Here is a 144,179-nt window from a genome sequence, read left to right as displayed (position 1 = left end):
TGGCCTGGGAAGGAAGTGGAGGATGGCTCAAGTGCTTGGGCCCCTGCACCCATAGGGGAGACCAGGAGGAAGCACCTGGCTCCTGGCTTCGAATCAGCACAGCGCTGGCCGTAGCGGCCATTTGGGGAGTGAACCAATGGAAGGCAGACCTTTCTCTCTGTCCCTCTCTCTCTGTCTGTAACTCTGACTGTCAAAGAAAGAAACAACGAAAGAATGAAAGAAAGAAAGAAAGAAAGAAAGAAAGAAAGAAAGAAAGAAAGAAAGAAAGAAAGGAAAGATTTATAAACTATCTGATGTTGTAAAAAAAGCAAAGGACAAAAAAGAGTAGTAACATTAATCTACATTTCATGTAAGAAATAATATATAATACAATCAGTCTTGCCCCAAATGAAGGAGTTAGAAATATGCCAGGGGATTCCAATACAATCCCATCAAGGTGGCATGTACCAATGCCATCTCACTAGTCCAAGTGATCAATTTCAGTTCACATTCGATGGCTTGGATAGGTCTAAGAAACAAAGGGATCACACAAACAAGACAAGTGTCTGCTAATACTAACTGATAGAATCAAAAAGGGAGAGAAAGATCCAACTTGGGAAGTGGGATACACAGCAGACTCATAGAATGGCAGATGTCCTAAACAACACTCTGGCCTCAGAATCAGCCCTTAAGGCATTCGGACCTGGCTGAAGAGCCCATGAGAGTATTGTAGGCATGGAAAGCCAAGATACCATGGAAAAGAAAAAAAAGAAGAAGACCTAAATGAAAGATCTCTGCAAGTGAGATCCCAGTGGAAAGAACGGGGCCATCAAAGAAGGAGGTACCTTTCTCTGAAGGGAGGAGAGAACTTCCACTTTGACTGTGACCCTATCGGAATAAGATCAAAGTCAGCGAACCCTAAAGGCTTCCATAGCCTTGGCAACTCATGACTAGAGCCTAGGGAGATTACTGACGCCATGAACAGGAGTGTCAAATTGTTAAGCCAGCAACAGGAGTCACTGTGTACTTACATCCCATGTGGGATCTGTCCTTAATGTGTTGTCTAATGTGGAGTGATGCTATAACTAGTACTGAAACAGTATTTTTACACTTTGTGTTTCTGCGTGGGTACAAACTGATGAGATCTTTACTAATTATATACTGAATCTATCTTCTGTATATAAAGATATTTGGAAATGAAAAAAAAAACCTGGTGTTAAATTGGAAATGGCATAGAAAATTAATTAATTTTAAAAAAAAATATTATGTAGGATCTCTGTCTTTAATGTACTGTACACTCTTATTTAATGCTATAACTAGTACTCCAACAGTATTTTTTTTTCACTTTGTGTTGCTATATGGGGGCAAACTGTTGAAATCGTTACCTAATTTATACTAAACTGATCTTCTGTATATAAAGAGAATTGAAAATGAATCTTGATGTGATTGGAAGGGGAGAGGGAGCGGGAAAGGGGAAGGTTGTGGGTGGGAGGGAAATTTTGGGAGGGGGAAGCCATTGTAACCCATAAGCTGTACTTGGGAAATTTATATTCATTAAATAAAAGTTTAATTAAAAAAAGAAATAATATATAATAATTTTGATAAAATATTTATTTATTTGAAAGTCAGAATTAGAGAAAGAGAAAGAAATCTACCATTTGCTGCTTCACTCCCCACATGGCCACAATGGCCAATGCCAGGACAGATCTAACCCAGAGCCAGGAGCTTCTTCTGGATCTGCCACATGTGTGGCAGGGTCCCAAGCATCTGGAACATCTTCCCCTGTTTTTTCCCAAGTCATTATTAGGGATCTAGATTGGAATTGGAGAAGTCAGGACATGAACCTGTGCCCATATGAGATGCTGGCCTCACAGGCAGCAGCTTTATCTGGTTGTGCCACAACGACAGCAAAATAACATAACAAATTATATATGAATCCAGTGATTTGCGCAAAAGGCATGGAATGATAACCCAAAATTAAAGATCACTGTTGTCAATACGTAGGAAAGAAGTAGATTAAAAGAAGGAAAGGTAAGCTAGAAGCAGGAATGAGTAGAAAGTGTCATTTCTCTAACTATACTCTTTTGGATAGCTTTACTCTTACAATTGTAGTAAACTTTCACATACCTAAATAAATACACTATTAAAATCAATGATGATGTAGGGAGATCTAACACCACCAAAAATAACCTATGTGCCAATAAATAACATAATCGACTGAAGAGACGAAGAATACAAAACTAAGTAATTACTAAAAATAGTGCTTTGATTACATTTCCTAAAACAAAATATAAAAGGAACTGTAAAACACTGTACGCTAGTTAATTTAAGCAGCACCAGTTTAGCTAGCAACTTTAGAACTAATTGATACTAGAACTGAAAAAAAAAGGTAAATACATTATAAATAGTTAGAGCTAGGCCTATTTCTGTCAAAGATGTTAAAAATAAGAAAATGAGAAGGTTTACCATGAATCCTGTGGTGTCATAATTTCAGGTTCTGAGATAAATACACACAAATAGATAAAGTAAAAATGTAGATGTATATCATGTGAATGTTAGTACATAAACATATATTCTTTTTTTAACTTTTATTTAATGAATATAAATTTCCAAAGTACAGCTTATGGGTTACAATGGCTTCCCCCACCATAACTTCCCTCCCACCCACAACCCTCCCCTTTCCCACTCCCTCTCCCCTTCCATTCACATCAAGATTCATTTTCAATTTTCTTTATATACAGAAGATCAGTTTAGTATATATTAAGTAAAGATTTCAACAGTTTGCCCCCACATAGCAATACAAAGTGAAAAAATACTGTTGGAGTACTAGTTATAACATTAAATCACAATGTACAGCACATTAAGGACAGAGATCCTACATGATATTTTTTAAAAAGTGATTAATTTTTCTAAATTTTTCTATGCAATTTCCAATTTAACACCAAGGTTTTTTTTTTTCATTTGCAATTATCTTTATATACAGAAGATTGATTCAGTATATACTAAGTAAAGATTTCATCAGTTTGCACCCACACAGAAACACAAAGTGTAAAAATACTGTTTCAGTACTAGTTATAGCATCACTGCACATTAGACAACACATTAAGGACAGATCCCACATGAGATGTAAGTACACAGTGACTCCTGTTGCTGACTTAACAATTTGACACTCCTGTTCATGGCGTCAGGAATCTCCCTAGGCTCTCGTCATGAGTTGTCAGGGCTATGGAAGCCTTTAGAGTTCGCTGACTTTGATCTTATTCTGATAGGGTCATAGTCAAAGTGGAAGTTCTCTCCCTTCAGAGAAAGGTACCTCTTGCTTTGATGGCCCCGTTCTTTCCACTGGGATCTCACTCGCAGAGATCTTTCATTTAGGTGTTTTTTTTTTTTTTGTTTGTTTTGTTTTTTTTTGTTTTGTTTTGTTTTTGTTTTTTTTTTTTTTTTGTTTTTTGCCAGAGTGTCTTGGCTTCCCATGCCTAAAATACTCTCATATTCTTACATGTGTCAACTAAAAAAGTTTAGAAGCAATGACACTCTTAATATCAGTGAGCATCTTCAGTTCTAAAATCTTGGTTTCTAAATACCAATCGCTAGTTAAAAGAATCAAGATGCTCTGGAAAAATATTTGACTCTGAATCTGAACGAAGAAAAGATGAAAATGGAATATCCTATGGCACCATAAGTAAGGAAGTGCTCAAAAGCAAGTGGGTCATGTCAAATGATACAGAATGGCCAAATGGGAAACAATTTGAAAGCAAATAATGATAACATTGGATTTTGAACCATAAAAAATGTGTGTTGATATAAATAGGTGAGTAAATATACTCCAATCAATAATGTAAAACAAGAAGAAAGTAGATTATATTAGCAGACACTAATCTTGTTTGTGTGATCCCTTTGACTCTTAGACCTATCAGAGCCATCAATTGTGAAATGAAATTGATCACTTGGACTAGTGAGATAGCATTGGTACATGCCACCTTGATGGGATTGTATTGGAATCCCCTGGCACATTTCTAACTCCACCATTTGGGGCAAGTCCGATTGAGCATGTCCCAAATTGTACATCTCCTCCCTCTCTTTTTCCACTCTTAAATTTAACAGGGGGCCAGCGCCGTGGCTCAGTAGGCTAATCCTCCGCCTTGCGGCGCCAGCACACCGGGTTCTAGTCCCGGTGGGGGCACCGATCCTGTCCCGGTTGCCCCTCTTCCAGGCCAGCTCTCTGCTGTGGCCAGGGAGTGCAGTGGAGGATGGCCCAAGTTCTTGGGCCCTGCACCACATGGGAGACCAGGATAAGCACCTGGCTCCTGCCATCGGAACAGCGCGGTGCGCCGGCTGCAGCGAGCCTACCACGGCGACCTTTGGAGGGTGAACCAACGGCAAAAAGGAAGACCTTTCTCTCTATCTCCCTCTACTGTCCACTCTGCCTGTCAAAAATAAAAAAATAAAAATAAAAAAAATTTAACAGGGATCACTTTTCAGTTAAAATTTAAACACCTAAGAATAATTGTGTGTTAATTACAGAGTTCAACCACTAGTACTAGAACAACAACAACAACAACAACAACAAATACTAAAAAGGATAAAGTATTACATTGTACGTCTAGAGTCAGGACAAGAGCTGATCAGGTCATTGTTTCTTATAGTGTCCATTTCACTTAACAGGTTTCCCCTTTGGTGCTCAGTTGTCACCGATCAGGGAAAACAAATGATATTTGTCTCTTTGGGACTGGCTTAATTCACTCAGCATGATGTTTTCCAGATTCCTCCATCTTGTTGCAAATGACCGTGTTTCGTTGTTTCTTACTGCTGTATAGTATTCTATGGAGTACATGTCCCATAATTTCTTTATCCAGTCTACTGTTGATGGGCATTTGGGTTGGTTCCAGGTCTTAGCTATTGTGAATTGAGCTGCAATAAACATTAATGTGCAGATGTCTTTTTTATTTGCCAAATTAATTTCCTTTGGGTAAATTCCAAGGAGTGGGATGGCTGGGTTGTATGGTAGGGTTATGTTCAGGTTTCTGAGGAATTTCCAGACTGACTTCCATAGTGGCTTAACCAGTTTGCATTCCCACCAACAGTGGGTTAGTGTCCCTTTTTCCCCACATCCTCTCCAGCATCTGTTATTGGTAGATTTCTGAATGATCCATCATGGGAAGCGGGATACACAGCAGACTCATAGAGTGGCAGATGTCCTAAACAACACTCTGGCCTCAGAATCAGCCCTTAGGGCATTCGGATCTGGCTGAAGAGCCCATGAGAGTATTGTAGGCATGGAAAGCCAAGATACCATTGAAAAAAAAAAAACCTAAATGAAAGATCTCTGTGAGTGAGATCCCAGTGGAAAGAACGGGGCCATCAAAGAAGGAGGTACCTTTCTCTGAAGGGAGGAGAGAACTTCCACTTCGACTATGACCCTATCGGAATAAGATCAAAGTCAGACAACTCTAAAGGCTTCCATAGCCCTGGCAACTCATGACGAGAGCCTAGGGAGATTCCTGACGCCATGAACAGGAGTGTCAAATTGTTAAGTCAGCAGCAGGAGTCACTGTGTACTTACATCTCATGTGGGATCTGTCCTTAATGTGTTGTCTAATGTGAAGTGATGCTATAGCTAGTACTAAAACATTATTTTTATACTTTATGTTTCTGTGTGTGTACAAACTGATGAGGTCTTTACTAATTATATACTGAATCGATCTTCTGTATATAAAGATAATTGCAAATGAAAAAAAAAAACCTGGTATTAAATTGGAAATGGCATACAAAATTAATTAATTTTTAAAAAATATTATGTAGGATCTCTGTCTTTAATGTGCTGTACACTGTTATTTAATGCTATAACTAGTACTCCAACGGTATTTTTTTCACTTTGTGTTGCTATATGGGGGCAAACTGTTGAAATCTTTACTTAATATATACTAAACTGATCTTCTGTATATAAAGAAAATTGAAAATGAATCTTGATGTGAATGGAAGGGGAGATGGAGCGGGAAAGGGGAGGGTTGCGGGTGGGAGGAAAGTTATGGGAGGGGGGAAGCCATTGTAACCCATAAGCTGTACTTTGGAAATTTATATTCATTAAATAAAAGTTTAATAAATGAAAAAAAAGTAGAAAATAAATATTAAGTGATCTTTATAGTAATAATTTTCATAGGTGTGATCCAGCATTGTATGCTAAAATTAATGAGTTTAAACTTGATGGGAAACAGGATATTTACATATTCCCAAAAATGCCCCCCCAAATGTTTATTAGTTTCAAAGAAAACAATCGCAACTTTCTAGTGGGTAAATCCTGCAGACCAGACCTTATCTAAATGATCAAGGTTAACTTTCACAGTGCAGCTATTTTGATGTACATACTTCTAGCTACATTATGTTGAGAAGGACACATTGCTTATTCATGCAAAAATCGTATAACTTTCATTGATTTGCAAGAAAACATCAGAAAAGTGAAGGACATTTTACAAATTGAGTTACTAGAATTCTTTACGTATCAAGGTCATGAAAAAATAGGAACGATTTCGGAACTGCCACAGATTGGAGGAGACTAAGGAGAGAACTAAATGTACTATGTGGTATTAACTGAATCATGAGAAAAGGTGCATCAATAGAAAAATTAATAAAAATTTAAGACTGAACAACTTGCCCCCTTAATGAATAGTGAGTCATAGAGGAAATCAAAAGGAAATCCAAAACTTCCTTGAAATGAGTGAAGATGACAATACAACATTTAAAAACCTATGGAATATGGCAAATGAAGTACTAAGAGGAAAGTTTATAACAATTGGTGCCTACATCAAGAAATTGGAAAGGCATCAAATAAATGACCATCTCAAGGTCCTGGAAAAACAATAAAACACCTAAAATTAGTAGGAGGAAAGAAATAATTAAATTTTTTTAAAAAACAAAATAAACAAAATAGAAACAAAAAATAGAAAAGATCAATGAAATGAAGAGCAGGTTTTTTGAAAAAAAAATTTAAAAATTGATGCACCATTGGAAAACCAAGTTAATAAAATCAGAGATGAAAAAGGAGATGTAACATACACTACCCACAGAAATAAAAAGAATCACCAGAAATTGCCATAAACATCTATATGCCAACAGATGGAAAAATCTAGAAGAAATAGATTCCTGAACACACACAATCTACCAAAATAGTCATGAAGACATAGAAAACCTAAAGGTACCAGTAACCACAATGAATATTGAATCAGTAATAAACCCTCCCCGTGGCTTAACACGCTAATCCTCCGCCTTGCGGCCAGCACACCGGGTTCTAGTCCCGGTTGGGGTGCCGGATTCTATCCCGGTTGCCCCTCTTCCAGGCCAGCTCTCTGCTATGGTCCGGGAAGGCAGTGGAGGATGGCCCAAGTACCTGGGCCCTGCACCCGCATGGGAGACCAGGAGAAGCACCCGGCTCCTGGCTTCGGATCAGCGTGATGTGCTGGCCTCAGCGTCCATTGGAGGGTGAACCAACGGCAAAAAGGAAGAACTTTCTCTCTGTCTCTCTTTCTCACTATCCACTCTGCCTGTAAAAAAAATAAAAATAAAAATAAAAATAAATAAACCCTCCCCAAAAAAGAAAAGCCCAGGACAAATGGCTTAACTGTTGAATTCTATTAGACATTTAAAGAAGAACTAATTCCAATTCTCAAATTAGAAAGGGAGATAATCTTTCCAAACTACTTCTATGAAGCCAGCATCACATTAATGCCAAAACCAGGGAAAAAGTACAAAAAAAGAACCAATATCCATGATGAAAATAGATGCAAAAATTCTCAACAAAATACTAGCTAATTGAGTCCAACTATACATCAGAATGATCAATCACCCAGACCAAGTGGGATTTATCCCTGTTATGCAGAAATGGTTCAACATACACAAACCAATAAATTTGGCACATCACATTAATAAATTGAAGACTGAAAACCATATGATCACCTCAATAGATGCACACAGAGAAAGCATTTGATAAACTACAACTTTTCATGACAAAAATATTGAGCAAATTTGGTATAGAAGGAACACTCCTCAAAACAATCAAGGCAATACATGACAAATTCATAACCAGCATCAATTTCAATGTGGGAAAAGTTGTAAACACTTCCATTAAGATCCAGAGCCAGACAAAACGCCCACTTTCACCACTGCTTTTCAATGTAGTTCTGGCAGTTTTATCCAGAGCCTTTAGGCAAGAAAAATAAATCAAATTTCTACACATTGGAAAGAAGGAAGTAAAATTATCCCTGTTTGCAGATGACATGAATTTATATATCGGGGAACCAAAAGACTCCACTAAAAGACTATTGGAACTCATAAAAGGATATGGCAAAATTGCAGGAGACAAAAATCAATGCACAAAAATCAACAGCCTTTGTTTATACAGACAATGTCATGGCTGAGAAAGAACTTGTAAGATCAGTCACATTCACAATAGCTAAAAAAATTAGATGTATTGGAGTATATTTAAACAAGAATTTGAAGGATCTCTAGAATGAAAAGTTCAAAACATTAAAGAAAGAAATGGAAAAATCATGGATTGAAAGAATAAATATAAACAAAAATGTCCAAACTACCTATAGCAATGTACAGATTGAATATAATCCCAATCAAAACACCAGCAAAATTATTCTCAGATCTAGGAAAAAATGATGCTAAAATTCATATGGAAACACATAGGATTCAGAATAGCTAAAGCAATTTTAAACAACAAGTACAAAATTAGAAGCATCACAATAGCAGATTTCAAGATACACTACAGGGCAGTTATAATCATAAAACACCCTGGTAATTGCACAAAAATAGACATGTAGACTAACTGAAGAGAATAGAAACCCAAGAAGTTAATCCATATATCTACATCCAACTAACCCTGGACAAATGAGCTGATATCAGTCCCTGGAGAAAGGATAGTCTCTTCAACAAACCGTGCTGGGAAAACTGGGTCTAAACATGCAGAAATATGAAACAAGACTCCTACCTTAAACCTTATACAAAAATCAACCCAAAATGGATTAAGGTTCTAAATTTTTTTTTAACTTTTATTTAATGAATATAAATTTCCAGTATACAGCTTATGGATTACAATGGCTTCCCCTTCCCATAATTTCCCTCTCACCCGCAACCCTCCCCTCTCCCACTCCCTCTCCCTTTCCATTCACATCAAGATTCATTTTCAATTCTATTTATATACAGAAGATCAATTTAGTATAAATACTTCAACAGTTTGCACCCACATAGAAACACAAAGTGAAACATACTGTTTGAGTACTAGTTATAGCATTAAATCAAAATGTACAGTACATTAAGGACAGAGATCCCACATCAGGAGCAAGCACACAGTGGCTCCTGTTGTTGACCCAACAAATTGACACTCTAGTTTATGGCGCCAGTAACCACTCTAGGCTGTCGTCATGAGTTGCCAAGGCTATGGAAGCCTTCCAAGTTCCCTGACTCTGATCATATTTAGACAAGGTCATAAAAGACAGGTTGAGGATAGTAACCAATGATCCTAAGAAAATAGGGCTGGCTTTAGCTCAGCGGTTCCTTCGGCTAGCGAATAAGGTTCTAAATTTACAACTTGATACTATTAGAGGAAAACATCAGGAAAACTCCGCAAGATGTTGACATAGGAAAAGGCTTCTTTGAAAATATACCAGAAACACAGACAATAAAGACAAAAAATAGACAAATTGGATTACATCAAGCTAAGAAGCATCGCACTGCAAAATAAAAATACAACAAAATGAAGAGGCAGCTAAAAGACCAGGAGAATAAAGACAAAAAATAGACAAATTGGATTACATCAAGCTAAGAAGCATCGCACTGCAAAATAAAAATACAACAAAATGAAGAGGCAGCTAAAAGACCAGGAGAATATATTTGAAACTATGCACCTGATAAAAGATTAATATCCAGGATCTATAAAGTCTTCAAGAAATTCAGCAATGAAAAAAATCCAGTTAAGAAATGAACAAAGGAAATGAACATGAAATTTTCAAATAATGAAATAAAAATGGCCAACAGACACATGAAAAAATGCACAAGATAACTAGCCATCAGGAAAATGAAAATTCAAACTACAATCAGGTATCACCTCACCCCAGTTAGAATGGCTATCATCCAGAAATAAAAAAAAAAAAAACATAAATACTGTTGAGGATGTTGAGGAAAAAATACCCTAATATACTATTGGTGGGTATTTAAACTAGTATAACTATTACAGAAGACAATATGGAGATTCCTCAGAAATTTGACAATAGACCTATATGACCCAGCCAACCATCTAACTCCTGGGAATTTATCCAAACAAAATGAAATCAACATACAAAGAATTATTTGTACACCCATGTTTATTGAAGTTCTATTAAAAATAGCTAAGATACGGAATCAACCCAGATGCCCATCAACTGATGAATGGATAAATTAATGGTGATAGTTATAAAAAGTCCTGTGCTCTACAACAAAATGGATGCAACTGAAACAATTACACTTAACACACAAAGATGAATATAATATATTTTCTTTGATATGTAGCAGTTAATATAGAATGCCATCATAGAGATCTTTGACATACTTGGTTAAATTTATTTCAAGGCATTCAATTCTTTTTGAAGCTATTGTGAATGGGAATAATAGTAAAAGTTTTTTTCTCAGTGACATTGTGTATACTAAGGCCATTGATTTTTCCATATTGATTTTATATCCTGCCACTTTCCCAAATTCTGATTGTCTTCTTGGAAGTGTACATATGGAATGCATAAAATCTGTTCTCTTCATACTAATAAAAAATTTTAAAAGAAAATCTAATAACAATTCAATAGGGGCTATAATTTAGCTATGATTTGGGTATAGTTTGAGTGTCCACTGAAGGTCCATGTGTGAGAAACTTAGTATCCATGTTAATAGAATTGGAAAGTGGTAGAATCTTCAGATCTTCAGAATGGGACCTAGTAGATCCTTAGGTCAGTGGGAATGTGCCCTTAGAAGAAATTTTGGTATATTTTATGGGACCCTATTTCTCACAAAATTGTTGTTATAACAGGAACAATCCTGATTCCTCCCCCATCTCTGTCCTCTTGTAACAAGCTGCCATCTTTTCCTCCTATGCATGTTCCTACCATTGCCATCTGTGAAGATGCGAAGCAGCCAACTGGAGGCCCTAACTAGAACTAACCCCATGCAGGTGTAATGCCCTTGAACCTCCAAACTGTGAGCTAAATAAACTTCTCTTTCTAAAGTTAGTTGTATCAGGTATTTTATTGTAATAACATAATGTTGACTAATACAAATAGCATGCCCTATTTATGCATTAAAACACTGTCTTATAAATATGTTATATAAAGTTTTAAAATGAGTAAATGACAGTAATAGGTATTTTTGTAAAGACACAAAAATGTGCAACAAGTCCAAGGGGTCTTCAAAAAGTGCATGGGAGACAGACACTTAGCCTAGATGTTATAATGCTGGTTAAGATGCCCACGTCGCACTTTGTAGTACCTGAGATCAATTCCTGGCTCCAGCCCCTGACCCTAGCCTCCTGCTAATGTATATGCTGAGAAATAGTAGTGATGGCTCAACTAATTGAGTTCCTGTCATCCACATTTGAGACCTGGATTGAGTTTGCAGGTCCCAATATTGGCCTCAAGGTCAGGGCAGACAACTGAGGGAGAACCAAGTATACTGGAATGCATTCTTTCTTTCTCTCTCTCTCTCTCTCCCCTTTAATAAACTAAAAATTAGGTTTATGATAAATGCATATTATGAAAAAACGATGCATTTATTTCAAAGTTTTTGCACCAAAATAATCTTGTATTTTAATTCAATTTCCCATGAATTTCTGAAGTAACTTCATTTATGCAAACTGATCATCTGTGAAAATTAATTTACAAACAACGAGAAAACATCTTACATCTGTTAGAAAAATTTTAAAAAGGACAGGAAGTATTGGAAAAGATGTGGAGAAATTGCAAACCCTTGTATATTTTTATAGGAATGCAAATTGATAATATACCCAGGATTCTCCTTATTCATATTCATTAAAAAGTTTCAAAATCAGGATCTCGCAGAGAAATTCGCATCCGCATGGTTATTGTGACACTATTCACAACAGCAAAGAGGTGGAAACAATGTAAATGTTTATTGTTAATTGAAAATGTGGCAATGCATAGTGAAGAATATTACTAAGCCTTAAAAAAGAAATTCTATAATATTCAACAGCATAAATAAAGCTTCAGAATATTGTGCCAAGTGAAATAAGCCAGTAGCAGAATAAATATTACATGATTCCATTTATATGGGATATCTTATAAGCCAAATTTACAGAACCAAAGAATAGAATGGTAGTTGCCAGGGGCTGAGAGGAAGGGGAAAAGAAAGTTGATAATTGATAGGAACAAAAGTTCAAATACACAAGGTGAATAAGTTCTAGAAATTTGCTGCACAACATTGTCCCTATGGATAGCAATATTGTATTTTACACTTAAAAATCTGCTGAGAGAATAGATCTCACATTAAGTGTTCTAACCACAACAAATATTTTAAAAAGATGTAATTTTAGGTGGAATTCAGAAACAAACATAATTTGAACAGGGAACTCTTAATATAAAAATTGTTTATGGTACTAAGAGGTTAAAACAGCGAGGAATTACCTAGAAGAAATAAAAATGAAAAGCTCATAATAGCTTACTAGAACCAGTCTCCCCTTTGTTTGACACAAACTACACAGGAAGAGGCCCAGGCAGGGTGGAGTTCCAGACCTTGCTTGTGAATCACAAAATTGCAGAGAAGCATCTGCAGTACTACACTGGAAGAAAGCGCTGGAAATCTACCCTGTAGTGTGGAGAAAGATGGTTACAGGGAGGGGTCCCGCTGGAATAACCTGACAAAACACAATCTGACTGCTGGATATCAGAGACAGACCAGGTTACTGGCTGCAGATGGCCACCATGCACAGCAGGAGTTTGACACTAAAATAGCTGTGCCTCTTCTGAGAGCTGCCCCCTGGGGAGCCACATATCCTTCCAAACCTGCAGAACTTTTCTCAAGCAGCGTCTCTACAGTGCCCTCTACCGACAATTTTTTTCCTTTTTTTATAATTTTTTTTTTATTTAGTAAATATAAATTTCCAAAGTACAGTTTATGGATTACAATGGCTTTCCCCCACCCCATAATTTCCGTCCCACTCGCACACCTCCCATCTCCTGCTCCCTCTCCCATTCCATTCACATCAAGATTCATTTTCAATTCTATTTATATACAGAAGATCGATATAGTAGATATTATGTAAAGATTTCATACGTTTGCACCCACACAGAAACACAAAGTGTAAAAATACTGTTTCAGTACTAGTTATAGCATTACTTCACATTGGACAACACATTAAGGACACAGATCCCACATGAGGAGTAAGTACACAGTGACTCCTGTTGTTGACTTAACAATTTGACACTCTTGTTTATGGCGTCAGTAATCTCCCTAGGCTCTAGTCATGAGTTTCCAAGGCTATGGAAGCCTTTAGAGTTCGCTGACTTTGATCTTATTCCGATAGGGTCATAGTCAAAGTAGAAGTTCTCTCCTCCCTTCAGAGAAAGGTACCCCCTTCTTTGATGGCCCTGTTCTTTCCACTGGGATCTCACTCACAGAGATCTTTCATTTAGGTCCTCTCTTTTTTTTTTCAATGGTATCTTGGCTTTCCATGCCTAAAATACTCTCATGGGCTCTTCAGCCAGATCCGAATGCCTTAAGGGCTGATTCTGAGGCCTGAGTGTTGTTTAGGACGTCTGCCATTCTATGAGTCTGCTGTGTATCCCACTTCCCATGTTGGATCTTTCTTTCCCTTTTTGATTCTATCAGTTAGTATTAGCAGCCACTAGTCTTGTTTGTGTGATCCCTTTGACTCTTGGACCTATCAGTGTGATCAATTGTGAACTGAAATTGATCCCTTGGACTAGTGAGATGGCATTGGCCCATGCCACCTTGATGGGATTGTATTGGAATCCCCCGGCACATTTCTAACTCCACCATTTGGGGCAAGTCCGATTGAGCATGTCCCAAATTGCACATTTCCTCCCTCTCTTATCCCCACTATTATATTTAACAGGGATCACTTTTCAGTTAAAATTTTAACACCTAAGAATAATTGTGTGTTAATTACAGAGTTCAACCAATAGTACTAGAAGAAAAGAAATATTAAAATAGATTACAACTTTAAATGTGAGAGGTAAAATTATAATACCTTCTGAAGAAAAATATATGAGAACATTTTCAGATCCTGGAATAGGAAAAGCATCCTTAAGTAGGACACAAAAATACTGTTGATAAAATTTAATACAGTGAAAATGCTAAAATTGAGAACTTCAGCGGCCAGCACTTCTGGAACCAGTGTTGCTGGGCAGCAGATTAAACTGCTGCTTGCATTGCTAGCATCCCATATTAGAGCTCCAGTTCCAGTCCCAGCTGTTCCGCTTCTGACCCAGCTCCCTGGTAATGTACCTGAGAAAACAGTGGAAATCGGGCCAAATACTTAGGCCCCTGCCACTCACACAGGAGAACCAAATTAGTTCCAGGCTTTTGCTTCAGTCTGCCCAGCCTCAGCGATTGCAACCATTTTGGGTGTGAACCAGAGAATGGAAAAATCTCTGTCTCTCCATCTCTTTGTAACTCTGTCTTTCATGTATGTTAATAAATCTTTATAAAAAAAAAATAAGTAAATAAACCAAGAGCTTATTATCAAAAGACATTCCAGTGGGAGTAAGACTATGTCACACTAATTTGGATATTTTCAGTTCCCAGATTCATTCAAAAACTTATATCAAAAGTACGTAAAGAACACTTAGGACATACAATAGAAAAATGGGTAAAGCATAACTGTCCCATTCATCAAAATTCAACCATAGTCAAAACCATCTACGTCATTAAAAATCAGAATATAGAGGTTACCTTGCAGGATAGGGAGTCTAGGGGTGAGTTCTGTGTGTTATAAATGTTCTCATTCTTTTTTTTTTTTTTTTTTTTGACAGGCAGAGTGGACAGTGAGAAAGAGAGACAGAGAGAAAGGTCTTCCTTTGCCGTTGGTTCGCCCTCCAATGGCCGCCGTGGCCAGTGCACTGCGGCCGGCGCACCGCGCTGATCCGAAGCCAGGAGCCAGGTGCTTCTCCTGGTCTCCCACGCGGGTGCAGGGCCCAAGCACCTGGGGCATCCTCCACTGCCTTCCTGGGCCACAGCAGAGAGCTGGCCTGGAAGAGGGGCAACCGGGACAGAATCCGGCGCCCCGACTGGGATTAGAACGTGGTGTGCTGCCGCCGCAAGGCGGAGGATTAGCCTGTTGAGCCACGGTGCCGGCCCTAATGTTCTCATTCTTGATCTGGGTTCTGGTTACACTGGCATATTTGTGATCACTTGTTGAGATATATAGTTATGATCTGTATTTTTTCTCTATATATTATAATTCAATTCATTATTTCTATGAGAGAAAAAAGCAAATAAAAATGAACATGATCACATTATATTAGTGAATATGTAGTAATTAACTCATGAGTCAATTGTACTGGATCTAAGATAAGAACAATCTACCTGGGGCTTGTGCCATGACATAATGGAATAAGCCCCCACTTGTGAGATTGGGATCCCATATGGGCACCAGTTCTAAACCCTGATGCTCCTCTTCTGATCCAGCTTTCTGCTATGGCCTAGGAAAGCAGTAGAAGATGTCCCAAGTACATGAGCCCCTATACCCACGTGGAGGACCCCAAGGAAGCTCTTGGCTACTGGCTTCTGATTGGTGTAACTCCAGCCATTGCTGCCATTCAGGGAGTGAACTAGCAGATAGAAGACCTTTCTCTCTTTCCCTCTCTCAAATAAATAAATAAAATCTTTAAAAAGAAGGAAGGAAGGAAGGAAGGAAGGAAGGAAGGAAGGAAGGAAGGGAGGGAGGAGAGAAAGAAAGAAAGAAAGAAAGAAAGAAAGAAAGAAAGAAAGAAAGAAAGAAAGAAAGAAAGAAAGAAAGAGAGAAGAGAAGAAAGAAAGAGAGAGAAAGAAAGAAAGAAAGAAAGAAAGAAAGAAAGAAAGAAAGAAAGAAAGAAAGAAAGAAAGAAAGAAAGAAAGAAAGGAGAGAAAGAGTGAATCTACCTGGGTCTGTCTTCACTGGGAATTAATGCACTCCTGCCACAAGGGGGTTCTCTTGCTACACTCTGTTATTTACAATGACTCTATAATTCTTAGATTCTCTTGCTGGTGTTCTGATGCATTTTACCTACCTATCTTAGAAAGGTACATTCCATTAGAAAATCCTTATCATTCAGGTCGGCTCTGTGGTGCATTAGGTTAATCCTCCATCTGTGGCACTGGCATCCCATATGGGCTCCGGTTCTCGTCCCTACTACTCTTCTTCTGATCCAGCTCTCTGCTGTGGCCTGGGAAGCAGTAGAAGATGGCCCAAGTGTTTGGGCTCCTGCACCCACATTGGGAGACCCAGAAGAATCTCCTGGCCCCTGGCTTCAGATTGGCTCATTCTGGCAGTTGCGGCCATTTGGGGAGTGAACCAGTGGATTGAAGACCTCTCTCTCTGTCTCTCCCTCTCACTGTAACTCTACCTCTCAAATAAATAAATAAAATCTTAAAGATAAATAAAATCTTAAACCTATAGAATATAATATAAAATGAGAAGTTTCTCCACAATCGCCTAGAAAATGTTCATTCAGCAAGTACTGGAATATGATTTTCTAACAACTATTAACTGTTAGAGTGATTAGAAAGTGCATCCTAACTGACTGTTTAAATCTACATCTCATAATTCCTGTATTTTGTTTTTACTCTGCTTCTTGGGAGCAAGTTTCTCATTTTTGTACAAAATGTAAATTTTAATAAAGCAACTGAGCTGATTTTAGCAGCCATATCCTATTATAGGCTGTTAAGATGACAGCTGGCTAATAAGCACAGATGAATTTCTTCTAGATGTTGTCAAACATAAATCATTTGTACAATCTGCATTTCAAGAATTTCTTTCTTACTTTCTATTAGATTTAGACAATCATTGAAATCTTACATAATATTTTAACCTCTGTTATCAGGCTAGATTCCACAAGTCTAGTATCATACACAAATGTACTAAGTAATTTATGCCTCACGAATTGCCTAACATCTAGCAGAAACACAGTAACATTCCCTGAATTCACTGTGGTACAGAAATACATGCAATACCACAACAATTTAAGTTTAAATAATTAATTTACAGTTCTCCATCTTGTTCACATATATTTTATAACATTTTTCCCATTTGCTTTCCTGAAATCTGCATTCATTGTCTGTAGCATTACCCAAGTCTTCAATTCCAGCAAAATCTAATTACAAAGACTATTAAATTATTCTGGTAGAACCTGGTTTTGACTAATTTTTGTTCATAGCTAATGATAATTACTTTATTTTAAAAAAAAAGATTTATTTTATTTATTTGAAAGACAGAGTTACAAAGAGAGGTAGAGCCCGAGAGAGAGGTCTTCCATACATTGGTTCATTCCTTAAATGGCCACAACAGCCAGAACTGAGCCGATCCAAAGCCAGGAGCCAGGAGCTTCTTCAATGCCATAGCAGAGAGCTGGATCAGAAGTGGAGCAGCCAGGATTCAAACCAGCACTCATATGTGATGCCAGTATTGCTGGCCAGGACTTTTGCCCACTGCACCACAGGGCTAGCCCCGATAATTACTTTCTATTGTAAGCGTGTTCATTCATTCACCAAATGTCTGTGGAATGTCTACAATGTGCTGGACACCCTCTGAATCTGAGGTGGGGGACAATATTGCTACCCATAGGGACAATAACGTGCAGTAAACCTCTAAAACTTATTCACTCACATACTTTAACCTTTGTACCTATTAATTATCAACTTTCCTTTCCACCTTCCTCTCATCCCCTGACAACTACCATTTGATTCTTTGGTTCTATAAATTTGGCTTATAAGATACCTCAAATAAATGGAATTATGCAATATTTACTCTGTTACTGGCTTATTTCACTTGGCAAAATGTCCTGTTGCATATTGCAGAATTTATTTCCTTTTTAAGGCTTAGTAATATTCTTTTGTGTGTATTACCACATTTTCAATAAACATTTACATTGTTTCCACCTCTTTGCTCTTGTGTATAGTGTCACAATAAGCGTGAGAATGCTAATCTCTTCGAGGTCCTGATTTTAAATCTTTTGAATGAATATGAAGAAGTAGAATCCTTGGTCATATTATCATTTTGCATTCCTATCAAAAATATACAAGGGTTTTCAATTTCTCCACAGCTTTTCCAATACTTGCTGTCTTTTTTTATTTTTCTAGCAGATATAAGATGATATCTCATTGTTTATAAATTGATTTTTTTGCAGATGATCAGTGATAGTGAACATCTTTTTGCATAAATGAAGTTACTTCAGAAATTCATGGAGAAATTGAATTAAACTGCAAGATTGGGGCCAATGCTGTGGCATAGCGGTAAAGCTGCCGCCTGCAGTGCCAGCATCCCATATGCACCGGTCTGAGACCCGGTTTCTCCACTTCCAATCTAGCTCTCTGCTATGGCCTGGGAAAGCAGTAGAAGATGGTAAAAGTCCTTGGGCCTCTGTACCCACTTGGGAGACCTGGAAGAAGCTCCTGGCTCCTGGCTTTGGATCAGCTCAGCTCTGGCTGTTGTGGCCATTTAAGGAATGAACCACTGTATGGAAGACCTCTCTGTCTCTCTCTCTCTCTCTCTCTCCCTCCTTCCCTCCCTCTCTGACTCTCCTTCTGTGTAACTCTGACTTTCAAATAGATAAATAAATCTTTAAAAAAATGCAAGATTATTTTGGTGCAAAAACTTTGAAATAAATGCATAGTTTTTCACAATATGCATTTTTCATAAAGCTATATAGACTCCTGTCTTATAAAGCTTCATTTTCAGTGGGAGAAAAATGAAAAATACATGAACAAATAAAAAGATAATCTCACTCAGCACAAAATTTTGTTAAGGTAATAAACAACAAGGTTGTGTGGTAGACAAAGGGAGAAATGATACTTTATATAGAGTGATCAGGAAAGAGCTCTTTGAGGAAGGATCCTTTGAGAAGAGACTGGAATAAGGAGGAACTGATCAGAAAAAATAGTTTCAGTAATAGAAAGCAGCAAGCAAATAAAGCTCTGAGGCAGCCCAAACCTGTCAAGAAAAAGGAAGCCAGATAAGTATAGGGAACAACAGAAAGGAAAGAAGTAGGAGATAAGGTAGGTAAGGTTGACAAAGATCAGGTCAGGTGTGGGCTTCCAGGCCATGCCAGGGTGTTTGGATTTAATTCTGAGTGTGAGGGGAGCCATTGAATATTTTCTATGGCATAATGACATGATCTGGATAGTAGATTAAAAACCACTGGATGCTGGGGAGGATATGGGTTGCAAAGGATGGAGGTAGCTAAAGTGAGTGGCATTTCAAGTGAAATTGCTTTTGCTTTTGTGTTTTATAGTCCTATAAAAATAACCGAAGAGATAGGAAACATGGCACTGGCAGGAAGAAACAAAGAACTACTCCTAAATGTTTGCTTTAGAAATTGGTTGTATGCAGGTTGTTATTTTCTGAACCAAAAGGAAATGGGGGAGGATCAGATTTGGCACAGGGACCTAGAAGTCACATTTTTTTGGTGTGCAAAGGTAGATATTAAACAACCATGTGGTGTTTCTTCATTGTTTGTTGGACATAGGAGTGTTCAGGAGCTCCTTAAAAGTGTCTGCCCGTCATTGCATGGTATTTTGATTCCCTTTAGCTCCCCTACCCACCTCTCTACCTTTTAGCTACTTTTCAAAAACTCCAACAGAATGCCTAACCCAGACTGCATTTAGATAATGCACAATGAGTCATCCCTCTACCCTCATAAATTAACATATTCTAACAGCCATTGTTTAAAACAGAGTACAGTTTAACTTCTGCATTACACATTATATATTTATCTCATTTCTCTCCCCAAAGCAGTAAATTGTTGGGGAGCAGAAACTGTTTCTTGTTGACTTTTATTTTTTTAAGATTTATTTTATTTATTTGAAAGAGAGAGAGAGAGAGAGTCAGAGAGAGAGAAAGAGAAAGAGAGAGAGAGAGAGAGAAAGAGAGAGAGAGAGAAACAGGTCTTCCATCCGCTGGCTGACTCCCCAGATGACAACAAAGGCCAGAGCTGAGCTGATCCTAAGCTAGGAGCCAGGAACTTCTTCCAGGTACTTCCACACAGGTGTAGGGGCCCAAGAACTTGGACCATCTTCCACTGCTTTCTCAGCCCATAGCAGAGAGCTGGATCAGAAGTGGAGCAGCAAGGACTCAAACCGACAGCCATATGGGGTGCCGGCACTACAAAATGGGGCTTTAACCTGCTGCGCCACAGCGCTGGCACCTCTTGTCCACTTTTTGACTACCTGGATCAATGATAATATTTATGTAAAGTGAGTAAACTAAACAAAGGTTATATAAACAATTTACTTGTTATTTTAAACAGTACTTTCTAAGCAAGCTCAAAGACCAAAGCTTTGAACTACTGTTAATAAGCACACACCCACTGTTTACTTGCTTTTCATTTGTTTTCTCCACAATCTGATAGGTCACATCAATCCTAGTAGTCAAACTAGTTTGACAAAATAGACCATTTCCTTAAACTGGAATTGAATACCACTTACTAACATTCTCATCAACTGACTTTCCTTTCTAACATAAAGAAAAATATTTCTAAAATTCCAGTTTAGTTTTTGTCAGAATGTGGAATATGAAAATGGGAGAAGAGAGACGGCAGGAAGAGGAAGAGAGAAAAACAGAGACTACTTCTACGGTGAGCAAAATCTTATAAAATAGAAATCGTATGTGATTCTCCTTTATAAAATCATTTGATGATATCTCATGGTTTTCTGGATGATGCAAAATGCATTAAGGCACCTGCTCTACCAAACTCTTCGGACTCTCACTACATTCACTCTAAGCTGCAGTGATCCTGTATTCTTAACAAACTATGTTTTGATGCATGTGTGTTCCTTTGAATAATGGCTTCTCTATTCCAGGTCCAATTTCCCTGTTGAGTCTTTCCTAGACTAACAACCAGACAACTGCAACAATCAGTTGCATGTCATCAGTGTAAATGGTGGTCACATGAATGATGATGATGTAACATCATTGTATTACATAACACTATTATTTATTAAAATATGGGGCAAGCCAAGGAGATAACTAAGTTTATTCCTACTCTGTGTATGAGAAAAATTAATTCCAGGGAGATTAAAAAAATGTTACTAAGTCCAAATAAATCAAAGATATATTCATATTATGATAATCAATGAATTTTATGTTTTATAAGAAATTAAGGCCAAACTTGTTTATGCTAAGACCTCCAGGTATCATGAAATTACTAACGCCCAACAGAAGCTTCAAATTCCCTTTCTACCATCCTGAAAGTAATATTGACCACTCAGATGCCTTGAGGTTAATGATTAATATGTAGTTTTAGTATATGGCTTTTGAAAGTATGAGATACTGAAAAGGGTTTAGTAAATATTTGTTAAGAGGGAAGGAAGGATCAGTATTTCACATGAAGATAGTATTATGTTACATTTACACAGGGCACTTCCTGCAGAATAAGCAAGCACCTGTTTTGAAGACCAGAGAGCAAGGATCAGGATCCAACTTACGTTTCTATTAAGGGACGGATGGCCTGTTGTTAACTAATGAGATGTACTGTTGCCATAACTTTGTGTCTGATGACTTCACTGGAAATATTAAGGAGTGATTATTTGTCTTTCATTACTTATGGCTTAGGAAAACTTAACTGAAACAAAATGTGAGTTTTTATCAAGAATTTTTATTTGAACCTCAAAAACCAGCTGAGACCACTGAAGTACGTGGTGCAGTTGCAGGAAGTTGTAAGGTCAAATAAAGGTATCTGACGCTTTGATAACTTGCAGCAATAAAATATATCTGTGTGCTTACTGTGGAACTCCAAATTATCTCCACCTTGAGTAAAATGTTTTCAGGAAACTTAAGAGGTTTGTAAAGTAGCAGCTGACTTATTGTGTGTAATATTCTAAGACAGAACTTAAAATAGATAAGAGATAATCAAATAGAAAGATCAATCAATAGGCAGAATATAAAATTATTAATAGACAAAGAGAATGAAGACAAAACAACTAAATAACAGATCAAACAGTGTTTGAAAAAAAAGTAAAATAATATTAAATCTAGATTCCAAAGTCTAATTTAGCTGGGCCATTATAATGGACTAGTTAAATATAAGTCACATAAAGTACAAGATGAGATAAACTGGGATGAATAGAAATTAGCAACTTGATCCAGTTTATTTTGACATGCATAACCATATCCTATGTCTCATCATGGTTTTTATTCTTTTCCTCCATTCATCTCAATCACATTTGCCATGCTTTTCAAAACCATCAGATTAATGGGTTTCCCTAAGACGATGAAATGATTTTTACATTTATTGATTTTCTTGCTTTATCTATTTCCTGAGTTATTAATTCATTTGCTTTATTTTTTTAAATAAAACTGTTCTTCTGGTGTGATAGGAAGCCAAAAGTTTTCTTAATTGCATTTAGGTTCCTGGGTGTGATATTTTGGCAACATGCTTCACCTCTATGGTATGACAAAGAATCTATTTTAACTTTCTTGAAGAATTTTCCCAGTAGTCCACAGTACATTTGATAATTTTCATGCTGTTCATTTTCAAAATTCAATGCCTAGATGCTTAATTAAATCATGTTAAGTTTCATCTGTTTGGGGGCTGGCGCTGTGGTGCAGCGGGTTAATGCCCTGTCCTGAAGTGCTGACATCCCAAATGGGCACCGGTTCTAGTCCCAGCTGCTCTTCTTCCAATCCATCTCTCTGTTGTGTCGTGGGAAAGCAGTAGAAGATGGCCCAAGTCCTTGGGCCCCTGCACTCACCTGGGAGATCCAGAGGAGGCTCCTGGCTCCTGGCTTTGGATTGGCCCAGCTCCAGCCATTGCGGCCAATTGGGGAGTGAACCAGCGGATGGAAGGCCTCTCTCTTCATCTCCTCTCTCAGTGTAACTGTGACTTTCAAATAAATAAATAAATCTTTAAGAAAAATTTCATCTGTTTGAGCGATTTAAATATCTAAGGTCCTGAATATGCTCCGGATGAATCGTATCCATTTTATTTCCCACAATAGTGTGAAGTTGAATTGGATTTTGTTTTACATCCAATAATGATTGAGATGAGTGTAGTGAAAATTTATTTTTGAAATGCATGCAGATTTTAAACTATTAATCTTTATACAAATATTTGTCCGAGGGATATAATTTGTTTCATTAGTTGGGTATTTTTTAAATATTACACAATTATTGTTTCTATCCAGTATTCTGTATACTTCTAACACCTTTTACATGAAATGTTTATTTATTTGAAGGTCAGAATTACAGAGAGAGAGAGAGAGAAAGAGAGAGTGATCCTCCATCTGCATGTTAAGTCTTCAAATAGCCACAACTAGCAGAGCTGGGCCAGTCCAGAGCCAGGAGCCAGGAGCCGCCTCAAGGCCCCCCACATGGTGGCAGGGGCTCATGGAGTTGGCCCATCCTCTATCGCTTTCCCAGGCATACTAGCAAGGAGCTGGATCTGAAGTAGAGCAGCCATGACACAAATTTTCACCCACATGGGATACCAGCATCACAAGTAGCTGCTTTACCTGGTACACCACAACATCAGAAACAAAATGTTTCTTTTTTTATTTACTAACTAATATATATATAAATAACAGATTTCAGGAGTTTCATAGATGCAATTCCAAGAATACAGCAATACTTTTCCCTCTCTCTCCTGCTCCCTCTATTTTATTTTTTCTTTTAATTTTTCATAACATACTTTCAATTTACTTTATCATCACAAGCTCTATGCTCCACTAAGCAAAGAGCTCTATAAGTAAATGATAGATAGGCCACTGACCCATAGGGTTACACACAGTGGTTAAAGAAAACAATCATTCACAAGATGTCAGTTTAGCACGGTATATAGTGACGATTATTTGTACTTAATATGTTCGCTATGACCAATCAGAAAAAGCACATTGTATTTGTATTTTTTGGTCTGGATTATTTTAGTAAGCATAATGGTCTCTCCAGTTGCATCCATTTGTTACAAAAGACATATCATTCTTCTAATGGCAATGTGGTATTGTATCAGGGCTATGCACCACATTTTCATTATCCATTTATCAGCTGATGAATATCTGGGCTGATTCCATATTTTAGCTATTGTGAATTGAGCTGCTGTAAACATGGGAATATAAATAATACTTTCATGTGCTGATTTTATTTACTTTGGGTAAATTCCCAAGAGTGGGATGGCTGGGTCATATGGTAGGTCTATTTCAGATCTCCAAGGGATCTCCATAGTATCTTCCATAATGGTTGTACTAGTTTACATTCCCACCAACAGTGGATTAGGGTACCTTTTTCCCCACATCTTTGCCAGCATTTATTGTTTTTTGGTTTTTGGATGATGGCCATTATTACCAGGGTGAGGTGAAACCTCATTGTGGTTTGTATTTGCGTTTCCCTGATGGCCAGTGATCCTTTCATGTACTTGTTGGCCATTTGTATGTCATCCTTCGAAAAATTCCTGTTCATGTATTTTTATCATTTCTTAACAGTATTGTTAATTTTATTTTTGATCAGATTTTGGAGTTCTTTATATATCCTGAATATTAATACTTTATCAGTTGAATAGTTTACAAATATTTTCTCCCATTCTGTAATTGTTCTCTTTACTTTGTTGATTGTTTTCTTTGCTGTGCAGAAACTTCTCACCTTGATGTAATCCCATTGTCTATTTTTGCTTCAATTGTCTGTGCTTCTGGAGTCTTATCCAATAACTCTTTGCATATGCTAACATTTTGCAATGTTTCCCCTATGTTTTCCTTTAGTAATTTGATGGTTTCAGGTCTTAGGTTTATATCCTTGATCCACTGTGAATAAATTTTTGGATAGGGGTAAGGTAGAGTTATTGTTTCATACTTCTGCATGTGGAGGTCCAATTTCTGAACATCACTTACTGAAGAGTCTATTCTTTATCCAGGGAGTGAGTTCAGCTCATTTGTAAAAGACAATTTGTTGTAGATGAATGGATTGATTTCTTAGGTCTCTAATCTGTTCCATTTGTCCATATGTCTATTTTTATACAAGTACAAGGCTGTCTAGATTATAAATACCTTGTAGTATGTCTTGAAATCTGGTATTGTAATGACTCCAATTTTGTTTTTATTGTTTAAAATAGTTTAGCTCTTTGGGGAATCTTGTGTTTCCATATGAATTTTTGAATCATTTTTTCCTAGATTGGAGAAGAATGTTCTTAGTATTTGGATTGGAATTGCAAAGAATCCATAAATTGCTTCCTGTACTGTGAACATTCGATGATAGTTAATCTTCTAATCCATGCATATTTTTTGTGTATTCTATTTCTTTCCTTAATGTTTTTAATTTTCATTATACAGATCTTTCTCATCCTTTGTAAAATTTATCCCAATATATTTAAATTTTTGTAGCTATTGTGAATGGGATTGATTTTATGAGTTCTTTCCCAGCCATGGCATTGTTGAGTGTATAAAGGCTACTGATTTTTGTGTGTTGGTTTAACAGCCTGCAACTTTGCCATGCTTTCTTTTGAGTACAATAGCCTGTCAGTGGATTCTTTTGGTTCCCCTTTGTAAAGGATTGTTTTATCTGAAAACAGGGATAAATTGACTTCCTTCTTTCTAATTTGTAGGCCTTTGATTTCTTTTTCTTGCCTATTGCTCTGGCTAATACTTCCGTAACTATATTGAATAGCAATGGTGAAAGTGAATGTCCTTGTCTGTTTCTGAATCTTTGTGGAAATGCTTCCATCTTTTCCCTATTCAATAAGATGCTGGCTGTGGGTTTTTTTTTTTTTTCATTGGTTGCCTTGTTTGTGTTGAGATGTAGTCCTTCTATACCTTGCTGGAGACCAGCTCCAGCCAGTCCAGGGGCCCCAAGGTGTGAGAGGTGTCGGCGCTTGAAGAAATGAGAGACACTCACAGCAAAGCTGATGGCATGGCTCTCTTTTTTGAGCATCAGACTTTATTTTTATATCGTAAGCCACATAATAATTCTTTCTTTTGACAATTAATTTTCAAAGGCATATTCAGAGCATGGGTTACAATCACAGATAGGTGCGAGATAACGGACAGCCCACACAAGCCAAGGCCTCGAGTGCTGCTGAACTGTGCAGAAATTGGCTGCACAAGCTAGAATAGTACCGCCCTAACCTGATCTTTACTAGAAGCCCCAAGGTCAAAGCAGACCCTTTTTAAAAATGTATACCCTCCTTGTAGTTCTTACTGCAATTCTTTAATTTCTTTATTGTACTTATTTAAAGGTTTACTTAGATCTGTTCTACAGTTTTGACATCATAACCATTGTAGTATTTGTAGCATATAGTGAGTTAAAGTTTTATTAACATTTATCTTTATTTTAGTATATACCAGAGAGCCTGTTGCCTTTTAATACTTTTCCACAAACAGCTCAACCTTGCATAAAGCATTAAGCCTTTCTGCTACACTAACATTCTGTTTGATTAATATTCTACAAAGCAATGAAAACTTTGAGGATAATGAGACTAAGCTTTCTTCCCTAAAATTAGGAATACAGCAATCATTAGCAATCATTCCTGGGACCACCAGGAGGCGGACCGCAGCTGTCCTTCTCACACCTTGCTGAGACAGACCTTCTGCTATGACCTTCTCAGCCAGCCCAAGTTGCCTTGGCCTCGCCAATACTTGATTTGCTTAAGACTTTTATCATTAAAGGATGTTGTATTTTTTCATATGCTTTCTCTGCATCTGTTGAAATAATCATGCTGTTTTGACACTTCAATTTGTTATGTGTTGTATCATGTTTATTGATTTACATTTGTTTAAACATCAATGCATCCCTGAGATAAAACCCACTTGGTCCCAGTGGATGATCTTTTTGATGTGTTGTTGGATTCAATTAGCTAATTTTTTTTAGGATTTTTACATCTATGTTCATCAGGGCTATTCATTTATAACCTCTTTGTTTGTATCCTTTTATGGTATTAAAATTAAGGTGATGCTTGCCTAATAGAAGGAGTTTGGGGGCATTGATGCCCTCTCAATTTTTCAGAGTAGTTTAAGAAGAATTGGGTTAGTTCTTTTTTTAATGATTGGTAGACTTCACCAATGAAGCCATCTATCCAGGACTTTTTTTTGGTGCTGTTTTTGGGAGAATCTTTGATACTGTTTTAGTCTCCATCTTTGTTATTGGTCTATTTATGTTTTCAATGTCTTTGTACCTCAATTTTGGTGAATTCTGTGTATCTAATTGGCAAGATTTTTTTTTTATCTCATTCTCTAGGTTTTCTAGTCACTCTGTTAATTGTTTCCTCTTAATTAGATATAGTCCAATTTGTCTATTTTTGCTTTAATTTCATGTTGTTTCCATTGTGGTTCATTTTTATGTGAATTTAGGGCATCAATTGTTTCTATCACTTTTTTTTTAACTTTTATTTAATGAATATAAATTTCCAAAGTACAGTTTATGGATTACAATGGCTTCCCCCCCAATAACTTTCCTCCCACCCACAACCCTCCCCTTTCCCAATCCCTCTCCCCTTCCATTCACATCAAGATTCATTTTCAATTCTCTTTATATACAGAAGATCATTTTAGCATATATTAAATAAAGATTTCAACAGTTTGCACCCACATATAAACACAAAGTGTAAAATACTGTTTGAGTGCTAGTTATAGCATTAAATCACAATGTACAGCACATTAAGGACAGAGATCCTACATGAGGAGTAAGTGTTGTTGACTTAACAAATTGACACTCTTTTTTATGGAATCAGTAATCACCCTAGGCTCTTGTCATGAGTTGCCAAGGCTATGGAAGCCTTTTTTTTTTTTTTTAATTAAACTTTTATTTAATGAATATAAATTTCCAAAGTATAGCTTGTGGGTTACAATGGCTTCCCCCCTCCCATAACCTCCCTCCCGCCCGCAACCCTCCCCCCTCCCGCTCCCTTTCCCCCTCCATTCGTGTAAAGATTCATTTTCAATTCTTTTTGTATACAGAAGATCAGTTTAGTATATATTAGGTAAAGATTTCAACATTTTGCCCATATAGCAACATCAAGTGAAAAAGCTACCATTGGATTACTAATTATAGCATAAAATAGCAATGTACAGCACATTAAAGACAGAGATCCTACATAATTTTTTTTCAAAATAATTAATTTTCTATGCCATTTCCATTTTAACACCAGGTTGTTTTTTTTTTTTTTCATTTCCAATTCTCTTTATATACAGAAGATCACTTCAGTATATAATTAGCAAAGACCTCATCAGTCTGCGCCCACACAGAAACGCAAAGTATAAAAATACTGTTTCAGTACCAGTCGTAGCATCACTTGGCTTTAGACGACACATTGGGGACAGATCCCGCATGGGGTGTAAGTACACAGTGACTCCTGTTGCTGACTTAACAATTTGACACTCCTGTTCATGGCGTCAGTAATCTCCCTGGGCTCTAGTCATGAGTTGCAAGGGCTATGGAAGCCTTTAGGGTTCGCTGACTTTGATCTTATTCCGATAGGGTCATAGTCAAAGTGGATGTTCTCTCCTCCCTTCGGAGAAGGGTACCTCCTTCTTTGATGGCCCCGTTCTTTCCACTGGGATCTCACTCACAGAGATCATTCACTTAGGTCTTTTTTTTTTTTTTTTCCCATGGTATCTTGGCTTTCCATGCCTGCTATACTCTCATGGGCTCTTCAGCCAGATCTGAATGCCTTGAGGGCTGATTCTGAGGCCGGAGTGTTGTTTAGGACATCTGCCATCCTATGAGTCTGCTGTGTATCCCACTTCCCATGTTGGATCTTTCTCTCCCTTTTTGATTCTATCAGTATTAGCAGATACTTATCTTGTTTGTGTGATCTCTTTGACTCTTAGACCTATCAGAGCTATCAATTGTGAGCTGAAATTGATCACTTGGACTAGTGCGATGGCATTGGTACATGCCATCTTGATGGAATTGTGTTGGAATCCCCTGCACATTTCTAACTCCCCCATTTGCAGCCAGTCCGATTGAGCATGTTCCTAATTGTTTACCTCCTCCCTCTCTTTTTCCACTCTTAGATTTAACAGGGATCACTTTTCAGTTAAAATTTAAACACCTGAGAATAATTGTGTGTTAATTACTGAGTTCAACCAATAGTACTAGAACAACAACAACAACAACGAATACTAAAAAGGATAGAGTATTACATTGTACATCTAAAGTCAGGACAGGAGCTGATCAGTTCATTGTTGCTTATAGTGTCCATTTCACTTAACAGGTTTTCTCTTTGGCGCTCAGTTGTCACCGATCAGGGAAAACAAATGAAATTTGTCTCTTTGGGACTGGCTTAATTCACTCAGCATGATGTTTTCCAGATTGCTCTATCTTGTTGCAAATGACTGGGTTTCATTGTTTCTTACTGCTGTATAGTATTCTATGGAGTACATGTCCCATAATTTCTTTATCCAGTCTACTGTTGATGGGCATTTGGGTTGGTTCCAGGTCTTAGCTATTGTGAATTGAGCTGCAATAAACATTAATGTGCAGATGGCTTTTTTATTTGCCAAATTAAATTCCTTTGGGTAAATTCCAAGGAGTGGGATGGCTGGGTTGTATGGTAGGGTTATATTCAGGTTTCTGAGGAATCTCCAGACAGACTTCCATAGTGGCTTAACCAGTTTGCATTCCCACCAACAGTGGGTTAGTGTCCCTTTTTCCCCACATCCTCTCCAGCATCTGTTGTTGGTAGATTTCTGAATGTGAGCTATTCTCACCGGGGTGAGATGGAACCTCATTGTGGTTTTGATTTGCATTTCTCTGATTGCTAGTGATCTTGAACATTTTTTCATGTGTCTGTTGGCCATTTGGATTTCCTCTTTCGAAAAATGTCTATTGAGGTCCTTGGCCCATCTCTTAAGTGGGTTGTTTGTTTTGTTGTTGTGGTTTTTCTTGATTTCTTTGTAGATTCTGGTTATCAATCCTTTATCTGTAGTATAATTTGCGAATATTTTTTCCCATTCTGTTGGTTGCCTCTTCACTTTCCTGACTGTTTCTTTCGAGGTACAGAAGCTTCTCAATTTGATGCAATCCCAAATGTTAATTTTTGTTTTGACTGCCTGTGCTTTTGGAGTATTTTCCAGGAAGTCTTTGCCTGTGCCTATATCTTGCAGGGTTTCTCCAATGCTCTCTAATAATTTGATGGTTTCGGGTCGTAGATTTAAGTCTTTAATCCATGTTGAATGAATTTTTGTGTAAGGTGATAGGTATGGGTCTTGCTTCAAGCTTCTGCACGTGGAAATCCAATTTTCCCAGCACCATTTATTGAATAGACTGTCCTTATTCCAGGGATTAGATTTGGATCTTTGGTCAAATATAAGTTGGCTGTAGATGTTTGGATTGATTTCTGGTGTTTCTATTCTGTTCCATTGGTCTATCCATCTGTTTCTGTACCAGTACCATGCTGTTTTGATAACAACTGCCCTGTAGTATGTCCTAAAATCAGGTATTGTGATGCCTCCGGCTTTGTTTTTGTTGTACAGGATTGCTTTGGCTATTCGAGGTCTTCTGTGTCTCCATATGAATTTCAGCATCATTTTTTCTAGATCTGTGAAGAAGGTCTTCGGGATCTTGATGGGTATTGCATTGAATGTATAAATTGCTTTTGGGAGGATAGACATTTTGATGATGTTGATTCTTCCAATCCATGAGCATGGAAGATTTCTCCATTTTTTGGTATCCTCTTCTATTTCTTTCTGTAAGGTTTTGTAGTTTTCATCGTAGAGATCTTTAACGTCTTTGGTTAAGTTTATTCCAAGGTATTTGATTGTTTTTGTAGCTATTGTGAATGGGATTGATTTTAGAAGTTCTTCCTCAGCCGTGGCATTGCCTGTGTATACAAAGGCTGTTGATTTTTGTGCATTGATTTTATATCCTGCTACTTTGCCAAACTCTTCGATGAGTTCTAGCAGTCTCTTAGTAGAGTTCTTTGGGTCCCCTAAATAAAGAATCATATCATCTGCAAAGAGGGATAGTTTGAGTTCTTCCTTCCCAATTTGTATCCCTTTAATTTCTTTTTCTTGCCTAATAGCTCTGGCCAAAGCTTCCAGAACTATATTGAATAGCAGTGGTGAGAGAGGGCATCCCTGTCTGGTACCAGATTTCAGTGGAAATGCTTCCAACCTTTCCCCGTTCAATAGGATGTTGGCCGTGGGTTTTTCATATATTGCTTTGATTGTATTAAGGAATGTTCCTTCCATACCCAGTTTGCTTAGAGTTTTCATCATGAAAGGGTGTTGTATTTTATCAAATGCTTTCTCTGCGTCTATTGAGAGAATCATATGGTTTTTCTTCTGCAGTCTGTTAATGTAGTGTATTACGTTGATTGTTTTGCGAATGTTGAACCATCCCTGCATACCGGGGATGAATCCCACTTGGTCTGGGTGGATGATCTTTCTGATGTGTTGTTGCATTCTATTGGCCAGAATTTTATTGAGAATTTTTGCATCTATGTTCATCAGGGATATTGGTCTGTAATTCTCTTTCAGTGTTGCGTCTCTTTCTGGCTTAGGAATTAAGGTGATGGTGGCTTCATAGAAGGAATTTGGGAGGATTCCCTCTTTTTCGATTGCTCTGAATAGTTTGAGAAGAATTGGAGTTAGTTCTTCTCTAAATGTCTGGTAGAACTCCGCAGTGAATCCATCTGGCCCTGGGCTTTTCTTTGTTGGGAGGGCCTTTATTACTGTTTCAATTTCTGTGTCAGTTATTGGTCTGTTTAGGTTTTCTATGTCTTCCTGGCTCAATTTAGGGAGGTTGTATGTGTCCAAGAATCTGTCCATTTCTGATAGATTTTCTTGTTTGCTGGCATACAAGTCCTTGTAGTAATTTCTGATGATTCTTTTTATTTCTGTGGCGTCTGTTGTTACGTTTCCCATTTCATCTCTGATCCTATTGATTTGGGTCTTTTCTCTTCTTTTTTTAGTTAGTTGGGCCAATGGGGTGTCAATTTTGTTTATTTTTTCAAAAAACCAGCTCCTTGTTTGGCTGATTTTTTGTAATGTTTTTTTGGATTCAATCTTGTTGATTTCTTCTCGGATTTTAATTATTTCTCTTCTCCTACTGGGTTTGGGTTTGGTTTGCTGCAGATTTTCTAGATCCTTGAGGTGACTTGAAAGCTCATCTATTTGGTGCCTTTCCAATTTCTTGATGTAGGCACCTATTGATATAAACTTTCCTCTTAACACTGCTTTTGTTGTATCCCATAGGTTTTGGTATGTTGTGCTGTTATCCTCATTTACTTCCAGAAAATTTTTGATTTCTCTTTTAATTTTTTCTATGACCCATTGTTCATTCAGGAGCATGTTGTTCAATCTCCATGTGTTTGCACGTGCTCTAGGGATTCCTGAGTTGCCAATTTCCAATTTCATTCCTTTGTGGTCTGAGAAGCTGCATGGTATGATTCTAATTCTTTTGAATTTGCTGAGACTTGCTTTATGGCCTAGTATGTGGTCAATCCTAGAGAGGGTTCCATGTACTGCTGAGAAGAATGTAAAGTCCTTAGATGTAGGATGAAATGTTCTGTAGATGTCTGTTAGATCCATTTGGGCTATAGTGTCATTTAAATCTACTGTCTCCTTGTTGATCTTCTGTCCTGTTGATCTGTCTATCTCTGAGAGTGGAGTATTGAAGTCCCCCAGTACTATTGTATTAGGGTCTAAGTCTCCCTTTAAGTCCCTTAACAAGTCTTTTAAATAGGCTGGTGCCCTGTAATTAGGTGCATATACGTTGATAATCGTTATATCTTCCTGTTGAATGGATCCCTTAATCATTATATAGTGCCCCTCTTTGTCTCTCCTAACAGTTTTTGTGGTAAAGTTTATGTTGTCCGATATTAAGATGGCTACGCCCGCTCTCTTTTCATTTCTGTTGGCGTGGTATATCTTTTTCCAGCCTTTCACTCTCAGCTTGTATGGATCATTGTTGGATAGATGGGTTTCTTGTAAGCAGCAAAAGGATGGGTTTTGGTCCTTAACCCAATCGGCCAATCGGTGTCTTTTAACTGGACAGTTCAAGCCATTAACATTCAATGTGACTATTGAAAAGGAGTAACTTTGCCCTGCCATTTGCCAAAGATATTTTCTAATATCTGGTTTGAGCTTCTTGTGATCTTTTGCTCTGAGGTTTCCTTCCTTTACCTTCTTTCATATTGGTGACCGTGTTTCTGTGTTTCTGTATGTAACACATCTTTAAGCATCTTTTGCAGGGCTGGACGAGTGGCGACAAATTCTTTCAATTTCTGTTTGCTGTGAAAGGTCTTAATTTCACCTTCATTCACAAATGAGAGCTTTGCAGGATATAATATTCTGGGCTGGCAGTTTTTCTCTCTTAGTACCTGGGCTATATCTCGCCATTCTCTCCTGGCTTGTAGGGTTTCTGATGAGAAATCAGCTGTAAGTCTAATTGGAGATCCTCTGAGAGTAATCTGGCGTTTCTCTCTTGCACATTTTAGGATCTTTTCTTTGTGTTTCACTGTGGTGAGTTTGATTACGACGTGTCTTGGTGAGGATCTCTTTTGATCATGTTTATTAGGGGTTCTCTGAGCTTCCTGTACTAGGATGTCTCTGTCCTTCTCCAAACCTGGGAAATTTTCTGCTAGTATCTCACTAAAAAGGCCTTCTAATCCTTTCTCCCTTTCCATGCCTTCAGGAACTCCTAGAACCAGAATGTTGGGTTTTTTAATAGTATCCTGTAGATTCCTAACAGTATTTTTTAGATTACTGATTTCTTCTTCTTTTTTTTGATTTGACTGTTTCCTTTCCTGTTCTCTGTCTTCTAATTCCGATATTCTCTCTTCTGCTTCATCCATTCTGTTTTTAAGGCTCTCTAATGTGTTTGCCATTTGATCTATTGAGTTCTTCATTTCATTGAGATTTTTTGCCAGTACTGCAGTTTCCTGTTCCACTAATTTTTTCATTTCATTTTGATTCCTCCTTAATATTTCATTTTCACGGGAGAGATTTTCTATCTTGTCCATTAAGGATTTCTGTAGTTCAAGAATTTGTTTTTGAGAACTTCTTAATGTTCTTATGAAATTTTTGCCATCTGCTTCGTGCATTTGCTCTAACTGTTCCTCTTCATAATCTTGCATTGGCGTGTCTTGTTCACTTGGGGGCGTCATAGTGCTATCCTTATCTTTGGTACCTCCGCTTCTATGTTTCTTGCTTGGCATGTTAGAGATAGTTTGTGGTGTTTTTGTTTTTGTTTTTGTTTTTGTTTTTTTCTCTCGTTATACTGTGCCTCTGAGTGAGCTGTCTGTTTTGTTGGAGCCTTAGGGGCTGTGATGGGTGTGGCTAGAGAGCTATGCTTGTTTCTTGAGGTTTAAGGCTGTGTAAAGAGCGACTCTCCCGGATTACTTGCTCCTTGCTGGGACGCTCTCTCTCTCTCTCTCTCTCTCTTTTTTTTTTTTTTTTTTTCTTTTGACTCAGTTGGGTGTGGAGTTGAGGGTAGTTGAAATCTAGCCTCTGTGGGTATTTGTTTGATTTATGCCTGGGAACATACACAGGGTTTATGCAGCCCTCAATGTGTTCTCCAGTTTCGCTAAAGATACTGAGTTTGGCTGAGCTTTACATATGTAAAATCGCGGTGCTCTTTGTTTTGCTTGGTGAGTGAAGGGAGAGGCCTCTGTTCCCCCTCCCCCCAGTGTCTCGGACTTCTCAGGTCTTTGTCTTACCGACCTCCGTTCCCGCGCTGGCGAGATTCTGTGGCTCTGGCTCCTCTCCCGCTCGGCTCGTCTCGGTTGGTTTTCCACGCGGTGGGTTCCCTGTAAGTCCTCCGTGTCTCATCCACAAGATCCGGAAGCGTCTCCTCTGCAGTTTTTTTTTTTTGAGTCTTTTCCTGAGGCTACAGTAGTTCCACTTTTATGAGAGTTTATTTTCCCAAACTAAGGCACACGTCCTCACTATCCGCCATCTTGGCTCCGCCCCCCGGCTATGGAAGCCTTTTGAGTTCACCAACTCTGATCATATTTAGACAAGGTCGTAGTCAAAGTGGAAGTTCTCTCCTGCCTTCAGAGAAAGGTACCTCCTTCGTTGATGACCTGTTCTTTCCACTGGGATCTCACTCACGGAGATCTTTCATTTAGGTCATTTTTTTTTTTTTTGACAGAGTGTCTTGGCTTTCGTTTCTATCACTTTTAAAGGATGTCTTTCTCAGATCGAAAACCTTTTCTTGAATATATATCTTTGGGTTCATTTGGTAGGCGACAGTCCCTTCATTTATTTCCTGAGACAGACCCTGGAATTAAATGCTGTATTGATGCTGTAATCTGTCCTTGATGGCACTGTGGATGGGACAAGTATGCAGACTTCCAGTCTCTATAATCAATTCAAGAACTGAAGCTACTCAAGGCAAGGTAGGCTGGTGCCAAGGACAGGCTGGACTCACAGACCCCAAGCCACTGCCTGACTCCTGAACTCCAAGACAATGCTGAGCAAGCATGTTCCCTAGTCATTGCCAGACAAAATAGTTGAAGCTACAGATATGGTCTTTATTCTGCTTGGTGGGGGAGTGTACTTACATCCTGGGATGCTCTCTCTTGGAAGGATTGGATCTGCAAGCACAACAGTGGTATCAGGATGGTTAAGGCATGGAAACTCATGAAGGTATCCATGGTGAGGGACCAGAGTCCTGAGCTATGCAGTGAGCAAAGAAAACCCAGCAGCTGTCCATGAGAGAGGCTGCATCTCTAACAGTGCTGAAGCTAAGTGTGCAAGCACTTTGTTGGAGGTATGATACTGGCATTGGGAGCAGTCTGATTAGGAGTACAGTCCTGAGCGTATATGCAGCCCTGAGTGTCACAAGATGTACATAGTCTCAAGTATGTACACAGTTCCCATCAGGAGTGGGCAGACAGAAAATAACTAAGGGAACCTTCATTAGGAGTCCCATTGTGAAAACATCCCAATGCTCAAGAGTCCTAGCAAAATAAGAAGTCAAGAGGATGATCTCCATGTCTAAAGGAGCAGGCATCCCTAATTCTAAGATCCTGAGTGCCAGATCTCCCTGCTGCTCTTCAGTCCTTATGCTCTGAAGTATGAAGCACAGTGTGAACTGGGATGCCAGGGCCGTCTTTTCTCTGCTGGGCTCAATTGGACTGGCAAGGCTGCAGTCAGCCTTAGCAGAGAGCAGGAATGTCTGCTGGGCTCCCGGAATGGAGCTAAACTTGGGCTCCTGCCTCCTAGAGTGGGATGGAATCCAATATTGACTACTTTCTCAAGATGATGCAGCACTGCCACAGTCTGTGCTCTGGTTTTGAGGAAGGAGACAATCTGAGTTCCTTCTCTGAAGCAAAGTGACTATGAGTTTTTTAGGCAGCTGTCTTTACTGAGCTCCTGCTGGGTGATAACTGGATTCCTCTCTTAGCAAACATTGTTCATGCAAGGTATTTTTGAAAATGGGCTCACCTGAAGTACTCCTTATTATACTTTCCCTTGTAACAGATTTCACATGATCATCAGGCTGGGAATTCCATTACTGATCACTTTCTAAAGGCCTCACCTCTAAACACTATACTTGGGTTAAGTTTTCAAAAAGGGGGTCGGCACAATGGTGCAGTAGGTTAATCCTCTGTCTGTGGTGCCAGCATCCCATATGGGCACCACTTCTAGTCCCGGCTGCTCCTCTTCCAATGCAGCTCTCTGCTGTGGCCTGGGAAAGCAGTAGAAGATGGCCCAAGTGCTTGGGCCCCTGCACCAGCATGAGAGACTGGGAAGAAGCCCCTGGCTTCTGGCTTCAGATTGGCACAGCTCCAGCCATTGCAGCCATTTGGGGAGTGAACCAATGGAAGGAAGACCTTTCTCTCTGTCTTCTTCTCACTGTCTGTAACTCTACCTCTCAAATAAATAAATAAAATCTTTAAAAAATTTTTCAAAAAGGCCTCACCTCTAAACAGTATACTTAGATTAAGTTTTCACCCTCTTAGTACCATTAATTTATGACCTTGTGCATTAAGCATCTGCATGATTTCAGTAGCCAACATGTATCAACATAGCCAGATTTCTATCTGACCAGTTTGGGATAAGGAGCCCTGCCAAGCCTCCATTTCGGTTTCCATGAATACAAAGTATTCATGTCAGTGGTTCCAGATCTAGCTGAGAAAGTGTGCACTATGTATTTGCCAAAAAAGGACAATTCGAAATCTGGTCCCACCTCTCTGAATGCTGTGAGGCAGCTTTTACCTGTGAGGCATGTCTTTTCTTTAATAGTGTTGCTATATTGCCCCTTCTTCTGCAGTTAAGGATAGATTCCTTCTAGATTAAAACCTTCCCCTTGTGGTTGAGGTTGGAATGAAGCACACGTTTTGGTTCTGGAAAAAAAAAATGTTCTGATGTGGGCAATTGGGTGGAGAGAGGCAGAAGCATTTCCCAAGGCAAGGTTTTAAATGTTATCCTTTCACTTCCTTCCTTCATGCATCCTGGCTTTAGTCATCATGACCAGCAGGAGATGTAGCAGAGCAAAAGGTTCTGGGTCAAGTTTTCACTCAGTTTGGATGGGAGTTACATTACATACAGTGGAGATTTAGCAAATAAGTATATTATTTATAGCAAAATTCAGGCTTCTCACTACCCAAGAAGGGATTTATAACTTTAGAAGAGAAAAGGGTAATAAAGCCTGTGGTAATGGGTTAGAATTACTGGTATTCATGTGAACTCAGTTTTAAGTAACTGCAGATATATGTATAGAAAAGATGTAGGGTGGCTATAGGGTGGTGTGTGTGTAAAAATACATGTAGGTGTCTCCTTAGCTCTTTCTCTAATAAAATCTCCTGTTCATTTAAGCTTATGATATCCTGTTATACCAACTTCAGCTCACTCCTAGCATCATAAATAGATACTTCCTCATCATAAATAGATCATTCCTCATTACCTAGCAGAAACATTCTCACCTCATTTATAATTTTGTCATAATTTTCACATGCATGATTCATGATTCAGATATTACCTCCCATTTCTCTGGTGTGCCCTTTTCACCTTTCTACCTCACTGGTGAATATCATGGTCAGTTCCTAAGATATAAGTCATGAGAAAAGAGTATCACCTCTAAAATCTTAAGAATTCTGATTGCAACTTCTCTGATCATAATCTCCCACCACTTGTTCAAGTTCTCCAAATCTCTTTCCTCTTTGTGCAAAAATGGAAATTGAATAAGCCAAACTGCATGCTATCTACGTATTTGTACCTAAGCAGTTGAATATGACTGGAGAAATCTCTCTTTGCACAAGAATTCAACACCATACGATCACTTTTGCTTTAATTTGAATTCAAGGTTTTCTCTCCAGCGGTTATCTCACACTGTTTCCTCTCTCCCCTAAATGTGTTCTCTTCACTCCTTCCCTTCTCCTAAATGCTCAGATTTCAAGCAGATTTTAGAAGCTTTTAATCAAAGGAGAATGAATAACACCTATCTTCTGTTGTTGTCATTGAGGACACCAAATGGGATGAGTATTAGCACAGGAAGGGCTCACTGCCTACCCAAAGCCCACCACTGAGATGTTTTTATTGAAATGCATGTGTGAGGTAACAAGTGGCCTCTCTATAACCCAGGTGGGACCTTTTCCAATAAAAGTGGGTCAGACCCAATGGAAGAGTCTCCGTGGTGTCAAGAAGAAGACAAGTGGGAGAAGTCCTCCCACACAACGGATGGGTGATGCTGTGAAGTGAGTCCAGGGGACCAAGAGGATTATGGAGCCTGCTGAAAGCCTGACATGCTCTCTTTTTCTTCAGTTGCACCTGCAGATTTCTCTTCATTGTCTTCCTCCTCTCAAGATAGACTCCCTTTTTTCTGCAATTACACTTTTTTATTAAATATTTATTTATTTGAAAAGTAGAGTTACAGAGAGATGGAGAGACAGAAAGACAGAGATCTTTCTTCTGCTGGTTCACTCCCCAAATGGTTGCAAAAGCCAGAGCTAGGCAGATCCAAAGCCAGGAACCAGGAGCTTCTCCTGGGTCTCCCATGGGGGTTCAGGAACATTAGCAGAGAGCTGTTTAGAAAGTGGAGAAGCTGTGACTTGAACCAGTTCCCATAGCATCAAAGATGGTGGCTTTACCCACTATGCCACCATCCAGGCACTGCAATTAATCTTTCAAATCTCACCATCTGAAATTGGAGAAGACCCCCTAAAATTTACACTAAAATGTGGCCCCTTAAACTTCCCTAGAAATTCTATCCGGGGTGCCACATGTACTACCGGAATTTGGGGTGCCATGCAATTTCACCACGGGCTTATTACTAAATCCCCAATATTAATAAGCCCAAGAGGGTTCCTGCCTAATATGTAGAGAAGAATTCTAAATACCGGCACAGATAAACGAGGCAGTATGGTACGTTTTAAGTTTTTATTTAGTGAGAAAGATGCATAGGAGAGTGAGAGCTTTATTTTTTTAAAAGATTTATTTATTTATTTGTTTGACAGGTAGAGTTACAGACAGTGAGAAAGAGAGAGAGAGAGAAAGGTCTTCCTTCCGTTGGTTCACCCCCTAAATGGCCACCAGGTCCGGCGCGCTACACCAATCTGAAGCCAGAAGACAGGTGCCTCCTCCTGGTCTCCCATGTGGGTGCAGGAGCCCAAGGACTTTGGCCATCCTCCACTGCACTCCCGGGCCACAGCAGAGAGCTGGACTGGAAGAGGAGCAACTGGGACTAGCACCCAGTGCTCTGCTCATATGGGATGCTGCCACCGCAGGCGGAGGATTAGCCAAGTGAGCCATGGTGCCAGGCCCCGAGTGAGAGCTTTATTTAAGAGAGAGAGGTAAATAGGGGTTCATACCGAGCATCAGGAACCAGCCACATGGAAGAGCATCTAGGCCTGTATCTGGGCCAGGAAGCCTAGAGCACATGGCCTGAAGGCCATGCGCCCTGGAGGCACGGGGCTACAGCAAGCCCCTCCTAGTGAGAGGCCAGGGAAGAAGAGCGGGCTGGGCCACACCATGTCCCAGCTTTTAACCCACTTCCAAGGAGGAGTGGTTAATTAACCTGATTGGATGGTGGGCACCCAGATGTGGCCAGGTAGGGGGCTGAGGCCACACAGGGGCATGGCAAAGGCGTGGTCTTCCAGTTCTCAAATCTAATCAATTTTAGCCTGTATGCCTGCCTATTTCACATTCACTGACTGACTTCAGTCACTTGATCAACCATGAACGAGTGGTGGATGTCATCTGCTGCGTCCCATTGGTAGCTGGAAAACTCTCACACCAGCAGAGCCATCCTTTTCTTTAGAGGCACTGACAGCTTCCCTCTAGCCCGCTGTTTCCGCTGCAGTACCAGGTGTTGGCTGATGTCATCACATCGACGCTTCCTTGCTACAATCCTTCAGTGCCTGTTCCAAAAGTCTCAGCACACCCTCCATCAGTGCCTTTGACTCAATGGCTGGGGCATTTCTGGAATCCACACAGGAGGAAGGACAACTCTACAGCAGTGATGGCCTGAGAGACTTACTTCAAGGTTCAATTGGAGAGGCATGCCCAGGAGATGTCTCTGACATGGGGACTCTGCAGGATCCATACTGCAGGGGTTCCAATCCTCTTGGTGAGTGGCATGTGCTTGGGTCCAGCAGTCTGATCTGCAGCCCATATGGGAACTGTGGTGGGTCGTTCCAGCCAAGCTCCTTATTGCCCAACTTCATGCACAGTTCCACCATCTCTACTTCCCAGTAACACAGATTTTTAAATATGTAAAATTTAAAGCTAGTGCACATTGAATGCTAATTATATGGTAGAAATGTTTTAAGCTCACTATTTGTATTCACCTATTTATTATTCCAAATAATGAAGAAAGTGCCATTTTTGCTGAACTTAGTGATGAATAAGTTATGAAATTTGCTCCAGATTACATAAACTGTAAAACTTGGGTCCAATCTGGCCATTTTTTACTCAGAGTCCATATCTCTGTAGTATGTTTGTTTTCATTTATTCTACAAGTATTTGAGCACCTACTCTGTGCTGAGGACTATACTAGGTAGTGATAGGAGATGCTTACATGTAGTTCATGTTGTCCAAATTCTAACAGAAGAAACAGACAGGCATTCTATAATATTATGCTGGCCACAAGCTAAAATTTTATGATATTCTGAATAAAGAAAATCTTTGGCCTTTCCCCATATCTCTATCTTCAGATTTGTTACATAAATATCAGTTTATAACTTCTTATAAATTCAATTTGCCACCCTTTTAAAGAGCAATAAAGGAACTATGTTTATCTAATGCAATAACCCTGACTTTTTTTTCAGTGTCCATCTTCTATTTGCTTGATCTCTTTTCTGGAATATCTTCATTTCTCCTTTCAATTATTTTTATCACTTTGTAAAATCTGTCCACCAGTGTCTGCCTTGATCACATGCTACTTTCGAGCTTTCTCATCCAGAGTTAACCCTAATGATATCATGAAAAGGATAGCGGTAGGAGCTCAGGTCCTGACCTTGCCACTGATGGTCCATATAAAGCAAGTTCCTTAGCTTCTCTGAGCCCAACTTCTTGATCTTTGTCTCTTGAGATCACTGATCATTTTCATTCTCTGCTCTAATATACATAGCAGAAGGCTGATTGACACCAAAAGAATGCATCCATAGAGTACTTTGCTAGTGTAGCCTGCTGTGAAGCACCAGTAGATGAGAGGGTAGGGCCAGAATCTGGATTGCTTCTTTCTCATTCCCTCCCATGCCCTACTTTTACCATTACTTCAAGTGGTGACTGAATATAGCTAGGACTCCACTCTCATTTCTTCCAGGCTGCAGTTTTTAGTGGACTCTGATGACACTTCCCTTGTCCCTTCAAGCCTCCTGGAGTCGTTTTTGCTAGGTCCCAGGGAACTCAGCATCATTGATTGGTTCCCTTGACCCTTCTCTCACCTTTGTAAAAGATTTTTCAGTAGAACCATCTGAGTGGTATTCTAGTTTCCTCCAAGATTCAATGATATAAGAAGCTTAAAAATAATGGGTATGAATGGCTCACTAGGGTACTTTGGCACAAAACACACAACTATAGCTATTTTAATTGACAGCCATTTCAAGGTTCCATAATTTATATTTATTTACTTATTTTTTGACAGGCAGAGTAGACAGTGAGAGAGAGACAGAGAGAAAGGTCTTCCTTTTTGCCGTTGGTTCACCCCCGAAGTGGCCGCTATGGCCGGCACGTTGCGGCCAGCGTGCTGCGCCAATCCGAAGCCAGGAGCCAGGTGCTTCCTCCTGGTCTCCCATGCGGGTGCAGGGCCCAAGGACCTAGGCCATCCTCCACTGCCTTCCCGGGCCATAGCAGAGAGCTGGACTGGAAGAGAAGCAACCGGGACTAGAACCCCGGGTGCCGGCGCCAAAGGCAGAGGATTAGCCTAGTGAGCCGCAGCGCTGGCCCATAATTTATAATACAGCAAAATATTTCTCCAAAGGTAAACTTTCTTTTTACTCACATATATGAAAATATTTCATATCTCAAAAGTATCTAGATATAGTACTAATACTTATATTTCATAATACGAATACTTCATACTTCATTTTGATCAGTAGGCATAAATACACAGTTTTAAAATTATGCTTAGGCCAGCTTAATGGGAATACATATATATATGTATATATCACTTTAGAATTGAGATAAATATTGTTGATAAAAGCTTTTAGTTTAACAATCTGTTAGTTATTGTATATTTTATTCTAGCCAAATAAAAATTTGAATTTGAATAGTATTTGTTGGAATAAGTTATAAAACATGCCAAGTTAAATAAGTACATTCCCAAAATAGTCACTGCAATTTTTTATGGCCAAGTTCCCTAAATCACATAAATTTACAAGCACTTAGAGTGTCTGTTGGCAGAATAAATTGTTGTATAATTGCTAGCCAATAATAAACCCATATTTTCATGCAGTACTTCTAGTATGCAAAATTGGGAATCAATTCCCTTGTATTTTAATTTACCATAACCGCTTTTTCTTCACTCTACCCCTCACCATGCTCTTTGGTCATACCAACACATATGTGAGTATGCACATTTAGCACACACACGTGGAAATCTAGAAAAGTTATCCAACATATATTAGTTGAAAAATAAAATCAGTAAGGCCACTTAATGCTATAAAATGGAACTTTTCTAGTCTTCTTATATTAGCTTTTTAATCCTACCTATTACAATCATTTTGAATAATTTGATCACTAAGTGAACATTAATAGAACACCTACTTTGTTTTATGAGTTGGATCCTGAGAATGAGTGGAATACAGTACTTTAATTAGATTGATTGCAAGAAACAATGCTTATGTTGTGCCCCATGCTAATATGTTTAAACTTTATCAACAATTAATGAAATTGAAACTAGGAACTTTGGGAGGTAATTTGGTCATCAGCCCTCATGAATGAAATTAGTACACTTACCAAATAAAGACCACAGAGAACTCCCTAACACCTCAACCACATGAGGATACAGAGAGAAGACAGCCATCTATGAACCAGGAGGCAGGCTCTCACTAGACATCTAATTTGCTGGCACTAAGCATGATCTTAGACATTTCACTATCCTGAGCTGTGAAAATAGGTTTCTGTGGTTTATAAGCTATGTAGCCTATGATAACTCTGTTATAGTGGCAGAATGAGCTAAGACCATTTTAAAGGAAGATCCCTCTGAGAAGGTGGCATTTAACTGGAGATTTGATTAAGAAAACTGGACTAATTACTCTTCACAGATCTGGGGAAATAGCACTCCCAAAAAGGGCTGAGCCCTGGGTCGTAACAAGTCTGGCTTGTTGGAGAGACAGGAAGAAGGCCAATGCAATTCAGCATGGTGAGCTGAGATCAAAGATGCAACCAGCACATCAGGAGCATAATTATGCTCTTCTAAAAATTAAGACTTGGGAGCTGAAGTGGTACAACAGGTAAAGCTGATGCTTGTGATGCTGGCACCCCATATTGAGTCCTGGCTGTCCCAGTTTCAATTCATCTCCATGTTGATGAGCCTGGGAAAACGGAAGATAATGGTTCAGATATTTGGACATCTGTCACCCATGTGAGAGACCCAAAATGGAGTTCTGGGCTGAACCAGCCCCAACCACTTCAGCTATTTGGGGAAGTGAACTAGCAGATGGAAGATATCTCTCTGTGTCGCTCTTCTCACTCTTCTCTCTCTCTCTCTCTCTCTCTCTCTCTCTCTCTCTCTCTCTTTCTCTCCTTAAAATAAATAACTCTTTAGAAAATTAATATTTAAAACCACTTCTTTCAATACCCTTTTCTACCAAGAATGATTTTGTATCCATACCAGGGTAAGGTTCAAACTCACTTGTCAGCTTATTAGAAAATCCCAAGGTGAAGGATTACCTTAGAATTTAATTAAGATAATGGCCATAAAGTTTTCTCTACCTATTTATTAATAGAAAGAACATTTCACTTATTTTTGGCTTCATGGGCATATTCTAAAAGTTTCGGTTATGTAAAATTTAACTCTTGAGCAAATGAAAAGTTGTAATTCTGGTTATTTATGACATACTGTTCATGATATGTATAGAGAGATACCTACATAGTACATACATAGACAAATGAAGATGATAAATGTATGTATGTATGTATGTATGGATGGGTATATGAAGACACAAATCCTGTTCCAGAGTCCAAGATAAATGAAGGAAGATATGAAATAAGTTAATGCCATTCAATAATTGATTTCTTAAAAATTAAATAAAATTACTTACTACCACATCCAGCACATGGAAGTGATTCATCAAGTACTAAATTTTCTCTGATTTAAAAATATTAACTGCTTTAAATGACAAAAATTCTTTAGATTTCTAGACAGCACATTTGTTTAAAAATTTTCCAAAATCAGTTAAAAGCAGTTCAAATCCATTTCATAAACTGAAAGATATTTCAGTAATAAATAGCTCTATTGTTATTTATGTTAATGATCACTAACTTCACATAATGCCATCCCCTTTATTCTGCCTTCCACCCCATTTTCTGAGTTTTCAGAAAACCCAAGGAGAAAATATGAAGCGTTCAAAAATTCATGGAAATGGATTTTATTTAAAAATAATGCATGGATTTAATTTTTGTACCAAGGTAAATTTTTTCATTCCATTTTCCACAATTTTTTGAAGTCCTCATACAATTTAGACACAAATTTCCACTTCTTTCCCTCTCCTCATATCTGTTATTGTTCAGCTGCTATGTATTATTGCTCCCAGACATCACAAATGTGCTAGTAAATACTATTTCTCTACCTTCTGGTCCCTGTTGCAAGCTGACAGTATTTTTTTTACTCAGCTCTGGTATAGCCAAACATAATCCTTGCAGATTGACCCAGTACATGATGCCACATCTTGGGGACAGCCTATATTGTTCTAGTGTTAGATCTTGATATTTAGTACCTTCATATATATATATATATATATATATATATATATATATATATACTGTCCTACGAGGTCTTTGGTGACCCAGAGCCAGAAAGATCAATTGGCTCAGATATCTGACTCTAGGGTACTTCCTGGTCACTATTTCTCTCTTGAGTCCCAAGGAAGCCAGTAAGAGTTTCTTTTCCAGTCAAGGAAAAAAATTACACAAACTTATTTCATTCTCTGTTTTGGATAAAAGGTTGTCTCTGATATAGTACAGATCTTTGAAACCAAAATTTCTATTTCCTGATTTGCTTGGTAAGAGAACAACCTCCTGACATTCTCATTTTGCTCACACATAAAAGATTGATTAACCTTTCTCCTTTCTCTTCCACTGCTTCAACTTACTGAAGAGAAGGCACGAATCATCTCTAATGAAGGCACAGACTTTGACATTTCCTCCACCCCAGGGGAAAAATGTCTTTTGTGTCTTCCAGTTGATTAATCATCTAAAGGCAAAAAGGTGCTTACCAAGAGTGTCACTGATTAGAGTCTAATTAGAGCACACTTATACAATGTTTCTAAGACAAATCATCACATTCAATGCTAGGTACTTGGCATGCCTGCAAACAAAATTGCAAAGTTATGGCTTTCAAACTTCTTCCAGTGGCATTATAATAAACTGTTCAATGAGTAAAATCTGAACAATTTGCCCTTTAAGGGCTCTAATTGCTGTTTTGTTGGAACATATTCCAAGTACCTAGAACAGTGCCTACCATAGAATGGATATACACTAAATATTTGATGGAAAGATGAAATTTGGCAAGGTACTGTGATACTAGGTATTATTTCTGTCTAAATTATACTAGACCTGTTATTTTACCCAAATTAGTAGAAAGAAATCTTCATTCTACATTTTAACATAAACTTCAAGAGTATTTATGATTGACCTATCTCTGGAATTTTGCGCTGCATTTGAAATACAAAATGTTGCTAATCAGTCTTTGGATGGCCTTTCTAAAATGCCTATTGGTTTCCAAGCTCACTAAGGATACAAAGTCATGCTGAGCTAGCAGTTCTGAAGCAATCTGCAGAAAGAGAAGACCCAGATAAATCTGGAGGAAAGTTTCCTTAAGTGTTGAAACTCAAACCACACACCATGGTTCTTCATGCATAATGAATTGTTGAAAAGTAATTTGAAGCTAGAATGGTTTGCGCAGAATGATTAATCACAGGATTCAAATTATTATCACTTGCTCTTCTTGCAGAGGATGCTTGGGAGTTTTAATAGCCATGAGACTGTGGTTGTTGATATGTAAACAGCTCTAAGATTTTTGCCAACTGCTGAACAGTAGCTTCTAAGCAATAAGAAATAGTACAACATGGGGCTTGCAGGCGCCACTTCTGCAGTCACACTACTTCCTCACCAGCAGCATGATGTTTTATGGGCTCTCCATGTTTCAGTTTCCCTAACTTCCCAAATTTAAACAACAGTAGTGCATGCTACTCTTACTCCGTGACAGTCTGAACAGCAAAGCCTTTTTTACACCAATTTAACCCAATTTTACAAAATTCTATTTTTTTAAATATGGAGGAAAACAATTCATAAAATCATTTAAATGTTTTATATACCTGAAGTAATTTTTCCTTTGCTAATGAACTGAACTTGTTCCATTTCAATAGCAATTAGTTCAATAAAATTTTCAATCAATCTGAGTACAGTCCTGAAAAATAACTGCTACACAAAACCTCACCCAAAATCACAATGGTTAAACCAAGAGAAATTTTTATGTGATCATGAAACAGTCCAATACATGGAGGCAGCAGGCAGTAGGAGGGCATTTGACAGCTGCACACAGTCATTCAAAGATGCAAGCTAAAAAGGGCCTGACGGGCTGCTAGGATTGCCCTGTGGAGCGATTTAGGAAAGACAGACATTTGGACTCTTGCAGTTTCAGAGGCAGTCCTGAAAGGGTATATATAGCTTCAGTTTACATTCCATCTGACAAAACTCACCGTCCTCTCCTGCCTTCAGCTAGCTGGAAAATGTAGTACTCCTTCACCCCATGGGACAAAATGAGGTGAATTCAATAAACATAAAGCATTATCTGCCATCATTTCTTTCCAAGACCTCTATTATACAGTTATGATGTTATGATCTGTATGGTGATATTGTTCTGGGAATGTTCAGAGGTAGGGAGAGGAGCTGAGGTTGGACAGCTCCAGCAGAACAGCCGTTTGACAGCTCCTTGCTGACCCGAGTAACAGCACAGGTCGGTGACACAGCTCCAGGCAATTGGTGACTTGACAGCCATGGCTAACATGCCATGGGACAGCTGCAACAGGCCCACAGGACAGCCTGGCTCAGCCTGCATGCACTCTCAGAACTCCCTTCCGTTTCTGTGCACGATGAAGCCTCCCTTTCCAAGCACCGTGCAGACCCATCTCCCGAGCTCTTGTCCATTATTGAGTAATGGAAATCACACGTTCCACAATGTTGCAAACTTGGAATCAGAGCTAGGTGGACATATCCAAAACAGTTGCAGTACATGTCCCTCCCCAATGACTTTTAGATGATCATAATAAAATTACCATAAGGGATACCCCTATTCTCATCATTTATCTAACACCATGACACTTCCAATATTTCCTAAATAGAGCATAAAAATAGAAGGTGCCCAAGCCCACCCTCAAACACTCAAGCTTTTTTAATATAGGGCCTAATGTAAAACGAAAATGCAACGTTCCATGTTCAAAAATGAAGAATTTCATGACCGTGACAGCAGATCAGTAAATCAATCATATGGTGCTTCTGAGCACAGGGCACTGGATGACTGGATAGATCACATACCCATGAAGCTATCATTATAGATGGTTCTATCCTTCCATCCACACTACAATGTCTTCCTTATTGTAGCTTTATATTAAATCCTGAAATCAAATCATGTGAGTTCTTCAACACTGTCATCTTCAGAATTGTCTGGCAATATTTTAAATTTCTTGGTTTTCATATAATTTTGAAATAAGCTTGTTAAGATCTACAAAACACCTTGCTGGGCTTTTAATTAGGATTATATTAAATATATAGGGGCCAGCTCTATGACTTAGTGTGTAAAGCCGCCGCCTGCCATGCCAGCATCCATATGGGTGCTGGTTCAAGTCCTGGCTGCTCCATTTCCAATCCAGTTCTCTGCTCTGGCCAGGTAAAGCAGTAGAAGATGGTCCAAGTCCTTGGGCCCCTGCACCTGCATGGGAGACCTGGAATAAGCTCCTAGCTCCTGGCTTCGGATCAGTCCAGCTCCGGCAGTTGTGGCCATTTGGGGAGTGAACCAGCAGATGAAAGATCTCTCTCTATCTCTCGGCCTCAGCCTCTCTGTAACTCTGCTTTTCAAATAACTAAAAAAAAAAAAAAAAAAAAAAATCTTAGATAGATAGATCGATCAATCAAATTGGAACAAATTGACTTTGTAACAATACTGACTCTTCAGTTTGTAAACACAAGATAGTTCCTCATTGATTTGGAGCTTTTTGTTAAATTCCTATACAGTGGCCGGCGCCATGGCTCAACAGGCTAATCCTCCACCTAGTGGCGCCAGCACACCAGGTTCTAGTCCCGGTCGGGGCGCTGGATTCTGTCCCGGTTGCCCCTCCTCCAGGCCAGCTCTCTGCTATGGCCCTGGAGTGCAGTGGAGGATGGCCCAAGTGCTTGGGCCCTGCACCCGCATGGGAGACCAGGAGAAGCACCTGGCTCCTGCCTTCGGATCAGCGCGGTGCGCCGGCCACAGCATGCCGGCAGCGGCAACCATTGGAGGGTGAACCAATGGCAAAAAGGAAGACCTTCCTCTCTGTCTCTCTCTCTCTCACTGTCCACTCTGCCTGTAAAAATAAAATAAAATAAAATAAAAAATCCCCATACAGTGGTTTCATTTTTGTTGATGTTCTTATAAGTGGTAGTTTCTTTGTTAATTTCAGACTCTAATTGTCTATTGCTGGTATAAGAATATGATTGATTTCATTATATAGGTTTTATATCCTTTGACATTATTAAACTCACTTATAAATTCTCAGAATTTTTTTTATTTTTTATGTGGACATTCCTGTCACCTAAGAAGAGGGACAGCTTTATTTGTTCCTTTCCAACTTCATATATATGAGTGTGCACATGTTACCACAAGCCTCCATGGAACTTTGACTTTACAGAATTTTTATGGCCTTATTGAAATACAGATTGTACCCAATGTACTATCAGTCAGAAACTCAACCCATGTAATTTTGCTGCTCTTCAGGAAATTAGCAATGGTATTGAAGTAGACTAAATTTAATAAGCAGATATCTGCATCTTTGCCATCGAGTTGTAGCCTCTAATTCAGTATCGTACAATTCATCTTTATTTTGTTTAATTTATACTTTTGATAGCAATTTCCAATCTTTGTGCTTGCTTTCAGATCCAAATATTTTGTTTAATTACATTTTAGAAAATCACAAGCTTCATTTCCAATTGGACATTTAAATTATATCCATAAGTTTTGTTTTGTTTGATGAACTCAGATATCTTCCTAATAATTCATAATAATTTGCTGTAAGGACTCTGTGTTGTATATCCTAACTGGTCTGGAATTTTTTCTGCCCTCTTTTTGGCAATAAAATGTAAATTTGTATGAACCAAGATTAGAAGTTTCTCTAGAAACAAAGCATTTCCCGTTAGATAGGTACAGAATCATTTGTGCAGAAATACATGTTGAAATCTTAAGTTTATAGATTGTTGTCCAGTTTTATAAAAAAGATAAGTGACTAAGTTCAATTGCTCAGGAGCATCCAGTATCCAGTGGATAGTACTGCGTCAATATACAAGAAAAGGGCCAGCACTGTGGCATAGCAGATAAAGCTACAGCCTGTGACAGCAGCATCCCATATGGGTACCAGTTCATGTCCTGGCTGCTCGACTTCTGATCCCGCTACCTGTCAATTGCCTGAGAAAAGCAGCAGAAGATAGTACAAATGTTTGTGCCCATGCCACAGATGAGGCTCCTCACCCCTTGATTCAGCGTTGCCCACTGGGCATTGCAGCCACCTGGGAAGTGAACCATCAGATGGAAGCTCTCTCTTTTTCTCAGTGTGTTTGTGTGTGTGTATGTGTCCCTCTCTTTCTGGAATTCTGACTGTCAAATAAACAAATAAATCTTTTAAAAATACAAGATTAGAAGTGGTGATTTTGGCCTAAATGATCAAGAAACTATCTCAGTTCTCCATTCCACTTGCTTCTAAAATTTTCTGCAAGGAAAATTTAAAAATATGAAAATTCCAGCCCTTCAATGTACATAAACTTGTAAATATTGATGAATAATGTACTGCAAGTCTTTTATCTCTGCTCTTAACCCCTATATAATAGGTATGATTTCCATACATTATTATCCATATGTCACTTTAAATTGTTATATGAAAAAGTTCTATCTCTTCTCCCCCATTTATTCATTTAAGGTTGCAGTTATATCAGTTTGGAGTCAGATATTTATTTTACACTTTGGGTTCTATTATTCCAGATTTGACCAATGTGAGCTCTTTCAGGTTGGTGCCTGTGTTTCTTTGACAGACATGAAACCCTTATTTTTTTGAGCACATACTTAGGTCTCATCACTACGATATACTTTAGGCTCATCTTAAGTTAACCCTGCCCTAGAAACCACCATCACTCAAAAATTCCTGATTACTTTCACTAATAATGGCACAGAGAAACCAATACTTTGGCATTGCATAAGAATCTGATGTATTTTAAAGGAAGAGCCAACAATAGTTGACAATGGACTTAATGAAAGTTGTGAGCTCAGAGAATGATTTAGCCTAAACAACTAAAGAATTGGAGGTGCTATGAATTGATATAAAGATGTCTGAGGTTGATAGTTTTGTGGAACATGGGAGCAATCAAGATTTAGGTTTTGAACATGATTCAAATGCTAGATATTCAAGCAGAAAGATTGGGTAAGCAATTGGAAGTTTCAGTCTGCTCTTCCTGTAAGTGTTTCTATTGTTAGATTAAAAGTTCATGTATATAAACTGATGAAAAGCTTGATAGACAAGTACATATTAATAATTTCCACTAACCATAAGGAAGAAATTCTTGACAGTAAAGGTGTGTGTGTAACCATTGAAATCAATTGCTTTTAAGAAGCTATGGTGAGCCAGTGCTGTGGTGCAGCGGGATGGGCCACCATTGCAGCACCGGCATCCCATATGGGTGTCCGTTCGAGTCCTGGCTGCTCTATTTCTGACTCAGCTCCCTGCTAATGCACCTGGGCAAGCAGTGAAGGCTGGTCCATGTGCTTGGGCTCCTGTTCTCATGTGAGAGACTTGGATGAAGCTTCTAGCTTCTGGCTTCAGCCTGGCTCAGCCCTGGCATTGCAGCCATTTGGGTTTGGACCAGTGAATGAAAATCTCTCTCTTCTCTCTCATTCTCTGTCTCTCCCTTTCTCGCTGTTAACTCTGACTTTCAAATAGAATAAATGAATCTTTAAAAGAGGAAACTATGGAATTCAAATCCAAGGATAGACTTTTAAATATACACATTCCATAATTCTTTAAGCATTTTCAACCAAAATGGAAAAATCATGCATGGCAAGCAAAATAGAAAGCTCAAAAATAAACCTAAGCATTTGTGATTAACTAATTTTGGACGGGGCACCAAGAAACACAATGTGGGAAGGATAGTCTTTTTGATAAATGATGCTGGGGAAAATGTGCATAAACATACCAGAGAAAGAAATTAGACTCTCATCTTACACACACCCAAAAATCAACTCAAAATAGATTAAACATCTAAATATAAAGCCTGACACTATAAAACCATTAGGGGAAAAAAGGAGATAAGTGCACTCACATTGATCTGGACTATTATTTTTTTTTTATATCACACCAAAAACTAAGGCAACAAAAGCGAAAACAAACAAGTAGAACTACATAAAAAAAAAAAACCTGCACAGCAAAGGAATCAATGGATGAAATGAAAAGGCAACTTATGGATTGAGATAAAATACTTCTGAACTAGATAGTTAAGGGGCTAGTATCAAAATTGCTTAATATATTTATACAACTCGATAGCAGATACACAAATAGCTGATTAAAAATGAGAAAAGAAGCAGAATAAGTATCTCCCCAAAGAGACACACAAATGATCAGCAAATATATGCAAAGGTTCTCACCATCAATAATCATCACGTACATGCAAATCAAAATCGCAGTGAGATTTCACCTCATATCTGTTAGGGTGTGGAAGAAAGGAAAGCTTTATACACTGTCAGTGGAAATGCAAACTGTTGACATCAATATGGAAAATAGTTCCTCAAAAAAAAAATAAGAGTCTCCATATAATCCAGCAATTCTTATTCTAAGAATATAAGTATATGTATACACACATATACAATTTCTTTAGCCATGGACAATTACCTTTTTCCCATATGTTGGCTATGGTGAATAGTGCTGTAATGAACATGGCAGCATATACCTCTATAAGGTGTCAAATCCTTTTCTTTGGGTATAGAAAGATATTTCAAAAAGTGTGTGGGGGCCTTTGCTGTGGCATAGCAGTTAAAGCTACTGTCTGCAGTGCCAGCATCCCATATGGGCACCGGTTGGAGTTCTGGCTGCTTCACTTCTAATCCAGCTCTCTGCTATGGCCTGGGAAAGCAATAGAAGATGGCTCAGGTCCTTAGGCCCCTGAACCTACATAGGCAACCTGAAAGAAGCTCCTGGCTTCACAGTGGTACAGCTCTGGCCATTGCAGCCAACTGGGGAGTGAACCAGCAGATAGAAGATCGATCTCTCTCTCTTTCTCTCTCTCTCTCTCTCTCTCTCTCTCTCTCTCTCTCCCTCCTCCTTCTCCCTGTCCCTCTCCCCTCTCCCTCTCCCTCTCCTTCTCTCTCTCTCTCTCTACGTAACTCTAATTTCAAATAAATAAATACATCTAAAAAAAGTTTGTGAAAAAAATTGAAAATGGGTTTATTTTGGCTTCCTCAAAATAAATCCATGCAGTTCTTTCATAATGTGCATTTCTTTTTTTTTAAACTTTTATTTAATGAATATAAATTTCCAAAGTACAGCTTATGGGTTACAATGGCTTCCCCCCTCCCATAACTTCCCTCCTACCCGCAACCCTCCCCCCTCCCGCTCCCTTTCCCCTTCCATTCACATAAAGATTCATTTTCAATTCTCTTTATATACAGAAGATCAGTTTAGTACATAATGTGCATTTCTATGAACCTACTGAAGACTCCTCATATGTAATGGAATGTTAGTCATCCCTGAAAATGGAGATTTTGAATTTATAATAACATGAGTGAGCCTGAAGGACATTATGCTAAATTATGTCAATTAGAGACAGAAAGAAAACTACTGCATAATCTCATATATATGTGGAATCTATAAAAGCCGAATGCATAGAATCAGAGTACAATGGTGGCTATAAGGAGACATTCCAAGCAGGAGGGAGGATAGAGATATGTTGGTAAAAGAGTGCAAAATTAAAATTATGTAGGATGAATTAGCCTAAAGATATGTGATAGTTTTTTTTAATCTTTTAATTTAAAACACTTAAGACGAGCTAGAAAAGAAAGGCTTATTTGGGCTGCCAGTTTGGATATTCATAGTTTGAGATCAGGTAACCCTGTTGCTCTTGAATCTCATGAGGGCTGTAAATGGCAGAAGAAATTTGGAAAAAGGATCACCTGGAGCCAGGAAGCAGAGAGAATGGAAGCATATTCTTCCTCCATGTTGCGTCTTTATAAAGCCACTATGATTCAATGACAAGGACTCTGTTACAGCAACAAAATGCAATCTAATTGTTACACAAAACTTTCAGGCAGAGGCAGGCACTACGACAGAGCAGGTTAAGCTGCTGTTTGGTGCTCCAGCATCCATATCAGAGTTGCTCATCCAAGTTCTACCTACTCTGTTTCCAATCCAGCTTCCTGTTTATGCACCTAGGAAGGCATCAGATGAGGGTCCAAGTACTTGGTCCCATGTGAGATCCAAGTTCCTGGCTCCTGGCTTCAGCCTGGGCCATCCCCAGGTATTTCAGGCATTTGATCAATTAGTAGTTGAAAAATCTCTCTTCTCTCCTTCCCTCCCTCTCTCTCTCCATCTCCCTTTCTCTCTCTCTCTCTCTCTCTCTCTCCTACTCTCACTCTTTCACTCTCTCTCTCACATACACACTCTGTCTCTCTCTGCCATTCTTCTTTTAAATAAATAAATTGTTTTTTAAAAAAAATACTTCAGACACGATAGTTGGATTAAATTACCATCTTTAATTCATTAATTGCTACATTAGCCTTAATCCATTCACAATTATCACAAGACTTTGGACTTAAACATCCATGTGAGTGGGAAGCCAAATCCTATTCAAACCTTCACAAGACCTATTGCATAGCTGACTACAGCCAGAAATATTTTGTCTAATACACAGGGAATTTGCTGACAGCTGATTTTAGGTTTTCTTGTCACACACACACATAAAGGAAACTATTTAGTGATGGACATGTTAATTTGCTTGTTGTGATAATTTTGATATATACATATCAAAATATTATGCTGTACATCTTAAGTATCTGATAAATTACTTTCAGTAAAGTTTTATGATGACCAAACATAAACAGTACAAATAGGCAAATAGCATTATTTTAAATTATATGAAAAAAACATATTCTGCCTAACTTATGGAATTTCTTCTTTACAAAGGCAAAAGAAAAGTGAAAATTTATGGTATTTTTGCTTATTATTTTCTGGTATTCCCAAAATGGAAAATATTCCAATTATACTTGGCTGATGAATATTTTAATTTAAAACTGAGCATAATGAAAAAATCATTGTTGTAGAATTTTTATTCATTGCTATTCTTATACTAATATAGACATCAAAATTATATAAAATCCTATTTGTATTGATTGAAAAATACTTCCAACTAAATAAATTTTAGCTGTATCTGTTGATTAAATTTTATATTAGCCCTTTTGGTAATATTTAATACTCACAATCTGAATTGAGGTGAAAATCCATTCACCCAGCATTAATCAAGACCTCTTGTCTGAGACAGCTTAGCTAATGAATCAGACAAAATTAATAATTGATATTAACATTAATAATTAATAAACATACAAAACCATTCCTGAAATTAATTTTTACTACCTTTTATATTGGCCTTCAAAAGACATCCTCATCCGTAATGATGCAAAATTATTTTAACATGCAAACTTTAGTTTAATAAATATATTTATTATTCACTATTTGTCTCTCTGAGCTTAGAATTTGGGAAAAATAACATTTTAAGAGATATTTTCATTACATGTGAATTTCCCTGTTTTAAGTATAACAAATTTTTGACATGCTTGTGTTTCTACTTGTTCTTTGTAGCTGCAAGCTCTAAAGAACTGGCAAATTATATGTTGGTGGGGTTTTTTTGAGGTTTTGAGGTTTTTTTCATCCTCAAGTGGCCAAAGAAAGCAATTTAGAAGTGTCTCAAAAGATGAACTGTGTATAGAAAATTGTCTATAGCAAAAAATGTAATTCTTTCTATTCTTTATGTTGTATGTGGCATATGTAGTATGCCAATTCTTGATATAACAACCGTGTTAGGATTCTTTAAGCATGTCACTAACAGATTGGTTTGTTTCAACTAACACAGTTGTGTATGGAAAGGCTAAGAATAAAACATAGCATTGAAATCTCTCAACCCTTCTCCTCTTCAGGAATGGAATGTCCTGTTGAGAGTCTTCAAATAAAGAGAATTACTTCATTAAGTCCTGATGTACAACAGACCTTTCAGGAGACTTACCAGGCTGCAAACTGGTACGGTGTGTAATCTATCACCATTTACAAGCTGCTGGATGTCATCTAAAACAGAAATAGTGGGAGACAAGACTCTAATTGTCATGTCATCAAACAATAAAGCATATTATGCTGTTTATTGATTCACTCCCTTCTTTTGATCTTTCCCAGGTTTTGAGGTTAAAGGAACTAAAATCTCTCTAGCAATCAAACAAGTCACATAGTTAGAAAAACGACAATTGATGGTACCAAAATGCTAAATAATGGTCCTCCCAATTTAGAGAAGTCATTTTTCTGTTTTAAGTTAAGACTTCACCAAAAACATTCCTGATTAAAAGATAGCAATCGGGATTTTAAAAACCTTCAGAGAAATAAGTTTGGATGCTACTCTCAGAAACACACTTTCCTTTGACAAAATATCATCCAAAACATTGTTTCCTCAGCTTCTGAGTTTGTTCTGTGCTCTTATTTCTGAGACCACTGCCTTAGCCTCAGTCTGGAAATGGTGATAAATAAAAATAAGAGTACAAGAATATGTTCGAGGAAAAACATAAAATTGAAACCCTCATCAAATGCTGAAAATCTGATAAGTTGAAAATGTGTTGTTATAGACAATTTCAGTTAATAATACAAATGTAACTGTCATAAGTCCTCAAAGGATATTTTTGAAATGAGTAAGTATCATAAAATCTGGAAAAAATTACCAAAATATAGGCTCCTCCTATTAGCAATATCATATTAGAAAGTTGCCCAGTATGAAAATTTCAAAATACAACCTGTTTTACTTCATCCCATTATCAAAAAGTTACATAAAATTCAAAATAACTGACATTTTATATATTTTAAGCTTCTAAAAAAGAAGTATTAAAAGATCATAGCTATTTCAACTGTTTTTGCCCTTACTGTTGACCTCTTTCCTTTTCTATTTATTTTTAAAGATATTTATTTGAAAGTCAGAGTTATACAGATGCAGTAGCTGGGGTTAGGCCAGGCTGAATCCAGGATCGTGGAACTCCATCTAGGTCTCACACATAGGTGGCAGGGACCCAAGTGCTCGGCCCAAACTCCACTCTTCTCCCAGGCACATCAGTAGGGAGCTGGACAGAAAGCAGAGCAACTGGGACTCAAACTGAGGTTTCAATATGGAAAGCCAGTATAGCAATGGGAGCAATTTTAAATTCAGTAACATTTATTCAAAATAACAGTGTGATAAGCAATACCACAAGTGATTGGAGTATAGGAGCTGATGAATTATTGCTTTCTTTTTTATACGTTTTTGGTTTTTTTGTTGTTGTTCTACTTAATACAGTTGGTTGAACTCTGTAATTAGCAAACAATTATTCTTAGGTGTTTAAATTTAACTGAAAAGTGATTCCTGTTAAATATAAGAGTGGGAATAAGAGAGGGAGGAGATGTACAATTTGGGACATGCTCAATCGGACTTGCCCCAAATGGTAGATAGAAACGTGCCAGGGGATTCCAACTCAACTGCATTAAGGTGGCATGTACCAATGCCATCTCACTAGTCCAAGGGATCAATTTCAGTTCACAATTGATCACACTGATAGGTCTAAGAGTCAAAGGGATCACATAAACAAGACTAGTGTCTGTGAATACTAACTGATAGTATAAAAAAGGGAGAGAAAGATCCAACATGGGAAGCGGGATACACAGCAGACTCATACAATGGCAGATGTCCTAAACAGCACTCTGGCCTCAGAATCAGCCCTTAATGTATTCGGATCTGGTTGAAGAGCCCAAGAGAGTATTTTAGGCATGGAAAGCCAAGACACTCTGGGAAAAAAAAGACCTAAATGAAAGATCTCTGCGAGTGAGATCCCAGTAGAAAGAATGGGCCATCAAAGAAGGTCGTACCTTTCTCTGAAGGGAGGAGAGAACTTCCACTTTGACTATGACCTTGTCTAAAGAAGATTGAAGTTGGCAAACTCAAAAGGCTTCCATAGCCTTGGAAACTCATGACTAGAGCCTAGGGTGATTACTGACGCCATAAACAAGAGTGTCAAATTGTTAACAACAGGAGTCACTGTGCACTTACTCCTCATGTGGGATCTGTGTCCTTAATGTGTTGTCCAATGTGAAGTAATGCTATAACTAGTACTCAAACAGTATTTTACATTTTATGTTCTGTGTGGGTGCAAACTGTCTAAATCTTTACTTAATATATACTAAATTGATCTTCTGTATATAAAGATAATTGACAATGAATCTTGATGTGAATGGAATGGGAGAGGGAGCGGGAGATGGGAGGGGTGTGGGTGGGAGGAAAGTTATGGGGGGGAAGCCATTGTAATCCATAAACTGTACTTTGGAAAATTATATTTGCTAAATAAAAGTTTTAAAAAAAAGCTATACTTTGAAAATTTATATTTATTAAATAAAAGTTAAAAAAAGTTTTAAAATGTACAGAAGAATACATCATATATTTTTTTGTTTGTTTGTTTGTTTGTTTTTTGTTTTTTTTTTTAACTTTTATTTAATGAATGTAAATTTCCAGTGTACAGCTTATGGATTTTACAATGGCTTCCCCCTCCCATAACTTCCCTCCCACCCACAACCCTCCCCTCTCCCGCTCCCTCTCCCCTTCCATTCACATCAAGATTCATTTGCAATTCTCTTTATATACAGAAGATCAATTTAGTATAAAGATTTCAACAGTTTGCACCCACATAGAAACACAAAGTGAAACATACTGTTGGAGTACTAGTTATAGCATTAAATCAAAATGTACAGCACATTAAGGACAGAGATCCCACATGAGGAGCAAGTGCACAGTGGCTCCTGTTGTTGACCCAACAAATTGACACTCTAGTTTATGGCGCCAGTAACCATCCTAGGCTGTAGTCATGAGTTGCCAAGGCTATGGAAGCCTTCCAAGTTTGCCGACTCTGATCATATTTAGACAAGGTCATAAAAGACAGAGTGAGGATAGTAACCAATGATCCTAAGAGTGGCATTTACCAGGTTTAAACAATTATACAGCATTAAATGGGGAAGAGGACCATCAGTACACACCGGTTGGGAGTAGAGCCATTGGTGGTAGAGTAGAGGCCATGATTACAAAGGAATGAGGCCCAAGTGTGCTAGACAGGGTCTAGAACAAAGGACAGAGTCATTATTAGAGGAGCTAAGAAAGGTGCTGTCTAAGCTACAATTAAGTTTTCTGATTGAGAGGCAAATAGAACCTGATAGAAGGGGCTTGATAATAATCTGGTGGGCTTTAGGCCTTGTAAGTTAAGAGGCCCAGACCTATCTATCTCTTCACATGGGGTATATCCTAAGGGAGGTGTGAACCTCCTAGGGGAAGGCACTCTGTTGACTTTCATTACTTGGCTGGCCTGGGAGGAGAGCTGGCCAGGTCAAGGCAGGGGGCATCTCTAACAAGAAATTTACAGTTCTGCCTGCAATGTTGCTGACCCTACTTGACCATCCCCTCAGCTGCAGTGGTCACTTTGGAAGTTGGGCTGAGTGAAGGGCTTTTCAGCTTAGAGCCAATAAGATCTGTGGCTCTGACCTGGGCATCCTTCGACTCCAGGGCAGGTCCATTTCCAGTGATCCAACTCTTGGCAGAGCTGCCAGGGCTCTTCACAAGCTGACTTCTGCTGAAGCCCAGGCTTACCACATTGAAAGCCACTGCAGTGGACTGGCCTGTTGGGTCTCCTTGAGGGCAGATCACTGTCCAGATCAGCCATTAATAGGCCTGCCACCCATTGCTTCTGATGCCCAGCTTTCTTTTCCTCCTGGTTTGTGTTCAAGCAGACCAGAGGATGCAAGTCAAGGGAGTGCCCAAGTCCCATCTCTAATCTTCGGTGGTCTGAACTACAAGTCTACAGTCACAGAATACATCATATATTAAAAACTAAAACTGGGCTGGCGCCACAGCTCAATAGGCTAATCCTCTGCCTTGTGGCGCCAGCACACCGGGTTCTAGTCCCTGTCGGGTTGCCGGATTCTGTCCCAGTTGCCCCTCTTCCAGGCCAACTCTTCTGTGGCCAGGGAGTGCAGTGGAGGATGGCCCAAGTGCTTGGGCCCTGCACCCCAAGCACCTGGCTCCTGCCATTGGATCAACGCGGTAAGCCAGCCGCGGCGGCCATTGGAGGGTGAACCAACGTCAAAGGAAGACCTTTCTCTCTGTCTCTGTCTCACTGTCCACTCTGCCTGTCAAAAACAAAACAAAACAAAACAAAAAAAAAAAAACTAATACTGAGATTGAGTATTCTGTTTTTACTTACTAAACTTGGTAGCAGATAAACTCCTGGAGCTCCCATTTGTAGAAATGTAGTAATAATAATATCACAGCATAACCATGATTAAATCAGACCAGGTGTGCAAAAAGCGGTCATTAGGTGGCAGTTATCAACTTCAAGCAGGTTTGTCACTGGTGCACAGCACTGCCCTATCCTGAGCTCTTTCCATGTGTTATCTCATTTTCTCTTTCTGAAGAACTCTATAAATAGAATTTGCCACTTCTTTCTCCATCCTGTGTTTCTTTAGTCCTTAAGGCTTCTTCTAACATAACATTTATCACAATATACCAACATTATTTCCTCAAATGCCTATTACTCTTCTATGGAAATCTCCTTTAGAGAAACTAATGTTCTTATTAATCATATTCTTAGAATGTGGCCTCTTGTTTTAGAAAAAGCACACTTGATATTTCTAACTGTTTGCTGCCTTGAAAGGCAATTCCGTTAGCTTCAAATTGCTTATTGGGGTTTCCTTGAAATGGAGTAAGATCTAGATTTGTTCCTCTGACAGCAGTAGGTCCAAAGTGAAGCTTATTTATTGTGTATTTCAGCCAGTTTGACACTATGGAAACCTGTCTTCCACTTCTAACCTTCCAATTAAAGAACTTGTTTTCTTAAATTGATCAATTTACCTGGAAAAATCTAAATCACTGATTGACTCACTACTTAGGGATAAGTTATCACCAAAAAACAAAGCATATTTGTTAGACTGACAGTTCAAAAATAATAAGATGCAAAATATTGCTAAGATAGAAAATATTACTTAGAGAAATTGAAGAAGACCTAAAAAACAGGATATGTTAATGTTGATAGGACTTGTTAAGATATCTGGCTTTCAAAATTACAATGGTTTGACACAAGCTCTACAAATTTCAGCAGGATTTTTTTTTTGAAAGTCTGATGAGCTGATTCTAAAATGTATATGGAAATGTAAAGGACCTAGAATTGCCAACAAAATCTTGAAAAGGAAAAGCAAATTTGAAAGAATTTCCATACTTGATTTCAAATTGGCTTTTAAACTCATTGTAAAACCACTGTATGAAAAAATATGGTAATAACATAAGGATAGGTGAAAGAAAAAGATAATGAATTTGCAGATAAATTGTTAATACGTACACATTCAACTGATTTTTACCAAGACAACTCAATAGGATAAGAAAAATCCTTTTAGAAACAGATGTTTTAGCAAATATTTAGCTGAAATTCATATAGAAATAAGCAGACCTTGACCTTTAGATGGCTCACACACACACACACATTCACACACACAATAGTTTAACGAAGTCCACAGATCTAATCTGAAACCTAAAACTAAAGGCTCTTAGGGAAAAGCATAAAGAAAATCTCCTTTTCCTTTCCCCAGGAAAAGATTTCTTGCTATGACACACAAACAAATGATAAATTTGACTTTATCAAAATTTAAATATTTTACTCATATGAAACCCCACTAAAAAAACTAGTGGGTAAGCCACACATTGAGAAAAATAATTGCAGTACATATCTGACAAAGAATTTATATACAGATTATATAATCTAAAAATTATTCAATAAACAACACAATTTGAAAATGAGACTTAACAAATAATTCACCAAAGAATACATATGAATGTCCAACAAGTACATTTCACACCTGCCTGAACAGGTAACAGTAAAAAAAAACCAGATGTTCTAGATTTTGTTGAGGTTTTAGAGCAATTAACACTTTCATTTATCACTGGCAGAAATGGAAAACCACACACTCTAGTGAACAAAAGTACAACAGTTCTTAAAAACTCAAACATTCACGCTATGATCCTCCATTCCATTCCTACTTACCTAAAAGAAATGAAAATAAATATCAATATATTACTTGTACTTGCATTTCCATAGCAACTTTGTTAGAGTAAGCCAAAACAGGAAATAGATTACATGTCTGTTAACAGGAAAATACATACATGTATGCTCAAATAATGGAATACAACTTCACAATGAAAAGGAACATGTTGCTGATAAATAAAATAAGGCATTTTGATGAGCAAAGGAAGCTAAACACAATAATATATGTCTATGAGTCCATATATGTGCCTCGCAAGAATAGGCCAAATTATTCTGTGGTGATAGAAATCACAGACTAGTTGCTTCTTTTGGTGAGGGATTGACTGAAGAGTCACTTCTTCCGAGGTAAGGATATATCCTATATCTTATTTTGGTTAATAGTCACACATTCATATACAATTATTGAAGTATTGAAGTTATACCACACACTTAAGATCTGTGTATTTATTATTATATGTAAATTACATTTAAATTTGCAAACTACATACACTTGGGATTGGTATTGTGGCAAAGCAGGTTAAGCTGTAGCCTGCGACACCAGCATCCCCTAACAACACTGGTTTGAGTCCCAGCTGCTCCATTTCCAATCCAGCTCCATGCTAATGTGCCTGGGAAAGCAGCAGAAGATGACCCAATGGCTTGGGGCCTTGCCACCCTAACAGGAAACCAGGATGGAGTTCCAGGCTCCTGGCTGGCCTAGTCCAGTCCTGGTCATTGGGCCATTTTGGAAAATATTTCTCTCTCTCTCTCCCTCTCCCTCTTTCTCTCTATCTCTCCCTATAACTTTGCCTTTCAAATAATAAGAAAATCTTCAAATTAAAAAAAAAAATACATACAGTTTTCCAAAGTAAAGATGATTAGCCAAATGCAACCTGTGACCTGGGACTTTCTTATGCTCAAAATATATTATTGCAATAACCTGTGAAATTTGAAAAGAATCCATGGATTAGGTGTGTGTATAATTTCAAAATAAAGTTCTTGTTTTTGGTAACTATTCTGTGATTATATGAGAAAATATCCTGATTGTTAGGAAATATCCACTGAACAATTCAGATATGATAAGGTCCATTTCTGCAAGTAAAAAGAGTATACATGAACTTTTTATATTACTTTGTAACTTTTCTCTCTGAAATTATATCCAAAAAAACTAAAAGATGAAAAGTATAAATAAAGTAAATTTAAAAAGAAAAATATATGCATGTATATTACATGTATATCATGTAAAGTCATGTAAACTCATGCTTTATATTGATTTTCTGGACACATTCTGTGCTCACTAAAATATTCCAACATAATCCATAATTGCTCATAATGCACACTTGCATCTCGATATTTAGTCTCCTATTGATCTAACAGTCGTTTTCTGACTGGTGAGCCTTAAGGGCTTTAATGAGCATTAGGTACTTCAGGTTTTGTAATTGGAGTGGTTTTATCTCGGTTTATTCTGTGATGGTGATCACTGGCCAAGGTTTATGATGGTGAAGTCCATCTTTGGAAAACTTCACTTCTGTGATCTCCTGCTAAAAAACAAATTCTCACAGGCCAAAATGTCATCAGCAAATATAAACAACTTGAAGTATTAATAGTTTCATTCCATGGAGCTGACATGGCGTAGCAGGTAAATCCACAACCTGCGATGCCAGCATCCCATGTGGCAGTTCGTGTCCCAGCTGCTCCATTTCCATCCTGCTCCCTGCTAATGACGTGGGAAAAGCAAGGGTCTGAGTATTTGGGCCCCTGCCACTCATGTGGGAGACCCAATGAAGCTCCTGGCTCCTGGTTTCGGCCTGACCCAGCCCTGGCAATTGTGGTCATCAGGGAGAGTGAACCACGGAATGGAAGCGCTCTCTCTCTCTCTCCCTCTGTCTGTCTGTCTGTGTATGTGTGTAGGTGTCTTCCTCTCCCTCTCTGTAACTCTGACTTCCAAATAAATCTTTTTCTAAAAAAAAAAAAGTTCCATTCTATACCTGAAAGCCAATAATTTTCCAGGTCCTTTTCTGAGACACAAAACAAGGAAATAGGAAGAGAGGATAATAAATGAAGGGGTTGAGGAGGTAGGTTTAAAAGGCTCATCTCTACTTGTCATAAAAATAAGGATGAAAAACTATGGCCCTGATTAACCTTGTGGAGGTTATTGTACCATTCTAGATGAACCACAAAAGTATTCATTAAGCACCTGCTGTGTGCCACACACTACACAAGCAGAGAAGATTTTAAAACAAGAAAATCACCTCCTTGACCTCTAGGATCCGCAGAGGATCTTAGAATGGAGCATAACTAATAAAGAAAGTACCAAACCAAAGTGGAAAACTCCCGACTCAACCACTTCACCCACTTCAAGTACATAAATATTGAATTGTTGGAGAGTAAAGTAAGAAATTGTGGAGAAGACATTTCACTGGAGAGAGCCAGGTTGGTGTCTCACCTTCCCTAAAGAGAATTGCTTTCCGCTCAGTCAGGGTTAGTGGGATGCTTTTCAGAGGCTCCTCCAGTCACCTTTCTTTGCAATTAGGAAGATATAATGCAGCAAGATCTGATGTCTTGAAACTGACTAGAAACTGGCAGGAAAACCAAAGAAGAGGTAATGGTCATTGGCCTTGAGCAGGGATTGTCAGGGGCAAAGATTTCCTAAGTGTTCTCAGAGACCAGAGAGGGCTCAGGTAAAAACAAGCCCCTATGGAGATGCTTGTCTTTACATCTGTCCTGTTCAAGTGACCCAACTAAAGAGAGAAAAGCCTAAAAAAAGAGAAATCTTCCCTATTTTTTAAAAGTCCCTAAATTATTTCTATCCACACTCATAAATATTTTGAGGAATAGAAATATGTAATATTATCTGCAATTGTGATTGGTTTATTAACCTTGAGCAAATCTAATCAGACTAATAGCATCTATTATGCCCAGTTGACAGAACATCATGAATATTCACCCAGGCCTACCCCACCATTTTTGGTCCCTTTTGCTCCCCCTGAGCCTTGGTCATCTACCTCTCCACTCCCCTGTAGGCATCCAGCTCATGTATTTGTCTTGCCTCAAGCTTACTTTACTGAGATGGTGATATCTACCAGTTTTGATGTATGAAGATCTAGTGCAATCCCCCCCCCCCGTTTTTAAAAGAATTTTATTTATTTATTTATTTGACAGGTAGAGTGACATACAGTGAGAGAGAGACAGAGAAAAAGTTTTCTATCCCCTGGTTCATTCCCCAAATGGCCGCAATTGCCAGAACTGGACTGAACCGAAGCCAGGAACCAGGAGCATCTTCCAAGTCTCCCACTTGGGTGCAGAGGCCCAAGCACTTAAGCTATCTTCCACTGCTTTCCCAGGCCACAGCAGAGAGCTAGATCAGAAGAAGAGCAGCCAGGGTTAGAACCAGCACCACATATGGGATGCCGATGCACAGGCAGAGGACTAACCTACTGCACCATAGCACTGCCCAGTGCATCCCTTCTATGCCATCCCTTGTATGCCATCACAAGAACCGACATTTTACCCACCCATTTCCTTTTCTAATGATTCAGTTGTTCGCAGTTCCTCACTATTTCCATGATGATGAACATTCTTATGTTCATTATGCATGCTCCTCTAGGCTTATGTAAAAGATTTCTCTGGCGATGCACCTGATAGTAGAATTTCTGGAGGTTTTAGATGTGCGACCCACACAATTTCATTTCATACTCTTTAAAGTCCAAATTATTTTTAATTTTTCTCACCTACTAGTAATAAGGGAGTAATAGCTCTCACGTCCTAGAACTATTGTCTCTACTTAATATATTTACTTTTTACTTTCTGTTGTTTTAATGCGTATAAGTGCCACCTCATCACCTCTTTCTAGTGCTATATGACATTCCTAAAAAGTGGCATTTGAAAATCAAATTTTCCTGGGGCCAGCGCCTTAGCTCACTTGGTTAATCCTCCACCTGCAGTGCCAGCATCCCATATGGGCGCCGGGTTCTAGTCCCGGTTGCTCCTCTTCCAGTTCAGCTCTCTGCTGTGGCCATAGAGGGCAGTGGAGGATGGCCCAAGTCCTTGGGCCCCTGCACCCGCATGGGAGACCAGGAGGAAACACCTGGCTCCTGGCTTCAGATTGGTGCAGTGCCGGCAGGGCAGTGGCAGCCATTTAGGGGGTGAACCAACAGAAAGAAGACCTTTCTCTCTCTCTCTCTATCTCTCTCTCTCTCACTGTCTGTAATTCTACCTGTCAAATAAATAAATAAATAATCTTAAAAAACATAAATATACACAAAGTGAAAAAAATGCACTGTATGTGACTTCATTTTGCTAAACCTTAGTTGCTGAAAGGTACTTTATCACATTAAAAGTCACGCATTCCTTAAATTTAGAACTATCCTCACGCTAGTTTAAAACATTAAAAATGGAAACCCTGGGTTAAATGCACTCTCTAATACCAAAGATACAAGCAAATAAATAAAAGAGAGAGAGATATTATCTTGAAGTATTTAACACAATCTAATAAAATAATGGTTCACTTTACTGGTAGTATAAGTGACCCCTACTTCAAATGACATTAGCAAAATGTCTGATGTGATTTGGATGCAATATTGCTACAGAACATCTCAAGATGAACTATAATTCCTAGCCCAGTTCCTATTCTAAGTCTCTGGAGTCCCAACCAGGCCGGTGAGTTTGACATTGTCTAAAGGGTAATTAGGAAGAAAGCTTCTTAAACATGCTTCTTATCTCCCACAATAAACACCAGTTTGGGAGTGCATGTGCTTGCTTTTGCCCAGGATTAAAACAGTAGGAATGTTACACTAGGGCACCTGAGAGGGTATCTGTCAATCTACTAATTGCCCCCAGAGAAGTGTAGTAATACTTTTAGGCACCTAGGAAGCAAAATGTAGCAGTATTTTTAATTCACAGCTTATTTTTCTGAGTGTTTTAAAACCAACTCACTAATTATAATTCACTAACTGCAATGTCCCTATTTCTAAATAAGGTCTTATTTTGAACTTCCAAAGGCTAGGTCTTCCACATATAAATTTAGAGAAGAGAGAATGGAATTATCCTCATAACAATGGACCTATGACCGTGATTCATAATTAGGCTCCACTCATCATCAGGTATTCACATTTATAGTGTCAATCTATAACTAATAATTCAGTCTCTACAGTGATTTCTAAAGAATATCATCCCCTGAAACATTGATTCTTCTATACCACAGTGTTTTTTTTTTGTAAGCAATTAGAAATACAAGAATGAAAATGGTTTGAACCCCATCATATTATATCAGTTGCACTGAAATCATCCAGTTCAGAGAGAAACAGTGGCACAATATGCTAAGCGAGTATTGAATGAGAGTACTTCAAAAAGTTTGTGGACAATAGACTTAAAACATAAGTTTACTTTGGTGCAAAAAATGCTGAAATCCACATATACATTTTTCTGTATATACTTTCCCTTGAACTTTTTGAAGACCTCCTCATATACGTAGACTCCAAAAAGTTTTTCAACAAAGTAAATTTATCTTTTAATTTTCATTTCCCATGAACTTTTGGAAGTGCCTCCTTCATGTATATATATATACACACACACATATACACAAACACACACACACACACACACACACACATATATATACCTTCATATTGTCGGATACATTAACCTAGTATGTGAGGTTCAGAGTCAGACTAACGTGCTCAGATTCACCACTCTGTGTCAGATTTGTCGTCTATAAAAGGAGGCAACAATGTCTATCTCACAATATTTTTGTGAGTGTTACAGGAAGTAAGATATAATAAATCAACAATAAAGTGCTTGTGAAGAGTAAGCCACTCAGTAAATGGAAACGATACTAAAATAATTATTAATATTATTTCTGTAAAGTCACTTCATTTGCACAATTAACCTAAAATTGAACTGCATGATTCTCAAGGGAAAACACAGAAAAAATATGTAAACAGTGATAGAGATTATATTTTGTGTAATAATCTTGTCTTTGGTTGTGCTGCTATAACAAAATGTCTCAGACCAGTTAATTTATGAACAACATTTACTATCTTACAGCTCTGGAAACCAGAAAATCCAAGATCAAGGCTCCCATAGGCCCAGTGTCTGGTAAAGTCCTGTTCCTCTTAAAGGGTACCATCTAGGGGGACTTCCACAGCGGAAGAGTGGAAGAGAAAAAAAGGGCCAATGCTGCTTCCCTCCAGTCCTTTTGTAAGGCACCAATCTTCATTTTTTAAAAAGTGCCCACTTTTTAGTACCACAGTGGCAATTAAGTTTCTACACTAATTTTATAAGGGACACACATTCAAACCATAGTAATTCTTATTATATTTTACACATTTGGATATTCATTTAGTGGCCCCGGAAAAACCTCTCCTCAGAGTAATCTTATTTTATCAGCTCTGTGTCATTGTTTGCCAGGTCTTCTTGGCCCCAGTGTGGAAAAGCACGCAGCTCAGGAAAGGGACAACTATCCCAGCCTTTATGTTCACTCTCTTCAATCCTGATATTTTTCCCATTGCATCGGAGTCTTAAGCATCATAAAATTTCTCATTTCTTAGAGACCCTTAATTTAACACAATTTAACATAATCCCCTGCACTGCAGGGGAGTGAAGCACCCTCCCTCCCTGCATCACATTCCATCTTTCTTGCCTTCTTCAGTTGGCACTGATGGGAGTATCTTGACCATTCTTGCCTGAGGCCAGGTTGGCCTCCCAGGAACAAGAATGTCAAAGTGCTTAATCTGGTTGAAGTGTGGAATTCCCTATGTCCTTTAATTTCACAGATTTCCCTTCACATCAGAAATATGAGTAGATTTCAAGTAGATTTTCCTCTGAGTCCACTCATTGGTGCCTTCATTTCCCACTCCAAGGTTTCTGCACTGATTTATTAAACACCCAGTAAGATATTCCTCACCTAGTGAGTTCTGGAATGTACCATGCTGAATAATTGATATTGAAGAGGTTCACACCCACAATAGTGGGTTCATTTTATTAGTGACTCTTGTTCTTGAGTACTCTATGAAAGATAGGTCTTCTGGGACTCTGATATTTTTAAATACTTCTTTACAACACAGGCGCAGTCAGTGTCTCCAAAATATCAAACACTCTGATTCCAGAAATATATACTACTGAAGCATCCAAGAGATGAGTGGCCAGGCATGAAAACTCTTTAGCAAAAGATCTTGCATAATGGGATTTTATTTATACAATTCCTGGATGCAGAAAAAAAAAATCCTCATTTGCCAGAAACAAAAAAATCAATTGATTTTTGAAGTAATGATAAAAGCTGTAAGAACAAAGCAGATCTTGGACGTTATTTGCAGAATGAATAAGTTATAGAGTAGGAAAACACATACACATATTTACCCTTACAATTCGCTTTCATTTTCTTTTAACGACACACATTGTCTGAAAATTAAACCTAGATTAAAGGAAAGCATTTTAGGGCTGTGAGCATAGGGCACATTGCCGAAGTTGCTGGTGGGGATGCCCACACCCAATATGTGAATGTCAATGTATGGATTTCTCCACATCCTTTAATTTGATAGATTCCCATTCATATCAGAATGTGAGTAGCTTCAGTCCAAGCTCCTCCACTTCCTATCCAGCTTCTTGCTAATGTGCACCCTAGGGGGTGGCAGATGATGATGCAATGCTTTGTATCTCTGCAGCCAAGCGGGGCATTCAAACGGAGGTTCATGCTCCTGGCTATGGCCCTGGCCAGTGCATGCTTCTGGGGGAGTGAACCAGCAGGTGGAAGATCTCTCTATCTCGATGACTTTTTGTCTTTTAAACAATGAAAATTAATGATTTTTTTTAAAAAGAAGGACAGGCATTTTAGGAAAAATTATGGCGGGGAGAAAAGATGGAAAAACAAAGAGAAAGAACAAGGAAGCATTTCTGGTTTGCTTTGAATTCAGAAGAGACTGGAAAGGAAAGCTGAGGGTGAACATCTAGAATTGGTAATAATAAACTGACCGAGGTTCCTGATGATGGCCAAGGTCAGAGCACAAGGTGCCGTCAATCTCATGGCAGTTCTGCTTTATTCCCCCACATCTGGAATTTTTCTCATTTTTCTCACATTTTATTTTCATTTAACTTGCTGTTTCCTCAACTCCCCTTACTTCAGTGGTTTTTCCAGCATCTTTCATGAGCACTGGATTTTTTTTCTCAAAGCTATGACTATTTTTGTTACAATTGATCACATTGTTTATAAGGGTATATCTGATTTCTGTAAAAGCATTTCTTTAACAAATGAGTTTGTCAATATTACTTCCTTCTTGGAAACAAAAAGCCAATTTATTTACTGAATACTATTTAATTTTCTTTTAAATCTATGTCGATATTTTTTGCCTAGATACCTAGTGCCCTCAAGTCTCTCCAGAGATTAACTTCATGTTATCCTTTATGGAATGAGTAGTAAGTAATGTTAGTAATAACATGTGCAATCACATTTCAGCAGAATCCTAAATCTTGAGTCACAGACTTTCACTTCATGGAGGTGTATCTTTGGTTTTATCTGAAGCACTTTGCCCTTACAAATTCTCCTTGCAAATTCACAAGATCAATACCAGAGTTGAAAACATCGCTATAGTAGTCTTGATCTCCACTAACCATACATGAATCTATTTAAATTGTTGTTTACACTTTGGGTTAAGCCTGTGTTTTAAAATGTTTTGTGCTGAGAGAATAAGTTTGGTATTCCCATGAAATTCTGTTTAACCCTTGTGTTGCAATTGCAATATTAGGTGAACTGTGAATTTGTTGGTGGATGCCCCACAGTTGCAAGGAGGAATGCCATTGTACTATGTCACAAGGCAACCTACTCTAACAGCTAACTGAGAGTTCCTGTTGAGTAGGTAAAACTTTTCTCCCTCTTCCTGAGTCACTAGAAATAGGAGTCACTTCTTACTGAAAAATTTCAGTCCTGGGAGTTCACCTATCAATGCAATGGGTCTATTGATTTCACTCATTCTTCCATTTTCAGCCTATTAGAAGTCAGAAAGAGCAGTGGCATTTGCAAGAAACAGTGCATACTTTGAACTTTCAAAGCCCTCAAATTTTGTAACAGGCTGAAATTAGCCTTCTTCTTCTAAACTAATTGACAATAAGATGAGGCACCATAACTGTAATATTATATCTGTAAGGGAGATTTTATTTTGGCTGACCTAGAGTACTTTCACATGTAGGACAGACTCTAAAATGTAATATCCAACATTCCCAAGGAATCATCTCCTGAAAGAATCAACAGAAATGGAAATGAACAACTGAAACAACTAGTCAGCCTGAGAGAAACATTGTATACCTGTTATTTTCTTCCTTTCTGAGTCACATTCAGCTGGTAATCCTTGGTCATAACTAATTCTGGAAACCTGGTTTCCTGACTTTGTGGACTAACTCTACATATTTTGCCATGAACCAATGCTGGTATTTACTAAATTTTCTCCAGAAAAAGCAGTTGGAAAATTAGTAGTATCTAAGAGAAGGCCATGGGCAGTGCATACTTGGATTTGATAAAAGTTTTCTGCAAACCAGAAGAAAATTTCCTAAATTCATGGCAGAGAACGATAAAATTTCCCTCTCAATTGGTTTCCACTTAACACCTTCTCATCTAGTTAGTACTTTTTCCAGACATTCAAGAAAGAAACACATCAAGCACTGCTTTGGAATATAAGAGGAAGACATAAGCCTGACTATATCCTAGAGAACAAGCAGATAAACACTAGGAAAAAAAGCAACATTGTCAGCATTGCTTCATCTAGGCACTTTATTTGATCCTCCAGCAGTCAGTAAACTCTCTTGAATATTGTTTGAAGGATAGGCACAGTAGCACTGAGCACACTTGGAAATTTTTTTTTTTACTTAAATGGCTCCTGCACTAGCAGTTTCCTTAACTTAAAGTAGCTTAGGTAGTAGATCTCAGAAAAGGGTCACAAAGTAAAGGTAAGAACAATGAGAAATTGTGTTCTCCTTAGATGTTGTTAAGGAGTTCCAGTAAGTATGCCAAGCAAAAGACTTTACCCTAATTCACAAATTTCTCATGCCACTAGACAAAATTAAACAGGCTTTTTATACCATTGTGGATTTTGATGTGCTCCAAAAAAGATTTAGGAAATTTCTCAAATTTATTTCACCAATGATAACTTTAAGTAGTACCAATTCAGAGTTTTTCTTTCCAGTACTACAGTTTCAACAAAGCTAGTATATAAACACAGAGATTTTGAAGGCACAAAACACCAAAGGTAAAGAGAATGTGAATATTAACCAGAGCCCTTTCCAGTGGACAAGAAAATTTCCAAATATCTAGCTCTGAGTGACTCCTGTAATGGTATCTTCTGCTTCCTGCCACAAATGATGAACAAGTTAAATTCTTTGAAATTTTTCTCAATATGACATTCACCTACACCAGTAAAGAATATAATTCAGATAGATTTAAAAACTAGGTTTTTAGGGGCTGGCTTTGTGGCACAGTGGGTTAAGCCACTGCCTGCAACTCCACTATCCAATATCAGAGTGCTGGTTCCAGGCCCAGCAACTCTGCTTCAGATCCAGTTCCCTGCTAATGCCTATCCCACCCTGGGAAAGCAGAGAAAGAGTGCCCAAGTACTTAAACCCTGCCATCCATGGTGGAGTTCCAGGTTCCTGGTTTTGGACTGGCCCAGCCCCAGCCATTGGAGCCAATTGGGGAGTGAACCAGTGGTTGGCAGAGCTCTCTAGTTGTCACTCTGCTTTTCAAATAAGTAAATAAATCTTCTTAAAATAAAGAAAGTATGGCTTTGAAAAAACTGGACTTGCAAACTTTCAATATCATGTTTGTATGCCACAGTTGGATAATTCAGAATAAAGTCATTTAACATTCCCAAGATATAAGTAAATTCCAATCTCACTGGATAGACTTGACCATCTGACATTCTCTCTTATCTTGCCTGCCAACATGCTATCAGCTCAACTCTCTTGATCTTTTGCTTGAGAATGTGCTTCTTTCCAATTTAGTTTGGTCTTGGTGTTTTTTTTTTCCTAACATAACTTCCTATAATATTAAAATTCAATAGTAAGATTATGATGTAGTGAATGCACGAAGCATTTTACAAAATTACAATACACTTTTTTTACTTAGGTGTGTATTATAAAATAGTGACAATTACATATCTCTAGTATAGTTATATTATTGTTAGAAACAAACATCAAATACAATTCTTGGGATGAAGAATACTCAAAAAATACATTTCCCATACCTGTTCACCTTTCCTGGCTGGCTCCTTCCAGTTGGTATTGAAGTATATCAGGGTCAATAAGTTCAAGTGACTTTATTGCTCAAAAATTTCTTAAAGCCATTTATCAACTGGAAATAAATATTTCTGTTAAAAATGGACATCATTCCAATTATTCATTTATTAAACATACTTAAGACATAGATTTTATTAGGCATTTTATAGAAAAACAACAAAAATTAGTGAGTAGAATTTGGCATATATACACTAAATATATAAACTTTCAGTCACTTTTAAATAACTTTGGATGAATGAGATTCTGAATAATGATTCCAGTTGTGCCTTATAATATAGGCAGTTCAAATGACTATTTATGCCACCATATTTTTTTAAATTATGGCCTGGTTCTTAAGGATTTTAATCCTTTCTTGTGCTTTTAAGCAAATATCTTCTCCAAGCTATAAATTTTGTTTATTTTAAATAACATAATAATACATTGATATACCACAGTAATGACCATATTAGATCATCGATAAATTTCTGCATCTGGAATTCCAGGCAAGAGAATCTGATTTTCACAAACATAATGAAGCATAATTATGGTCAAATCCTGTTAGTCTCAGAGTACAAACATGGTTATCACTAAAACCCTGAGAAGAGGCAGAATGAGATGAGTCAGAAATTTCAGAAAAAAAGAAGTGCTCTAGCCTGCTTATACTGTCCAGAAAGGATCTGCTGAAGACAAAATCATGAAGCAATTTATTTGAAATGCTAGAGAAATAATTTGAAAGCAATTAAGTAAAATAGTCATACCTATTTTGGGGGAAGAAAAGTCAAAATCCTATGTGAAGAATCAAAGGAGTGACCCATTGGGGAACCAAGTGGTAGGCCTCTATACATCAAGTAAAACATGATGATACTCCACCTGCAGTACCCAGCACAATGAAAGCAAACCAGATGCTTACACATTAGAACTCTACAACCAGCTACCATCTTTCAATCACAGCAGCAAACAACGACTTGCATCTGTATTTTTTAATGAGCTAGCTACACATTTGGGGAACCAAGGAGGTAAAGACCAGTTGATTTTACACTTGGCCTACATTACATGATAAAAAAGTCACAGTCTCCAGACAGCTGTATGCTACTGCCATTTTTAACTCTTCTGATAGTTAAGTCTTTACAGATTAGTCTATTTGGTGCTGAGATTTCAGAATGATACTTTTAAAGAAGTGACTACTTAAAATTTTTTTACTTGCCTTTATGTTTCATACGCTTAGTCAGTCTCTCAGTAACAATGATACATACCTCTGAGGAGGGAGAGGGATTTGCCTGGATACAATTGTGTCTTGAAAAAAACCAAGCCTGGAATTTTGCTTCTATGGCTTTTTTCTTTTTTTGTTCATCCCCTCCTTTTTTTCCTTACCTTAGAAACATTACTTATTTGGACTTGCATAAAAGATCCCGAATCTCTAATGCATCAAGGATAGTACTCTGTGGCCAGGTATTTTTTTTTTTTTCTCTATTTATACTCAACTGTCATTCTAATTGTTTTGGGTAATAATTTATGTGTCCCAGAAAAAAAGTATTAGCATTATATGTTATTTGGAAAATACATACCAATGCTCTTCTAGACAGCCAACAACTGGCTAAAGATTTACTTTACTACAGTTATTTTAAGACCTATTAGACTCAAACAAAACTGGAAAATACCAGATTGAAGAAGATTATAAATAATGAAACTGTAGAATAATGTAAAATTAATCCAAATGGCCTTCAACTTTTTCCTTTGAAAAATGGGTGTAGTTAAAACTAAGCATATTACCAGACTCTAGTATTAGGATTATGTCAGCAAAATCCTCTGGAAACCGAGTGAGACATCTAACCCAGCTAAACCGCGGCTCATCTGTGTCTGTTTTGGTTGGGGGTGTAATCTTCACTGTCAATTTGTATTACCTCATGTTCTTTTAGCCCCTTTCTGCACACCTTTTACATTTTTCAGGTCCACCAGCTTGGAGTTTGAGAAAAAAAATAATTAGGAAAGAAATGAAATTGCCAACAGTGAAACTGTGATAATGCAATTTTTCATTATATAAAAGCTCCATGACTTGTTCAGTACATGTCTTATCATGCCATCTAGCTGGCTAGCTACTTAATTAGGCCAGTAGTTTTCAAAGTGTGTCCATAGGCTAGCATTGCCTGAGACCTTCCTAAAAAGGTTAATTCTCTGCTCCCAAGCCCAGATCTACTAAATCAGTCACCAGAGTCGGGACAGCAACCTGATCTATTAAACCCTCCATATAAACATACTAATGTTTTGAGAATTCAGAGAATATGCTCAATCCCTGTATGAGTCATTTACTACAGGTCTGTGTCAGCATCACTGACTGCACTCCTGTAACACTTTTACCCCTGCAAAATCCATATTTTCAAGTTCTAATCCCCAGCTCCTCAGAATATGACTGGTTTTAGAGATAGGCCTTTACACAGGTAATTAAGGTAAATAAAGCCATTAAAATGATCCCTAGTCCAGTATGAGTGATGCCCCTATCTTCTTTTTTAAAGTTTTTTTATTTATTTGAAAGGCAGAGTTATACAAAGAGAGAGGGAGGGAGAGAGAAAGACTGAGAGAGAGAGAGATTTTCCCTCTGCTCTTTTCTTTCCAAATGGCTGCTCTGGCAGCTGAGACTGGGCCAAGCTGAAGCCAGGAGCCAGGAGCGTCTTTCGAGTCTCCCACGTGGGTGCAGGGGCCCAAGTGATATTGGACAAAACAAGTAACTAGATTAAGGTCATGAGCTGGAAGCCACACCTCCCCAACTCCATGCACTCTTATCTACTCACTTGTCAATCATATGACCTTTTTCCCAGGATGTACTTCCCCTTACCCAGGACCTGGGAGTGGTACCATGTAAATACTTCCCTTTCTAAGTTCATAATGAGTGAGGTAATGGGAAGCTCTCTCGCTCTCTTTCTCCCCCTCTCTCTCTATCTCTCTCTTTTTTCTCTCCCCTACCCTCCATGTGGACCCAGAGTGAGCAGGGTATGATAATCTCTCTGGTTTCTTTTCCTGGCCCACTCTCCTTTAACAATGCCCACATGTGCATGTGTGTCTTCCTCACTTTGTAACTAAACTTTATCATGTTGCACATTGTGTTTGTGCCTGCCCTTAGAATGCTTCTTTAAGTAAGAGGCAAGAACCTGAAATAGGAATTTAGGCCCAACCTAGCCCATAACACAAGCACTTGGACCATCTTCCATGGCTTTCCCAGGAGCATTAGCAACGGGCTGGATTGAAAGTGGAGCAGCTTGGGGCCAGCACCATGGTGCAGCAGGTTAATCCTCCACCTGTGGTGCAAGCATCCCATATGGGCACCGGTTAGAGACCCAGCTGCTTCTCTTCTTATCCATCTCTCTGCTTATGGTCTGAGAAAGCAAAAGATGGATCAAGTTCTTGAGCCCTTGCACCCACATGGGACACCAGAAGAAACTCCAGACTCCTGGCTTCAGATCAGCCCAGCTCCAGATGTTACAGCCATTTGGAAAGTTAACCAGAGGATGGAAGACCTTTCTCTCTCTGTCTCTCCCTCTCAATGTCTATAACTCTACCTCTCAAACAAATAAATAAAATCTTTAAAAAAAGCTCTAACCCTGACTTTATAATCTTTTTAAAGTGAAAATTCAAAGTGCACTTCAATTCTAAGATGTAGTTCCTTTAGATTTCAACAACTTTGTCTCTGTTTTATTATATGGTAAATATAAAGTGAAATTTTTATTATTTTTCATAAAGTATCCAGATTAACTGTAAATGTGCATTCATAAACATGAGGTTTTTGAGAACATAAAAACATTCAGATGACTTTCTCATAATTGCATATCATATCTTTCTCATTTTCCTTTCAGCTGATATTTAAATGCAGGGCAAAAAGGCAGCCCTTCCAGAAAGTCTGAGCAATAACTCCCCATGACAGCTTAGAGCAAAACACTTGATATGTATGAACTGACAACTCAAGATTGCTAAGATTTCATTTTAGCCAAGTTTCTGATTTACTTTGTGCACTGTTGTGCTTGTATTCAAAATGAATGGACAGACTGTTTCTACGTGGAGACAAAGAAAAGAGACATAGTTTAATCTCACTCCAGTGCTATCACACTACTTTGGGTTTCTGACTGTTTGATAGGATTCATGACATTAGGACTATCAAAGGGAGCATATTTTATCATAAGGAAATTAAAAGTGCAAAGGCAAAAAGACATTTCAATCATTGTCTTTTAATAAAAAGTCACCATTTCAGACCAGGCTGCAACTAAAGTGTTTGGACACTGTACACAAATTTGTTCTAAAATGTGTATTAATTATCAACGGTGAATATGCCATGCATTCTGCTATATCTGTAAACATTACAAGAGCATGTTTTTCTGTACTCAGGAAGAGTCTTGAATGTTTTCATGCCATGATGTTGCTACATAAAAAAAAAAGTATTTTTTTATAGAATGGTTCCTGTTTAAATACTATTAAGAAGCCAAGAGTCAAAACATTTTTCACCAAATGTTGAAATCATTGTTGTCTACCAATTATTTGCCATCCTCCTTCTGGTGTATCACAGTATTGCAATTACCTTTCCTCCCCTTAGACCCCTCATCTTGAAGTTGGTAAGGCTGTAGGAGTTGATTTGGTTGGAGAAGTGTGAGTAATTGAGTATCATCTCCAGGTGGAAGTTCTAACAGCTTGTGCATGATTTGCCCTGCTGGTTTTTTCCCACTAATATATAATAGTGCCTGTTTTGTCACCTAAGCAATTATGATGAGCAAAACTCCTCTTCTGAGTGGGCAGAAGCCATAGGTGAGATAAAAATCTTTATGAGCCTTATCTCCCAGAGGTTTGGGAGTCTGTTACTATCACAGACAAACCTAAGCTAGCCTGACTGATACACCTAGACCACGGGGTTTTGGAAATTATCAAATTCCTAGCTGAATTATGACTTACATGGGTAAAGTGAGGCACACAGGTGAAACATAGAAAGCCAATGTCACAGAAGAGTGGACACGAAAGGGACAGAAAAGGGTAACACCGGAAAGCAAGTTGAAATTCTTCCCACCCAATAGCAGACAAAAATGGAGTTCAGCTTCAAGACTTTCAAATTTTAGATGACTTTTCTAAAAAATAATCACTCTTGATATATGTTGGTCCAAGTTTATTATAAAATCATTTGTTTGAAGTTTTAAGCTAGTCAAAACACTAAAGTTACATGAGTAGCATACTTACGCAAGCAACAAAATATACATATCATTATTTACCCTCTTATACAATCCAAGCATGAAGAGCACAAAATACATTTATTCACATAACAAAGGCAAACACATGTCACCTACCATGAACATGTATCAGGAACAAGTCAAAGTCCAACATTATGTGCCCAGTGGTAAAGTCTTCTAATGCACAGATGAAGTAAGAAAATGTACATTCTCATACTTTATATTCTCACCCTAGACAGTTAATTTAGAGCAATGATGGTGCACAGGCAAAGCAAATAACAATTTTCACAAAAGTTCACTCACTATTTAACGAATGCTCCTATAGAGGTCTAAACTCAATTTAGGCACAACAATAAGTCTGAAACTGAACAAACATGACCACTTGTTATGTAACACAGATAAAGTTTCAAATGTGTATATATTAACGTTTAGGTATTTTCCACTTCAGCTATACAGATAATTAGAAGTAACTTTTCTATCTTTAGAAAATAATTAAAAATGCCATATTTCTACCACTTAATTAAATCCTTCAATAAAGGATCTGATGTTTTTGGATGTACCTACAGTGCATTATGAGTCACCTTTTTCTGTCTCTGTATTTATAATCATGAAGACCTTCATGTTGGGAGTTGGGGGAGTGAGTAGTCAGATTTTTTTTGTGAAATTCACTAATAGTGAAAAAAACCCTGACATGTTTAGAATTTGTCCAGAAAAATATAATTTTCCAGAAATCACATGCCCCAAGAGTGTGTGAAATTGTGTGGATTCCACCCTACTAATGGAAAGAGGAATCCATTAGACTCTGAAGATCTAATTATGAATTTTAAAACAGGACTTTAAACATTGAAATGACTAACCTTGTTGAAACCATCTGTACTATTTCCAAGAATCTGAATAAGTATACTTTCACTTTGAACATTCATATGAAAGTTACTATTGGTGGGTACTCCACTTCATGGTTCATTAAACAGTAAAGTGCTAAATTATGTGAAAGAAATAAAATTCTGAAGTCAGATATGCACATTGGTACATTCACTTCAAATTTGTGTTCCTTGAATGAAAAGCCTACATCAATGTAAATGCATATTGTTTTACTAATTTTTTCAACTTTGATGTCTACTTCTTAGGTTTACCACCATCTGAAGACCAGTTTCATTGTCTTAGACACTTGCTCAGATAATACAAACAACTCTTTCAGGAAATGCATGGAAATGCAGAGAGTGGTTCACTCTCCCATCATTCCCCAATGCCTGACATGCTCATGCATCTCCATATGGTCATGTCACAAGATCTCAGTGCAGATGCTCATAGAAAGGGAGGCATCACAGCAGTAGAGCAATAACTCCCATCAGATTAGAAGTCTCAAGGAGAAGAGATCTAGAGTTTCTCCGCCGTGCTTCTCCCCAGTCAAAATACATAATAATATTCACTGTGGTTTTGTACACAGCATTGCCACAACAGCTGGAGATTTTGGTTCCTGTAGGAAATAAATATCTCCTTTGAAAATAAATGAACCGGCTAAAATTCTTCAGGATTTTAAGTGCTCTTTGAACACATGAGAACATTTATGCAATATAACAGCAATCACAAATTGCAATGACTTTTTTAAAACATGCATACATATAAGTATATACACACATACACACATATACATACATACACATATATATAGCACAATAAGTAATATATAACTGTCAGTTTAAATTAAAAACAGACACAAACTTTGCAATTCCATATTCATTTTGTATAAAGAAATTGTTTGCAATTCAATTTGGCAAGTATTTATCAGGCATATACTATGTGCTCTATCTATGAAAATAACATAAAATTACATGATTAGTCATTTGCTGCTCTTAAATTAAGAAAATCACATGCCAATATGTGTTTGTGTTTGTTCTTTAAGTCACCTGAAATTGATTACTTTTTTTTTTTTTTTTTTGGACAGGCAGAGTTAGACAGTGAGAGAGAGAGAGAGACAGAGAGAAAGGTCTTCCTTCCATTGGTTCACTCCCTTCATGGCCGCCATGGCTGGTGCTGCGCCAATCCGAAGCCAGGAGCCAGGTGCTTCCTCCCGGTTTCCATTGCGAGTGCAGGGACCCAAGCACTTGGGCCATCCTGCACTCCCTGGCCACAGCAGAGAGCTGGCCTGGAAGAGGGGCAACCAGGACAGAATCCGGCGCCCCAACTGAGACTAGAACCCGGGGTGCCAGGGCCACAGGTGGAGGATTAGCCTAGTGAGCCATGGCGCTGGCCATGATTACTTTTTAATATTCAGTGAAGCTGTCTGCTTAATTTCTTTTAATTCACTCCCAAGAATTTACCAAAATCCATAAATATTGATGACTTCCAATGTAAACTACCAATCCAAAGCAGAAATTTATAAACACAAAAATTTAAGTATAGAGAATCTGAAATTAGTGTCACAGGAAAGATAATTTTAAATGGAACTAAGACAATGAAAGCAAAAGAACTCTCTTAGAATTAATTTTTTTACAGTTAAGCAGAATACCTATCTTATTCTCCAATGGACCTACAACATTTTGAAAAAACACTGAAATTATTTTTATTGAATTATACAAAAAAGAAAAAGTTTGAATTCTAAATGGGAAATCTGGGTAGAGATTATCCCTTAATTTCCCAGTTAAACTTTATAATTGTTCCCGAATGCATTGCTAATTTTCAGTCTTCTCCCTTGATGCTAGTAGCTAAGGAAAATGCTGTCTCACAGATTTAATAAACTGATCAACAGAATTGTCTGACTTCCGTCTGCATGAGTGAGTGTGTGGGAGGGTGGGGGTGGGGGTGTAAAGCAGACAAACAGTATTTGAATATTACATACTGATTGTGTTTCTTTCATTCTCAGCCACCTTGATGACAGCTCAAGATAAAGCACCTTCAACGTTCTTTGCACCTATCATTGGGGCAGGGATCCTGCTTGTTTTCATTATCCCTAGTGGAGCTTGGGAACTGCTATAACCCAAGTTGCATGGATATATGCAGATATACAGCCTTTGCTTATCCACAAATTAGTGTGCATCACTCATTTTTTCAGGAAGGAGGAATTACTGGAAAACTACAAATCCATTTTTTCCACCAAAAAAAAAATTTCCCTTCGAAAAATTCTTGTCCTTCATCATAATAAATGCAAGCAATCATATTTGTAAATATGGCAAGAATGAGCCCATTCTAAACAGGCTTACAAGATCAGGCTCAAGCAGACCTGGCAAATGTGGTGGTCACTATATAAACCACAGTAAATTCCAGGTGTCATGACCATGAATATAGTGACTGAGGCTACATAATGAGGAATAAAACAGATCACATCAAATAATAAGGGTGCCCTATCTCCTTAAGCCTAGTCTATAAGGAATAGCTGCAGAACACTTTTCACAAAATAGCCATTTCATTGTGCATGTAGCATTAAGATATTCTCTAGCCAAAAGCCAGGTAAATGCATTAGGCTTTAACATAAGAGATTCACTCATTTCAAAAGCACAAATAACACAGATAATTTGACTCCCACAGCCTTATTTTATTGTGTCTATCTCCAGTTGACAAGAACAAGTGAAAATGTGCAATTATACAGTTAATCGAACAAAATCCAAGAACTGAACTGTATTCCAAGGCCTGAATTTTCCAGTTAGGATATATATATATATATATATATATATATATATATATTTACTAATTAACTGATATCTTGCCAAAATCTTCCCTAATGTTGTTCTAGCCCTACACTGTATCACTGTCCTGTTAAGCTCGGTGCTTCCTGATTTATTTTCTCTGCAACTGGTGACTCAGAAATGGCAGCAACCTTTAAGGAGTTTTTAAGGGAGCTAAGCTCCCAAATATGTAAGCTGATGACATGTACTCCACAGCAGCGCCTGGCAAGCTTGTAGAGATTCTTCAGGACAGCCTTCCGCAGAAGAATATACACCCAAGGATCTAATATTTGATTCCACGTTGCCATACGAAGAGCAAAAAGCGTTGTTTCACAGGTTTCCATAGAATCATTTCCATTTATTCCAATGTTGGCCATCGTTACCTAGAAAAGAGACAAAACAAGGAAATCAACTGAAGTAAACATTTTTTTCAGTCCTATAGTTTTCTTTTTTAACTCAATTAGCTGTGTTGCATGATACTCATTCCACCTTATGCAAAATAGTGTTATTTTGCTAAATACTGGCACAAAGTAATGAATGATAACAGAAACACTAACATGACATCAAATCGAGATCAGAGCTACAAAAATGAGAACATGCATAGTAAGTAATATGTGCACAAATAGAGTGACCCAAAGGAGAACAAACATTGATATCAGTAATTTGCATCTCATATTTCTGGATTGTTAAGTTCAAAAGAATCACATATTTGTGTATTTCAGTGAAAACTAAAGCATAATGAAATAAACGAATCAAAGATGTTAATAGGGTTTTTTTGATGAATTTAAAGAATCTGGTATTAATTTGTAAATGATGTATACCATTGCTCAGGAATGTTCATTTTAGAATTTTCTGCTTGGTAACTATAATGATACCAATGTCTTTTATATGCCCTTTTCTGCATCTCTCACTCTAGCCTTAACTTGGCAAAAAAATTCCATAAAGTCCCTCTCTAGACAATATTGTGACTTCATAATAACAATGTATATTTTGGTAACATGTACCCATTTAATGACCACTCATGATTTTGGAGATCATTTTGGGGAATTAGTTCCATAAGTGGTCCCAGTCACATGTTAAAAAAATACTGAGTCGAACTCTGACTTCCAAATAAAGACTTACAGTGCAGACAAATAAGGGGACTTTGAAAATATCTTGAATGTAAAAATAAGTAAAAGGAGTGAGCCTTTAGCCTAGCAGTTAAGAAAGACATAGCATCCTGTTTCAGAGTTCCTGGCTTCAACCCACTCCTGCCTCTTAATTCTAGCTTCTTGCTAATGCAGATGCTAGGAGGCAGCAGTGAAGGCTTGGTCAAGTAATTTGGTTCTTGCTACTCACTTTGGAAATCTCACTCCTGAGAGCTTTGACCCAGCCCCAGTTGTTGCATACACTTGAGGAATTGAGCGATAGGCAGGAGATTCTCTCTCTCTCTCTTCTTCTCTCTCTCTCTGAGCTTTGTCTTGTGTGAATCTGTTTTGAACAACTATTCCCTTTTCTCTACTCAATAGCCTCCTATCTATCCTTCAAATACCATGTAAAAATGGGCACACCTCCATGAAACTACCCATCTTTAAGATAAATTAGCAGTTGTTCTCTCCTCTGCTCCCATAGCACTCTATCCATACCCACAACAATGCATAAAAATTATTTCTCTGTATATGTATGAGCATATTTTGTTTTTATTTGTACTTTCTATTTATAAAGTTTTTTTATTCATTTGAAAGGCAGAGGTATAGATAGAGAGAGGGAGAGAAAGTGAGAGTGGTCTTCGATCCTCTGGTTCACTTCTCAAATGGCCTCAATGGATGGAGCTGGGACAATCGGAAGCCAGGAGCCAGGAACTTCTTCCAGATCTCCCACATAAATGCAGGGGCCTAAGCACTTGGGCCATCTTCCTCTGCACTCCCGGGCCACAGCACAGAGCTGGACAGGAAGAGGAGCGACCGGGACAGAATTCGGCACCCCAACCGGGACTAGAACCCGAGGTGCCAGAGCCGCAGGCAGAGGATTAGCCTATTGAGCCATGGCGCCGGCCCAGTATTACAGTTTCAACAAAGCTCGTATATAAACACAGAGATTTTGAAGGCACAAACCACCAAAGGTAAAGAGAATGTGAATATTAACCAGAGCCCTTCCCAGTGGACAAGAAAATTTCCAAATATCTAGCTCTGAGTGACTCCTGTAATGGTATCTTCTGCTTCCTGCCACAAATGATGAACTTAAATTCTTTGAAATTTTTCTCAATATGACATTCATCTACACTAGTAAAGAAAATAATTCAGATAGATTTAAAAACTAGGTTTTTAGGGGCTGGCTTTGTGGCACAGTGGGTTAAGCCACTGCCTGCAACTCCACTATCCAATATCAGAGTGCTGGTTCCAGGCCCAGCAACTCTGCTTCAGATCCAGTTCCCTGCTAATGCCTATCCCACCCCGGGAAAGCAGAGAAAGAGTGCCCAAGTACTTAAACCCTGCCATCCATGGTGGAGTTCCAGGTTCCTGGTTTTGGACTGGCCCAGCCCCAGCCATTGGAGCCAATTGGGGAGTGAACCAGTGGTTGGCAGAGCTCTCTAGTTGTCACTCTGCTTTTCAAATAAGTAAATAAATCTTCTTAAATAAAGAAAGTATGGCTTTGAAAAAACTGGATCTGCAAACTTTCTTTTTTTTTTTTTTTACTTCTTAAAGGGATTTTTTTTTTAATTTTTTATTTAGTAAAAATAAATTTCCAACGTACAGTTTATGGATTACAATGGCTTCCCCCCCACCACAATTTCAATATCATGTTTGTATGCCACAGTTGGATAATTCAGAATAAAGTCATTTAACATTCCCAAGATATAAGTTAAATTCCAATCTCACTGGAAAGACTTGACCATCTGACATTCTGTCTTATCTTGCCTGCCAACATGCTATCAGCTCAACTCTCTTGATCTTTTGCTTGAGAATGTGTTTCTTTCCATTTTGGTTTGGTCTTGGTGTTTTTTTTTCCTAACATAACTTCCTATAATATTAATGTTCAATAGTAAGATTATGATGTAGTGAATGCACGAAGCGTTTTACAAAATTACAAGACACATCTAACCATCTATTGCAGAAATCTGCATTTTGAGGCTTTCAATGTTTCTGAAAGTTTTAACATAATGATATGTACTAGTGAAAGAGTCTAGTCTTCTGCAGCATCTACAGATCCCTTGGGAAAGGGATTCTTTTTTTTTTTAAGATTTTATTTATTTATTTATTTGAGAGATTTACAGACAGTGAGAGGGAGAGACAAAGAGAAAGGTTTTCCATCCGTTGGTTCACTTCCCAAATCGCCACAACAGCTGGAGTTGGGCTGATCTAAAGCCAGGAGCTTCTTTCAAGTCTCCCATATGGGCGCAGGGGCTCAAGAACTTGGACCATCTACCAGTGCTTTCCCAGGCCATAGCAGAGAGCTGAATCGGAAAAGAGCAGCCGGGACCAGAACCGGCATGAATGGGATTTTTAAGGGTTCCCTTAAGCTTCATTCTCTGGGTAAATAATGTCTAACTGCAGACTTAAATATTGTTTACTAAATAAAATGAAATAAAAATATCCTCCCCTACACAATAGCACTTGGATCAGATATAGACTCTTGCATTACTGCCTCCCAAATTATGCAACATGATTGAAATAACATGCATCTATGGATTCAGTTCTTTATGGAAGCAAGAAGGGCTAGGAAATACTTGTCTGTTAGGTTATTTTAACTTTTATTTTTTTCTTTTAACTTAGCAAATACTGTTATGTATCAGGCAATGTGCTAGGCATTGAGGATCCAACAGTGAACAAAGCAGACAATATGCCTGCCTCATGGAATTTACAGTCTGTTGGCTATAGTTTTCTCATTCAAGTACAATTGAATAAATAGCTCTCTTGCTTCACAAATACTAAATGTATGTATTTTCTATTAGTGACCAGGTATGATTCCAAAGCCAACCAAGACACCGCACTATGTAGACAGAAACAAACACAGTTGAAAAATGGCACCAAACAGTGGGCATTCGAAGATGTGCAAACATAAAGGGCCTGACTTGGAGTAGCTGTGGTGGTGCAGCAATTAGGTCCCCTCGGGATGCCACCATCTCATATTTGAGTGCCTGGTTTGAGTTCCAGCTCCTCTACTTCTGATCCAGCATCCTGCTTATGTACATGCTGGGAAGCAGCAGATGATGGCCAAGGACTTGGTTTCCTACCACTCATGTAGGAGACCCAGATAGAGTTCCTTGCCCCTGGCTACAGCCTGGCTCAGCCCCAGCTGGTGTGGGCATTTGGGGAGTGATCCAGCAGATGGAAGAGTTCTCTCCTTTTCTCTCTCTCCCTCCCTTCCGCTCTCTCTTTCAAATAAAATAAAAAATACATACATAAATTTCAAAAATAGATAAATACAATGTTTGACTTTAATGCTATGCACATCTCTGATTCTCCTGTCTCCCCAGTAAACAGTATTGTGGTCACCTGCTGTGAACAGATGTTCACTTAGAAGCCTATAACCATGGCTTCTCTCCAGAACAGCAGACAAGTGCCTAGGCACTCATAATCACTCTCCCTCCTTCTTTGAACCACTAATCCAGCCTTAAGAAAGGTTGCAGTACGACCTGGCTTGGAAGAAACACTAACCATTTAGCAAGCAATAAAGACTTAGGTGGAATAGTTCTGTAAAAGAAATACCATTAGTACATGATTGATAATTGGTAAATTTATAGGCATATATTATTGATAATGCAGGACAATCTAAGTAACTAACAGAAATTAAATTATGGTAATTCCACATAATGGGAAAATACACAGGTGTTCACGTTTGTGACTCAGTGTTAGTGTTTTAAAAAGCAAGTTGCTTAGGATGGCGCTATGTCTTAGCAGGTAAAGCTGTCTCCTGCAGTGCCAGTATCCCAGATGGGTGCTGGTTTCAGTCCTGGTTGCTCCACATATGATCCAACTCTCGGCTATGGCCTGGGAAAGCAGTAGAAGATGGCCCAAATCCTTGGGCCCCTGCATCTATGTGGGAGACCTGGAAGAAGCTCCAGGATCCTGGCTTGGGATCGGCCCAGCTCCGGCCATTGCAACCATTTGGGGAGTGAACCAGTGGATGGAAGACCTCTCTCTCTCTTCCTCTCTCTCTCTCTCTCTCTCTTCCTCTCTCTCTCTCTCTCTCTCTCTCTCTGTCTCTGCCTCTCTGTAATTCTGCCTTTCAAAAAATAAATAAATCTTTTTTAAAAAGCAAGTTACTCAACTGCATTGATTGTGTATTGTGTAGCTGCAACTTTGAAAAAGAGGAAGAACTCTAGTTCTTTACTAAAGAATCAGAAGTGTGTGGATTATTTATACATGTGTATGTGTATGTGAGTTAGGCAGTACTGAAGATGCCACAGAATTGGCTGGAAAACCTAGACTCTGATAAAACTGGCAGAAGATGTGTGGAAGCTGAGGTCAGAATGAGGAATGTCTGGGCTGATGAACCCAGTCTGAAGCCATTTTCCCTGGGTTCTGGTGACAGTCACTCACAAGTCTTGAGAACATTCTTCTCTGACTGGCCCACCCAAACTCACATTCCAAACAGCTGTGTGCAGATTCTCATTACACACAGCCTTTCATCTAGCTTCCAAAAGTTATCCAGCACATGGAACTAGAAGACTATACACTATTTTCTAAAATATTTTCCTTTCCACCTTGACATATTACCATTATTCATCTTTGTTATTGAAGATGCTAGTCTAAGAAATAGCTAGGACCAAGTGTTTGGATATCACATGAAAAAAATCAATTAATTAACCTTATTTTACTAAAACACTCAACATTAAGCCAAGAGATAAATAACAAGGTCTGGAAGTACCCCAGGTTTGCTGAAGTTTTATTCTCGAAGGTATTCCATCACCCTGAACCTTATGTCTGCATGTCCATTGGCCAGAATCAGGACTCTAATGGCTACTTACAATTAAAAGCAATGGCAAAGACAAGAATTATGCATCTGTTCTTCTGAGTATTCACATTAACAAATCAACGCAGCAGTGGGTCATTTTTGAGTTTCTCTTATGCTCACGAATTGTACTAGATGCCAATGATGCAGAGATAAGCATTTAAGAAAATCCTAACATAATAGATCTTTCACTCACTTGTATAGTTTTATTTCTGTCTCTAACATTAAAATATAATTTTCTTGAAGGTATATATTTTGGTGCCATTAATTCTCCAATGTATCCCTAGCATTTATCATGCAGTAGGGCAATCAATATTTGTTGAGCAAGTTGAATGAATAAAATCCCTATGAGGAGAGACCAATGAGAATGCAAGCAGTTACAATGTTGTATATCATATAAGAAACATAGGTAAAAGGTGCTTCCGATATGGCCAATTACAAGTACATCCTCATAGTTGTATTCCTCAGAGACACAAGTATTTTCAAGTTTCTAATACATGAAAAGTTTAGTCGTTCAGACTTGTCTTTTAGATTTAAAATGATTCCGCAGTAGTTTACTTGATTTTTCCTTCGCACTATGTAATTTTAAGAAAATTTTAATGAATACATAAAAAAAAAACACTTTCTGGGGGAATGTCCAACTTCTTTAGATACCAAATAACTTTCTAAAATTATTTTAAAGATTATTTATTTGAAAAACAAGAGTTACAGAGAGAGGAGAGATAGACAGATCTTCAATCCATTGGTTCACTCCTCAAATAGACATAAGGCTTGATCTGAGTCAGGCCAAACCCAGGAGATAGGAGCTTCAGATGGGTCTCTCACATGGATAGCAGGAGCGCAAGCACTTCAGTCATCTTCTGCTGCTTTCCCACATGCATTAGCAGGGAACTAGATCATAAGTGGAGCAGCTAGAACATGAAGAGGCAACCATATGGGATGTTGGCCTCACAGGTAGTGGCTTTACCCACAAATCCACAATGCTGGCTCCTATTTTCAAGAATTTTATCAACATCTGTTTTCAGATGAACTATGACTCTGAATATTAAGCATGGTCTCATCTAGTCACTGAATCAAGTATTTTTACACATAGTTCTAGCTAAAAACTGAACCACTCATTTCCTCCATTCCATCAACAGTGAGGAAGATTAGTTCAAAAAACAGATTCTTCAAGGAATGAAGTACAATTCATTGATTCATAAGTTATTGACCCTTATAACTGTATCATCTAAATATTATTCTTTAAGTTTGTCATGTAAATAACCACAGAAACAGAGTCAATAGTGGTTCTATAAGTACAGCCCAGCCTTGCTGTGCAATAAAAGGTTCACCTAGAAGTTTGCCAGCAGACTATTCCATGAGGTCTCCATGGTTAGGGAAGTTTAATCTCTACATCAATTTGAACACCTGGTGACTAAAGAACTATGCGTAAATGATGAATTTTTGAAATGTCATAGTATTTATAAGTATTTGGAGTTAAGGCATTCCCTTATAGTTTAATGGCAAGTTTGGAAAAGGTATATTGTATAAAACACCAACTCTTTCTCAATTCAGTAAGTTATTTTTAGAATTAAATACCTGTATGGTGATTTCACTCTGCAGCTTTTGTTTCTGAAAATAGAATGTTTTGTCTTTGCAACAGTAACTACAAGAGCCATCAGGAAAAAACAAAAGCTTACTCTTGTGCAACTCCAGAATATGTTTTTTAAAACACTGAAATACTGAAATATAAAGGCTCTGACAGGATACATAAATTATGAACATTTTCCATGCCAGTAAACTATATAATTTCCACATTGTTAAATACAGATATTACCTCAATAGTTTCTCATTTACTAAATATTCATTAAAATTGATTTTGCACATGGTGCCTGATTCAGAGATAGACAGAAATATATGAGAACGTAGCAGATTGTGTATAGCTCCAAACAGCTCTGAAATGTCTCCATCTGCAAAATATGCATCTTCAAAAAGTCTATGGAAAATCCATATTATGACCAAACAATATATGGATTTCAAAAATTTTTGCACCAAATTAAATTAGTACCAGGTTCAAGGCCCAGCTCCACTCCTGACTCCAGCCCCCAGCTACTGCAGCAGTGGCAAGCAGTGGTAATGGTTTGATTGGTTGGGTTCCTGCCACCCATGGGACATCTAGACTGTGTTCCAGCTCCCAGCTTCACCTGGCCCACTGCACATCTGGGAAGTGAGCCAAAATATTACCTCTCTCTCTCTCCCCTTCTCTCCTCTTTCTCTCCCCATTAAATCCATTTTCCATTAGTTTTCTGAAGTTCTCATATACATTAGTATATGTAAAATACAAACATTTATAAAGATCAATTTTTGTTGTGCTTCACTTGTTAACAGAGGATTAGCCAATGACCCAATTGTTAGCACATTCTTGTCTCTGACTACAGACTTTCAGAATTATGAAGAAATGAGAAAGCAGGGCACACTATAGTGATATTACTCCCTTTGGAATGAAATAATCCCAAATCATAACTAAATAAATCATATGTAAAATGAACAGTGAAAAAAAATTTTACCCAAACATGCCTTCAAGGAAGCTAGAAAAAGTAAAAAAAATCATGTTGGCACTTCATATACCTTAACTCATTTTATCCTCACAAAACTCCCAGGGATAATTACTATTTTTCAGATATTGCCGGTAAGAAAACAAAAACTCAGATTTAAACCCAAATCTATAAGACTTCAAACTCTGATCTTTCACTGGACCATTCCCAGTAATAAGGGCAGTGCTGGTAGATTATATTTATGAAAGAGATAATTAAAAAAACACATAGTTAATATTATCTGAATATATACTGTATACCAGGCACTGTTTTAATACCTTGTTATCTCATTAATCTTGTTAACTCTGAGGGAAGCAATATTATCCCTATTTTAAGATGTAGAAGCTCAGACATGGAGAGGTTGATTTTAGAGGTCAACCAACTGAAATGTGGTGAAGTCAAGATTCTGAGAGATTGATATGTGACGGTTCACATATTGGCCTCTTTAGCGCTAACAGATCTCATTTCAAATGGTATTTCTTTCTGCCCATCTTCAGTTGTCTTTCTAGCTTATTCTAGCAATCTCTCTCCCAGTATTTCCATTAGTACACTTTACTGGCATCTTTTCTTAAATCCAAGAACATTTGTCAATAAATGTTTTGGTCCAAAACTCCTGTGCCCATTACTATTACAATAAACAAATTTGATAAGTAAATCAGATGAGTTGAGCGCCACGTAACTGAGATGTCTTTCAGAAGAATTTGTGTTTCTGTGTGGGTACAAACTGATGAGGTCTTTACTAATTATATACTGAATTGATCTTCTGTATATAAAGAGAATTGGAAATGAAAAAAAAACAACCTGGTGTTAAATTGGAAATGCAATAGAAAATTAATTAATTTTAAAAAATATTATGTAGGATCTCTGTCTTTAATGTGCTGTACATTGTTATTTAATGTTATAACTAGTGCTCCAATGGTAGTTTTTTCACTTTATGTTGCTAGATGGGCAAACTGTTGAAATCTTTACCTAATATATACTAAACTGATCTTCTGTATATAAAGAGAATTGAAAATGACTCTTTATGTGAATGGAAGGGGAGAGGGAGCGGGAAAGGGGAGGGTTGCGGGCGGGAGGGAAGTTATGGGAAGTGGGAAGCCATTGTAACCCATAAGCTGTACTTTGGAAATTTATATTCGTTAAATAAAAGTTTAATAAAAAAAAAAAGACCTGGAACCAACCCAAATGCCCATCAACAGTAAACTGGATAAAGAAATTATGGGACATGTACTCCATAGAATACTATACAACAGTAAGAAACAACGAAACCCAGTCATTTGCAACAAGATGGAGGGATCTGGAAAACATCATGCTGAGTGAATTAAGCCAGTCCCAAAGAGACAAATATCTTTTGTTTTCCCTGATTGGTGATAACTGAGCACCAAAGGGGAAACCTGTTAAGTGAAATGGACACTATAAGAAACAATGACCTGATCATCTCTTGTCCTGACTCTAGACGTACAATGTAATACTTTATCCTTTTTAGTATTTGTTGTTGTTGTTGTTGTTGTTGTTCTAGTACTAGTGGTTGAACTCTGTAATTAACACACAATTATTCTTAGGTGTTTAAATTTTAACTGAGAAGTGATCCCTGTTAAATTTCAGAGTGGAAAAAGAGAGGGAGGAGATGTACAATTTGGGACATGCTCAATCGGACTTGCCCCAAATGGTGGAGTTAGAAATGTGCCAGGGGATTCCAACACAATCCCATCAAGGTGGCATCTACCAATGCCATCTCACTAGTCCAAGGGATCAATTTCAGTTCACAATTGATGGCTCTGATAGGTCTAAGAGTCAAAGGGATCACACAAACAAGACAAGTGTCTGCTAATACTAACTGATAGAATCAAAAAGGGAGAGAAGGATCCAACATGGGAAGTGGGATACACAGCAGACTCATAGAATGGCAGATGTCCTAAACAACACTCTGGCCTCAGAATCAGCCCTTAAGGCATTCAGATCTGGCTGAAGAGCCCATGAGAGTATTGTAGGCATGGAAAGCCAAGATACCATGGGAAAAAAAAAAAAGACCTAAATGAAAGATCTCTGTGAGTGAGATCCCAGTGGAAAGAATGGGGCCATCAAAGATGGAGGTACCTTTCTCTGAAGGGAGGAGAGAACTTCCACTTTGACTATGACCCTATCGGAATAAGATCGAAGTCAGCGAACTCTAAAGGCTTCCATAGCCCTGGCAACTCATGACTAGAGCCTAGGGAGATTACTGACGCCATGAACAGGAGTGTCAAATTGTTAAGTCAGCAACAGCAGTCCCTGTGTACTTATACCCCATGTGGGATCTGTCCTTAATGTGTTGTCTAATGTGCAGTGATGCTATAACTAGTACTGAAACAGTATTTTTATACTTTGTGTTTCTGTGTGGGTACAAACTGATGAGGTCTTTACTAATTATATACTGAATTGATCTTCTGTATATAAAGAGAATTGGAAATGAAAAAAAAACAACCTGGTGTTAAATTGGAAATGGAACAGAAAATTAATCAATTAAAAAAATATTATGTAGGATCTCTGTCTTTAATGTGCTGTACACTGTTATTTAATGCTATAACTAGTACTCCAACGGTAGTTTTTTCACTTTGTGTTGCTATATGGGGGCAAACTGTTGAAATCTTTACCTAATATATACTAAACTGATCTTCTGTATATAAAGAGAATTGAAAATGAATCTTGATGTGAATGGAAGGGTAGAGGGAGCGGGAAAGGGGAGGGTTGCGGGCGGGAGGGAAGTTATGGGAGGGGGGAAGCCATTGTAACCCATAAGCTGTACTTTGGAAATTTATATTCATTAAATAAAAGTTTAATAAAAAATAATATATTTTTTTTAAAAAAGAATTTTAAAAGTGCTACTTAACAGATTAGAGTAATAGAATATGACAACCCTCAGCATCTCCTTCCTATGTACTCCATGACAAAATGCATGGTTTTCATTTCAGTAATCTCTTTCCTCTTGGCCAAACATGAATGCATCTAATTGTGATCCTTATTCTATAATTCCTGTTTTTTGAAAGTGATGAAAATTAAAATCACTAGGCACAATTTTAAAGCCTTAAAGAATAAAGCATGAATATGGATGTACATATGTTTGTATGCATACTCTGCCTCATTACAAAAGGAATTTTAGTCACTATACTTTAATTCACTCTTGTAACGGTATTGTAAATCCTTGCATTTTGCAGCTACACTTATCTGCATTAAATCTGCAGTTACACCATAAAAATATTGGTTATGCTTTACATATTAGCAATGATAGATGCATAACACATTTTCACCCTAATCAAGAAATATTTATCTAAAGTATCACAACTAATTATTAGCATCTCATTTATGAATTAAAGAGAAAACAACTAGACGGAAAGTTAGAAATAGAAGTGCCTTGTTTCAGGAGCAAAAGATTACAGTATTTGACTATTTGCAACATTCCTTTTATAGCAAAAGCAGAATATACCAGCAAGGTGTTTCAGCAAACCCTTTGTCCTGAAGCATGGCATGGCTTTTTTGTAAGAAACTTCCAGCTGGGCCAATTGAGTTTTTATGACCTGTAGTCCGAAAGACTTTCCAAAGAATTTGCTAAGGTCTAATACAATATGTCATTTAACAGGATCTTTTAATGAAATCAATGTTGCTTTAAAAATAAAAGGTATCCATAATGTTTAAAAAGAGTCTTTCAAACAATCAACCTAAACTATACCAATCAAAAGCAAAGGTTCTCAGCAACTTTATAGGTGAATGTCAGTAGACTGCCTGACCCAGCCCTAGCTGTTGTGGGCATTTGAGGATTGAACCAGTGAATGCAAGACTCTCCCCTAACCCACCCCGTCAATCTGCCTTTCAGACAAATAAACATTTCTAAAATTAAATCTACACATACTTGTGATCAAAAAATAATTCTATACTACTTGTTCAGTTAATTTAGTTTAAAATGATTTGGTTGCATGAAGGTACTTAAATCGATTTGGGCATAAAGATAAAACATATGAAGTTTTAAGGATTTTACTTACTTACTTAGCTAATTTATCTGAAATTATATAGTCACACTTTTAATTTTGCTTCAGAGTACCTAGGTAGCAAAGTGAAATTCCTATTATAAATCGAAACACACACATGCCTACTTACTTAAATCTCTGATCAAATTTACCCTCTTGAGGCTGACATTATGGCCACAGCAATTTGAGCGGTGGCCTGGGACACTGACATCCCATATGGATGTCAATAGTGTAACGGTTGATCCACTTCTGATGGATTTGCATTCTGCTAATGTGCTTAGGGAAGGCAGCAGAAGACGGCTTGAGTGCTTGCGTCTCTGCCACACATGTGGGAGCACTGAAAGAAGCTACTGGCTCCTGGCTTCAACCTGGCTCAGCCCTGGCTGGTGCAGTCATTTGGGGAATGAAACAGCAACTCTGTATTTCAAATCAATAAATAAATCCTTTTTAAAAAAAAAAATTACTGAGGAGAGCGGCAAGATGGCGGAATAGGAAGGGAGCACACGATTAGTCCGGGGGACAGACAGATTAATAAAAGTGGAGATACTGCAGGGTCAAGGAAGAGTAGGGGAAGAAACAGCAGAGGAAACTCTTCCGGAACTAGTGATTCACAGTGGACCTGCGTGGAGAGCGTGGGAGCCCAAGTTCGGGACACCAGCGGCAGACTCAACACACCAGCGCTGGAACGCGAGGTGAGCCGAACCTCAATAGCCCGAGACACCAGCGGGCAAGTGGAAAGAGGAGACTAGAGGGAATGAGGCTTGAAACTCCGTGGGGAAAAGTTCACCAGGCTAACTAGAAGAGAGAGAGGAAAAAAAAAAGTGACCGATACGGACAAGAGTTTCTCTCTCTCCGCTCACCCCTCAAAGGCGAGCAAGACAAAGAGCAGGCGCCATTTTGGACATACGTCATAAGCAGGGCAACCTCAGGTCTGCACTGGCCCTGAGCCTAGCAGAAAAACCTGACTCTGGGGGGAGGGGTGAAATAACAGGAGATTAGCATCTAACTTGGCAACCCAGTGGGAGACTGCAGGAGAATTGGAGCCCACACTGAGGGCAGCAGAGATTCCCTCTGTGGTCCTTGGGAAAGAGCTTCCAATCTCTGGCTCCTGTGGGTATATCATTTGCCTAACTACCTCCAATTATGTTCAACTGTGCGGAATTACTTCCCTTTTGAATCAAAAAAAGAAAGAAAAAAAGAGAGATTTACCACACCTAACCTGGGAGTCTCATCTTTGACACACCCTCAGCCCTGAGGAACCAAACACAGCTCTCAGGCCACACTCATCTCAAGCCTCTAAGGCTCCACCGAAAGCAGACAGTCCACTTAATATAGAGCCATAGTGTAACAAGAAAAAACACCACAGTGAAGAAACCAAATATCTCCAACATGCCAAACAACAAACGCAAAAACCAAGCTAACAAGAACAAGGAAGACACTATGACGCCCCCAAATGAAAAAGACACCCCAATTCAAGATTATGAAGATGATGAGATCGAAGAAATGCAAGAAGCGGATCTCAAAAAATTGATAAGAACATTAAGAAGTTCTCAAAAACAAATTCTTGAACTACAGAAATCCTTAATGGACAAGATAGAAAATCTCTCTCATGAAAATGAAATCTTAAGGAGGAATCAAAATGAAATGAAACAACTAGTGGAACAAGAAACTGTGATAGTGACAAGAAATCATAATGAAATGAAGAATTCAATAGATCAAATGACAAACACATTAGAGAGCCTTAAAAACAGAATGGGCGAAGCAGAAGAGAGAATATCAGACTTAGAAGACAGAGAACAGGAAAGGAAACAGGCAAACCTAAGAAAAGAAGAAGAAATTAGAAATCTAAAAAATACTGTCAGGAATCTACAGGATACTCTTAAAAAACCCAACATTCGGGTTCTTGGAGTTCCTGAAGGCATGGAGAGGGAGAAAGGATTAGAAGGCATTTTCAGTGACATACTAGCAGAAAATTTCCCAGGTTTGGAGAAGGACAGAGGCATCTTAGTACAGGAAGCTTATAGAACCCCTAATAAACATGACCAAAAGAGATCCTCACCACGACATGTTGTAATCAAACTCACCACAGTGAAACATAAAGAAAAGATTCTAAAAGGTGCAAGAGAGAAATGTCAGATTACTCTCAGAGGATCTCTAATTAGACTCACAGCAGACTTCTCATCAGAAACCCTACAAGCTAGAAGGGAATGGAGAGACATAGCCCAGGTACTAAGAGAGAAAAACTGCCAGCCCAGAATATGATATCCTGCAAAGCTCTCATTTGTGAATGAAGGTGAAATTAAGACTTTTCATAGCAAACAGAAACTGAAAGAATTTGTTGCCACTCATCCTGCCCTGCAAAAGATGCTTAAAGATGTGTTACAGAAACATGGTCACCAATATGAAAGAAGGTAAAGGAAGGAAACCTCACAGCAAAAGATCACAGGAAGCTCAATTACTCTTTGACATAGAATTAAACTCAGATGCTCTGTTAAAGCAATTTGTTACAGTAATCTACTATGTTCTCTTGATGTCTGTTAAATTCTAATTGTTCAAAAACAGCTGCATTTTTATTAAGAGCTATGGGTTATTTAAATATGTGCTTATTTTCAAAGATTTGAATAATCACCTGTAACAATGATCAAATTTGGTCTATATTATGTCATGATTTTAAGGAATCTTATTTCAACCAGATATTTTGGATTTTGAGCCTTCTTGGCATTCTTGACAGGCATTCAAAAAATCAAAGTTTCAAACAATCTGGTCTCTAAAATTTCCAGTAAATCCTGGACTTTGGTTTTTCCAGTTTGGGCCCAACTGAAAAAAATCGAAGGACCTATCTCTCATCTTATAGAGACACCGACTAATCAGGCTATTTGGATTATATTAGAAGTACTGTCAAGATGTGATGTGGTAGCAAACTTTAAGTTTCTATAATGGAAAATGCTATTAATACAAATGTTTGAGAATTAAAAAGTCTAATGATCTTGTGTTACTAGACATGATAGTTATCTTAATGAGAAAGCCCCAGAGGCCTAAAGGGTTAAATACTTGTAAAATCCTACAGGTGCTTTCAAAAATACTGTGAAGTAAGCAAGTGCCTCTTGTTGGCTGATGAGTTTATAATTTTAAACATGGCGACTTAAAGTCAAAAATAAAAAAAAAATAAATAAAAAATAAAAAATAAAAAAAATAAAAAGTCTTTTGTCATCCACAGTTATATATGATGTGCTGCTCATAAAACTAAAGCGTTGTTGGTTCTGTGTTTAGCTCTCCTCCTATAGGTTCCTATGGACTTTTTCCAGCCACTTCTATTGTATTCAGTACTTTGGGATGGCTCTGTAAACAGATGAAGCCAATAATGTATTAACAGTACCAACTGAGAGAAAGTATGGTTAACTGAGGTTACTAAAAACAAAAAGCAATTCAAATCAACTGGCAATCAACAAAAAGAGTTAAAGATTTTAAAAGCTATTATTAAAATTGCTATATTGGTCTACTATGCTATGTTATATGTGTGTACATATTGTATGTCCACATGGGGAAATTTTATTAAGAGTTTTATTTTAAATGGCTTATAGATAAGATTGTCCATAAATTTAAGCTGCTAAAATTAATCAAAGATATATTTTAATCCGTGTGACCTGAATCTGTGTATCATATGTTTTAAACTTGTTGGTAGAAAGAAACTAAAAACATTTTATATGGTTGTGCTTAAGTTTACTGGTTAAACAAACTACACCATGTTAGATATTTAAGAGGTGTTTTCAAATACATGATTCTTAAAATTTATAGAAGGCATTGGACCTTCTGGTAAATGTCTTCTTAAGTTGTTATTATCTAATGGTTGAAACTGTTTGCTAAGTATTCATGTAATATTGCTATTGTCAGCAAGCGATCTAGGACTTGCTCCCTCATTTCTCTATTCTAAGCCCAACTTGTTCTTTCATTTCTCTATTCTCTTCAAGGTAGGAAACTAATTCTATTATGAAGGAATCTGTAGGACTCACAATTTAATCTTTAGACCTTATAAAAGAGATGGCTAACATTTTTCTGTAATAGCATAGCCAAAATAAGAACTTAAATAATAATCTGATAACTAGATTCACTTCGCCATCAGCAAAGTATACAGTAAGTACAAAAAACCTCCCTTTCAGACCAAAGGGAAAGAAAGTTTTTAAGTGAGAATATAATTTTCCTCATGGGCATTGTCTACCTTAGAAAAACTACTACAGAACATGCCTGTGACTATAGACTTGTAGTTCAGGCCACCGAAGATTAGAGATGGGACACGGGCACTCCCTTGACTTGCATCCTCTGGTCTGCTTTAACACAAACCAGGAGGAAAAGAAAGCTAGGCATCAGAAGCAATGGGTGGCAGGCCTATTAATGGCTGATCTGTACAGTGATCTGCCCTCAAGGAGACCCAACAGGCCAGTCCACTGCAGTGGCTTTCAATGTGGTAAGCCTGGGCTTCAGCAGAAGTCAGCTTGTGAAGAGCCCTGGCAGCTCTGCCAAGAGTTGGATCACTGGAAATGGACCTGCCCTGGAGTCAAAGGATGCCCAGGTCAGAGCCACAGATCTTATTGGCTCTAAGCTGAAAAGCCCTTCACTCAGCCCAACTTCCAAAGTGACCACTGCAGCTGAGGGGATGGTCAAGTAGGGTCAGCAACATTGCAGGCAGAACTGTAAATTTCTTGTTAGAGATGCCCCCTGCCTTTACCTGGCCAGCTCTCCTCCCAGGCCAGCCTAGTAATGAAAGTCAACAGAGTGCCTTCTCCCAGGAGGTTCACACCTCCCTTAGGATATACCCCATGTGAAGAGATAGATAGGTCTGGGCCTCTTAACTTACAAGGCCTAAAGCCCACCAGATTATTATCAAGCCCCTTCTATCAGGTTCTATTTGTCTCTCAATCAGAAAACTTAATTGTAGCTTAGACAGCACCTTTCTTAGCTCCTCTAATAATGACTCTGTCCTTTGTCCTAGGCCCTGTCTAGCACACTTGGGCCTCATTCCTTTGTAATCATAACCTCTACTCTACCACCAATGGCTCTACTCCCAACCTGTGTGTACTGATGGTCCTCTTCCCCACTTAATGCTGTATAATTGTTCAGACCTGGTAAATGCCACTCTTAGGATCATTGGTTACTATCCTCACCCTGTCTTTTATGACCTTGTCTAAATAGGATCAGAGTCGGGGAACTTGGAAGGCTTCCATAGCCTTGGCAACTCATGATGACAGCCTAGGGTGGTTACTGGCGCCATAAACTAGAGTGTCAATTTGTTGGGTCAACAACAGGAGCCACTGTGCACTTGCTCCTCATGTGGGATCTCTGTCCTTAATGTGCTATACATTGTGATTTAATGCTATAACTAGTACTCAAACAGTATGTTTCACTTTGTGTTTCTATATGGGTGCAAACTGTTGAAATCTTTATACTAAATTGATCTTCTGTATATAAAGAGAATTGAAAATGAATCTTGATGCAAATGGAAGGGGAGAGGGAGCGGGAGAGGGGAGGTTGCGGGTGGGAGGGAAGTTATGGGAGGGGGAAGCCATTGTAATCCATAAGCTGTACACTGGAAATTTATATTCATTAAATAAAAGTTTTAAAAAAATTACCTTCTCCCATATAATTGTCAGCACATTTAATATACACCCTATTTCACGCCTCAATTATCAGACATAATGTTCAGTTCCAACTTTATTTCCCCCACAATGCAATGGCTATCCCCCACATGGTTCTTTCTCGTGTCGTTTTGTTATATGCTATTCTTTTTTCCACCATTTTAGAAGTGTAGGCAATAGGGCTGGCATGGTGGTGCAACAGTTAAGCCTCTGCCTGCGACACTTGCATCTCATTGCAATGTTTCCAATCCAGCTTCTTACAGCAGAAGACAGCCCAAGTGCTTGGGCTCCTACCACCCAAGCGGGAGACCTGCAGGAAGTTGCTGGCTCCTGGCTTTAGTCTGGCCTAGCCCTGGATGTGTGGCCATGTGGGCAGTAAACCAACAGAAGAAAGATTCTCTCTCATTCTCTCTCTCCCTCTTTCTTTCTGTTCTCTTTCAAATAAATGAATCTTTAAAAAAAGAAGAAGAAGAAGTATATGCTATGGTTTTATTAACCCATCAACTCCATCAACACAAGGACTGCTTTGTGGATATCTTTATTCCCTATGCCACATTCAATATTCGGCATATAACTAGCATTCAGTAAATACTGAATTGAGGAATAAATGCAGAAATTAAAAGAAATGCGAAGGTATGTGGAAGTCCACAAACCATGATTCTTTTTGAGACTGTGCTGGGTGCACAGTGGGTATCTAATTGTTGACTGGCATGTAACATTCTCTGTAACTCAAAAAAAAACTATCTTAACATGCTTTAATGGCCTCACCATCACAATATGTAAATGATAGCAAATATTCATCAAATTTCCAATAGTGTCATGTTCAACATGCAGCAGAAGAGAGATTTAATAGTTTGCTAGAGTTTAGGGGAGTCTTTTGCTTTCATTTTAGTAAGAGACCTGGTTTATTGAAGTGGTAAACTTGAGCCTTGGAAGCTCAGCCGAGCATGTACTGATTTATCTCTTTGACAAGATTCAGGGAATACAATTATAGTGGTATTTTTATATTCCATTAATTATTGCTTCACTAAGAACTCAGAAAATCTGTCATTTACTGATGTATTTGCATAATATACTTAAAATTACATAAATCCTCATGTTAGTTTAAGATACAGTTATGACTAGCTGCTGCCGCGGCTCACTAGGCTAATCCTCCACCTTGCGGCACTGGCACACCAGGTTCTAGTCCCGGTCGGGGCGCCGGATTCTGTCCCGGTTGCCCCTCTTCCAGGCCAGCTCTCTGCTGTGGCCAGGGAGTGCAGTGGAGGATGGCCCAAGTTCTTGGGCCCTGCACCCCATGGGAGACCAGGGTAAGCACCTGGCTCCTGCCATCGGATCAGCGCGGTGCGCTGGCTGCAGCGCACCAGCCGCGGCGGCCATTGGAGGGTGAACCAATGGCAAAGGAAGACCTTTCTCTCTGTCTCTCTCTCTCACTGTCCACTCTGCCTGTCAAAAAAAAAAAAAAAGATACAGTTATGACATGCCATCAATCATTGTCTAAAACTCAAACAATTTTACTATAACATGAAAATATGCTGCCTTTATGCTGGTCAAACTGCCAAGTGAAGATTCTCATAGTTCGTTAAATCACAAAATTCCAACTTATACATGAAAAGAGAAATTTTACAATGGGGTATTCAATTATTAGGTCAACATTCTCTCTGAAAAAAACACTAATAATTAAATTTCTGTTTTAAAAAGTTTTTTATGAAGGTTTTGTTTTATCCAAAAGTTAGAATTATAAATTCTATCTGCTGCCACTGTGGATGAAGTCTATGGGTAGTTGTAGAGGTGGTTAGTAGAAAAGTGTTGATACTTGGTTTACAAAATTTCCTCTCCTCACAACCTATTCTGCATCTCAGACTTCTATTTGTAATCAATACGAGTTTGGAATTAAACTATTTCTCCTTTTGCTTCTATTTCTATAAGGTGAAGATTATTGGGGACTCATTCTCAAAAGATATTATTGGATAATATAAAAAGCCTTTTTAAAAATAACTGGATTTCTAAGGGGAATAGGAAGGAAATGTGCAATTATTTCATTCTTCCCAGGGCAATCTGATAAAATATATCACACCTTTTATTAAGGTAATTTGCCTCAAAACTATCAATTTCATGCCTATTCTAGGCAGTTAAACTGGAATAGTTTGAAAAACTCCACAGAATGTTTATATCAGTGTTGTTTATAAAATGGAAAAATAAAAGCGATTTCCAACAATCACAAGTTTGTTAAAATAAATTATGGTACACATACATAATGGAATACTTTGCAGTCATTAAAATGATATCACCTAAGAATGCTTACAGACAAGGGAAAATATTTGGAGCATAGTTAAAAGAATGAAAAATATTCTCAAACAGTATTATTTCAATTTGATTGATATATTACATACACTAGCTAAATCTTACTGTACTGCTACTACATACTTTCTGTAATAGTTACCATTAACTTTCCATTTTAATGATAAGGAAAAAAGAGCTATTTTAATGCTGCTAAGTTTGCTATGCAGCAAGACAACTAGTATGTCCCTTTTGAGGAACTTAAAATTAGAAAACTTATTGAAATTTATATATCAAAAACCTGTAACAGTCATTACTCTTAATAGAAGAAATTTTGTAGATATGAAAAACTAGTACAAGACAAAACTTCCCACTATTCTTAATGCTTTTTTTTTTTTTAAACAGGCAGAGTAGACAGTGAGAGAGAGAGACAGAGAGAAAGGTCTTCCTTTGCCGTTGGTTCACCCTCCAATGGCCGCTGCGGCTGGTGCGCTGCGGCACTCCGCGCTGATCCAAAGCCAGGAGCCAGGTGCTTCTCCTGGTCTCCCATGGGGTGCAGGGCCCAAGGACTTGGGTCATCCTCCACTGCATTCCCGGGCCACAGCAGAGAGCTGGCCTGGAAGAGGGGCAACCGGGACAGAATCCAGCGCCCCCACTGGGACTAGAACCCCGCGTGCCGGCGCCTCATGGCGAAGGATTAGCCTAGTGAGCCATGGCGCCGGCCCTCTTAATGCTTTTTAACACAGTACTGTAGTCATTTGGCAATGTTATAAGGGAAAGCAGTATGAGAATTACAACAAAAGAGCAACTTTGGTTACTTATAAAAATGAGTTAAAATCAATATAAATTATTGAAATCAACAAAATGTTTTACCAAGTTGCTGAATGGATAACCAATTTACAAAAATCAAAAAATACTTCTCAGCACTATCAAACCAATCATAGATTATAATAAAAATAAGGTAACATTCAAAATTCTTTACCAATTATAAATTACAAAGGAATTTATATAATCAAGAAATAAGACTTTTCAAGGGACTTAAATTTTTAACTTATTTCTAAATTTTATGCAATGAATATATATTACCTTATTAATAAAAATACATCATATTGATGGTTATATTTAAACTACTCAGACTATTGACACCAGTCAATCAGAGTGTCACAGGCAAGAAACAAGAACTTAACTGAAGAAGAGCCTGGCAGCTTATAGAGGTTAAGTGGTAATCATATTGATTTCTTTGATATAACTAGAAACCAGGACAAAATTTAGACATCCAATTTCTCTGTGTAGAATTTCTCTCAATAAATTATTTTTCCTATAGTCAGAGAAAAAGGAATAAGCATACTTTAACCAACAAGGCAAATTAGTTTATTTAAAATAGTTCTGGGTGTAAAAACATAGCTAGCATAAAAGGGATAAAATGTTCAAGGAACTGGAAAATGGAGAAAACCTCATTAAAATGGCTTGGTATTGTCATAAAAAACATACAGTAAAACCAAAAAAGTGGGCTGGCATTGTGGTCTAGAGCATTAAGCTACCACCTGCAATTCAGTATCCCATATGGGCACCAGTTCCAGTCCTGGCTACTCCACTTCCAATCCAACTCCCTACTGATGCACCTGGGAAAGTAACGGAGGATGGCCCAAGTACTTGAGTTCTTGACACCCACATAGGATTTCTAGATGGAGTTATTGGATCCTGGCTTCACCCTGGCCCAGCCTTGCCCATTGCAGCCAGTTGAGGAGTGAACAATTCCCGCCCCCCCCACCCCGTGTGTGTGTGTGTGTGTGTAAACTCTGGCTTTCAAATAAATCTTAAAAAAAAAAAATGGAACAGAAGAGAGCCCATACTTTTATAGCTGCCAAGAGCACATATTGGAGACAGAACAATCTCTTCAATAAATATTGCTAGAAAATTGGATGTCCACATGCAAAAGAATGTGCTTAGACCCCTATCTCTCACCATATACAAAAATCAACTCAAAACGGATTGAAACTCTAAATGTTAAGACCTGAAACTATGACTTCAAGATGAAAACTACAGGATATATTTCAGGACATCAGAATGTGCAAGAATTCTTTGAATCACATCCCCAAAACAAAGGCAACAAAAGCAAAATTGACAAATAAGATTTCAACAACCTAAAACCTTCTGCACAGCAAAGGAAATAGTAAACAGAATGAAGAGACAGCATGCAGAATGGAAGAAAATATTTGCAAGCTATATGTCTGGCAAGGGTTTAATAATCAGAATATAAAAGAAACTGAAACAAGTCAATAGAAAAAAGAAATCCAATTAAAAAACCAGCAACATTTCTCATAAAAAAATGTAAATGGTTAACTGGCACATGAAACAAAAAGTCAAACATCTCTAATCATCAAGAAAATGCAAATCAAAACTGAATGAGATTCCTCACACTCTAGTTAAAAGACAAAAGAGGGGCCAGGCCACTGCTGTGTCCCAGTGGGTTCAGCCACCACTTGGAACACTTGCAACACACTTGTATTCCATATGGGAGCACCAATGCCAGTCTCAGCTGCTCCCCTTCCAATCCAGTTCCCAGCAGGAAAGCAGCAGAGAATGGCCCACGTGCTTGTGCCTGTCACCCACATGGGAGACTGGGATGAAGCAGTGGGCTCCTGGCCTCAGCCTGGGCTAGCCCTGGCCTGTGCAATCATTTGGGGAATAAACCAGCAGATAAAAGATTCTTTCTCAATTTGTCTCTCCTTCCCAGCGTAGCTCTGCCTCTCAAATAAATAAAATAAATCTTTTTAAAAAGACAAAAGATAATAAGTGTTGATGAGAATGCAAAGAAAAAAAAAAACCCTTGCACAATGTACATGGGAATTTACTTTAGTATAGTCATTCTGGAAAACAGTATGCAGGTTCCCTCAAAAGGATAAACATAGAACTACCATATGATCCAGCAATCCTACTACTGGGTATACACTCAAGGGAAATGAAACGCATCTGCCAAAGAGCTGTCTGAACTCCCATGTTTGCTGTAGCAATTTTTACAACAGCTAAGAAATGGAAACAACCTAAGTCCTCATCAACTGATGAATGAATAAAGTGGGGTATGTATACACACTGGCATAGTACTCAGCCATAAAAACATTTGCAATCCTGTGACTTGGAACAATGTGGATGGAATTGAAGGTCGTTATGTAAAGTGAAATGAGGCAGACCTAGAAAGACAAGTACCACATGATCTCTATTATACATGGAATCTAAAAATGTTAATCGTAGAATTTCAAAGTATAATGGTGGTTACCAGAGGCTGGGGAAAGTGGGACAGAGGGAGAAAAAGACAAAGGTTGATCAATAGGTACTAAGTTGTAATGAGAGAGGAGAAAGGAATTCTGGGTTTGTATTGCACAGTAGGGTGAGTACAGAAAACAAATAAAATATGGTACTTTTTAAAAAAACAAGAAGCTAGAAGAAAGGAGTTTATGTTTTCACTACAAAGAACTGATAAATGTTTGAAGAGATAGATAGGTTTATCCTAATTTGAACATTATACTACATATACATGTATGAAAACAGCACATAATATCTCATATAATTTTCATGTATCTGTTAAAAATAAGACATAAAAAGGAAAAACATAAATAAAACATCGCAGGGAGCAAAAATAGCTGGCATAGAAGAGTGAAAAGCTTGTCTACAGAGCTGGCGAATGGGAAATTAAGAAAGGGGACCCATCCTGTGTGGCCAGAACCTGCCCAGCAGGCTCCCCATCCTATGCTGCCTGAGGGATAAAGCAAAAAAGAAAAAGCTCAGATTGCTTCTGCCTGAACCAACTGAGTTGTTTCAGGAATGAGAATGCTGAGATCTCACCATTGCCTCTCTTCAAATTATGAAACGACTGGGGAAAAAAATCCCTATGAGCTTTGATTGTCAGACCCTAAGAGGGAATCAAAAGATAATGATTAAAGTAATGAACATACTTCATAAGGACCCTGACAAAGTCAGTGTGAGCTTAACATAAAAATCAGCTTATGGGCAGGCGTTATGATGCAGTAGGTCAGGCTGTCACTTCAGATGTCTGTATCCCCTACTGGAGTGTCTAGGTTTGACCCTCAGCTTGGCTTCCGATTCCAGAGTCCTGCTAATGTGCACCTTGGGAGGCAGTAGATAATGGCTCTGGTATTTGTGCCCCTGTCACCCACTTGGGAGACCCAGATTGAGTTCCTGGCTCCTGACTTCAGCCTGGCCCCAGTTCCCCCACCCCTTTCTCTTCCTCTCTGTCTCCCTTTCCCTCTTCCTCTTCATCTCTCTCTCCTTCCCCACATTCAGCTAAATTAAAAGTAAATAAAAAGTTTTTGAAGATTTATTTATTTATTTTAGAGGCAGAGTTACAGACAGAGAGAAAGAGAGAGAAAAGTCTTCCATCCGCTGGTTCACTTCTCAAATGGCCACACAGCCAGAGCTGGGCAGATTCAGAGCCAGGAGCCAGGAGTCTGTGTCTCCCACATGAGTGCAGGGGTCCAAGCATGTGAATCATCATCCACTGTTTTCCCAGGCCAACAAAAGGGAACTGGATTGGAAGTGAAGCAGCCAGGACTCAAACTAGTACCCATATGGGATGCTGGCACCACGGGTGGAGGCTTAACCCACTACGCCACAGTGCCAGCCCGTAAATAAAATTTTTCAAAGCACTTAAGAGGTCAAATGATTTTTACTCTATGAACACAAATCAAATAGGTACTGGAGACACCCTTTATATCCTTTAGCCATGACCAGTTCCAAAACTGAAAGCAAAGCATCATAAAATTTCACTAACAATCCACCTATAACATTAAATAAAATCTAAATAGTCCCAGAACTGTGTCTGAAAATGACCACCGAGGCTATCCTCCTGCCCTTAGGAGTTTGTCAGCAAAAGCTCAGGAAATTTTTCTTGCACTTCTGTAAAACTGCAGCTCCAATTCCACTATCCCCTTTCCAGTATATAAATTCTGTTATTTTTTCCATCCAGCTACCAAGTTTTGTGGTATTATTTGCAATACCAGAAAACCAAACCCTTCCTTTGTAGTTACATGGAAGACACTGTATCCTTTAGAGGCTTTGCAAGAAATACTACAAATATGGCCTCACTTAAAAGAGCATGTTTTTTCCCAGAAATAAACAAGAGGCTATGTAATATAAGTAACCAACAAGCAATGAGGCTTTGCATTCAGGTAGAGTGTTTGATAAAGAAAATGGGCTGAACAAACTTTCAGATTTCCCTGGTTGGGTTAACCAGTGACAGATATGAGATCCAAAATCCCTCTAACCCTGAACGGTAAAAGTCCAAAATCCCAAAAGGTAATGATGTCTGCTTGGCCTCCTAGAGAAGAATTGACCTTATTAAACACATTCCTATTAAGGAGCACATGTGAAAAAGTACAAATTCATGGAAAAGAGATCAGTGCGGGGGAAAGGATGAGGTAACTTAACCCAAGAAAAAAAGAGAATAAACTAAAATTTATAAATCAACAGTTAAATCAAAGGACAAGGATTGAATTTATAGAGCAGAACTCATTCTCATAGCTGGAAGACAAGGACCTGCTCCACTAAATCCAAAAACTACCAGAGACCACCATGAACCTCAACTTGGTAGTTTTGCTCAACAACTCTTTACCCCTGGTTGCTTGGTATAGACTGACAATAGATGGAGTTTCTGGGCAAAGGTGTTCCTTTGGGACCACAGGCACTTGCTCCAGGGTTCTTTTGTAATAGAGCTGGTTCTCTTCACACCTCCTCAGATAAACTGCCAATTCTTTTAAGGTTAGGATCTCAATTTAGTCATGTTTATTTTCCCCTGCAGCCCAAATGCAGGCACCCGTGGTAGGCACACAACAGCTGTTTTTAAAATTCCTACTGAAAAAAAAAAGAAAAAGAAAAAATTCCTACTGATTTTACAAAAGGGCCAAATGGAATCATGATCATAATAGCAGTAATAATCATGTTCTACCTCTTATAGGATGTGTACCAGACATGGGGTGAACATTTATTGCTTGACTAAATATGTGATACAGTCAGCATTATTATGTGTATTTTATGGAAGTTAAAGCTGTAAATTCACAAAGGTCCTTAGTAATCTGTTAAAGAAGACATGGCTAGTATATTCGAATATAAGTACTGAGAAACATCTGGATACAGTAGGATATAGGAACCCAATTAGAAATAGAGGTTCAAGAATAGACTAAGTAAATTGGTGTTTTACACTCATAGATTGGTTTCAGTATGGTCAGTGTTGTGAGGCAGCATTGATGAAGATACTCATTGATACAGACAATGGCAAAGCAGGCAACAAATCCTATTCAACTGGGAATGGATACTGGTCCTTTCTCCCTAGATCCAGAAGGTGGAGATGGTGAGGTCCCTTAACTCAGAAGGCACAGCCTCAAGTCAGGATTTGCTGAGGCTACTTATGGCTCAGTCATCTCTGTTTTTTTTTTCTCTCCCAGAAAGATCCTTTCAAAATTTTAAAATATGCCTTGTAGAAAAGTTCTGCAAAGCAAAATATGTCTTGTTCATGTTTTACATGGCTCAAATGTTGGGAGCTACTGTATTAAAATCAATAGTAGAAAAAGTGTTACTTTATTTCAGGCTTTCTATTTAGGATTTAGATAGTTTAACTCAACATTAAACAATGACGTCTAAACTTCAAACCCATGTTCCATGTGGCATGTTACACACACTCACCTACAAATGTACTTGTGTGTGTGTGTGTGTGTCCTTCATGCTGTAATCACAGATACAGTAACTGCTAAACATTTCTCTTATACTAAAATAATTATTAAGACACTTCAAAGCTGATTTCTTTAAGGCCCAGATATAGAATCATTCATAACTAAAACACGAAACTACTTAATCTTTGTATAAAGCTCTGCACACAAAAACAAATGTATTGATTCTTGCAAAGAGAGCCAAGCAAAGTCATCTCAAATAAAACTGAAGATAGATAACGCATTCTCTCAACCAAATGAATACCCATTAAAATGCCCTTTGGTAAACCAACAGAGAATTTGTATTGCGATTATTAACCCAGGAAAATAGGTAATGTATTAGAGGCATGTTTTTTTAATCTTTGCCACAATATAAAATGTTTCCTTTGTTACACAGCTCATATTAATTTAATAGTGGCATTACTTCTCAACTGAGCTGCAGAAATAGAGTAATCTTTTAAAATTATTCATTAGGTCATCTTCCCCTTGTTCAGAAATCCTACAATAACTTTCAAACATTTTAATCCAGAATTACTATGTCTTACAAGTTCCTAAAAAATCTGATGCCTATCTTATTCTGTATCGTAATCTCTACCCTCACCTGTGTTTCTGTTACTCCAGTTAACTGCTTTGGCTTAAGTCTCATTACAGGAAGCTCACTCCCGCCAACGGGTTTTTTTTTTAAACTGGCCTTTTCCTCTGCCCAACCACCCTGCCCCAACATCTAACCCTGGCTGACTGCTTTTGTTCATTCAGGCTAAGTTCATCCCAAAGTCACCCTTCACTTTCCAACCTAAAATAGGCTCATCCCTGCTCTCAGTTGCAGCACTTGCCACTCTTTAAAATCACCCTCTATATCTATTTGTTTTCTTATTATCTATTCCTCTCCAAATTACCCCAAACCCTGCAAAAACCCTTTGTTAGATGACATAACCCTCCTGAGAAAGGGCACAGCTTGTCATGTGCAGCACTGTGATGCCGGCATCTAGAGCACTGACACACAGAAAGCACTGAGAAAAACAATCCTGGAGCCTATTGACAGGGGCGTTTTAAGTGCTTTTTTGTAGTGAATTCTCACTAAGGTCATATCTTTGGCTCTCTTTAAAAAGCAAGGGCTATAGTATTCTCCAGCAGCAAAAATGCCTGGGTGGGGCCAGCGCTGTGACATAGCTGGTAAAGCCCCTGCCTGCAGTGCTGGCATCCCATATGGGTTCAAGTCCCAGCTGCTCCTCTTCTGATCCAGCTCTCTGCTAAGGCCTGGATCCAGCCTCTACTAAGGCCTGAGAAAGCACTGGAAGATGGCCCAAGTCCTTGGGCCCCTGCACCCACGTGGGAGACCCAGAGGAAGCTCCTGGCTCCTGGCTTTGGATCAACTCAGCTTCAGATCAGCAGAGCTCCAGCCATTGCAACCAACTGGGGCGTGAACCAGCAGATGGAAGACCTCTCTCTCCTTCTGCCTCTCCTTCTCTCTCTGTATAACTCAGACTTTCAAATAAATAAATAAAATCTTTAAAAAAATGCCTGGACATAATTGCAAATAGTAGTGCCCTGATAACAGTCATCAGATTTTGCAAGACACAGGGATAACAGATTGTTCAGTGAGAGATGAATGCATTTTCAAGATAAAAGTTTGCTTTATTGTCATCAAAATCTAGCAACTGACTCCTCACAGTACCCTGCGGTCTCCATGGAGCCTGACTGCCCTCCTCTCTGCGGCACCCCTGCACCCCAGCCCAGTCAGTTAGTCTCTCTTTCCCCTGAATGGCTCTTCAGCCTTTCAATAACAGAAGGGAAAATCACTTACCAAACGGTAAAGAAATCCTGTGCAATATCCAGATTTTTTTTCTTATTCAATGCCAGTTAACAGAACTGCCTTTTGTTGTTTGAATTTTTTTTAATTTACTGAGATAAATTAGGTCTATTCAGATCAGGGACAGAGGAGGAAGGAGACAAAGGGCCTCATCAATGCCCTGGAAAGGACAAAAGAACCAAAAATTGTTCTTTGAAAAAATTGCCAAACACAGACCTTTTAAATTTACTCAGACTACTCTTAATGGGGCTTAAATCAGCATAACAATACAGTGCAAATATAATCTTCCTTTTAATTATATTTATCTTTCTTCACAGTCAACCTAATGTCTTTGTGTTGTCTTCCTGTCAATCTTCCTCATCACCTTGACTTAGATCTGAAGACACCATCACTGTAACTCGAATTTCAGATCTGCTTCATAGCCACTCACCTTGGGCTACTGTTCATGATGCTAAATGTAAACAAGCGTTTTTTGTTAGTGACCTTTTTATAAACCCTCTGGACACATGTGGTCATGAACATTTTCCATATCTACTGAAATATTCAAGAGAAAATATAATGAAGATTTGATGGGCTAACAGCTGAAATGTGTAGGGAGCCCAGTCTGGTATATATTATGAGCAGTACACACACAGAGTTTTTAGTTAATTAATTCTTACACGACAAAGCAAAATTTCTAATCAAGACCTTTCACTTAAAATGACCTGGGGCTTGTGTTTGGTGCAGCAGTTAAGACACTAACTAGGACACCCACACACATTATCAGAGCACCTGTGTTCAAGTCCTGCTTCTACTCCTGTTTTCAGGTTCCTGCTAATGCATGCCCTATGGGGCAGCAGGTACTTGGGTCCCTGCCCCACCGTAGGAGATCAGACAGAGTTCTGGGCTCTTGGCTTCAGCCTGGTCCAGCCTCAGTGGCTGTGGGCATTTGGGGAGTGAATCAGCAAATGGCAGACTCTCTCTCTCTCTCAGTCTCTCTCTCTCTTCCTCCCTTCCTCACTTCCCCTCACCATGTGTGTGTGTATGTGTGTGTGTGCACGCACGCACATTTCTCTCTGCCTTTCAAGTAACTCTAAATAAATAAATTTTAATTTAAAAAGTAAAATGAACATTGCAATTATAACTTACAGTGATATTTCAAAAGCCTTTGATCCCTTTCTTTTTTTTTCTTTCTTTTTTATTTTATTTTATTTTATTTATTTATTATTTTTTTTTGGACAGGCAGAGTGGATAGTGAGAGAGAGAGACAGAGAGAAAGGTCTTCCTTTGCTGTTGGTTCACCCTACAATGGCCGCTGCAGCCAGCGCATCATGCTGTTCCGAAGGCAGGAGCCAGGTGCTTCTCCTGGTCTCCCATGGGGTGCAGGGCCCAAGCACTTGGGCCATCCTCCACTGCACTCCCTGGCCACAGCAGAGAGCTGGCCTGGAAGAGGGGCAACCGGGATAGAATCCGGTGCCCCGACCGGGACTAGAACCCGGTGTGCCGGCGCCGCAAGGCAGAGGATTAGCCTGGTAAGCCATGGCACCGGCCTTTTTTTTTTTTTTTTTTTTTTTTTTTTTTTTGACAGGCAGAGTGGACAGTGAAAGAGAGAAACAGGGAGAAAGGTCTTCCTTTTTCATTGGTTCACCCTCCAATGGCCACTGAGGCCAGCGCACCACGCTGATCCGAAGGGCAGGAGCCAGGTGCTTCTCATAGTCTCCCTTACGGGTGCAGTGCCCAAGAAGTTGGGCCATCCTCCACTGCACTCCTGGGCCATAGCAGAGAGCTGGACTGGAAGAGGGGCAACAGGGACAGAATCCGGCGCCCCGACCGGGACTAGAACCTGGTGTGCCAGCACTGCAGGCGGAGGATTAGCCTATTGAGCCACGGCGCTGGCTTCTTTGATCCTTTTCTTGTAAAATGGTATTTAAAAAATGAAATCCTATGAGACATTCATAAGGAGACTGTTTCATTCATTAACCTTATTTGTGATTGAAAGAGTCTAAAAGATAAGCTCCTTTTTCCTTAAAACTTTCCAAGTAGTGTACCAGGCACCACATGAAAAAGAGTGAAAACATAAGACACTAACTTTATCCCGAAGGAGCTCTCCATCTACTTGAAAGATTAAAACAAACAGCACAAATTCTACAGGTACGTAGATTAGATCTGTATTTTATCTACAGAAAGGAGATATTAATAGGGCTAGAAAAACCAAAGCTGGTTTCTTGGAAAATATTACAAATGTAAATTAAGGAAAATGAATAACTTCAGAATTTTAATTCTGCTGTTAAAAAGAGTATCAGGTTTGAATCAGTATAACACAGACTTCTTAAAGAGAAGATTTTCAACTACCGGCAACACCTAGATTTGATTAAACTTCATTTAAGCTATGCAATTTTGGCATTTTATTTGTGAAACGCTGGATTTCTTTAAAGCAGTGTTGGAAAGAAAATTTGCTTAGTAGTTTAACTGGCATCTGAATTATTTAATAAACTGCAATTAGCTGTTCCCAAAATCATGAGAGCACAGTAATCCCCTTTCCCTTCTTCAGGCTTGGTGGCACTGGCCTGCCACTGAGTAGGGAGATATAAAGCCAAGTTTCTCCCTCCACCCACCACAAAGGATTCTTTTTCCCACAGATCCCAGAGTGCTCCAGTGGTCAGGAAAAAACAAGATTAATTCCAAAGCAGATAGGCCTTCATCCTTGACTCTGAAACATTTGAAGAGTGCCCGGGGGCCTCCAGGGGCTAGGTGGCAACAGAGATTCCTCAGCACTTTCTAGGTTTTCTACTTTGCTTAGTACCTGAACACACAGTCATCATCCAGGAATCACTGTAATTCATGACTTTTAATTGATTGCTGCTTGTCTCTTTGTACTGTTTAACAGATAAATAATTGCTGGGTGAGTTGATTTGAATTTCAGTTTTTGACAATTAAGTAAAACAAACAAAGAAGTCAAAGAGAAAAGTGGTACATCCTAATGTACATTATGGTGTAGTTATATCTTAATGCCAATTCATATTCAAAGAAGGCATTTGAGACAAGGACTTGAATGTAGGTAAGACAACTTGCTCATTCATCTTCATAGCCAAACATACAACGGTTTGCTCAATCAACCATGTGGAAATCCACAGCAATCTAAACTGAGCCTGCAGACATCCATATCACAGATCAACCTTCACAGAGCTCAGGAGAAGCTCTTACAAGGCAGAGATCTCTGGAGTTTCTATTTTGACAAACAGCAGCAAGTCTTTATGTTGACTTTATATGTATATCCATTCATTATATTGAATAAAAGTCTGCTTTGATTATCTTTGGAATTCCAGTGGAGAAAAGAATCACTATACATCCTCTATTAATTTCAGAACAACTAAAGTTTACAATGATTATCAAAATGGATAAAAATGGTGGCTTTAAAAATTATTTGGTACATCAGGTACTTTTCTGATTCAGACAGTAAATGAGAAAAACATTAAAATTGTCAGTCACAACATATACATTGTTATAGAAGCATAAAAGATAAAAAATATCAGAAACTAATTCTCCGATCACCATAATAGATACAAGCCTGATAACAGAAATATAAGTCTCTATTGTTTTTGCAACTTGGAAATAAACTTTTGTACCAGGAAATGAGAAATAAGAAAGCATGTACACAGTTCTTTCTTTCCATATGCAATTCTAGCCCAGCTTTCTCACAAAATGTGTGTTTCTAATTTAAGCACATAGGATTTGTTTGTTAAATGTGATTCTATTTAAGCTACAGGATGTGTTAGATTGTAGAAATACTCGCAGAAGTTTCTTCCTAATACACAGGTCTTGAGCAATTCCCAACAAAATCACAGATCTGGATGAGGGCCAGTGTTGAGGACCAACGCTGTCAGCATCAAATTCCTGAGACCAGGCAGAACTGGCCTGCTTTCTAAGCTAGAAATTGAACCATGTTCTTCCAATCACTGACCCTCTTTGATTAAATCCTACTTCCTAAATGAGCAGAACTAAAGCAACTACCAGAACACAGGCAGCAGAATGGAAGGAGAAAATATATTCCCCAAATTAAATTTCTTTAATGTCAGAATTCCGGAGTACAACTAAGAGGCACTGAGGGCATGAGAAAGAAGAAAAGAAAAAAATCTCTACAAATACTGTATGAATGATATTTTGATGCTGTACTTGATTAAAAACAATGGCATGAGGCCAGGGTTGTGGTGCAGCTGGTATAGCCACTGTCTGGGATGCCGGCATCCCATATGGGCACCAATTCACGTCCGTCCAAGCTGCTCCACTTCCACTCCGGCTCCCTGCTAATGTGTCTAAGAAAAGCAGCAGAAAATGGTCCCTGCCACCAATCTGGGAGACCCAGATGAAGTTCCTGGCTCTTGGCTTCAGCCTAGCCCAGTACCCGACATTGTGGCAGAAGACTCTCTCTCTCTCTCTCTCTCTCTCTCTCTCTCCCTTTTCTGTAACTCTGCCTTTCAAATAAATAACTAAATCATTTTTTTTAAAAAAATGACACTGGGGTGGGCATTTGGCCTAGCAGTTAAGATATAGGTTGAGATGCCCACACCCCAGGTCAGGCACCTGGATTCAACTCTCACCTTCAGCTCCTGATTTCAGCTTCCATCGATGTTGACCCTGGGAGGCCACAGTGATGACTCAGCTGGTTGGGTTCCTGGATTGTGTTCCCAGCTCCTAGCTTCATCTTTTCAGTCATTATGGGCATTTGGGGAGTGAATCAACAAATGGGAGAGAAATATTTCTCCCTCTCTCTAGCTCTCTCTCTCATGAATAATTTTTTAAGCCTTAAAAAAGGCACTAAACATTTCTTAGGCTATAAGCAAATACCAAAATATCTTGCCAGTCCAATCTTGCAAATCAACTCAATAAAAAGAATTGATTACACCAGCCATATCAATATCTAGACAAAACGACTTAAATGACAGAAATTGTCCACTAAATTAATTTTCTGTTTTAAGCTAGTCTGTATAATTTACATAGAATATCAAAAGAAATATAGTTTAAGGCAACAGTAACCGTCTGGCTTAAAAAGTTATTTAAACTTCGTATTTTGTTTCTTTCTGAATGAATTCTAATAAGAAGACACAACTGGAAGCACCATACATACCTAACAACTTTGGGAAAAGCAGTACATAGAACTGAAAACGGGTTAGAGACGGAGGACAGGAGGATGTCTGAGTCACAGGAAGTTGTCCGAGATGTAAAGCGGGAGCCCACGTAACAAAGGCAATGACATTCACTCCTGAGACTGGACTGGGTGCTACAACAGGAGTCATGGCTGCCACACATCTCTGATGACTCCAGGGGATGTAGTGGACCAGCTAACACTGAACGGCAATGATACTCATGGGAAGAAGCCATTCAGCAACTGTGATGGTCTCAACAATACAACAAAGGAAACCCACTATTTTTTTATTTTATTTTATTTTTTATTTATTTGACAGACAGAGTTAGACAGTGAGAGAGAGAGACAGAAAGAAAGGTCTTCCCTCTGTTGGTTCACCCCCCAAATGGCTGCCATGGACAGAGCTATGCCAATCCGAAGCCAGGAGCCAGGTGCCTCTTCCTGGTCTCCCACATGTGTGCAGGCGCCCAAGCATCTGGGCCATCCTCCACTGCACTCCCGGGCCACAGCAGAGAGCTGGACTGGAAGAGGAGCAACCGGGACTAGAACCCAGCATCCATATGGGAAGCCAGCGCTGCAGGCGTAGGATTAACCATGTGAGCCACGGTTACGAAACACAAAAATATAACAGAAACAGAATACAAAATTTGTCTAGGCAAATTTTACAGAACAAAAGCTAAAAAATAAAAATATGTATATGATACATGAAAATATACACATTGTGAATAATAAATCAAGGATCTCTGATGCACATGTAATAATCATTTCATAAGGAAAGAACAGAGCATGCAGAAGCACAAGCAGAAAAAAACAAAGAAAAGTTCTCTGAGATTAAAAAAAAAATGAGTCAGGTTAAAAGGACACAGGCAAAAAATAGTAAAACTCTTCCAACACTAAAATAATTTTCAATGATAATTATACAAACAATCATACAAAGGAAAAAATTAGATTTCAGACTTCTTTATAAAATTAATTGGAGAAAACAAAGTAGGATGAGATTGACAAAAACGTTTAAGGGAAAATAATTTTGGTGCAAGATTCAATAACCAACAAAATTACTGACCAAGAAAACTACAGTTACAAACATACAATGCTAAAAGCAAGCCTTCTCCTTCTCCTCCTTCATATTAAAAGTCTATAGCAGACCTAGAAATCATTCAAAATAACAAGCATTACAATGAAGATAACAGAATTGAAAATAAATTTCAGCTATCATAAAGACAATAAAGCAGAAAGTCTAATTCTACATCAATCTTAATCACTTATAGTATGGCCATGAAACTTTATTTTGCTGAATATATACTATGTTATAGGTAATGTACTAGGTTCTGCAAACACAATGATTGAGCAAAACAGACATTAGCCATAGCCTTGTGGAACTTCTGAAAAGGTCAAAAATAATATTAGAAACAGGAGAGATGTGAATTAAGAAAAATTATACAAATCTAAATCCCCAGTGTAGCTTTCCATCCCAGAATGGACACCTAAATACCTGCAGAACCAATCATCTCTCAAATAATAGTTACAAACTCTGGCCCAAACAAGAAAGACACTGCTTGAAGACAATAGAGAGCAGCCAAAAGAGGTAAATTCCAGGAGAGAATCAAGTTTTACAGAAAGGATGTGTTTCCCATTCATTTCACAGCTGCTAGCCTGATAAATCAACATAGTCTGTGCTATGCAAAGTAGCTGAAACTCTGACCCTAGGTCCATAGCTTTGCTAGTCTAAAGAACCAAAGGAGAGAGCCTTCTGGGAATGAGAAAGAGGAAGGAAGCCCCAGATGTTACGTACAAGTTCCAGCCAAATCTTTGGCTGACCTTGAATCATACATGTGTACAGTAAATTTCATGCAACCTCGCTAAGGATAAAAGAATCTAATTAAACTTTGAGATATCTCCCAGGAGAGAGTTTGAGGTTTGAGCCTGGTCAAGTTAATTCACACTAAAATGAAAACATCAACACTTTGCAGAGGTCTGTAACAGAAGGTGGAGCACCCCAAGCATAGCATTCACAGTGTTTGAGATACAATTCAATAATGCAGAGAGGGAAATGTGGCTTTCTGTCAAAAGGAATCAAAAGAGACAGACTCCAAGATAACAGACATGCTGGAATCACCCAACAAGAAATTTAAAGTTGTACATCAACAGTCAGAACAAGGGCCAATCAAGTCACTGTTTCTCACAGTGTCCATTTCACTTCAACAGGTCCTTTTCCAATTCAATCCTATCAAGGTGGCATGTACCAATGCCATCTTACTAGTCCAAGGGATCAATTTCAGTTCACAATTGATCACACTGATAGGTCTAAGAGTCAAAAGGATCACACAAACAAGACAGTGTCTGCGAATACTAACTGGTAGAATAAAAAAGGGAGAGAAACGATCCAACATGGGAAGCGGGATACACAGGAGACTCATACAATGGTAGATGTCCTAAACAGCACTCTGGCCTCAGAATCAGCCCTTAAGGCATGCAGATCCAGCTGAAGAGCCTATGAGAGTATTTTAGGCATGGAAAGCCAAGACACTCTGGAAAAACAAACAAACAAACAAACAAAAAACCTAAATGAAAGATCTCTGTGAGTAAGATCCCAGTAGAAAGAATGGGCCATCAAAGAAGGAGGTACCTTTCTCTGAAAGGAGGAGAGAACTTCCACTTTGACTATGACCTTGATAAGATTGATGTCCACGAACTCAAAAGGCTGCCATAGCCTTGGCAACTCATGACAAGAGCCTAGGGAAATTACTGACACCATAAACAAGAGTGTCAATTTGTTAAGTCAACAACAGGAGTCACTGTGGACTTACCCCTCATGTAGGATCTCTGTCCTTAATGTGTTATTCAATGTGAATTAATGCTATAACTAGTACTCAAACAGTATTTTACATTTTATGTTCTGTGTGGGTGCAAATTGTTGAAATCTTTACTTAATATATACTAAATTGATCTTCTGTATATAAAGATAATTGAAAATGAATCGATGTGAATGGAATGGGAGAGGGAGTGGGAGTTGGGAGGGTTGCGGGGGGGGGGAGGAAAGTTATAGGGGGGAGAAAGCCATTGTAATCCATAAGCTGTACTTTGGAAATTTATATTTACTAAATAAAAGTTAAAAAAAAGAAAAAAAAAAGAAATTTAAAGATGTTGTTATATTTTTCTTGAATATTTCCTTGAGAATTTAAATTCAGTACCAAACTTCTGCACTGAGAATTTGCTAATAATTAAAAATGGTAGAAAACTCAAATGAATCAATAAGCAGAAAAACATTAAAACTCTCCAAAATCCCATGTTGAAATGAGGTCAAATCATCACATAGCATCTAATATACAAGTTACTTAAACTATTCTAATACATACCAAAAGAAGAATTTCCCTACTTTTTCATAAAACTAGTATAATTGTAGTATTAAAAATAGGAGAATAATCATTATGTTCTTAAAACTGTCTATATGAAATACATGAAAACTGTTCCCTTGAAATAAAACAAATAATTTTAAAAATAAAAAATATTAGAATAAAATAAAACCATGAAATAGTAGGCCAATATAAATTTTTAAACACAAAGATAAACATATTACAAATTTAAGTAAATACAAGAAAATATTTCAAATAAAGTACACAAGAAACACATAAAAAGATATTCAATATCAATAATATTAGTGAAATACAAATTAAAGCTATGAGTTACCATTTGATATCCTTTAAAGCAGTTGTAATAAAAAATGAATAACAATAAAAACTGAAAATAACATGTTTTGGTGAAAGTATGGAGTAATTTACACCTTCAAAAATTGCTTTTAGGAATGTAAAATGGTGCAACCACTGTGAAAAGCATTTTGACAATTCCCCCAAAAAGTTAAACATAGAACTACTGTGTGACCCATCAGTTCCATTACTGGTTATATATTCAAAAGAGCTGAAAACAGGTGCTGAAAAAAACTGTATTCATGAATGTTCATAATAACATTTTTCACAGTAGCCACAAGGCGGAAACAAGACAAATATCCCTCGACTAGTGCGTGAATAAATAATATGTGGTATGTCCATACAAATGAATAGTTTTCAGCCATTAAAAAAAAAAATGATGTACTGATAATGTGGCAATGTGGCCAAACTTTGGACTCATTATGCTAAGTGAAAGGAGATACAATAGGCCACATAGTCCAAGATTTAAACTGTGTAAAATATCCACAACAGGAAAATCCATAGAGACACCCACTAGTGGTGGCCAGGGACTTAGGAGAGAGAGAGGAATGGGAAGTGACTGCTTAGTGGCCATGAGTTTCCTTTCCAAGTGATGAAAATGGTCCATATAAGATAGTACTGGTAGTTGCATAACACTGTGAATGTATTAAATGTCACTGAATTTTACACTTTCAAATGTGAATTTTTCCACAATAAAAAAAATACACTAAGACCACTGCTTTCTATATAACTGCATGACAAATAAAATAATAACATCTTATTTATACTATGAAGAATGTTTCAAAATCTTAGAATAAAACTGCTATGAAATTATTATAAAAGACTAAATTCTATTTAAAATTATTACTTTGATAATAGGGAAGATAAATCATGATTAAGAAAGGGAACATGGCCAGTGCCGTGGCTCAACGGGCTAATCCTCCGCCTAGCAGCACTGGCACACCAGGTTCTAGTCCCGGTTGGGGCGCCGGATTCTATCCCGGTTGCCCCTCTTCCAGGCCAGCTCTCTGCTATGGCCTGGGAGTGCAGTGGAGGATGGCCCAAGTCCTTGGGCTCTGCACCCGCATGGGAGACCAGGAGAAGCACCTGGCTCCTGCCCTTCAGATCAGCATGGTGCGCAGGCCGCGGCGGCCATTGGAGGGTGAACCAACGGCAAAAGGAAGACCTTTCTCTCTGTCTCTCTCTCCCTCATTGTCTACTCTGCCTGTCAAAAATAAAAAAATAAAATAAAAATTAAAAAAAAGATTTATATAAAAAGAAAGGGAACACAATTACACAAATGTCTAAGTAAAATCTGAAGAATATGTAATTACACATAAGCTGAAGATAAATCAGTAGGATAGGATAAAGGGTCCACAAAGACCCAGTAAGATTTTCTTTTCTAATAAAGGTAGAGGTTTAAACATGTGCAGAAAAATCATTTAGTAAATTATTAAGGAACAGCTAACCATTCAAAATGAACTTCAGATTATAAACCTGCAAATCAAACCAAAATAAACTATCAATGTATTGAAAGCAGAGAAACAAAAAATGAAAGGGCAAAAGTACTAGAAGAACAAGAGACATACAATAATATTAATTATTGCAGCTTGATAACAGTATTTCTTACACATGAAACAGAAGCTGTAACCAAAAATTACTGACTGGTTTGCTACTTTAAAAACTTAAAAGGCAAATAATGAACTTGGAAAAACCACTACTTTATAACAATTGATTTTATAATTATTTTTATGTATCAAAATTATCTGTCTTCTATCCAAAAACAGAAAATCAAAAGTGAAAAACCATTTAGAAAAATACAAATATCTACACATTAACAAAAGAAAGGAGACATATGTCCAAAAAAAGTAAGAAAAACATTTAACTACTGTCTTAATCAAATAACTAAACTATCTTTTCCCAATTAGATGACCAAAAAGTTGTACCGTGAATGCTAATAGTGGCTATCTCTGGACAGAAGAATTTGGAAGTTCTATTAAATTTGTTATATTTTTTTACAATGAAGTTTTATAGCTAAAGAAGACATTGTGACTTTTCAAAAAATTATATTAAATATAGTATTTTGCAATAAAATATTATTAGAAATAAAGAAGGTATTTTTTATCCAAACGAGCTCCTAAAGCATGGCAGGGACTCTCTCCAACCTATAGAGCCAACTGTCTGCAACTTTATTGCTTTGTCCTATCTCCTCTTCCCTCTCCTGACTTCCATCTCTCTCATTCATGTGATTTTTATTTTTCTTCTAGTTACTCGTTCTCTGCTGTTAACATAAATGCAAGCAGAACAAAGAAATATTATTACATAATAATAAAAACAACTACCACCACTGTTGCTATTGTTGCTGCTGTTGCTACAAAAATGCTGTTTTTTAGATCTTACTGAAGCACCTTCATCATCACTAATTAACCTCCTGACCTGGTCCCAAGCAGCACAAAGAAAATTAAGGAGAAAATGGAAAACATCTGAACTAAACATAGATGATTAGTGGGCAGCAATGATTGCACAAGGGTTTTAGAGCAGTTTGGTTGTTTTGTGCATTTACTATGTGCCAATTACTTGGTTATAAGATGATAGGGAGGTTAAATCATTTAATCTGACTGTATCTCAGTTCACAGATGTGCCAAATTAGCTTACACTAACTCCAAGGTCATAGCTAAGAGGTGGTGAGGCTGACTCACATCCCAGCCTGTAGTCTGAACAACTGCACTATTCTCAAGGGAAAGCTTGATTTGGGACCAGACGCAAAATGCTAAAATCATTGCTTTTCCATAATCCAATTGTGTGTCTCCCTCACCATCACACCCCAGCCACACTCCACCTCAGCATTCCACAGTCTGAATTTATTTGAGGATTCAATAGTTGAAGAGGAGTGTGGAAAACCACGTCCCTGTCTGCATAAAACCACAACGGTATCCACTCCTGTGTGGCATTAGCACCCTTACACCCAGGACACAGAACAGACAGAAGGACAAGTGAACACAGGCCATGAAAGATGGGTTTCCAAATCTCAAAAGACAAATCCTCCTATTGAATGAAGACTTCTTGGATAGAGATAAATGACACTGATATACCGGGTCAAATTGGACTGGCTATAATAAAAGCCTGAAAGGCTAAGCCAATGCAAATAAAGTTAAAACTGGCAACCCAATGGGACTTGGGGCACCAGCAACATTTTGAATTCTTCCTCTAGTGTTTTATGGCTTAATAGGAAGTCCAAAGAACGTTAAACCAGATTTTTAGATCCACGAGGGTATAAATTTGATCCACATGTTTCTGGCTCGTTTACACTTAAGTCATTCAAGTAATATTTTGTAAGCGCCGTCTCCATGTCTGCGATATCTTTGGGCATTTATATAAGTCTTTCCCCTCAAAAACAGGAAATCATGTTTTGCCCAAGAGTAACTGAACTTAAAATAACAAAGTCTCCCAGACCATCATGCTCATCCAAAGCAGCAGATTCTTGTGTAAAATTTCAACCCAGCAGTGTCTTATTTTAATTGATTGACCTTGCTGTGCCAGTTCCACATCATGTACTCCCATGGAGGAAGGCAATATTACATAACTGAGTCCAAGCCCATATATATCTCCTATACATAGCTCAATATACTTTCTATGTACATAAGGTTTAAACCAATGGGTTTCTGGAAGATTGTCCTAAGGCAGACACTGCAGAAAACAGACTTTGAGACAAAGATCTGCATGTAGGAAGTTTCTGAGGAGCGTGGAGTGTTCAGGGAAGCAAGATTGGGCAGAAGCAGAGAGTCCACAGCAGATGTCTCAGCAAGCTGTCAGTGTAAATGGCTCTTCGGAGATGTCCCAAATGAGACAAGAGGCCAAGCACCTACTATCCTCACATCCACTGACCCCAGAGACGTCTGCACGCAGACGGACCTTCATCATGGGCAAGGCAGCTGCCATTACTTGAAAGAAATTTCCCTGAGCAAGATTCATCTAAAGGGAGACCTGGGTGGGGTCCCACAGTGTCCATTAAAAGGGTCTGTTAAGGGTTTTTTGAAAATAAATTCCCAAGAACATGAAATCTACCAGTTAGTCTGAGGAGCAATACAAATCGAGGCAGCTGGTAAAGGCAAGGCAAAAGCAAACCCGTTTTTCAGACCAGCTTCAACATCTCACTCCGATTTCATTTTATGACAATAAATATGCAATGTCTTTACTCAAAGAAATTCCCTGCTGTTGTTCCTGACATGATTCCTTCAATGACAAAACACCAATAAAAACTAAATACATTATGGAGGAGGGAAGAAGTACAGCAGAGGGAAAAGCACTGCTGAAGACTACGGAGCAAACTTCATATAAATTTCTACTGTCTAAAATATTCCTGTGCTCTCAGTGCTTCCCATTCAATACTTGGATCAATAATTTATTCATTCAATAAAGATTAATAGTCCACTTGTTTTAGAAATTAAACACAAAATACTAACAAAGGACCTAGTTGTCAAAAATCACTGTGACTAATAGAGGAAATAATATTTAAACAAATCATTGTAATATTACATAAATAAAATACCAACTTTATATATCCACGAAAGTTCTCCAGATGCTGACAAAATTTCTAAATTCTAGCCCAAGATTCTAACCATAGAACGTTCAGGATTCCCCAGGAGTCTACTTCCAAATGAGATTCTCTTAGAGAATCTCTGAATAGAGGCTTTTCTGAGTTCTCAACTCTAACATCTCTCTAATTCAAATCAGAAATCAGGAAAATGCTCAAGATCAGTAGCCATCAGGGAAATGCAAGTGAAAACCACAATGAGGTTTCATCTCACCCCAGTTGGAATGGCTATCATCCAAAAATCCAAAAGAATAACACATGCTGTCAAGGATGTAGAGCAAAAGGTATCCTAATACACTGCCGATGGGAATGTAAACTAGTACAACCATGACAGAATACAGTATGGAGATTCCTTAGAAATCTGAAAATTGATTTGCCTTATGACTCAGCCATTCTGCTCCTGGGAATTTGCTCAAAGGAAATGAAATCAGCATATGAGTTATCTATATCCCTATGTTTACAGTAGCTCAATTCACAAGAGCTAAGATATGGAATCAACCCAGATGTCCATCAACTGATGCCTGGGTAAAGAAAATGTGTTATTTATACGCAATGGAATACTACCCAGGCATAAAAAAGAATGATATCTTGTCTTCTGCAACAAAATGGATGCAACTAGCGATCATTATGTTTAGTGAAATGAGCCAGTCCCAAAAAGACAAATATCATATGTTTTCTCTGATATGTGATATTTAATATGGAATACAAGAAAAATGTATCTTATGATATGACTATTGTTTATAGCCCTTGTTTATATTCCTGTGGAACAATGGTCTTTCTACTTTTTATTGGTTAACACTATAAGTAGTTTGCATTAAGTCTGTGATTATAAACTGAAATTATGTTACTGTAAAAATTAAAGGAAAAAAAGGAAGAAAGGAAGGAGGGGGAATTGAAGGAGAGAGATAGGGAAGTATGGTTATTTTCTTAGAATTATATCTATGAAATACATGAAATCTGTTCTCTTTATATTAATTTAAAAATTTTTAAAGAACTATTAGAGGTTTTCCTGAGGCCTTCCAACTAGATCCCAACCTCAACAGCAGAGTAAATCCAAAGTGGAAACCAGTGAAATTGCAAACTGAGCCTCACTGACATGGGATCCACTCAGCAAATACTGATGGACCCCATTATGTGCCAGGCATGAATCCAGGAACATAGAACTTGACTATAAACAAGGTCCCCTTCCTCAGGGAGTTTACACGCTAAGGCAAATGCCAATCAGCAACCAGATAAACCAAGAAATGCATACTGTGTTATTATATGGAGCTAACTGCTTTGAGGGAGATAAAGCAAAAGAAAGGGAGAGAGAGAAGAGAAAGGGTTCTTTTGAAGACAGTCTAAATAGAGAAGGTGATCTCTGAACAACCAGAAAAGAAAGGGGAAAAGTCACAGGAAGGCTGTGAGGAGATTGCATATGCCAGGCAAAAGAATACCAAGGCTCTAGAAAAGGATGTACTCTCAAATCTCCCAGAAACTCTCCTCCACCAGATAGTCCACCCAAACTCAAAAGCAGAGTCCCATAATTTAAGCCACATCTCTAAAATGTGTTCTTTTCTGGATATCAATTTAAAGTTGTGTGGGTCATAATTAAGACCTTCACAGAAGTAGATCCAAGGTGTCATCAGGTCCTGTGTCCAGACAACTGCATTGCTGTTTTCAGTTCCCAAACAACAGGAAAACCTTGCTTCACAAAAGAACTTCCCAAAGCAATATCTTTCAAAATCAGTAGCTATCCAATAAAACAAGAGATCTACTTCCCAAGATCTAAACCTATAAAAGAAGTCCATCATGTTTTTAATTTTAGAATACAACCCATTGGCAACACTCTTTTCAAAAATTTTTATGTATTTATTTGTGAGACAGAGAGTGAGAAATAGAGAACACAAGCTGGCGCTGTGGCATAATAGGCTAAGTCTCCACCTTCAGCATCCCATATGGGTGCCAGTTTATGTCCTGGCTGCTCCTCTTCTGATCCAGCTCTCTGCTTATGGCCTGGGAAAGCAGTAGAAGATGGCCCAAGTGCTTGGGCCCCTGCACCCACGTGGGAGACCCAGAAGAAGCTGCTGGCTCCTGGCTTTGGATAGGCCCAGCTCTGGCCATTGCAGCCATTTGGGCAGTGAACCAGCGGATGAAAGACCTCTCTCTCCATCTCTCCCTCTCTCTGACTATAACTCTACCTCTCAAAAAACAAATAAAATCTTCTAAAAAGAGAAGGAAATAGAGAACACATAAGTGAGCACACTACCATCTGATGGTTCACCCTTACCCCTCAAATACAACCAATGGCTGGGGGTTAAGCAGGGTCCAAAGGCAGGGACTGAGAATACAGTCCAGGTTTATCAAATGAGTGGCAGTAATTCAATTACTTGAGCCATCAGCTCTGCCACCCAGGGCCTCCATTAGCAGGAAACTGGAATCAGGAGCCAGATCTAGCGATCATATCTAGGTACTCTCATGTGCTACTTGAATGTCTTAACAGCTAGACTAAATAATTCTTCCCCCAAAAGCCCTCTTATTTGATGCATTCAGATCCAGTGGTGGATCGGTTAACTGATATTTTTCTAACTTGAAGAATAATTTAACAGTTGTGTGTGTATTTCTCTGAGTGTCTGTATTTGTTTATCTATATATGCACATATAAACAGACATATACACCGTTATATATGTGCATAAACACATACTATATAATATGTATGTGCACACACTATGAATACAAGGGAGCTTCAAAAATTTCATGGAAAGTAGAATTAAAGATAGTGGAAATTTTTTATGAACCTTTATGTACATGTATGTTCATTTTCCACATTTTCTTTTCAATTAAAATGTATAAACATGCATCCATTTATCACCCCTTTTAGTGGAAAGGAAAGTGCTCAAGACAACATAAAAAGTTTCTCACTTTATCACTCTACAATATAACAATAAAGGTCAGCATTTAAAAATAATCTTCACTTAATAGAATGTTCTGTGATGTTGTGTCTGTTGTTCCATCACCTGACGTTAAGCCTCATAAGAGCTGGCCACTACAATCTCAACACCTTTAGTAAACCTGAGTCAGATTTCAATTAGCCAATCAGTTCCTTGATCTGTTTCTGACAGAGACCTTAGTAGCCAGATGATATTTAACGACACTGACTGGAAATCTTGGCTTAAGAGAAACAACCTCAGAAAAATCCACTTAGACTCTACATGGAGAACACATTTCCAGGGTAAACTCACCTACATAAGAAATCATTTTACCCTGCACGTACTTCACACCTCTTTTCCCAATACAAAATGATCCTCCATCCTAAAAGACTGGTAGAACAAATGTGTGGCCTTCTAGTAAAAGATAGCTGAAGTTTAGTAGTGTCATAATAAGCCGATAGTGGCTGACGTAAGAATTGGTTTAAAAATTACCATTAGGTTTCAGTATTTGCTTAGTTCTTACCTACAAAACTCAGAATCCACATTCTGGTCAATCATTTCCAATCTCTTGACATTCATACTACTTAAGTTACAGTCAACCAGTCAACAAGTATTTAGTGCTGTGCCAATTTGGTGAAATATGCTTAGCAATAATAATAATTTCCTTTTAAAGTTACATATTCTAGAATCGCAACATTAAAAATGCAAACATTACACACATAAAGGCAGAGGAAAATATTAAGAAAATGTTACTTGAAAGTTCTGGCAAGTGTCCTTTTTCTCCTCCCAATAGAAACATCAAGAGAATGTCTTCAGTACTTAATTATGAAAGAAGAGTTCCACCCCAGAAGTAAAAGAGACCACTTCGTAAGTGCTATTTGACTCTCAAAGACTTTTGGAATTAACTTCTTGCTAAGTGAAAGTATAAGTTCACAAGTGCTTATTGTTCCTCCTTGCCATTTTCACCTGGGATTATAATTAAATGAGTTTCTATGAATTAGCCATATTTACAACTGTGAAAGCCAGGCATTGTTCAAGTTTAAAATGAAGTCATCAACAAATTATATCTTAAATAAATATGATGCTTGCACTACAATCCTAAGTCTCAACGGTTGAGGGGTTAGTGCACGGAGCACATTTTCCTCCTTTGGAAAAATAAAATATATTAAATTCTTTAAAAGTCACATGAGATTTTTAGGGCAGTGAACTATTATTCACCATAATGGTGAACACATGTCATTATACATTTGTCAAAACCCACAGAATGTACAATACAAAGGAAGAACCCTAATGTATACTGTAGACTTTAATTAATAATAATACATCAGCATTGGCTCATCATTTGCAACAGATGTGCCAGCACAAAGCCAGATGCTAATGTTAAGGATAACTGGGAGGGGAAAGATGTATGTGGACTCTGTATTTGCCACTCTTTGTATTTTCTTTTTTTTAAACCTAAAATTACTCCCCGAAAAAGTCTGCAAAATAGAAAAACTTAAACAAACACAACATTTTAGCTTTGTACCAGAGGGGCTAAAAATCAACATTAATAAGTATCCCTTTCTATATTACCTGTAAATTGAAGTAGTTTTAGAAATTTACACCACTATTAATAAGTGTTGTCCTAGTACATCAATTAAGCACAGACATCATCTGTACCTTACTCATTTCCTCTTTGTAGTGTAGGCACCCTTTAACTTTGTTCCAGTTTGAGACTTGAAAATGACATTCGACACAGGCCTCTGTGGGCAAATGTTCACTCAAGTCGCAGAACAAACAACTCATTCTCATCAATCATAGAGAAAACGCACATAGTACAAAGTAGGGACTAATCCAGAAGCTTTCACCATTAGAGGACATCTGAGGGAGTCTAGAATCTATGGGTTTCAGAAGTATTTTTAAAAGTAGGGATGGCTCAGTCTTCAATACCTATATAAATCCTCCTAGACACATAAGGAGAAAAAGGAGAAATGTTTAACTGAGCTATTAGTGGTGGGTGATATTTTGGTATTCTCAAGTCTGGTGTTTTGTTGTTTTGTTTTAACTAAGATTCCCTTTATGCCTATCTGATGGCATAATCCTTACGGTAACTATATCCAAACCACAAAAGTTATAATCTTTTAGTCAGAAACTACCATGAAGATTCAAGTCTCCACAAAAGAAACCAGGAATACAAAGAATGTTTGAAACAACCCAAAAGATAAATTTGTCCAGGAGTATCCGTGGCATATCTACTATGCATCTAACACAGAAACAATTTTCACACTTAAAAGTATTATGGAAGTATTAATACACTGGTACCAGAAGGGATCAATAATTCATAAAATCCAAGCAAACCTCAGAAAATATTTCATAAAAATAAACTATGCTTCTGCTAGGAAATAAATTCAAAATATTAATTGGATTACAATGAGTATTCTAACAGTGCAAGAAACCAGAAACCCAGAAAAGGAAATTAGAGAAAAACATAAATCAAAATATCCAAGGCAAGATTCTGATATTTTGCTTCCTTCTATAGCCCTATGGTGGGTGATCTATCACTCCTATTTCTCAAAAGAAATACAAACCAAAGTGAAAACGATTCTCCCTGGTGTCCAGATTGTTTTCCATTTGGTTCATCATACCGAGTGTTTTTAAGGTAACCTGCAGAGCTGTGACTTTCATCTTAAAAGTCTTCAAATATGTTTAGCCACTGCTTTTTTTCTTCACTTTCTTTGTATTCCTTTCAAAACTGTCAAATTAATATCAATTCACTCAGACTTAATTTTTGTTTTTAAAAACTTGCTTATTTCAAAACTTAGGAAAAGAAGAAACATTCCTATCAGGAAATTCCCTTGATCAAGTTATATAAATTAAATTCCTCAAAAATGAATACTGAAATGCTTCCAAGTTTTAGTACCAATCTCTGTTACTGAATTCAAACAGCTATGCTACAAGCACAGAGCAGACCCTTGCTTGAGTTTCCCCAAGGCCCCCTAAATGGACAAGCAGACCTCAAAAGGTTCACTTGTCATTAACAGCCTCATTCTCCCCTTGGAGAACAACCTGGGAAAAAAATTAAATGATTTAACAATTTAAAACAAGAAGATAAATTTTAATTATGAAGCAATAACATAAAGAAGCATTAGAAAAGTAGACATCCTTTATAAAATCAACTCTAGCACAAAATCTAATTGCTGCAGCAACTTGCATAAACTTTTGTGTGTATCAAAATCATTTAGATTGTTTCTTAAAACTAGCAACAATTTTTAGAAAAGGTGACTTTTGGGGCCTGGTAACAACCACCTTCATTCTATCATGTAAGTTTTAACTCTAACCCTGGTGTCACCTCTACTTTTGCCCATGTCCACCTTTGTATCACCTGTATCACCTGAATCACTATATCTGGGTGCTAGCCCACTTCGCCGTCATATAGAAAAGGAAAGAAAGCAATCTTTGCTGTCACTTGCACCTGATACAAAAGGATTTCTTTTTCTCTTTCATAGCATCTTGTCACTCTTTCTGTCGTAAAGTCAAATGTCTCCATCAGAAAGTAAAATCTATCATAAGTATGATTTTTTTGTTTTCTATATGGAAGGTAATATGAATGATGTGTTTGTGGTTAATTGTTTAATGTTGGCCTTCACTTCCAAATAAATTTACCAAGCTATCACATATTAATTTTTTTCAAAAAACAAAAAGGAATGAAAAGAGAAAAATCTCTGGCTCTCCTTTAATCAGACCTCTCTGCACCAACAGCACAGTCCCCAGGTGAGTGAATCAGTGGTTTTCTCATTTCAACTACCCATATAGTTCACTGGAACTATCCAACTGTCTCAAGTCATCCCCAATCTGCAAGTCCATACCTGATTGTTACATGCTCAGAAGAACTCAGTAGCTAATCTGCACATCTACAAATTAAAAGTGTGTGTGATTTTCTAACAGAACCTGCTGAGGTCCATCCTAATGTTTTTTCACATATTAGAAACTAATCATATTCAGTATATGGGAAATATATTTCAGTTAAAAATACATCATACCACAAGCAGGTGACATCATGGTTACAGCTGTTTAACAACACTCATTTCAATTTAGGGCTTATGTGGAAAAAAAAAAAAAAACCCGTATGTGTCATATATGGCTTCATTCTAAGCCAGAGTGGAGTACTGAAAAAAACATATTGAGCAGGAGTAAACTCTAATATTGAACTACCAGACCAACAGCTGAAAAAGACAACAACCTCTATTGAATATGAACCAGCTCAAAAAAAGCAGAAACTGTCAAAACTTTAGACTCTTACCAGAAATGGACTCCAGCAAATGCAGGAGACACACATTATAGCCAGGAGTTGGATGACCATTTCTAAATGATGAGACCTGCCTTGTCTGTGTTGCTGACTCTTAAATTTAACCCTTAAAAGTATAATTCCTGTGATGGCATTGCACAAGAATGAAACACCAAGGGCTAAGAACCCCAGAAAAGAAAAAAGCAGAAGATAAAATCTATCTTCCCAGTCTTCAACGTGCTCAGTGTTGTAGAAACACCAGGTCCTTGACGCTTGAATTTTATAGTCTCGGTGCCCAAGGATGGGTAACAAAGCTATGAAAACGGCAAACAAGCACACGCCACTCAACACGATTTTCACATGCTTGGATGTAATTTTCGTAGAATGAAATATGGGTTTGGTGACTCCAATACATCGCTCAATGGCCATCACACTGCCTAGAAAAAGTGGGCACAGGCCAGAGAATACCATGCAGATACCAAAAATACTGCACAGGACATTTGACTGATCAAAGCGGATCCAATCCTTATCAGATGCATATACAAACACTGCTATTGCTCCATTGATGAGATGTCCGAAGAAGTCTGTGATTACCAGGCCACTGGCTAAAAGCAGAAACGACGCTTTGGACTTCTGTCTAAACCTCTGATAGGCCTTCATGAGAATGGCAATGGCAAGGCTGTTTGATAGGATTCCCACTGTCATGAAGATTATTGAAAAAAATACAGAAATCCGGTTTTCCGTCTGGCAGGTTGTGTTTGAAAGGAGCCCAGCTGCAGGAGATACTGGCTGTTTGGAATTGTTCATGGACATTGTCGTGGAGATAAATGCTGGCCCCTCCAGTCATCTCCCTCTCAGAACGGTGCAGGCTTGCAGTCCAGACATCTGTAGCATAAAGAGAAAGGAATTATAAATACCGCATTACTGCTCATCTGACATTTAAGGCTGAAGTGCCCCAGTATCCTGTGGTGGGGTTGGACGGATCCAGCCTATCACAAGCAAGGTTGCATCATACTGAAGGCAGCACCCAACTGCCTGTGGTTCCACGTTTCATTTTCAAGGTAAAGAAGCTGCCAGATTGGAGACCTCCTGGTTAACTTTTGTGGCCCCTCTGCAAATAGGCACCCCCTACATGTCCTGACACCACGGAGACCTTAAAACTTTTAAGGTTTACAGACTCACTAACAAGGTTAGATTCTTAGCCAGTAAGGATTTTTAAGCATAATGATGCTTTTAAGTAATCGAATGACCTTTTTAAGTTTCTGCTGTTTCCTCTGATGTGATGGGCGTGGCCCCAGACTGCAGATTGTTGCACTTGTTGGTCAGGCAGAGGTAGGTAACAACCTTTTCCAAACTTTGGGAGGGGGACCATTAAGCTCCGTGGTGTTAAATGGTGCTTTTCTGAACACGCTTTTAAAAACCTGCCGTAACAGCAAATCACCCACGCACGGACCCATGGGAGGCCGAGGGGTGAGTTGCTGCCAAGGTGCAGCTACCACCGTGCAGAAATGCCAAGCAGGCAACGCGGAAGAGGCCGGTTGCGCTCATTCTGTGCACATCTACCCACGCACTGTTCCTTTCACAGCTCCAAAGTAGCAAGGTCCAATGCTAAGTATTTCTGTGTCGCTCTCTCCCCAGGGGTTGAGGCCTGAGTCACAGACACTGGATACACGCGACCACAGCCACCCCACCCGCGCTAATTCGATTGGCGTTTTCCCGAGCCGCTTTCCGGGAGGCTGGGAATTCCGGAGCCAGCCTTTCCTGGGACTGGCCAGACTCGGGGCCGCCTGTGCTGCCTCCAGGGCGGCCGCTTCCTCCAGGTCTTACTCACAGATTGACTTTCGCCAGTTACTACCCCTGTTGCCCCCAGGCCTCTGCTTGCAACATCCTCTCCAAGCCTCTTTACTTGCCCAAACTTTCTGCAATTGCTCAAACACCAGAGGGTTGTTCTCCTTCCCACCCTGGGGGCGCCCAAGGCCTCTGCGGGCCCAGGTCCGGGAGTGTCGCCCGCAGGCCACTACCAGGAGGAAAGGGAGACGGGCATCTCTCCCAGTCTGTGCCCATTTCCCTCCTCTGAGACCCTTCAACCCCAGCCCTCAACTGCGCCGCGCGGGATCCGGACAGCTCAGCCCGAGCGCCCTTCCCCTCCTATGCAGCTACCCCACCAGCTTGGGAAGCCGGTCCAAACTTGTTGCCCAGCGCCGCCGGCTGCAGTTATCCGACCCGCGGGTGGGTGGGTTAAACCCGGATCTGGTTGAGCATCCGGGGGCTGACTCGTGGGACTCCTGCCCCTGGGAAGGTGGTTACCTGGGCATCCCGGGCCGCCTGCTGAGCAGAGGAGCCCGCCGCTCGGTGCGCCATGGCGCACCCGGCCCCGCGCCGCCGCCGCCGCCGCCGCAGGTTCCCCCGAGTGCAGCGCAGCGCCCCTGCTAGGGCTCCGGCTTGCCTCTCGCCGCTGGCGCCGCCGTGCTCGCTCCCCAATCGCGGAACCTGCCTGGAGCGCTTCGCGGCTCCGACCGCTCTGCACCTAGCAGCGCTCCAGCCTGGGCGGAGTGGAGGGCGCTGGTGACCTCCGCCCCTTCCTCTTCTCTCTCCTCTCCGCCCCCTTTTTCACTGGTCCCGGTGCCGGACCGAGAGACTGGAGGGCACAGCGCTCGGATGCTCCGGGCACTCCCTCAGCAACAGTGCCCTCAGCAGCCAGGCCGGCTAGGGAAAGTTTGTTTTAAACTCGGTTTCAAGTGCGAGGGGCTGTCTCTGAGCGCGAAAGAGCAGTGGAAAGGCCTTAACGGGTGTGCGGATGTCTGATTGAAATTTGCATCCTTGGATTCATTCAATCCTAGTCCTGCTCGAAAAGGACACCTAAACCAGCGAAAGAGCTAGTGTGTTTCACCGAGGGCCTCATGGAGGACATCCGCAGGGAGTTAAAGACAGGTACTGCAGACCAAGTGCTGTCAACAGAAACACTCATAGCCCTAGAGTTCGCCTTAGAGGGCGTGACCGATTTGTTTGTTTGTTGTCTTGTTTGCAGCTTTCCGGAACGTGAGAAGGGAAATGGTGCTGGGATCCAGGTATAACACCTGCAGACAAGGAATGAAGACGCCTCGGTGATTATGAAAGCTCTTGGTGCCTGTTGGTGACAGAATTTCTAGAGATTCATATGCCCAAAGAGATATGCAGGGGGCAGATTGTGTGGAGATCATTTTATGATAAGCTCTTACTTTTCATTAGAAATTACTCTTCCAGACACCTTTATGTTAGAATTGCTTTCTTTTTTTATTTTGCTGGTAATTCTTTCATTCATATCTGTTCATCATGTCTCCCTTTTCCACTTAAATACCCATGAATCTATTACTGGCTCTCTCTCATAGCAAAATGTTGCCACCACTTAAGTAATAAACCAGTACTACACAAAACTAAACTCCATTTCTGCATTCTAGACTCAGAAAGGACCTCTACATTCCTAGAAATTGGAAAGGATCATAAAATGCAATCGTGAGATAAAATAAATTATCCATTAACTGAGGAAAAGAATGACTATGCAGTTTTTCCGTGTGGCAGATGCTGTTTCCAAAGTGATAAGGTTGTCATTTGCAAAGTAAACTTTGATTCAGGTGTGGTCAGGAAATTCAACAGTTTGGTTAATCAAATATTTTGGTTATGGGACAAACACTATACCTGGATGCCAGGCCCCCCTCCCCCCAGGAATGTAATAAGCGGGCACTGACCATGTGAATTACACAGAGCACAACTCTTTCCTTTAATGATTAATAGCACTTAACCACATTACACTGCAGTTGTCAATTTCCTTAGGTCTCACCCAAGAAATGACTTCTTGCAAAGGTCTTGTTCATCTCTTTCTGTCACCTAGGACAATGCCTGGCCACTCACCGACTATTGAGTAATTTACTAAATGCTCAGTCAGCATTTCCAGTACTAAAGTTTGGGATCTTGAAAACTCTCAGGCACTCACTGGAGCATCTTAACAACATCAGCTGCTTGAGCTACTGGGTTTGGGGGGGGGGGGTCCTCATTAATGGAATGTCAAATCATAACATTCGTCCTGTAATATATTCGAAACAATATTTTATTTTTTCTTTTTCAAAAGTTCTACATAAATTCCACTTTTTAAAAAAATCTACTTTGCATGTGTTAGAATTCATCTTTTAAAATTCATTCCTTAATCAAGACACATTTCATCCAAGTATTAACTAAAATTCTAAAATACATATACCTGTCCTCCTCAAGATAAAGAACATATTATTATTAATCATGCAAGCTGGTCATCTGTAAGGAAGAATAAAGAACGAACTAACTTTAAAAAAATGTGTGTCTGTGTCTGTCTGGCTGGCCTTTTCCAAGTCCCCAAAGATAGTCCTTTAGAGCTTATATAAGGAGGAAAAACTGGTGAACAGTAGAAGAGAGAAACTAACAGATCAAAAAGCAATGAGAAGTGGGGGCAGGGAGTGTCTATTACACCCTTCTGAAGAGTAGTACAATCACATTTCTTTTTCTAAGAAGGAGACACTCCAGTAAAACTATTCATTTACGCATTCATTCAGCAGATTCACTGAGCACCTACTATTTGCCAGGCACTGTTCCCAAGATACAGAGATACAACTGTGTGAACAAAACATACAAGCACCTGTCCTGGTGTAGCTCCTTGACTAGAAGAATGCTAGGGTGTTTCAAAACATTCTTGGAGTAGTGGAATTAAAAGGTGAATTTATTTTGGTGCCATTTTTAAAATCAGCGCACAGCCTTTCCATTATAACATATACCTACACGCAAATGTTTTTTATGGCATGCATGTCCTAAACTGAAATGATTGTAGATATCTGGGATTCTCTTTGTGTCTAGTAGAGGCAAAGCTGATGCCTTGTCTACCTACAAGGGGGCAACGTTTCATGACAGGTGTGTGTTTGGCAACCACCTTCATTCAGGATTAGGATTTGTTGAGGAGATGCACACATTGTAATTAAAGTAACAACAACAGGGACGCAATGACACTGACGTTGGGATAACAACTCCACAAAAGCCATAAAATGGAAGTTAATTGTTGTAGTTTTACTACCTTACGGTTTATTGTTATTGTTATATAGTTCTTGATATAAGACTACCAAGAAAATTTTAGAATTTGTGGTTATGGTTATCAGTAGAGACACAACCCAATTTGGATGAAAATAATGGTTTTTGCCCTTTTATTTTCTATTAGGTAACTCTCTGATTCATAAAACTTAATAAATGAAGCACATTTCTAAGTCATGAAGTATAAAACAAACACCCACGAATCTCCTCGCCAATTTAAGAACTGTATTAGTTTGCTAGGACTTCTGTGAGAAAGCACCACATGCCATGCAGTTTAAACTGCGGAAACTTACTGACTTAAACCTTTGGGGGTTAGGAGTCAGAAACCAGAGTGCAGGAGGCTTGGTTCCTTTTGAGAGTTGTGAAGAAGCCTCCGTGCCATGGCTCCTGCTTAGCTTCTGGTGATTTGCCGTCCATTTGGAGCCTCACTCCAACTTAGGCCTTCACTCTCACACACTGTTCTCTCTGAGCTTATCTTCACCTGGCTATCTTCTCATAGAGATCTCAGCCGTATTGGATCAAGGGCATGACCTTAAGTAAATACATCTGCAACGGACATATTTCCAGGTAAGAAAGCATCATGGGATACCTGGGGCTTAGGACATCAATGTATCTTTTTGGGGAAAGACAATTCAACCCATAACAGGTACTATCCCAAAACATTGTCAATGTTACTTCTAACTGTATGCTTCTCTCTCATTTCCACTCCTCTGAATCCCTCTCACAGATAATCACTATTCTAAATGTTCTATTATCATTCTCATGCATTTTTGCATTGTTTTATCACATAAATAGCAAGTGAACAATAGATTTTCCTTGTTGTACAACTTAATCTGCTGCAATCTGCTTATTTTCAAACAAGATTTTAAAAATTCATGCATATTGATGTGTGCAGTGATAGTCTATTCATTCACAAAGTTCTATAATATCTCCATATTTGAATATACAAATTTTAAAATATGGTTCTGTCAATTTTTGGAATTATTTTCCAAACTTTTGTTCTTATGAAATATTATACTGTAAATGGGCTGTACTCATTATCTCGCATAGGAGTTTCTCAGGGCATGTATTGTGGCATAATGAGTAAAGCCTCGGCCTACAATGCCAGCAACCGAAATAGGCATAAGTTCAAGGTCCAGCTCCTCCACTTCCTATCTAGCTCCCTGAGCATGGCCTGGGAAAAGCAGCAAAAGATGGTCCAAGTACTTGGGCCCCTGCTACTTGTACTTGGTGACCTGCATGAAGCTCCCAGCTCCTGGCTTTGGCCTGGTCCAGTCCCAGCTGTTGTAGCCACCTGGGGAGTGAACCAAAAATTGGAAGATCCCTTTCTCTCCCTCTCTCTATAACTCTAACTTCAAATAAATAAATAAATCTTAACCAAAAAAAAGGAGCTTCCCAAAGATATATATCAATATATATGTTTAAAGTAATATAATTGGCCAGTGCCACGGCTCAATAGGCTCATCCTCCGCCTGTGGCGCCGGCACACCAGGTTCTAATCCCAGTCGGGGCGCTGGATTCTAACCCGGTTGCTCCTCTTCCAGTGCAGCTCTCTGCTATGGGAGTGCAGTGGAGGATGGCCCAAGTGCTTGGGCCCTGCACCCCATGGGAGACCAGGAGAAGCACCTGGCTCCTGCCTTCGGATCAGCACGATGCGCCGGCCACAGCACGCCGGCCGCGGTGGCCATTGGAGGTTCACCAACGGCAAAGGAAGACCTTTCTCTCTGTCTCTCTCTCTCACTGTCCACTCTGCCTGTCAAAAAAAAATAAATAAATAAAGTAATAGAATTAGTATATAATTAGAGTCTAATTAGTATGTGTCCACAGTGTTAGTGGACACAAAGGGTTGGTTCACTCGGAATGTCACCTAATATTCAGTCTCAAGCAAGAGTTGCTCAGAGGAAAGTTTTATTTCCTCGTGACAAGTCACGGAAGGTATAGTTCCCTGAAGAAACTGCCTCCTCCAGGCACTCTGCCGGGGTCTTTAAATCAAGGGTTTGGGTTGTGGCCAGGATGTAGAAAGGTGGGGTGAGAGGGCCCTTCCTGCGCAGGCACCACGCGTCTTCACCGCTGTGTGTCCTACAGCCTGACGCAGACTGCTTTCTCGCAGCTTTCCTTGCTGTGGTGGCCTGGCCCTCTCTGAGCACAATGCGGCCAGATAAGCTTCCTTGGAACACCCTCTGAAGCACAAACTCAACCACTTAAACTGTTCCAGATTCTCTGCTTCTGCTCCTGTGCTAAGCATGAGAGGGGCCGACGCTATGGCACAGCTGGTTAAAGCCCTGTGGCACGGGCATCCCATATGGGCATTGGTTGGAGTCCCAGCTACTCCACTTCCAATCCAGCTCCTTGTTTATGGCCTGGGAAAGCAGTGGAAGATGGCACAAGTGCTTGGGCCCCTGCACATGCATGGGAGATCTAGAAGAAGCTCCTAGCTCCTAACTTCTGGCTCCTGGTTTCTGCCTGGCCCAGCCCTGGTTGTTACAGCCATTTGGGGAGTGAACCAGTGGATGGAAGACCTCTCTCTCTCTCTGTAACTCTTTCAAATAAATAATTTTTTTAAATCGTTAAAAAAAAAATAGGGCATGAGAATGTTCAACTTTTTAAAAAAATGCAATGACGTTCGTATCAGCTCATACTCCCTTAATCAATGTATGTGACTTCCCCTCATGCACATTCATGACAAGGCCTAGAATTGTCGAGTTCTAATTTTTACTGACCAGATGGCTGTAAAATGACATCACATTGTGCACCTAAATTACATTTCACTTTGCATTCATGTTTCTTCTTCTGTGAAATGTCTGTTCACCTCCTTTATTCATGTTTTTATTGGTTTATCTTTTTCTTACTCACCATTTATGTGTTCTGACTTATAAAATCTTTTTCCAAGTCAGTCTACCTTTTCATTTCTCTATGTTGTCTTTTTTATAGCTTTTAAATTTAAAGTCATCAAATTTAAATATTTTAAATCTCATCTTTTTTTTTTTTTTTTTTTTTTTTTTTTTTTTTTTTTTTTTTTGGACAGGCAGAGTGGAGAATGAGAGAGAGACAGAGAGAAAGGTCTTCCTTTGCCATTGGTTCACCCTCCAATGGCCGCCGTGGCCAGTGCACTGCGGCCGGCGCACCGCGCTGATCCGAAGCCAGGAGCCAGGTGCTTCTCCTGGTCTCCCACGCGGGTGCAGGGCTCAAGGACTTGGGCCATCCTCCACTGCACTCCCGGGCCATAGCAGAGAGCTGGCCTGGAAGAAGGGCAACCGGGATAGAATCCGACGCCCCAACCGGGACTAGAACCCGGTGTCCCAGCGCTGCAAGGAGGAGGATTAGCCTGTTAAGCCACGGCGCCGGCCCTTTTTGTTGTATTTTAGCATTTTACCATTGCATTGTTAAAGTTTCTTTGCACTCCAGATTACAAAGATATTCTACTATATATCTTCTAACTGTTTTAGCATTTTTACCATTCACATTTTAGGTAATGATTTTTGATTATGATGTAAGGTAAGAACCCAGGGTGTTTTTTCCTCGATATTGGTAATAAACATTAAGAGTGCCATTATTGGGGCCAGCATTGTGGCACAGCAGGTTAAATCTCTGCCAGTTCCATCCCCAGCTGCTCCACTTCTGACCCAGCTCTCTATTAATGCATCTGGAAAAACAGCAGAATATGGCCCAATTGCTTGGGCCCCTACCTGAGAGACCAGGAGGAGTTCCAGGCTCCTGGCCCAGCTCAGACCTTTGTGACCATTTGGGGAGTCAACCAATGGATGGAAGATCTTTCTCTCTGTGTGCCTTCCTTTGTTCTGTAACTTTGCCTCTCAAATAAATTAAATAAACCTTTTTTTTTAAAGAGTGCTATTATTTAAAATCCTTCTATACAGACTAGTTTTGGTCCTCAAGATTTACATGTTGAAGTGCTAATTCCCAGTACCTCAGGATATAACTTTGTTTGAAGATGGGATTTTTCAGAGGGAATCAAGTTAAAATGAAGCCATTAATCACATTATCGTAACCAGTGCCCTTACAAAAGCGGGAACTAGGTAACAGATACACGTACAGGAAGAACTCAGTATAAACATGTATGTGGGGAACTACAAGCTGAGAAAAGAGGCTTAGAATTGATCCTTCCTTCACAGCCTTCAGAAGCTACCAAGATTTATGTGAATGGAAGGGGAGAGGGAGCGGGAAAGGGGAGGGTTGCGGGCGGGAGGGAAGTTATGGGAGGGGGGAAGCCATTGTAACCCATAAGCTGTACTTTGGAAATTTATATTCATTAAATAAAAGTTTAATAATTAAAAAAAAAGATGTCAAAATCTTAATTTAAAACTTCTACCTGCAGACTGGGAGAACTTTCAGTTGTTCAGTTCAACTAGTTTTGGTACTTTGCTATGGCCAACCTGGAAAACTTACATATCCTGTTTTCCCTGCTAACCTGGAATACATATCTCCCATATTTCAATTTCCAAATATGCATGGGAAAACTGTCACTTGTTGACTTCCCACCCTATTGTAGAAACTGTACTGGAAATTTTAATCATATAATAATATTTAATCCTCCAAACAAACGGATGAAATCCAAGTGGACATTATCTCTCACCTGAATTACAGCAACAACTTCTTCCTAATTGTCTCTTACTTACTGGACTCCAATCCACATCTTCAAAACAGTCCGACTGACCTGTCAAGTACAGGCACCAAAGCGGGGTGACCAGCTTAATATTAAGCAACATTACAAAATTACCTAATTCTGTTGTTTTTTAGTTTCCTCATTTCAATAATTTTAAAAATAATACTACATACCTCATAGATTTGTTATGAGAATTAAATTAGTAAGTACTATGAAGAGCACCTGAAGTTCTATATATGGTAGATATTATTATGTCTTTATAAAATGCAAATAGGGTTATTAGCTCCCCAACTCACAATCCTGAAGCAGCTTCCCATGTCTTATCATTTCTCTGAAGCACATTCTCTGGAGCCTCAGTTCATAAGACTAATATATATTATACATCTATAATATCAATCAGGTTTTAGAAAGCTATTAAATTTAGAGAGCTATTAAGTTGTTAGATATCATTGTTTTCTTAAAAATTATATATTATACATATAATCATTTTCTCTTTGTGCCTTTTCTAAATCATAATTTGTCATAAAATCACTCTTTTAAGAGCTGAAAGAAATATTAGGGGTCAACTAGTTCAACTTTGTTTATTTTTTCTTTTTAACACATAATACTGTATGTATTTATGGGACACTATGATAATTCAATAGATGTATACAGTAAATAATGAGTAAGTCAGGATAATTAGCATTTCCATTTCACTATTTCCTGATACATGTCATTTCTTTGTGTTTGGAGCCTCCAAACTCCTCTCATCTAGTGTTTCATAAGATATAATGGTGGTTGTACCACAGGTGGAGAACATCTGATTCACGGGCCATATAAGGCCCATGAGATCATTTGGTCTGGCCCTGCCAAGGCAATCACAGGGAGGACTAGAAATTCATTAAATCCATATCAGCCTAATTTTTAAGTTGATAATTTTGCATGGCACATGAATGGTGTTATAAATATTCAAAGGACTCTTGGTGTAAAAGGTTCCCCAATCCTGTAAAAAATAGTCAGTGCACTTTGCTATCAAACACTAGAACCTATTCCTTCTGTCTAAATGTATTTTGTTACTCATTATCTGATCTCCTCAACTTTCCTCCCACTGGCCCTGCCTATCCTCTAATAATCACTATTCTACTCTCTTCTTTTAGATCAGATCAACTTTTTAGCTTCCACGTATTAGTGAGAATATGTCATTTGTCTTTCCATGCCCAACTTATTTTATTTAACATAATGCTCTCCAGCTACATTTATTGTATATATGTACAATAATTTCTTTATCAATTTATCTGCTATTGGACATTTTGGTTGATTCTATATATTGACTATTGTAAATAATGCTGCAACAAGCACAAGAATGGGGGAATCCATTTGATAAATGGATTCATTTCCTTTTGTTATCTATCCTGAAGTGGGACAGTTGACTCACACAGTAAATCAGTTTTCAGTGGTATAAGGAATCTCTATAGTGTTCTCCCTAATGCCTGTACTAATTTTTATTTCTACTTCCAGCATATAAGTGTTCCTTTTTTCTCTGCGCCCTCATTAGTATTTTTTATACTTTTTAAATACCATTCTGACTAGAGTGAAATACCACCTGTTCTAGTTTTGATTTTCTTTTCCCAGATATGACATTGAACATTTTTTGCATTTATTTCTTGGTCATTTTCATGTATTATTTTGAGTTCATTTGCCAATTTTTAAGTTTTTTTTTTATTTTTGTGGTGGTTGTGTTTTCTGTGTTTCTTATATATTCTAGACATTAATTCCTCATCAGATAAATAGTGTTCAAATATTTCCTCCCTTCCTATTCATTGTTTTCATGGTTATTCAGAAGCCTCTTAGTTTGACTTAATCTCATTTTTCTGTTTTTCTTTTTTCATCTCTGTTTATGGGATCTTATAAAAAAAACATTGCCTATACCAATGTCTTGCAGTGTTTCTCTATTTTTTCTAGTAGTTTCATAGCCAAACAATTTCTTAATATAAAAAATTAACAAATATCAATGTGCATTGTGAATCTTCTGGGAGGAAGAGAATGCTCATGGTGTCCCACTGGATTCCAGTCTCACTGGGAAGCCCTATTTGGGAAGCTCTATTATCACCTTTAGATAAAACTCTGAATTCTTTAATATGGTATTCAAGGTCCTTCCCAATCTATCCAGTTACTTCTTCCCAAGGCATAGCTCTCATTCCTCACCAGAGAACTCTGGGCGCCGACAACACTGACATTCTTAGCTCCTGAAACCTATCTTGTGGCCTTCATATAGCTGATTCCCTCTATCTCTAACAATCTTCCTCCAAAACCCATGTGTTATTGCCTCAGTCTTCAGGGCTCAGCACCCTACAAGTTAGTGTACTTCCTCTAAGTTACACTAACTGCAGGTCTTTCACATACTACAAGAGGTACTCAGGAGTGAATGAATGAGTGGATGAATGAGTGAATGAAATAAGCAAATTACAGATGAGAAGTCCAAGCACAAAGAAATTAAGTAACTTAGATGGTAGGAATGACAAGCACATGTGACAAAACCAAGTCCGT

At 38.5% G+C, this 144,179-nt stretch overlaps 1 protein-coding gene and 1 pseudogene across 1 annotated transcript; both read right to left on the bottom strand.

The window, feature by feature from the left end:
* Nucleotides 1–40,240: 40,240 nt before the first annotated feature.
* LOC133760820 (steroid receptor RNA activator 1-like) lies at nucleotides 40,241–40,775 on the bottom strand (annotated as a pseudogene).
* A 37,927-nt stretch (nucleotides 40,776–78,702) lies between these two features.
* On the bottom strand, nucleotides 78,703–134,331 carry PTGFR (prostaglandin F receptor). The gene is made up of 3 exons (XM_062191609.1): nucleotides 134,255–134,331; nucleotides 131,963–132,832; nucleotides 78,703–82,810 (listed from the first exon to the last, which is right to left on the bottom strand). The coding sequence occupies exons 2-3, from the start codon at nucleotides 132,758–132,760 to the stop codon at nucleotides 82,508–82,510; spliced, it is 1,101 nt and encodes a 366-aa protein (XP_062047593.1). The 5' UTR covers nucleotides 132,761–132,832; nucleotides 134,255–134,331; the 3' UTR covers nucleotides 78,703–82,507.
* Nucleotides 134,332–144,179: the final 9,848 nt, after the last annotated feature.

Source organism: Lepus europaeus, chromosome 5 (assembly GCF_033115175.1).
Source record: "Lepus europaeus isolate LE1 chromosome 5, mLepTim1.pri, whole genome shotgun sequence".
Lineage (NCBI taxonomy): Eukaryota > Metazoa > Chordata > Mammalia > Lagomorpha > Leporidae > Lepus > Lepus europaeus.
The sequence above is the reverse complement of the archived record's forward strand: the minus strand, read 5'-3'. Positions and strand labels throughout refer to the sequence as shown.

What these genes read in the sequence shown, in the direction of transcription:
- PTGFR (XM_062191609.1), bottom strand. Translation starts at nt 132,760, where the DNA reads ATGTCCATGAACAATTCCAAACAGCCAGTATCTCCTGCAGCTGGGCTC. An exon ending in TTTGCTGGAGTCCATTTCTG is followed by an intron (nt 82,811 to 131,962) that starts GTAAGAGTCTAA and finishes TCTCTTTTCTAG; the next exon opens with GTAACGATGGCCAACATTGG.